Source organism: Netta rufina, assembly GCF_964035555.1.
Source record: "Netta rufina genome assembly, chromosome: Z".
NCBI classification, from domain to species: domain Eukaryota; kingdom Metazoa; phylum Chordata; class Aves; order Anseriformes; family Anatidae; genus Netta; species Netta rufina.
The window spans coordinates 43,504,575-43,630,881 of NC_140126.1; the positions used below are offsets into that span (position 1 = coordinate 43,504,575).

Below are 126,307 nucleotides of genomic sequence, written 5' to 3' on the forward strand. Positions count from 1 at the left end.
CCAGGTTAAAAAGTTACTTTCTCTCCTTCTCCCTCATTCACTGTTCATTCTCCAGAGACTACACCTTCCATAGATAACAGTAGGTGCAGCTGCTTCCCCAACAAGTTTTGAATAATGATCTTTGTTAAGGTCTAATAGCAAGAGAAAGGTTACAGGGTGACTGAGGATGACAGCCTTTTAATGCTGCTCAGTCAAAATCATGAAAATATTTAATTCACCATAACCAAGTGCACATTTATAGACTGAGCATGGAGGAAATGGGACTGAGCAAAACCATGGAAAGTATGCTGGAGTCCTTCTTACAGCAGTGCACACTCTTCACTTGCATACTGCCAAGAGCTTCCTCCTGATGCCCAGGAAACTGTCTTCAGATGCAGGGAATTTTTGATTGAACAATGGTGTTCCAGAGATGGCTGTTGTGGCCTTCTCTCAGAGACAGTGCCCAACGCAGCTGGCCCAATGAGTGACAGTGTGCTTCTCTGGATATTTTCTGTTTGGATGTAGGTTGTACTTCTGACTGTTCACAATCACACCATCTTCCATTCAGTAATGAACATTTAATTCCTCCATACTCCTAACCATTTCAGGTCCTGGGCAGCAATGGACTAGCTCCCCAAACTCTTTCCAGCTTCAGGAGATACTGAGATACATTGAGATACATACTCCACAATTAAGAGTAACAAGATGTAGTATTGCTTTTAATTGCTTTTCCAGAAATGCTCCCCTGTTCTCCTTGTGAAAGTTTCTGGACTGGTGACTCAAAAGAGCAGTCCTCCCTTGATTCTCAGAGATCTCACTGGAGAATTCACTTGCCTCACGATGAGTATAAGCTTAAGTGATTTGGTGGCTTAAAGCCAGTTTGCTCAGCAGCTTCACTGTCAAATATGGAGCCCTCAAAGTAGACTGAAAAGGTAGATGAAAAATCCATCAATCCTACATAGCACATTTCACCTACCCCGGATCCTGCTCAGAAGCATTAAGATATTCTAATTTCTCAGATGCAAAGTCATTCTGCTTTTAGCCACTTCAAAATCACAAAGTACTGTATGCTTTCAGGGAAACTCTTAGGGAGTATAAGATGCTATCAGTGCACGTAAAGGTATACAATCAGGCAGAGTTATGGAAATATTGAACACATTGGGCTTGAGTCAGAATTCACAGAGGGTTTCATAGAGGCAAAAAGCTTCAGTCCTGACTCACACAAATGAATGCCAGATGAGATCTTCGATGTTTGTATTAAGAATACAAACACTTCCCTAAAGTGGCAGCTAATGCAGTCATGACAACAACAACAACAACAAAAAAAAAAAAAGAAAGAAAGAAAGAAAGAAAGAAAGAAAGAAAGAAAGAAAGAAAGAAAGAAAGAAAGAAAGAAAGAAAGAAAGAAAGAAAGAAAACAGTAGCAGCACTTTGTACTAAGATGCACTCCTACTCATAACTAAAGCCCTGTGTTAAACTTTGCATTTGCTTTCCTTTGACTTGACCTTAGATTTTTAACCACTTTCCTGTGGCCCTTCTCAGATGTCTTGTCTAATGTTACATTCACATACACTTTTTCTGCAAAGCAAAACTCATCAGAATCTTCACAGCAATTCTGTAAAACTGGAACAAGCAGATGTCTTTTAAAAATCATTCCATCAGAGTTCTGTTTCCACAGTTTCGCTCTTATTTCTTTTGCCCTAAACAGTCATTTGAGTAACTTATTAAAATGTTAGAATTTCAAAATATAATGCTTCTCCAGCCCTTTTCATCTCATTGGAGATATTTCACAAATGTGCATGAAATAAGATTAATGCAAGTTAAAATTAGATAAATATTACTGCAATGCTTTTGCAACTGGAGAAATGGAAAGAGAAAAGTGTACTGCAACATAGAAACAGAACAATATTTGGAGTAAAGTTAATAATGCACTGATATTGCACAAAGGTGAATTTCTTTCACTACAAGCACAACTAAACTGAAAACATGAGAAATTTCAGCCATTTATTTCCACACTAAATAATACTCTCCACTCCATTTTTGATTAAGGTAATTTTATTTAAGCTAGAGAAGACTTGCACAGGAGGTGAAAGAGAGTCTTCAAAACAAGACTTTAGACAGGGGAGTGTCCTGGTTTCAGTTAGGACAGAGTTAATTTTCCTCCTGGTAGCTGGTAGGGTGCTATGTTTTGGGTTAGGATGAGAAGAGTGCTGATAACAGGCTGATGTTTTAATTGTTGCAGAGCAGTGCTTACACCAAGCCAAGTACTTTTTAATTTAATCCCTGAAAATTTGTCAGACTAAAGGCACAGACCTGAAAAGGTATCAGCAGACATTTAAAACCTAGAAAACAACAGTTAGCATCGTTGTCCAAATACATCTTGAATGCTGTCAGGGATGGGGCATCGACCACCTCCCTCGGAAGCCTGTTCCAGTGTTTGACCACCCTTATGGTATAGAATTTCTTCCTAATGTCCACTCTGAACCTTCCTTGGTGCAGCTTTGTGTCAATCTGTGTGTCCTGCCATGGATTCCCAGGGATAGGAGGCCAATACCTCCTTCTACCCTTTCCCTCCTCAAGAAGTTGCAGAGAGCCACGAGGTTACCTCTTGGCCTCCTCTTCTCCAGACTGGACAAATCTAGTGTCCTTAACTTATCCTCACAGGGCATGCCTTCCAGCCCTTTTACCAGCTTTGTTGCCATTCTCCGGATGAATTCAAGTATTTTAATATCCTTTTCATAATGTGGAGTCCAGAACTGCACACAATAATCAAGGTGTAGCCTCACCAATGCTAAATACAACAGGACACTCACTCTTTTGGATGGCTGATTATGCTGTATTTAATGCACCCCAAAATGTGGTTTGCCCACTTGGCTGGCAGGGCAAACTGCTGGCTCATGCTAAGCCTGCAGTTTGCCAGCACCCCCAGATCCCTTCCTGCTGAGCTGCTGCAGCCACTCACATCCCAGTCTGTGCCTGTGTCTGGCATCACTCCATCCCAGATGCAGCATTGTTCAATGTTTTGATCTATCTAGACCCATTTGCAAAACCTCTCATTCCTCCAGGGAGTCAACAGCCCTTCCCAGTTTAGTGTCACTGGCAAACTTGCTGAGGATATATTCCAATCCTACATTCAGATCATTGATAACAATGTTGAATAGAACTGAACCTAATACTGAGTCCTGATGGACTCATTCTTAGAGCACCACTAGTAAAAACTGAGGCAAAAAAGACATTAAACACCTCTGTCTTTTCTTCATCCCTACTTGATAGCTGACCATCTTCATCGACTATCAGTCCAATGTTTTCCTTAGACCTTCTCTTGCTGATGACATACTTAAAAAGATTTTTTATTGATCAATAAATGAGATAAAATGGAAGAGATATATAAATAATCAAGATGCACTATTCCCTACAAACATAACAGAGAAACCTGAGAAAAAGGATGAATGGGAGGTAAAGTAACTTCACAAGTTATATGGATAAGTTTACTGTTAATTTTTCAAGGCTAAAGTTGTGATGTTCCCTGCTCAATACAGATTTTGTTGCTGTTCATTCCTAACCAATAGGTCTAGCAGCATTAATACTCTGATGAAACTTTAAGTGTAAGAGTGCACAGCAATCACGGTGTATTATTCCTCACCCACCTTCCTGGTTCTTACATAACATCTGGAGCTGAAGAAAGTGCCAGTAATAATAAGTGACAGAGAAAGCAAAAAGTATGGAAAGATATAGGCCTGATGGAAGGTCTATAATTTGGAGAGATGGAGAGGTAGAAATGTTTAGGCTCTTCTTTTTCATCATGGAGATATTAAACTTGTAGGCATTTTCTTTTCATTTATAAATGAAGTATTAAAACTTCAATCCATGCACACTGGGTCTCAGACTTTCCCAGCATCTGTGCAAAACAAGCCAAATCACAAAGAAGAAGGCATAAGATGGGGACTGTATAGCTGTAAGAGTTTACATCTGCCTTAGACTCAGTGCTCATTCTGATGTCAGTTATGCACTGGATTTTCTTCTTGCTATCTGAATAGTAGCATCTAGATAATTCCTAGAAATCTTTTCTGATTTTTTTTAGGAATGCCAGATATGATATGCCAAAATTGTGAACTAGCATAAAACAAAAAATCTTCAGCTAGCCCTTACCCATGTGTATGTTTTTCTACCAGGCATATCAAATTTGAAGGAAAAGATGGGCTTGGGATAAATGTGTGCATAGAGAGGTTTGCCCTAGCTTTCCAAGGAAAAACTATTAAAACTCATCTTCCTTATTGCTTCTGAAGAAATACAAGTAGTAATGGGGACTGGTATAACTCAAAGATCATCGTTCACTACATGCAAATTTTACAGTCCCCTAAGTAGGGCCTTATTAAGAAATTAATGCATCTATACAACTCTTCTTCCTTTTCTGCCTTCCAGCAACAACATGATGCAAATGGAAAACAAATTCAGAGAGCCTACAAGCAACAATGTGTCTGCATGCTGAAATGTTAACTTTCATAGGCTGTAAAAACAATCACTGTTCTTTTATGGAATTATAGGATTTGGGACCCTCTCAGTCTGAGAAAGATTAGCCTCATAAAGCTAAATAATCAAAATAGCTCAGAAAAAGAATAAGTCTTCTCATGATGGTCAGAGAAGTTTTATAAGGTGTAGAAAGCCAAAAGTCCTGGCAACAGCAGCCACCACCAATCCCAACTAGGTAATCCACTGAGGATGGGATGACATTGGCCAGGTAACGCACACAGTGGGCAGGGGATACCCCTTACCTGTTTCCAGCGGTACCTGCATCCGATGGGCTACAAGCCTCAGCCCCATCATTAGCATTTAGAAAGCGGAGAGCCACAAAGGAGTACTTTAGCAACCACTTATTTTACATCCCATGAAAGTTTTAAAGTACTTGCAGGTCTAGTATGTAGTATGGGACAGAAAATAGAGATGCTGTTAATGCTGGGATGTGGACTGAAATGTGCCAGGACGTTTCAGAAGGTGTTGTGAGAGTTATCATCATTCATTATCCTCAAAGAGAGCTAGAAATACTAAACTGCACATTTTACATATCTCAGAATAATGTTCCCACTCCATGTTTTCCAGCCTGTGGATGTTTGCAGGTCAATTATTTGACAAAATACTGAAGAACACCTTTCCGCTTTTTAATCTTTTTGGGTTTGTCCAGTTTTACCACTTGACCAATTCATTTTGCACAGAATTTATTTATGCATTTTATATAAAATTTCCAAGGAGTTGAGGAAAATTAAAATTGAAGTCACATTTTAGATTAAACACTTCTCGATGGTGTTTGATTCTTTAAATGGGAAATAGAAGATTGATCATAGCAAGCTAATTATAATTTCCTTCTTAAATGTTTGATATTAAAAAAAAAAAAAAACTTCTTTTTTTTTTTTTTTATCTAAACATTTGAGCCTATTTAAAAATGACTTGTCCATTTTTTTATTGTAAGTTCACTTAATATAGCCTTGTCAGTGCTAAAAATGTTGGCTTTTGTCATGCTTAAATTAATAAATATAAGTCAAAGTACAGCATCTCAATTGAACACCTTTTCTGGTTCAGATCCTTGTGTATAAGAAATGAAGGAAAAGGATGAAGCTCAGAGAACCTCCTTGAGAAGACAGTTTCTGCCTCTTTTCCTGAAGAAAGATGTTTATTTATTCTTCAGGAGATTTCACAATCTGGGGATACTTTTGGATACAAAAATGCTCTTAGATATTCATGTAGCAGCAAAGATCAGGATAAGTGTTTTTTAATCTGTATCAGGCTGGGATACTGTGACCATTTCACATGACCCATGTCTCAGTTTGAGACTGGATTGTCCCTCTGCACTCTGGATTAACCTTACTATTAAATCAGCTAGGAAACTGTAGTTTGTATATGATGGAAAGCCTCATTTTTGTCATGTAATGAACGCATTGATCTGTTCTGGGTTGGCTATTTGTGCTCTTTCACCCTGTAAGAGCAACAAAACACTTACAGATTTGGGTTGTTGTTCATCTGAAGAGCAGCTAATCCATTATAGACACTTTGTGTATCCCTGAATGTGTGTCACAGTTTGGATCTGAATTTTGCTGTGCATTCAATGTGGTGGAGGCCTGTTAACTGTGATGTTAAAACACTGATTTACAGACTACAGTTGCTTCAGAAACCATATTCCCCAGGGCTGCTTGAAGTGGCTGACCAAACCATTAGCAATAAACAAGATCTTTATTATATGGAACAGTCTCACACAGTTTTCTCATTTTCCTGTACCTCCATCTGCCTTTAAAATGTGGGCTTGTGTTTAGTGCAACTTCTCTCTGTCTTTTCCACCAAGCAACCTGTCTGCAGGATGAAGCTACCTGCAAGGAGCCCATTCTCTCAGCTACTCTCAGTCCTTGGTTCTCAGAAAAATCTTGTTCCAAAGTCCTGGAAAAATTTCTTGGGCCACTGGCAGTTTGTCAGAGATAACGTATAGCTAGCTGTAGTTTTTGCTGAAAATCCCACCTCCTCATTAAAGAGCTGCGAAGAGGCAGAAACAAAGAAAGACAAAACTTGCAATGTGTCAGTTACTGCTCCTAGTCCTGGAGTGCATCCAAAGTATTAACCTGAGTAATTCTGGGACAGCTACACTGTTCTGTTTTTCACATAAGATTCATTAACAAAGCTTGAAAGAGGGGGAGAGAGAGAAAAAAAAAATTCTGTAATCTAGTGGCTAGTATATTTTCACTGCAAAACATGGTCCTGCCTGTTTTGTGAATGAGGACTATTGAAAAAAAAGAGTTGGATTTTAAACATACACTGCTCTTCTGCCTCTAAGGAACAACAGAAATGTTACATCCTAGGGCCAACAACATTCAGGTGTAAGGGATTTCTCAGAAACACAGGCTCCTGGCTTATCCTTTGCTGCATGACAGGGAGGACAACACAGAGAGAGGTGTTAGTGTCAGGGAGAAACAACCCCTTCCACCCAGACATGCAGCTGTAGGTCACACAGCTGACAGGCTGTGTAACTAAGATTGCTTTAATCTTGCAACTGCGTGGTATAGTTGGCAGCAGCGCTATTACAAGTAGATCTGTTAAGGGTATGTGAGGCATCAACAGCAATGCCTGTGGGGGTGTGTAGACATGCACAGATGTTTTAAAGCAAACTGAGAAAAAGAAGTTTCCTTCTTACATTCTTGCTCTCTCTTTGTGTGAACGGTAGACAACAGAATTTTCCACAGCTGAGTGGTGGCCTTCCACTCAGCCACACACAGGGCTGCTCTCAGGTAGCAGGGAAGCTGAGGAGCCAGGACTACAGCAGAAGCCAGGACTACAGCCCTAAAATTGCATTGCTTCTGACATGCAGCCCATTCCCATCTGGTACAAAGTGGGATGTAACTGGTTGAGGCACAGCTAGCATCCACCTTTTGTCACAATAGCACTCCAACTCCAAGACCTATGAAGGCAGGTGATGAATTTATTTTTGTTATTTATTTATATTTTATTAATATTGGCACATCACTTTCATTTGACACTCTGGCTTCTGAGCAGGAGAATGAGCCCCTCAAAAGCAATAAAACAGAATATTAGAGCAGAACAAGCACACAAAACATGGGCATTCAAGGCACAGCTCTATTTTATGGAGTATCAAAGTTGAAGTAAAACTCTTTGATCCCTCTCTTCTACAGCACGTGAGCTAGCATGGACTCAGCAGACAGCAGATGCACTTACTAATTACTGCTAATTGCTGCTGTCTAGACTCCATGTGAAGACGAAACTACCGGCCTTGTTTACAAACCAGCAAATACCTACATACTCTTCTGGTATTATTCTGGATCACTGCTTGCTCAGTCACCAGTTCTGAGTTTGGGTATTGTAATGTTAGTGAGAATAACAATTTGTATAATTTGAGCAGTAATCTAGAAAACTGCATAAGGTAGTGAATTGGAGAGTCAAGCCCTGTTTAACTAACAACATTAATTATCCTTCATCAAATCCTCACTGTACTTTTATTGATGTGTACCACTGGAGCAGGTAGTTTTCAGCATTAAACTCCCAAACGTCTACAAATGAGAAATGCTCATAAAGAAGGTTCCTAGCAAGTGAAAACCCCAGAAAGATTTTCTGGCAACAAATATTCTGTTTAACATTTTTGATGAATAGTTCATTTATTTTTGTTTGGTTTATTTTAAACTGATATCTGCTTTAGCAGAAAATATCACACTAATATAAAAAGTCATGCCTTTCAGGAAGAAAAAATTATGAGATGGACTCTCACAAAGTTGAAAGTTTTTCCCATACCTTTCTGGAAATAATTATGTTTTGAAATCACAAGATTTTAAGACATCCTGACTCTGCCAATCTTTCCTATAGATTATAAGAATGCAGCAACATCAAACAGTTTGGACATGACATGCATATAGTATCTACTATCTTACCTCCACTGTGAGTTATCTTTTAAGTTTATCTTTTTTTTTTTTTTTTTTTTTTTTTTCTGCCTTTGTTATTTTCTCCCTTTTCAGCTGTCATAAAAACTAGGTGCAATAATTCAGGTATCAGATGTACCAGGTTTAAAAATGGCACAGAAAAAAACCTACACAGAAATTTCCTACCTGTGTCACACTGTTCTTATACAAGAATAAATTCCAGGATATATTACAGAGAAAGTTTAAACAGAGTAATGGAAGCAGTAAATTAAAACAGAATAATGTGAAGAAATTAAATAATTAGGAAAGAGATTTTGGAACAGCAAATAGTTTATCAGAAGGGTCCAATTAATGTACTGTTCTTTAATAGTAGAGATTTTGACATAATTTTTCTTCCCTAAATTTGAGAAAAACTATCTTCAAAAACACTACCAGAATCCAAGTGAACCTGAAGTTAAATTGCAATTACCAGAACCAAAGTCTTTAGTAAAGTGTTGGAGTTTAAGAAGTGTTTGGACTGTGCATTTAGCCATATGATCTGAATTTTTGGGTTAGACCTGTGTTGAGCCAGGAGTTGGACTTGATGATCACAGTATCACAGTATCACAGAATCACAGAATCACAGAATCACAGAATTGTCTAGGTTGGAAGAGACCTCAAGATCATTGAGTCCAACCTCTGACCTAACACTAACAAGTCCTCCACTAAACCATATCATTGAGTTCAACATCTAAACGTCTTTTAAAGACCTCCAGGGATGGTGACTCAACCACTTCCCTGGGCAGCCCATTCCAATGCCTCACAACCCTCTCAGTAAAGATGTTCTTCCTAATATCCAACCTAAAACACCCCTGATGCAACTTTAGCCCATTCTCTCTCATCCTATCACCAGGCACATGGGAGAATAGACCAACCCCCACCTTGCTACAGCCTCCTTTAATGTACTTATAGAGAACAATAAGGTTGCCCCTTAGCCTCCTTTTCTCCAGGCTGAACAAACACTGTTCTCTCAGTGGATCATCCTTGTGGGTCCCTTCCAACTCAGGATTTTCTGTGATACTGTGATACTCTGTCAGACTGTTGATGTTTCTATTTTTGTAGACAGTGCTCCTGCCTGAGATAAGGGCATACTAAAAGGAGATACAGTACCTAATTTTACAGTTTGAAGACAGCTGTGAATTGAATTAGCTGATCCAAAGCTGAAAAAATTTGAGTCAACGTAGATTAAAGCTAACCTGCAACCAGCCAGGCAAACAATAAACGTTGCTTAGAATACAGTGCAAGCTGAACTGTGAAGCTTCAGGCATCATCTTTTCAAATTGCACAGGAGAATCAGAAGAAGTAGCAAACTGGTACCCTTAGCCAAAATATTCCTGTTGTATGGCATGTCTATATGAGTTAGTCTTGCCTTGCCACAGTTTAGGGATCCCTGGGCTTGAGCTGGGGCTGGCACACTGCACCTGCATGGGTATGTGAACAGGGCAGAGAGAGCAAAAAAAGGTGTACAAGACATCATATCCCTACATGTGTTCCTTCTCTACCTTCATATACATTTAATGCTCTTTATCCTCCCTACATAGCTGTAGTACAATTACTGTGAAACATTAACATTACTTCTTTTGACTTTCCAGGCTAGCTGAGTGTTTCAGGGTTTGAAACTTATTTGGGTTAGAAAGAAAACCTGGTGAAAGGGCATGGGATTTTTGACAGACAGACAGACAGACACACACACACACACACACACACACACACACACAAACCCTTCATTTACAAGAAGAAAAAAAAATAAAAATCATGCTTTGCAAGTCTCACAGTAGACCCAACATCCAGCAACAGCTTTTCAGTTGATGGCTTCCTGCCTCCACAAGAGAAACCTGAGTCAAATGTCCTCCGTCAAGTCTTTGTTTAGGGTCAAACTGGTGCTTTTCCAGAAGTCCTGAAAAGTTTTTCTCAGTCGTTGAAACTCTGTGCCTTTCTCAGTTCTATCATTTTAATTTCTTCAAAATGTCTAGTCAAATCTCTTCTTCCCAGACCACCTGAATTTGTAAGCAACCTTCTCGTCACCTTATTTTCATTTGGTGTTATGTATTTTTTCTCTCTTATAGCTCCTTGAAATGCAGTATTTAAAATGAAACATAGCACTTCTAAATAAATCCTACCTGTTCTGTCTTTCCTGAGACCCTTTCACTTCAGACCAAAGTGCATTTTCTTTTGTATTTCCAAACTTTTGGACACATTCTCTTAAAAACAAAAACAACAAAAAAGAGTATGGTTTGACGTTCAAGTTCGCACAGTCCCTCTGTCCACAGCTGGACACTTTCCATCTCTGACAAGTCTCAAGACACATCTTACTTTCTCTTGTTCTTAATATTTCTACTAATGCCAGGTGGCTGTTCTATCCTCCTATGTGCCTCCTTGGGAGAACTGAGCTTTCCAGTACACAGTTATGTCCCTCTGAAGCAAAAGCATTCCTCTGAGGGACTCATAGGGAACAATAAATCAGGAAATGAGCAGATAACAAGTTGTACTCGGAGGGAGGAGAATAACCCTTTATAAAAGACAGAAAAATGGCATTGGACCAACGGTGTTTGGTCATACTCTTATGAATAAAGATTTTCTTGTGTTTCAGTAAAAGTCAGTATTTTGTAATGTACTTAAAATTAAAGGCCATGAATTGCTCTATAAATCTTGAGGTATCTCAATAGTCCTGGAAGCTGAAGAACCCATGAGTATTTGGTAACATAAACACAGGGGCAGATGAGGTTACGGGGTATGTGAGAGCACAAAATTTTACTTATTGGAAGACGGTGCAGGAACTTCCTAAAGTACACAAGGCTATTGGACCAAAAGTTACGTGGGTTTTCTGCCTCCGTGTCAGTACTAAGGAAAAGCATCCCTTGACTTCAGGTATTGTCCCTTATTTGCTGTATAAGGGAAGGTGTATCAAGCTAGCAGAAAGGCTTTATAAGGGAAAATTAATAACAAAATTAACTTTGCAGAAGACAGCACAAACGGAAAATTTGAAAACAGCTGATAGGAAATCATAAAGACTGGCTACTGAGCACCTTTTCTGAACTCTGAGTCATCCATGAGAAGATTTGCTGAAGCTGAATTTCCAGCCAAACTTAAAGAGATGCTTTCTTGAGACCTTCTTGGCTGAATCCATTCATGGTCACAACTTTGTGCTGTAGGATCCACAAACCTGAGGTTGCAGTAACCACCATCACCCAAGGCTGCCACCAGCAGAGGTCAGAGGGTGTCTGTGGGACACCCCACTGTGCAAACACCAGCCCAATGCCCAAACCACAGCCATAACTCACAGGGATATTAGTCTGCACTTCAAGCAGCACTGGCAGCAACATTGAAGATAGTCAGCTCAGCTCAGCTCAGATTCTTTCACTGAGAAATTACCCTACATCATTTCTCAAATCCCACTGAAGTAGATTCATTGCAAGGTTCATTGCACCAGCCCTTTGGTTTCCAGTTTTCTGCAGAAGAGAATGCCAATACTCTTGCAGGAGACAAGTAAAATGTACCTTGTTAGTGGCCATGTTGTACTGACTCAGCTAGTAGTCTGCTCAAAGTAGAAAATACCTGTTGCTGAAGAAGTTGGGGCTCTGCCATAGCCAGGGCCTTCTGCAGGGGGATCCAGAGGACCCACTTTCTACTTACATAAGTAGGTAGGGGACATCACCTTTTCATATCTCTTGTTGGTATAAACAGGCAGTAGAGGTCTGCAGATGTCTGCGTCTCTCTCCACCACCTACCTTATGAAATTGCACATTTACTTTAGGAATTGTCATCACCCTTCATATTTACAGCATAGAACTGTCTGTTATGGCATTTGACCCACATGCATTGGGTCCCCATCACTGAACAGTATTCTTGGTCTAAACAAATAAGGGAGAGCTGAACTGAGTCTTCTGAGAATTATTGACACACCTACATGTATAACTTGGTCCCTATTGGCAAAATACATTTCACAGTCCCGTGCTATTTTCTTCCACAGTCCTGAAAACCAATGGACATTTTGCCATGCTGCAGCTTCTAAAAGTGAGTCTGGTATCACCCATAAGGCCAGCCACATGCCATGCTTCTTGAACCAATGTGTAGCCCCAGCACTGACACAGGCCATGCCTGCAGAGCGCACTCACAGCCAGGGCAGGCAGCAGCAAAGCTGCATGAAGCACAGGACTCCGTAGCAGCTTTATTTTCAGCTCACTTCATCTTGGGCAGCCAAACCCCAGGCATTTCAGTACAAGACCCCCCAGGCCTTAACGCAGTGGATGCAGTGCATCATGCTCCTTGCACCAGGGCACTGTGGGACGCTCGTCCCTCTCCTCTGGGGACCGCAGGCAGTGTTTGCTGCAAGGAAGGACCTGGCTCTTGGGACCAGCAGATGTTACTATTTATGAAGGAATTTTTTTTTTTGGCAGAAACAGCTTCCAAGGGACAGTAGCTAATGTTTAAGCAGTGACTTTTTACCCAGGGAAAACAGACGTGCTTTACTGCTTAGAGCGGGAAGGGAGCAGGCTAGTGCCACAGGGATGCGTAGGCAGGGCACAATGGGTGCATGACTTCTGTGCCCAGCCACCCTCCTGGTGCAGATTTCGTGAGAGGAAGACCTGCATCCTGACAGAGACACTAGAGACACCCCAGATGTGGGCCAAGCCAAGCTGGGCACAAGAGCCAGTGTGGAGGGAAGGGGGGAGCCACCAAACAGAAGAGCACAGCTCTTGCCCCTTGGAAGCTGCTGACCCAGCTGGCCCTTCCCAGGCAGAAATGCTCTCAGGCAAAGTAAGGAGGCTGCCCCTGCTGCCACGGAGGTTTTGAGAAAGTGGCTTCTGAGTTGCACACATACATCCGAGGGTACACTTTATCCAGATGCTCACTCCAAGAGGATAAGTAAAATTGAAGATTGCCCTCCCTCTTATTTTTATTCCATGCCCCATGAAAAATGCATCAGCAGAGCCTCTCTAGTCCAGGGAGCACAGTGAGGATCACAACACATGCCAGCAGAATGGTACAGTTGTGTGTGCACTACCCCCACCATGATGTTAGCCAGCTGGTCTGGATGTAGTCTAGTGCCGATACACAGATTCAGAGAAAGCAGTAAATCAACTTGTGTTAGAGCCAACCCCTGACACACAGAAATAATGAGGCATGCCCATAATAAACCAGGGATTAGCCTTAAAGTTCTTTTTTGTTGTTGTTGTTGTTGTTGTTTTGTTGTTGTTGTTTTGTTGTTGTTTTTTTTAAAAGCATAATAAATGTTGTGCTGCTTTTATTTTTCTGCCATTTTTGAATAGTCCATGTACACTTTGCTTAGATACAAAGTAGCCTTATGGGTTAAAACTGTGATTGTTCTTAAAATCCAGATCTATAAAGACCCTAAAATAACCTGACTGACAGCACTGAGACTCTGCAAATGTTCTGAAATGCCCACTGCTAGTGATCTTTTGTTTTGTTTGTTTTGTTTTGTAAAAGTCTCAGCGCTGTCAGGTTGGTATAGTTAAATTGCCCCCCAGCTTATGCTTAATGGAGGCTATGACAGGAATGGACTGCCTTATGGTGTCAGGGTAAATATACGTAGAGAAGTCACTGCACTGCAGTTATCTCTGTGCAGCACAGCAACTTCTAATACGTCAACAACTTGAAAGGAACCTCTCTTCTCTAGACAGCCTTTACCCCTTTATCTTAAAATAGGGTTGGGTGTTCCTGTGTTCCTGGCTTTTTAGGAAACTTCAGCCTGGACTTTTTAACCTTCCTGTCCCTAGTCTCCCGATAATTGAACTGACATAAATAAACCACATGCTTTTAACTGATGGCTCCAACTGCTTGTTTTTTGCCAGTGCTATAGCTAAGCCATGGCTGAGAAAGCCAAGACTTAAATAAATATCCATATATTTACTATGCTGCTGCTCCACTGACTACAAGGAAAACTCAGACAACCTTTGAACTATTGTGGCACCACTACAGTGAAGAGAGATACAGCATCTGATGTGCCTGGGGCTGCCATAAAATAACTGGCATCCCAGTCATTTGTGGTTCAGCGTAATGGGGTTTTGGGTTTAGCCACTCCAGCCAAACCAGACCCTTTCTAAATTTCCCATGTTTTTATATTTAAACAAAGTCCAACTCTCCCAGGCTCTGTGAGGAGCAGCAAACCTGGTGGTCCCCATTTTCTGTTTTCTTTTAAAAGCTGGAACATACTGCTGAATTTCCCCCAAACACCACCTATGCTTTCCCTATACTTCACAGTCCCGGCAACCTCAGCTGCTGATCCCACAGAAACTTCCTCTGTTAATACTCCAAGGAATAGAAGCCATTTGTAGCCAAGCTGGTAGTAATATTGTGGTTGCATGCATGTTTGTAAAGTTTGTTTTGTGTAGATTTAATCTGAGGCGAAATGACTGGATGGAATTTTGTGCTACTTCAGGCCATGCACAGATGTTTTGTCTGAGCTCTCCTTATCTCCTCTTGTGAATCTCAGATCACATGACTTTCTGCTCTGAACCACAATAATATTCACAAGCAAATGGGATGCTTTCAGAAGAAATGTTTAATTATTTGTGAGAAAAAAAAAATAATAAAAAATCTCTGCAGACTCTGTAAAACCTCAGCAAAAAATGTCTGCATGGAGCTCACAGAGAAAAGAGCACCTTCCCTTCCTTCTTCCCTTCCCCACCAGCTTGCCCTGCTGGAAAGAGGACTTCTCCATCAACATCTGGCAGACAGTGAGATGACTGGAAGGAGCCAGTGGCCAGGCCCCAAGCTTGCTTACTTTACCAAAGCTAATGCATGGGGCCGGGAGGCACGTCTAGTGAAGAAAAAAACAAGGAAGCACATCTTGAAGTGGAAGGAAGAATAAATGCAGCCGTGGTTGGAAAGCTGGGCCACCACGTGCACAGGTATGCCTGATGGAAGCTGTTCCCTTTCCTGAGGAAAAGCCCCTTGCTTTGACCCTTCAGACTAAAATCTGAAATAAATTAAAAAACAAACAAACAAACAAACAAACAAACAACAACAACAAAAAAAACTCATGACTCAGTACCATGGGGAGTTTTGCTGAAGAGCAGAGGTAGTTAGACAAAGACCCTGCTAAAGGAACTGAGCTGGGCAGCTCAGGTGGCTGGAGGAAGAGACTGGTGGCATGTGGGGTAGCTTGTGAGGCAGCTGGATTTGCAGGTCCTTGTGCTCTGGCAAGCAGCACCAAGGAGGGTTGCTTCAGTGTGCACAGAGAGCAGAGCAGGACCAGGTATGGCTACAGCGGTACCACAGGAGAGGAATAATTAAGTGTTATTGTATTCACTTCATTTTTCCACTGCCTTGGCCTCATAATTGTTAGTAAAATACTCGTTGGCAGGGCAATTCATTCTTCTTTGTAAATAAGCAAAATTAATTACCTAGGCAGCAAGTAGTTTAGTTCAACTTTCCCAAGCGTCTGGGTGAGAGGTTGAGCTAGTCTTTTAATAGTGATCCCTCAGATTTGATCCTCGCTTTTCACAGAATCACAGGATCATTCAGGTTGGAAAAGACCTCTAAGATCATATAGTCCAACCTTTAATGTAGCATTGCCCATTCCACCATTAAACCATGCCACTAAGCACTACTTCCACAGCTTTTTTGACAACCTCCAGGGATGGTGCCTCAAACACTTCCCTGGGCAGCCTGTTTCAATACTTCACAACCCCTTCAGTGAAGAAATTTTTCCAAATGTCCAATCTAAACCTGTCCTGGTGCAACATAAGACCATTTTCTCTTGTCTTATCACTTGGTACTTTGGAGAAGAAACTGACCATCTCCTCGCTGTAGCCTCCTTTAAGGTAATTGTAGAGCACAATAAGGTCTCCCCTGAGTCTCCTTTTCTTCAAGCTAATCAACCTGGCTGTCTAAATGGGATACAGGTTTATGATATCTGTGAAGATACAGCTAGTGTTTCTGAGCTGTGTGTAAACAGTTTCCAGCTGAGCACTGCTTGGTGAGCATATTATTCTCCATTTCTGTACTTTTTGATACATTCTGATCCAGCACTCCAGTACTTTGTTCCTTTGCTGATTTAAGTAAAGTTTCCGGTTCCGTAAGTCTTCCACTGACAGCCTATAATCACTATTTAAGGGAGTTCAGTTGTTCTCTGATGTCTTCTAAGCAAAAGGAAGCTAGCAACTTCTTGTTTTAGTCAGGGTCTGCACAGAGAGCAATTTCCTCTCATATTTACTTTGATGCATTTCAATGGTGCTCTCCATTGCTGCAGTTGTGAGGACATTTTAATCCTTTACACAGTAGCACCATTTTTGTGCATGGGTCCACCCACATGTTCCCCTGAGAAGTGAGACAATTCAGATGGCACAGCAAGCCACACATTAAAAGACAGCAAGGCCATGATAAATTTCAGATGCACAACCTTTCTAATATTATTCCTCTTTCGTATAGAACCATAGAATCATCTAGGTTGGAACAGACCTTCAGGATCACCAAGTCCAACCATCAACTTGACCTACTGAGTCCCATCACTAAATCTTATTTCTTAGTGCAATGTCAACAGGTCTCCTAAATACCTCCAGGGATGGGGACTCCACCCCTTCCCTGGGCAGCCTGTTCCAATGCTTGACCACCCTCTCCATGAGTAAATTCTTCCTAATATCCAATCTAAACCTCCCTTGCACAACTTGTATGTAGCACTGATCTATATTTCCAAGAATTTCTCCTCTGGTATAGGAACCACACACTGCACCAGTGTAATTTCTGTGACCTCTGCCTAACTGCAAAATGGAGTCCAATATAGTGTGGCAGAGTTTCCACTGACCAAGGAAAATAAATAGATTAATAAGTCAGTATCATGCATTTAAATACATCTGTCAGCTTATTTCACCTCCTAGGTAAATGCTCATTTTATAGTCATTATAATATCTGGGCATTTGATTAGCTGCAGGTCTATAGGAAATTATATTTCTCCATGTATTTTTGGTCTTTCTGGACTGCCCTACAGCTGAGGGGCAACGCATAAGGGAGGTCATTGTAACTTGCAAGCCTTTGCCTATGAGTTCTCCTGACTGTCTGCATTTATCAGTAACACTGAAGCTGAGGTCAAAAAGACCTATTTTACCATAAGAAGAAAAAGAGCAAATAAAAACTGGTTCATCAGCTGTTCAGGCCAAGGGCTGCCCCCCTTTTTTTTTTCCTAGCACAGTAGCATCCTTGGTTTGTTTGGAGGCTTTGGGCATTGCTGCAACATAAACATTAAGAAATGATAAGAATACAACAGGAGAATGAAAACCAACCACATATAATGAGTCCTTCCCCTCACAACAAGGGCAGTTAATAGTCTTAAAACACTGTGAGAAAGACATTTTCCCACTGAAAGATTCCACAGGAAATAAGAAAAGTCAGCAACATTTTGACATGACTTTCTGATTGCACTGTTACTCTTTGTATGGGAAATTAATAAGTATTAAAAGCATCTCAGTTTGTTAGTGTGCAATAGAAGAAACCCGACCTTGGTGACCATCCCCCAAAGCAAATATTTGTAAATGTTAAGATAGCAAATGAGGTGTTATTTAAATGAAGGCTCTTTAAAGTTTTCTTAAACCACTCAACTTTCCCAACCCATTGAATGTAGACTTATTTGAATTAATTAAAAAATTCTTCATATTGCTTTTCTTTCTTGTGATGGATTTCTGGCTCACAGATTAAGGCGGTTCACATCCATTCCCACAAACTCAGGCACAATAGTGAACATTTACTCTCAGTCCATGAGACCAGATGTAGGGTCTTATTTGAACCTAGGGAGCCATGAGAGCCCTTGGGTTTGGCCACCCTTCCCAGTGTCCTGTTCTGGGAAGCACCCTGTCAGGGTGTTCCTGCCTCACACTAGTCACCCAAAGATAGCTGTAGCACACAGGTCTCTGCATTGTCAGCTCCCATGCAGGTCCGTGGAGTAATGCTGCATTTCATTTTATGTTTAAAAATCATAGCACTGGGTAGCAGTCAAGTAGCCCAGGGGTCCAGTTTTAAAAAATGAGGATGGTATTTGTTAAAATAATATTTTATATTTTTTTATATTTTATATTTAATAGAATAATGTTAAAATAATGGTATTTATCCCTTGGAAAACAGCATTAACATAAACCCAGGATGCAGTGAAAAATAAGTGTACTTTCATAATCCAAATGCAGAAAACATTTACAAGAGCTTTAAATGCCAGTGAAAAGAAACAAAAACTTAGTTATTTCTGTCTACACTTAGATTAGCTCCAAGAGACTTCTTTATGTCATATTTCAGCCCTTTTTCTTTCAAGGCATTTCATGCTCTTATAATGCACACTCTCATTGTCCTTTCCTTTAAAGAGATGAATTAGAGACAAGGAACATTTGACTGTTATACAAATATACCTGACATTGTGTTCCTCATTAAGTCTGTCCTTCCTATCACTGATCAATCCCTACGAACACAACTCAGTCAAGGTATTAATTTTAACCGTTTTATTCTAGATAATATTCTGTGACCTTCCTATTCATGGGTAAACTGATCCAAAACAAAATTCACTTCTCAGGCCACAGTTCAGGAAACTGATTGCATTCCAATTATTTATTTTTTTGCTTTTTTTTAATTCAAAAAAAAAATTTTTTTTTTGGCCACATTTTTACCTAAACGATTCCACAATAGGGCTAACTCCCAAGACAGTCAAACGTACACTGCCACGACTGTTAGACTACCATGGAGGGAGGAAGGGAGCAGCTTAGACCCACGAAGGAGAAGGAAGCAACTGGGATCTGCTCAAGCCAGCCCCACAACCTGGAGAAAAGTCCATGGACACCTGGCCTTTGGCTGCAAATGCAGGAAATATAGTTATTCCCACTGGCCTCCATATGCCCCCTGAGCAGAGGAAAAGGATTGACATTTACAAAATCTCTGTTAGCTCTTGACTGAGAGCTCAGAGCAATGCTCTGACTGTCAGAGCTGGTTTCTGCAGGATCCCTTCCCAGGGCTAAGGGGGCACTGGAACTTTGTGCTTTTCCGCGGTGGAGACCCCAGTGCTAAATGGATGCTGTGCACAAAGCTCCATCTTTCAATGCAACGTGTGTGGCCTCTCCAAGAACATAATATGATATCCTTGCATTGACTCACTAGAAATTAACACTCAAGGCAAGACATTGCTGGAAATAATGTTGGTTAAAGGTAGGGGCTATCTTTAGTCAAGTAATTTATCTGTTTGCAATCCTAGTTTTTCTGCAAAAGTTTTCATTAAAAGAACAAACCTGCAGCCACTACTGAAGATAAAATACAGCTTGAATCTAAGCACCAAAGCCAAAAAAATGCCAACAGTGACATAGTTATAAGTTTCTTTGTGTGTGTGTAACACATACCGATGGCTATCATCAAAATACAGAGGAATATATAGCAGAAAAAATGAAAATCAAAGCAAAGAGACGGATGGACAGATGGAAAGATGGATGCAAGCCTGGATCTAGAAAAGTTAGGTGGGCTTTACTCTGACACTTCCCATGTAGCAGGGTACTCAGAGTTAACACAAAAATGTTGTGGGAATTATTGCCTTGGTTTGGATACACATACATTTTCATGGCTGACTTACTTCACTGTCACCCAGTTACAATTTCAATAAAGCAAAGCAGCCAAGGAGCTGCATTTTGAGAATAAGCATAAGCAGTGTCGCAAACAAAAACCTCAGAAAACATATCCAGAAAGGATGTGGTAAACAACTGTCAGTCTGCATCCTTTTAAAAATACCCAGGGGAAGTACACTTCATTACTGACTATGCATATTTACCACAGACTTAACCTTTTCATTGAATAATTGAGTATCCTTCATATTCTGAACCCGATGAATGGTTTGGGAGAGTTGTTAAGGGGATTAGACTGCTTGTAAATAATCCTGGCATCCATCCATTTTCTTTTCCTCTCTAGAAAAAAAAAAAAAAAAAAAGTCCATCAATGAAGGGAGATCACTCCAGAGGGACCAGTTTCAGAGCCGTGATTTACACAGCTACAGTTGTTCGGGAGACGTTCAAAAAAATAGTTGCTAGTGACTGAGAGAGATCTTCTTTATTTATTTCAGAAGATCTTGGAGCAACCTAGCAGTCTTTTCTGGGTTCCAATGTGACTCACAACACATGTGAAGAAATGGAAAAGCCATTAAAAACAGTAATTAAACATTATTTTTTGCATGAGCACTATAAAACATACCTACCCCAAAGGATTAAGGTTGTTTGGATTTCTATTAAACTTGATATTAGTTAAAACTTCCTGTCTCTACAAAGACATTGTTTGACAACTAGAACACTCCCATAATCCACTTTAGTAACACACTAAATAACGTGTGTATGTACTCTCTAGATTGACATAATTTAAACATGATTTGTTTTTGAAAACTGAATGAGGACGTATTGCAAGGGGACAGAGATATAGACCGCTGGATATTTGTAAATCCCAGGATAGCAGCTATGTCTCTACCCCATTTGGTCAGCAACCACACTTTTTTTTTTTTTTTTTTTTTCAATTTTCTGCTCTGCTTCCAGGTGAAGTAGTCATTAGTGGGGACTGGAGAGGATGTTATTGTCTAGCACCTAATTTACACTCTGTGTTTTGTACTGGTTGGGGTTTTCAATACTTTTGAGGTGAAAAACATCTTGGTTTTAATAGGCCAAGTGAAAAAAAAAAAAAAAAGTCACAATAAGACAGTTAATTTTTGGACCGCTAACAGAGGTACCTAACACAGATGCATCACCTCCTCAGACTGTCCCACAATGGTCAGCAGAGAAAGAAGCACCTCCTACACGAAGACTGCCTGAACATCTTTTTAGAGTATTGATGTACACGCAGGCATGCGTGTGTGTATCTGTGTCCCTCCCTGTCCATGCTAACTGGCTACCTTCTCAAACCAACCACCCCACCAAGTGTCTGCAGTAATGGAAGACAAATTTGGCAGTGAGATATCAGCACCCTTCCTGCCACAAATAGGGCTAAAAAAACACAAGTAGAGAAATATTGGCTTTATATTTACATGTATAAACTCTGTAACTGCTAAGAATATGCAGAAGAAGGCAAATATGATTTACAGCTTTATTTTTTTCTGCAAGGCTAAAAAAAATACGGCTTCTCATAGCAAATGAAGCTTCACAGCACTGATATATCAGTTTGCAAACCACAAAACACTAGTGAGACTTCAGAAGAGAATTTTCCCAGATGAATGCTGGTGTTCTGTAAGTAATCAAAGCCCATACTTTAGTATTGCTCTTAACAGTCTGCAGCATGATGAAAGATGAGTCTTGTTCCTCCAGAGAAGTATCCTAGCCCAACTTGTTGGGCATTTCTGTGTAATCATGGCCAAGAATACACGATTTGATTCTTTCCAATATCAACAATCAAAATCTGATCATTAGGATGTCTGTCTCTCGTATCCCCCAGAAGCATGTAAAGAAACTAATATAACATGCTAAATGAGAACTCAAAGTGGTTGCTTGTTGTGCCCAATCAATTAGACAAAATACTGCCCATGGAAGCATGAGCTAAACTGGATATGGTAGAAAGTTTCTAAAACTTTGCATTTGTGAAATACTCCAAGCATGGAACTGGATAACTATGCTCCGTCAAAGGATGCATTAATTCTGTGTCAAGTGATAATGGAGAGTTACTATGCAAAAATACAACTTTTTATTATCTATCCTTTACAGTTTCATAGAATACATCCCTTGTGTACTTTTTATAAAGTGGGAGGATAATAGATATCCCATGCTACTCACTTTTTCTTTTGTGTTTTTCTTTTTCCTAAGAACAATGTCTTAAACCCTTTAAAACCTCAATAAAAGAATCAGCACGTAGGAACTCATGTTCTATTTATATCGCATGATAGAAACACTGAAGCTTAGAAGGATATGAAACTGGAAGCAATGTAACCACATCAGCGTTGCTCAACAAAAGTGATTAGCTTAGCAAAAGAGAAGCAGTATTTTGGAACAAGACAATATCTATCCAGTATGGATGTTTCAGCTTGGAATGGTGTTAGAGCCAGTACTTGCATCTTTCTCTTGTACATAAGTATGCCCAGATTTATCCCACCTAACTTAAGGCACCTAAAAGACACATTTGTTAGGAGCATATTTGCCCTTGTGTCACTGTACGTTATAAATGAATTATAAGTTATGTATACTTAATGAAGAGAAATAGACATTTTACCTCTCATGTCTTCGGTGTATTTTAACATAAGGCACTGTTTTATTTAATTTCTTTGAAAGTAATATCTGTCCTTTCTTTCCAAAAAAAAAAAAAAAAAAAAATGCAGAAAAGCTCCCTACGGGTCCTGCTGTGTAGGGCTGGCTGCACAGGCTCAGGACCACACTACCAGATTTGTATGGCCTTTGACTGGTGCAGCAGGAATAAGTGACACAGGCAGCCTGACAAGATGAATTAGATGAGATGTGAATGATCTGTGAACCACACAGCCCAGCACAGTTGCAAACATGTCTGAAAGCTAGCAGCACCCAGTCATAAGCGGTGAGGATCCTGCTTCCCCACGGCATTTCCAGGGCAGGAAGGCAGCAGCCATGTGAGTAGCTGCTTTAGATCAAAGTAATTGTAAATTTTCCCACTGGAATTCCCAAATGAAAAGAAAAGAAGCCTCCTGGGGGCTTCGTTGATGTGTGAGCCAGGTCAGCTTACAAAAATAGGAAAGGAAATTCTTCTTGCCAAGACCCCATGAAGGAGCTGTTAGGACTTCCTGTTAAATATTTTCTTGCTAACAGTGGAGCACACTCTAGCCAGTATTTATGCTATGTCAGAAATTTGTACTCTTTTTCATTATTCATTCCACAATCCTCTGATATTTGAAGCCATTTGGAGCTTTATTCCAACCTGCTTCTGTCCAGAGCTGGCCCAAAGGGTAAGTCTGTAACATCTGTGGTTCATTCCAGAATCAAATTCTTTAAATATTTATTTCAAGCGCATTCCCAGGAAGCATGAGGCTCAGCTGCAATTATGTTCTGCTTGAAATTAATTACCACTTGGCACCTCATGTAGCCTTTGCAATGACTGAGTCCAGAGCTTATTGAGGAAGATGCGGCCTTTCACATTGTACCCCAAGCAGTCACTGCAAGAGCAAAATTTATTAATAAAAACAAAGACATTTCACAGCACCAAGACCTATGTGTGTGAGAGAAACTGTAGGAAATCTGTTGTACCTGCCCCTGGAAGGCCAGTGGCTGCTGAGAGTTCCTTCTCTCTGCACTTTGAGCTGTACAAAGATGACGGTCACACAATGCCTACTTTTTATTTTATTTTATTTTATTTTATTTTATTTTATTTTATTTTATTTTATTTTATTTTATTTTATTTTATTTTATTTTATTTTATTATTTTTATTTTATTTTATTTTATTTTATTATTTTTATTTTATTTTATTTTATTTTATTTTATTTTATTTTATTTTATTTTATTTTATTTTATTTTATTTTTAATTTTTTTTGGCCAGATGAGGCTGCTTCCTGTGTCCAGATTGCCACAATGAGCAAAGTGGTGTGGTGGAGTGCCCCTGCAGGCCTCAGCTCTGCCTTCACACGCTGCCTGTACACAGGATTAGAGAGCCACTAGCACAAAGGAGTGACTTTGAACGCAAACCATAGCACAGATTTGTTTGGTTGGTCGAGTTTTAGTTATCACACCCTTTACGTAAGGTTGTCCTGTCAGATTTGATGCCATTGGAGGCTGTCTGAAGGTGCCACAGGCTCTCAGGAGGGCCAGCCTGGTCACGCTCGGAGCTGCTAGCATAGCTGAGAGCCTGCTCCAGGGTGAACAGGGAGGGTGCCCCGAACTGCGGCTGCTGCCTCACCTAGCCCCATATACCCGGGGGCTTAAAGTTACCTCTGAGCTATCCTTACGGGTCCCCTCTGCAGTCCTGGTGGGATGCAGTGGGTCCAAGGAGTAAAAATCCTCTGGCTCAGTGTGCAGCTCTGCCTGTGTGGCACAGTGCGGTGCCCAGCCAGCTCAGGTTCCGCACCTCTTGCTGGCTATTTTTGCAGTACTTCTTGCAATCATGAAAGAGTTTTCAGATGTTTACTCCTGGCTGTACCAGCTTGATATTGTTTGTTCAAATGCTGTGCAACTAAAGCTAAAGTAAAGCAATTTATTTTGTCCTGTTGTAATGATAACTTCTGTCATACAACCACATTGCATACAAATACATTGGTGATTTCTTTTAAATAAAAGTAAAAAGGCTCAGTGGACCTGTCATTGCTTTTATTTTAGATACAATAGGGATCTAGCAGTTGTGTAGGAAACCACAGAAAGAAAATAATATATTCCACAAATAGAAACACCTCAGAACCTTTCAAACAATTCAACACAATTTACAAATTCAACACAATTTACAAAATACTTTTGTAAGAGTGAATAAAATATCAGTCTGTAAAATATCCTCAGCTAATTTTGCCTTCAGATTAACAAATAAACAGGAAACACCTCTGACTCATTGTAATCATACAATTATTTAAACAAACTTTAGAGTTAGGGCTTATTTACTACTCTTTGTTACCTGGTCAGTCTGAGGTGTTTTGCAGAAAGATGTACTGATACACAACTTTTTTTTTACTCCAATCCAGATGGTGTTTTAATGTATGCTCTCCAACCTTTTCAGAATTGGATTTATGCAGAGGTATGTGGTAAAACCATGTAGATGTCTGCCACGGTGATATTCGCTTCATCCTTCTCGGGTCTTGCTGGTTGATCCCACCTGCTTTCCTCCCGCCACCCCTCTCAGCTTCCTCTCCAGTCACCTGCTGGCCAAGACCCTTGCACTCCAAAAGGGCGTTGGGTTTGGGTGCACATGCCTTTCACTGTGGTCTGCTCACATGGGACTGTGCCATGCAGTCATACCACAGCAGATGCTCCACTTTAGCCACGCTTTGCTTTCCCAAGCCAGGCACGCAGCTCTGGCACAGGCAGGGCACCACCCTGCAAGTCTGTCACGTTGACTCACCTTCTCTTTTTCACGTTACCTCCCTCACTCCTTGAAATGGCAGTGTTGTCAGGAATTGTATGAAGTTGGTCTCTTCACTTCCAGATATACCCAATTGTAAGCAACAGTGAAGGTTGCTACCATGCCCATCTCACCTCTCTGATTAACCTGCCTGGTTTTTTAAAAACAATAGCAAACAGCACTCATAGAAGGCAATATTTCTCAACAGGACAGAACCCCAGTACCAATATCTGTTCATCTTCTGAAAGTATATTTCCTTCTGCAGTTACTAAGAAGGGCAATACCAGTGTCTTTCTCCCACCCAAGTAACCAGCAAAGAGACTCATAAGCTGCAGAAATAAAATATAAGTCTGCCAGCTGAGAATTAATGGAAAAATCTCAATGTCATAGGTGATTCTGAGCCCAAATCTTCCTCTTGTGACCACAAAAAGCAAATCAGATGTTTTAAAGTTCATGGTATCATAGACCTTTTAGGATGCTGTACATAACCATTAAGACATCTTCCACAGTAATCAAACAGAATTTAAAACTGGGAGGGGAAATAAACTTCCCTGTACATAAACAGAGGATTCTCAGCAATTAATTCTTAACTCAGTAATTCCCTCAAAAACCTTAAGACTCTCTGGTGAAAGGCTAGACCTGTTATACAGGAAAACAACGTTGCATACATCTAGCTCCACAACCCCACTGTATTGACTACTCACACCAAATCAGTTAATGACTAATTAATTATAACAACAGAGACTTAATTTCCAGATACTGATGACTGCACTTTCATTCACATCAAAAAGGGCTCCTATGAAGCAGAACAGCTCTGCATGCGACTAATAAAGTGGCCTTTGGCATTCAGCAATCAGTCCATTCCTGCTCACTGTGTCAGGTCTATGGCTTCATCCTGCCACAGATGCCATTTATTTTCAGCCAAGAACAGATACATTTCTTCAGAAAGTTCAACCACTCCAGGAATGACCTGGGAGAATGACCTGGCTTTTGACACCATTTCCCACAGCATTCTCCTCAAGAAACTGGCTGCTCTTGGCTTGGACTGGCATACACTTTGTTGGGTTAGAAACTGGCTGGGTAGCCAGGCCCAGAGAGTCTTGGTGAATGGAGCCAAATCCAGCTGGAGGCCGGTCACTAGTGGAGTCCCTCAAGGCTCAGTACTAGGGCCAGTTCTCTCTAATATCTTTACTGATGATCTGGATGAGGGGATCAAGTGCACCCTCAGTAAGTTTGCAGATGACACCAAGTTAGGCGTGTGTGTCGATCTGCTCGAGGGTAGGAAGGCTCTGCAGGAGGATCTGGATAGGCTGCACCGATGGGCTGAGGCCAACTGTATGAAGTTCAACAAGGCCAAGTGCCGGGTCCTGCACCTGGGGCGCAATAACCCCAAGTAGAGCTACAGGCTGGGAGATGTGTGGTTAGAAAGCTGCCTAGCAGAGAAAGACCTGGGAGTATTGTTTGATAGTCAGCTGCATATGAGCCAGCAGTGTGCTCAGGTGGCCAAGAAGGCCAAAAGCACAGCCTGGCTTATATCAGAAACAGTGTGGCCAGGAGGAGTAGGGAAGTCATTGTCCCCCTGTACTCAGCTCTGGTGAGGCCGCACCTCAAGTGCTGTGTTCAGTTTTGGGCCCCTCACTACAAGAAGGGCATGGAGGTGCTTGAGAGAAGGGCAACGAATCTGGTGAGGATTCTGGAGAACAAGTCTTATGAAGAGCAGCTGAGGGAGCTGGTGTTGCTCATCCTGGAAAAGAGGAGGCTCAGGGGCGACGTTATCACACTATACAGGTACCTTAAAGGAGGCTGTAGTGAGGTGGTGATTGGTCTATTCTCCCACATGCCTGGTGAGAGGACAAGGGGGAATGGGCTAAAGTTGCACCAGAGGAAGTTTACGTTGGATGTTAGGAAGAACTTCTTTACTGAAAGGGTTGTTAGGCACTGGAATGGGCTGCCCAGGGAAGTGGTTGAGTCACCATCCCTGGAGGTCTTTAAAAGACATACATGTATGTAGACGTAGAGCTTAGTGATATGGTTTAGTGGAGGACTTCTTAGTGTTAGGTCAGAAGTTGGACTCGGTGATCTTTGAGGTCTCTTCTAACCTAGATAATTCTGTGATTCTGTGAAATTTCCCTTTGCTTTCCAGCTCCTCTTCCATGTCACTCATAGCACACTGGTCCTGATGGCTCCTGAAGGCAAAACTTTGTTTTGCTTTCTTAAGGATGGATTCATGAATGGCTATTATGAAGATACTCCATAGACAGTGGAAAAGATGAGCAATGTAGTTTTTGTACAACTCAAGGAAGAGCAGAACACAAGAGTGTATCCTATAGAAAAGTGGGGGAAAAAACAAACCGAATCGAACCAAACCGAACCAATCCAAACCAAACCAGACCAAACCAGACCAAGCAAAATTAAACAGACACAAACAATACAATACAATATAATACAATACAATACAATACAATAAACTTTAAAAGAACTTTCCTTCCAATAAATCCTTCTGCCTTTGTCTTTAAGAGGCAGTATGCTCATGGATACTCCTGTTGCTTTGCCATGCATGCACTCACAAATATGACTCCCTCCTGCAATTGTACCACTGTTCATCCATCAAAACGGCCACTTTTACCAAAGCCATACACACCCTGTATGTGTATAGTACTTCTGTTATTATTTCACTCTTCTGTTAGCTATCTGTCAAGATATGCTTCACTTTGCATCCTGTGATTATTCATGAGAGATCTATAAATACACAGGTGAGTGGGCCAGCACAAGTCTCCTTCTCTGAAATAGATCTCATATGCACAGATACTCTGGTCCCCATTTTCTGAATGGGAACCTCTTCAATGCTACAAGAAGACACTTTGGAGATTATATTATCTGATGAAATTAAATTAGTGAGGTGCATTTCTCTAGCTCATGAGAAACAGGGAGAGAAGGAACAGATACTTATATGAGAACTAGAGTAAGATGTTTTATCCTTTGCAGCCTCACATGACCCATATCACTGCATCCATTGGGGAAAGTTTCTTATCTCTGTTATCTCTAACTAGCAGCCACACGGATATGCCTGGAACCATGCCATATTCAACAACAGCTTTTAAGACACTATGTCATTTCTTCTTCTTCTGTGTTATGGAGTAATGACTGATTTTCCACTCTTGTAACAGGTAGAATTCATATCAAACAAACTATTTTAAGCCACACTATTTTAAGCTGGTCGTATATTAGAGAACCTTAACTGATAGAACAAGAACTGAGGTTCAGCTTACAAAACAAGCATGTAAAAAATGTCAACATGACTAAGTGTTTGTACATGACAACAAATGTGGATCACAGAAATCCCCCCAAAATCTGTTCCAGCTGTTCATAGCTGGTGGTGGTAGGTAGCTGTCTCACCTCATATGGGTCTATTATCTATTTTTATGGTCCACTTTATTCTCACATGCACACCTCTTGAGGATTACAGGAATTTGCTGAACCTCTTTTGAGAGCAAGAAGTACAAGGTCCAACAGACTGAACTCCAAAACAAGTGGTATACTTTTCCCTTTCTTCTGATTAAATGCCTGGAAAGAATCATGTAAAAACTTCCAAGTCAGCAAATTTATGAATATATTCAACTGAAATGTTGAATATCTGTCTAGAACATTAAAATAAAATAAAATAAAATAAAATAAAATAAAATAAAATAAAATAAAATAAAATAAAATAAAATAAAATAAAATAAAATAAAATAAAATAAAATAAAATAAAATAAAATATATTCACATGAAAAGCTTCTGCTTATGGAGATCTTAAGAAACTGCTCTTAAATGACACACAAACTACATTTTAGTGATAAGAGGCTTGGTGCTCTTGGACTCTTCTGAATGCAACCTGTTGACTAACCACAGGAAATAGAAGCTAAGAGAAGAATGCAGAAAGGATAAGATACAGAGAGAAATTCAACAGTGCGGGTATTTTCACTGAGATTACAAAATCAACACCTGTAAAATATGGCTGCAAAGCACGTTTTGAAATCACCAAACAGTAGTTGAAATTACATAGATTTTATTTCTAAAACTCAAATCTGAACTGTTGCATGCATACATTTCAGTGGAATTTTGGTGTTTTGTTTTGTTGTTGTTGTTGTTTGTTTATTTGTTTGTTTGTTTTTGATGAAATACTCTTTTAATTGTATCTATTCTTGCCCAGAGTCCTTGGAAATTTTCTATTATGTTGAAGGAAGATGTCTCAAAGAGCATCAGACCTTTGTTTCAGTCTTTCCTACATCTTTTCCTGCCCTTAACAATATTGAAGAGTTTCACAGGATATACAGGGTGAGGACTCACTGACTTCATTTTTATATGCATAAGTAGACTTAAAAAATTAGGTATTGAAGCCAGGGATTGTGGACCCCAGCGGACAGGAAAATGTCTCTCAGTTTGACACACCCTGGGTGAAGTTCTGACCAGTTGTCAATCACTTCACAGAAGGAATGCAAGACCTATCATTTCTGGACTGTAATCAAATTAATGTTAGAGAAGAGCACTTCACTTTTTGTTTCTAGAAAGTGAATGAGGAAATTAAGTGAAAACTTAGATTTAAATGTGTAAAACTGAAAGAACTCATTTCTTAACCAAATTTCCAAAGTCTACTAATAAAAAGAACTATTGTAAAAAGGGTTTCCTACCACAGTCATTACCATGTGCTATTTCTTTGTCTTCCAGGGCAAGGAAAACTGTGTCTGGAAGCAGAACAAGGCAATAACCTATTAGAAGAGGAATGGCTATAAACCATCTTTTACTGAGAAAGAGCTACTGGTATAAACATACCAGTATCTGAAAGCAAGAATTAGCCACATAGCCACTGTCCACTGCATCCAGTGTTAGAGCATATGTGCACATACACTTTCCATCAGTATTGATAGTGGAGAGGTGCTTTACCAGAGAATGGAATATAGTGTAAAGTACTTTACCAATATTATTGCTTTTTCTCTTTATATCTTATACAGGTAGTCTGTTCCTTTGCAGCCTAAAAGAGTACGTTGCTGTTGGACAAAATATCATGACTTATACCTTCTGATATGCTATTAACAGTACAACATTTTGGATACTTGGTGCACTTTGGATACTTTGGATACTTGTACTTGGTGCAGTACAACCTCAACGCCATCTTCATGTAGCATTGTACACACATACACACACTGGTCTTTGACCACTACCTTGCACTGGTCCAGGTCCCACTGCTTTTGAACTCCATATTTTTGATAATGGCATCTTATTCATTAGCCATTAGTCAATGAAAAAGACTGCTAAAATATGAAGATACATAGATAACTGATATACTAGTAAAAAATTAATTAGTGATATGATAGAAAAGAAAAAAAAAAAAAGGGAGTTTTCTCAATGACATAGAACAATGACAGATGTTTGTAGAAATACATCTGGACTTCTCAAAAAGTAAATACTGCAGGTATCAAACAGCACTCAGAATGAGTTGTAAACAGCTTGTTACATCTTTCTCACCTCAAGTAAAATGATCTCCCATATATAACTTAAGACATTTTCTTTAGAATACTTCAGAGGAAACACCAGCACCAGCAAGGTTCACAAGCCTTTATAAAACTCCAGGGAAAATTTAATCTAATAAAATGTAGAGAAATTTGATAGATTTAAAACTGAATTTTATGCTTAGCTATTGATTCTGCTTTATGAGTTTCCCTGACAGAAAACCCAGAATCTTGAGGCTTCCTGCTGTTTGAGCCTCAATGTGTGAGAGATTGAGCGTCAATGTGAGAGACTCCCACTGAAATGGGTCCTCTGCCTTGGAGTTAATCCTCTTTCCTGTGCCAACAGCTTGGGTGAAGGGAGTATCTAAACTCAGTGGAGATCTGAGCTTGTGTGGAGCAGGTATTTGTGGACTCTGAGACATATACTTGTGTTTTTTACACTAACGTATTATCGCAACATACACTGTAACAGCAGTGATGTTCCTGATGACAGTGAGCTTATTTACCTTCCTTTTTCACAGCTCTCCCCAGTGCATGCACTGTTACATAGTAAAGACAGGAAGGATGTCACTTGTAAGGATTCTGTGTCCACGTACTATGCATGGCCATTGGCAAAGATGCAAATGAAGGATTTGCTGTTCCAGAACCACAGAGCTCTGTATTTAAGTTAAATAAGGCCTTGATTATGCCTTTTATTCCCAGGCTCACCAACGGGTGGGGCATAAATAACATTATTCCAAAAGTATCCCAGAAAATAACGTGCTTTGGAGACATACATTCCTACTTTCCTCTGGAGGTGGGGGAAATTATTATGAGTAATAATTCTCCTCAGACAATATACATACCCTGCTTCACGCATCAGGTGATCCAAGAGCTACACCTAGTTCTGCATTCACTTACTTCAGTGGTGCCAGAGACCCAGGAGATAAGCCATGAGAGTTACTACCAGGCTTAACCAATTTGTTCCCACTTCAGCAGACATCTGGGAACTTGTAAGCTGTGGTAGTAAAACTGACAAGATGTTAACTTGTCAAGATGTTTGGTGACACTAATGCATTAAATATTGCTGTCCCGGTGATACTTAAAAGACTTTTAGTATAGAACTGAACAACTAAGAGAAATGAAAGGAGTAGGCAGAAGGTGAATCCATGGAAATTATGAATATCAACAAAGGAATAAGAGAGTGTAAGAGAGTTCACGCATAAAAGAAGAAAGTAGAGTTATAGGAATATATAGGAAAATAGGAATAGTTAATACAAGAAATTTAATAGAAAAATAAATAAACTAACTAACTAAAAACACAGTTGCTTGAGAATTTGAGCTTCAGAGAAACATAAAGGAATATGGAAATCTAAAGAGTAAGTGAAGAGCAAGGGAAAGCTGTAGAGGAAAAGAAGCCATAGAAAATAGGAGTCAAAAAAGGACCAGTAATATCAATGAGGATCTTTCTGTTGACTTTGAAAAAAGCCCGATATTTCTCCCTGTTTGCATTAAGCGGTAAGTGATATAAGGGGAAAAAAAAAAAAAAAAAAAGTTCTCTGTTAACAGAGACTAGCCAACAAATTTCTTGGCAAAAAAGAAGTGGAAACTTTTATGTCATGTAGTGATTGCTATTGTAGGTTAACTGATGATGCTGGACTCAAATGCATACCAAGTTTGCAAATGATACTAAATTAGAAGGAGATAGTGATTCCCTCAAGGATGGAGAAGCCTTGCAGATAGATTTTGACAAATTAGAGAGCTGGGCAATCACCAGCTGCATAAAGTTTAACAGGGGCACATACTGGATTCTGCACCTGGAATAGGGTATATAAAAACTGTGGTTCAAGGGGCTCAAGGGGTTCAAGGAATCTGGGAATTTTGATGAACAACAAGTTGAGTATGAGTCAATAGTGTGCTACGGCAGCTAAAATGGCCAACCGTATCCTGGGGTGCATCAAGCATGGCATTGCTAGCTGCTCATGTGAAAGGATTGTCCCACTCTGCTCTGCTTTGGTGAGGCCTCACCTCAAGTACCATGTGCAGCTTTGGGTACCACAATATAAGAAGGACATAAAACTATTAGAGAGTGCCTGAAGGAGGGCTATAAAGATGGTGTGTAGTCTAGAGGGCAAGACATATGAGGAGTGGCTGAGGTCCCTTGGTTTGCTGAGCCCCGAGCAGAGCCTGCTGAGGGGAGGCCGCATGGCGGCCTGCAGCTCCCTCACAAGGGGAGCGGAGGAGCAGGCACTGAGCTCTGCTCTCTGGGGACAGCGACAGAACCCAAGGGAATGGCATGGAGCTGGGACAGGGGAGGGTCAGGCTGGGGGATAGGGAAAGGTTCTGCACCCAGAAGGTGGTCAGGCACTGGGACAGGATCCCCAGGGCAGTCGTCATGGCACTGAGCCTGCTGGAGTTCAAAAAAAATTTGGACAGTGCTCTCAGGCATCAGGATTGATTTTTGGGTGGTCTTCTGTGGACAGATGAGTTGAACTCAGTGATCTTCATGGTTCCCCTCCAACTCAGGATATTCTATGATTTTAAGAATCTATGATATAGAAACCCCAGAAAAAAAAAATGGCTTAATGTAAAAACAAAAAACAAAAGCACATCAGTACATAGAATGCAGTTTACTACCCCTAGAAATGTGCCAGACAGGACAGAAGAGGTGGCAGGGTGTCCCTAACAATATGCATTTTTAGCAGAACTTGTGACCTAGGAGTGCCCTATGCCAGAGCAACAGAGATGGTTCTGGTAACTGTCTGAGCTGTATTGTGGGTGCTACCACACATCACAGCCTTATGCCACATAGACAGACCCAAGAGGAACACCAATGACCATGTTCGAATTTTTAAAGCAGTTTCACTACTTTATATACAGACATGGCATCATTTAGATATAGGGAAATATGTTGGACAACCTCAGTCACCTAAAGGGCTTCTTCCACTGGCAGTCCCACTGCATCCTGTGACATCATAGGACCACTAAAAGTGATCGTCAGTTTGGCCTGCAGGCTGTGCTGTAGTGTATGCTGGGCATTATTTACAAGGACCCTTACTGGGACATTTCAACCTTCTTGTTTCATAAAACATCAGAAAATACACCATTAGCTCCTAAGAGGCTCTCAAGTCTGATTCACAGAAATGGCACATATTGCTTCTGGGGAACTTCTTGTTTCAGAGAGTAATAACAGTTCTTAGGAATGCTATGTGGTTGGAATGGGAGGAATTTTTCTCCTGCATAAAGGGAAACAGATGTCAAAGGGAGCAGGTCATGAGATCATTAAGGGGTTGCTGTGAGAGGTCAAGAGTTCTTTTCTGAACAGTGCTTGTTTTATACGTTTCTTAATCATAATGTTGAGTCATTACTATAAAGTCAATACAGATGTCTGATTTTTAACATTTCTGAGCACTCTCAACCTCTATTAGCCTTGGTGAGAATCAGAATTTCTCAATGGTTTTGAAAACCAGGTCCATTATCTTTTAAAAAATGTAATTTCTTCTCCTCCCCTCTTCCACTACTCTTTCACTTCATTATACTCATTCATGGCATACAAATCACTCATGAAACAGACAGCTAGTGTTTCAGTGCCTCAACTGACCTCATACGCTGCTTGCTTAGATGCAAGCCTAGGTGCAGATTTTAGCTGAATATTAGCATGGCATACTAGTAACATAAATAATGGCCTCTGTATGAAGTGGTCTCCCACCTATAGCCACCTCATGTGGCCACTGTGGAACAGCAAGTTGTTTGATGAAGGTTCCTACTCTTCCCAAGCAGATATTAGGGGGTTTACAGGTAGCCTTAATCCAGGATGCCCATTCTTGCAGGTATTCTTCAATACCCTGCAGACACTGTGAAACTTAACTGCTTTTTTATTTCTGACCTATGTTGCCTGGATTGTTTAGGGCTAGCCAGTGTATTTAACTTTTTGCAACGTTAAGAGAAGAGGTGCCAGGTTTTCAGAACTGAGTCCCACATGTCCTGCTACAATTTTTTTTTTAGCTCCTGACATTCCCCATCAGCAGGGACTTTGCCCCAGCTGGTGCAGGCTGGGACATAACCAGTTGTACAGTCCTTGCACACTGAATGAGCCAGTGCTTGTGAGCCTCAACATGCAGCTTGAATTGTGCTTTCCAGAAAAAGCTTCTAGAGAATTTGTAGGTGATCTGAGGGAATTGTATTGGCAGGATGGTCATTTGTTAGCCGAATAAACTTGACATAGGATACAACCACACTGTTTTTAAGCATGGAGTATCACAGAACTCCCTTCACGGTCCCTCACAGGCTCAGCAGGGGCAGACTCAATGTCAAGGCTCTGTGGGGGGCTGGGGACAAGGTGCATCATCCTAATAGCTCAACCAGGCACAGCTGGGAAGCTGTGACCCTTGTCACAACTCCTGCCTGAGCCAGGGGGCCACATTTCAGCTTAAGCTGTGCACCCCATCCTGGCTCAGCCAAGCTGCTGGGACCCATCTCCAGCCCCATCTCCTGTTTCCTGTCTGTGCCCAGGGTGGCTATGGCCCCATGTTGGCTGTGGCCCGGTGACCAGCTCTGTTCAAACCCATAGGTGAGAGCATGGCTGCATGTGATAACCCTTGGTGGGGCAGCCCCTTTCCAGGCACCCAGACATTAGAGGTGTGATGGTAACAGCAACCTGCTTAAACAGCCCTTGCAACCCCTTACATTGGGGATATATTAGCAGTATAATTGCAGATTAAGCAATAACTGGCATTACAGAAGAGGTAAGCACTTCTAGGACAACGGTAGAAAGGAAAACTGTGGCCAGGAATACCCTCAGCTTAATTCATCAGGGCTGGAAAGTCTGTGACCCCGGTATCATGACATTTAGATACTGCACAGTAAGCATCACTGTGACACAAAGCCCATTCTTTCAGCATTGCAAGAAAATAAGATTATTCATCCAATTCATTCATACTAACTCAGGGGATAACTTCAGATTCTTGTTTGTGCTTCATTGCTGTCCCAAAAGAGGACCGTTTCCAGCAAGGTGTCCCAAGAACACAGCTGTTGTCATATTCATTATCTTCCATATTTTTTTGCTTGCCCCAGGCCTTCAATACACTTCATCTAAACAGCTGCATCCTTAGCATCCCTGATGCAGAGCAGTGATGCTTCAGTGAATGAAGCCCGCCACAATACATGATGGCAACTAGCTCTGTTTTGCTTCAGTGGAAGGAAACTTTCTTGAACTGTGCTTCAAATGCATCAAATCATGGGGTAATCTGATTTTCTCTGAAATTAAAACTGCCCTATTTATTCTGAAGGTTTTTAACCCCCGGTAGCAGGATCTTAGGAGACACTTTCTTCACATTACTAGAAGATTTGAATCCAAAATCCAGAGATTCAAGTTTGCTGCTTTGGATCAGTTCTTAAAAGAACTTATTTTCCACTGGCTAATATTCTTACAAAAATAGTAAGCAAAAAACATTTCCTGCTGGTTCAGAATGGCACTTTGCTACTCTAATGTTCTGAGGAGTTATTTAAAAAAAAAAAAAAAGTGAAGATGTTAATTCTGTATTCTGTGGATGTGCTGTTTCCCTTTACAAATGTGACAGCCACTTGTACAAAGACTCTTGCTTGACAAAGAAACTGTCTGTCTATGTATTTCCATCCTAATTGGATAACATCTGCTCAGCCTCTGCTTGCTTACATTTCCTCCTAATTAAAATGTTGGTTCTTTACTGTACAATCCATTAAAAGAAATCAAAAATATTTTAAGTTTTAATCATTTAATTGTCCTTGGCTAGTTTGAAAGGAATTCAATCAGATCACTTACAGTTTTAGTCATTTTCTCTTCAAACAACATAATCTCTACATATTGCTGCTTTTGCTGAGAGCTGAGTTTTTCTGTTCTTCCAGCCACCTCTAATTGTTTCCACAGGAGAAAGTACATCCCTCTGTAACTACACACACATACCAAAAACAACAGCCAAAATGGGGCACTGTGTTCAAAAGGGCATGTTTGCATTCCCAACATGCAACACAGTGTTAGGGAGGCATAGCACTCCTCCAGGGATGACAGTACATGGTGCTACAGCTGTGGATTTGGCAGCAGGCACCATGCCTCAGGCATTTTGTGCCCACCCCTTTGGGGGGTCAGCAGTGTCCATGGGCAGGCAGGGTGGGCCACAGAGGCAGGCTGGTGACAAGGAGCTCTGTCGGAGCTGCAGGTGATGCTGCAGCGGTGGCATTCACACAGGCTGCCCAGGTCACCCCGGGGCTCTCTCCATGGTGCCCCAAGGCTGAGTGCATTGGGAGTGCATTTCCAGCTAATGGGAAAAGGTATGCACAACATGCAGAATAGCAAGGAGAAATGGCCCTCCAGAAAGAGAAGTATGTGCACTGTCTTCGTGTCTACAGCACTAAGCCACAGGACGCAGATAGGGAAACCCAAGTATCTGTCTGGTGTTTCTCTGAACTCATTTCCTCTTCTCCTTTCTTGGCACTTCACTATATACATCATGTCTGGCTGGATGTGCTGTGATTACAACTATTTTAACAAGTGCAAACTGTACAGTGCTTTATGCTGAGCTGAGTCTGTCTTAATGTAACATTAACAATAAATATCTGGCCACGCTCTAAGCATCTGTCCCATTATCTCTACAGAAAGGTGTCATTGCAGAAGCAGCCAGAGTTCAGCTTTGTTACGCACATAACCCCAGCAGTTTACACCATACAGCTAGAATGTGCCCTATGTGCATATATTGCATATATACATGATACATGCAAGACTGTACCCCTCAGAAATTACATTACATTTATACAAAAGAAGGTGAATTAAAAAGGGCTTTTTAAGTTGCAACCTTCATATGAATTTGCATTCAGCTTGCAAAAAGTCAATTATTTTTTTTCCATTTTCATCATCCCAAATAATGATGCAAGGGAGCAGAAAGCAGATGTAAACGCAAGAAGTGTATGCACTTTGTTACCATGGTTATTGACCATTTCTAAAACAAACTCCAAAATGGCATCTTAAAGCAATGCTAATTTTTTCAGGTGCTCTGTCTCAGAATATGATCTTCCAAATATCCCCAATTCAAATATATGAATTTAAAACACATTACAAAATACTGTGATTCAAACAATGCTGATAAAAGTGGGTTAGAAATGTTGAATTAACAGGATTTGCAAGACCTTGGCCTCAGTCATTCCTATGTTGGATTTATAGGGTAGATGTGTCTGCAGCAAAAGAAAGGAGAGAATATATTTTTAAAAGAAACAGAGAAAATCAAAACGGTTCAGCAAATACATAGCTATGACATACAATGACATAAGAACGTGAAGTCATAATTATGGAAGTATCCAGAATCTTCTCTTCCTATACTTAACTGTGATTGGTAGATATTTTCTTTCATGTAATAACTAAATATATATTGGTCACTGCAGATTATGGTTCAACAACAATCCAAATAGATGTTCTCTTTTTCTTTAATATTTATATTAATTTAAAAAATAACTAAACATTTATTTTTTCTCTTTATCACTTCTAGATTAAACAATATTATATTTAATCTGTCAAATTAGATAAGAAATAAGATAAATATCCTACTATTTTGAATTGTAATTTTAAGATTGCCCTTCTGATGTTTTGTTTACATACCAAACCAGTCAAATAAAAAGTAAATGATGGAGTTCCAAATGATGGACCATTTCTTCAGGAACACCAGGGAATTAAATCAATGACAGGTGTATAAAGCATTAAACAAATGTCAGTATGAGGAAATTATAACTAAGACTTTAACAAGACATTGTATGGATGAGTTTTTAATTTTGATGAACAGAAATTACCCAAATTTTAACAGGCCCTAACTGGTTAACATAAAAAAATATAAAATAATAATTAAAAAAAGACTTCGTTCAAGGACTTAATCGTAACTATTACAAGAGAAAGATGATATTACTGATGTCACATGGTCTATTTTGTCTGTACAGAAACCACAGTATCTGTCATCTGAGGGTAGCTTAAGCTTCTCTAGCATTTATCACATATTTATATATTTGAAGGTACTTGTAAATAGAAATCATTTAACCACTCCTTTAACTTTAAAGACTGTGCTGAAAACCCATCCTTATTAATAGTACATCCTCTTTTCACTGAATTCACAGAACCAAAAATTACATCTGGAAGACAAAAAACTTTTTAATCTCATATTCTCCATTTAACACACATAACAGAAAAACAAAGTCGTCAGCTGTTGCCATGTGCTGTAAGACTCAAGACTGCTCAAACAACTTGACTAGGTCATTTGCCAAGCCCATTGCTTTGGCTGAGCCACACCAAGGAAACAAACAAAAAATCTCCTTTTTTTCCATACCTGCAGAAGCAGGCAATATTCATGCTGTTACTTGCACCACAGCTTGTCCTCTTAGCCAAGACCATGACTTCTTACAAAAAAAAAAAAAAAAAGACAGGATTTGTCTTATGCCAGCTTCAAGCATGCAGCTCCTACACCTATTGCTCCTGCTTGCGCCTGACAGCCTTTGCACCATACCATACCATACCATACCATACCATACCATACCATACCATACCATACCATACCATACCATACCATACCATACCATACCACACCACACCATACCATACCACACCATACCACACCACACCATACCATACCTATCCATATTTAAGTCATTTATTTACTCCATGAACCTTTACTCTTTAAGCTAATTTAAACACTTCTTACCTTTCTCACATACAGAAATGTGTTCCACAATTCAACATTATATCTTCCAGAAATTTGTTTCCTTTTGTTTTAAACTGTTTTTTTTTTTTCTTTTCTCAGACCAGTATGACCCAGTCAACTTGTATTTTCCCTACACAGAAAACTTTTATAACCATTCTGTTGTTTTTGTTATTATTATTATTATTATTAGTGATTTATTACACTTATGAATGAAGCAAATGAAGCAGCCAGAGGTACCTGTGACAGTTCGTAGAGCTCACAGAAGCATATATCCATTTTCTGGTTTGATCTTCATTTCTTTCTTAATCTTTCCTAACATTTAGTCTCCCACTGACAGTTAACGAATGCATGATGTTTTCAAATAACTATCCACAATCACTTCTCTTCTGTGTGATAACACTTCAGGCAAATTTGTGCATGTACAAGTAGAATTGTTTTTTCCTATATTTCATTTAACAGCCTGGAAATTAACACACTATTTTATCATCAGGTCACTCTGGACCTTCAGGTCCTGGCAACTTCTTGTCAACAGTTTTAGTTTTGCTGTTGAGTGCCCCCAGTAACATCAGCAAATGTTGCTCTCCCATTATTCATCCTGTTTGCCCAGTTACTCATGAATTTCCAGGTCAGAACAGACTCCTCATCATTGGGCAACTCAGCTGCTAACCTCCTGTTGCTATGAAAATTGATCATTGTTCCTTGTCATTGCTTTCTATTCCTTACCTGATTACTAATAATTTTACCCCACAAAAATGCCATTTCTTTTAAGAGTGCTTCAACACGGTTGAGAGCTTCTTGGAAAACTGAGCACAGTATGCATGTCCTTTGGGCTGCCGCAGGATGTTCGGAAGTTAACCAGGGAGTTGTGCTGAGCTACCTCAGGGTTCTTGTTGGGCTGCTTTGGCCTGAGGTACCATCCCAGGAAAGTCCCCACCAGCCTCTGCGCAGGGACTTTCTACAAGACATTGTTCCTGGGTGGCTTCTCTATCTTGCTCTGCACTGCCCTGTGCCTGCCTTCCCAGTGGTACCATCAGCTTCTGCAGCAGCCACAGGGGCTGAGAGGCGGCTGCAAGAAACCACTGCTTGCTGGGCACATGAACACTGTTCCAGCACAGGAAGGAGAGGGGAGCTGGGGTGTCAGATCCTCCTGCTCACTGTTGTGACCACATTGCTCGAGGTGTTTTGTGGCAGAAGAAGGGCCTTGGGTGCCAAACATGACCTTAAGAGTTCTCAGAGATAATGTCTGGTCTGCACTATCACTACACCACTTCCCATGCACACACACTCTGCTGCAGCAAAGAGCAATTTCCTTGTACTGTGGTGGGGCCCTGCATCTCACCACTCTTACCAGCTTGTGGCATGCCCAGCGGGGAAGCTAAATGAAAATCCACCGCAGGCAGCAGGGCACAGTTTGGCACCTCCTGACACCACTGCCCACAATATCTTTTTGGTGGTGGATTCTTGAGACCTTACCTACTCAGATCAACAAGGCTTTTTCCTCTGACTCCACTCTCAAAGTAGCAAAAAGGCACTGATGGAGAAACAACAAAACAAGGAAATGGAGGAGGAATAACCATAGACCACAGAGTGAGGTTAGGGGCTGCTTACTGAAACGTCTGTGCTGCAAGAAGTGGGCCTTGGGAGCATTGTGGCAAGTGGCCGCCATGAGGACTACAGAGCTTCCTAGGGTGGTCTGTGGGGAAACAGTTGGACAACGCTTTTCTGTGGAATCAGGAGAGCCCTGATTCACAGGCCTTGAGCCCCCTTTGCTGTAAAAAATAAGTTTGCACTTTTACACAATGAAGAAGTTGTCCACTGTTCTTCCACAGCACAGAGCTGCCGTCACACAGCACACATGATGGGGAGACCAGGAGATTAGGGCAGTGCCACCCTGCATTGTCACATAGCTAAGTGGGGCCATATATACCTGGCCAGCAGCTTCAGAGCAATTTTATCAGTCTTGTGCTCTCTGTAGCCCTTATTTCCTATCAAGGTCCTAAACCAGAAGTGTTTTTTTAGTTATCTTCAGTCCGATAAAAAGAGATGACAGAAAACCACCTCGTGTTCTGTTACATCAGCTTTGTTTAAACTTCTGGCTTTTAAAATCCTAGTTCTGCTTTTTTTTTTTTTTGCTTTTTTTTTTCTTTTCTTTCTTTTTTTTTTTTTTTTTTTTTTTTTTTCCCTAGGTCTTTTATTCCCTATGGAGTAGCAGCGCAGGAGACCTGACAGCCGAGCCCGTGGCATGAGTCCCAGCATGACGATGCTGAGCTCCAGACAGGAGGCTCCCAAGAAAAACACTGCAGCGAGACAAGGCAACCCTACACGCCTGCCCGCACTTAGCAGCACTGCCGTGGCACTGCTGCTTGCCAGCTCACTCTATCTGCTTCTGACAGAAAGTTTTCATTCTCCGACAGAAGGTTTTGCTGTACCCACGGGCAACTCGCAAGTTTGTCTGAGTTAGAAGGCTCTGGGATCCCGAATTCAACTTCTCTGGAGAAGCGTGGATCCTGCTCCCGAAGCAGTCTGCGTGCCTATCGCTACCCTCGAGAGACTCGGTGACTGCCAAGACGTACCTCGCTGAGGACCTCCTGTAAGTGGCAGATCAGGGCAGACCACCACTATTTTCGCCTGGAATTCCCGAACACTTCACTCACCCGGTGTCACCCCTCTCCGGCTGAGGACCGCACAGACTACTAGGCACAATGAGACTCAAGGGCAGAGGCAGGAAAGGTAAACCTCGCGCTCATTAGCACGCTAATAGCTCGAACTGGGTAAGGACTACCCAGAATTTCCTCCCCCTCTCTCCCCACCGGCATTTATACGGCCCTAACAAGCGCTCCCCGCGGGCTCCGCCGCCTCGCCCTTTACCCCGGGCTGCTCGCAGCGCCGGCCGCGTCCCGGCCGGACGTGCCCTCGGCTGGCCCGGCACGGCCCGGCACGGCCCGACACGGGGTAAGAGGGCCGAAGGAGGCGACGGCGAGCCGGGAGCATCGAGCCGGGGCCCAGGGCCGGCGGCACGGAGGTGAGAGGGGGCGGAGAGAGCTCGGAGGTGAGGAGGGGGCAGGACGGACGGGGGGTGCTTCGGTGGGGCAGGGCCGGCTCCGGGAGCGACTCCGGGACCACCCCGTCCCGTCCCATCCCACCCAGCCCCGCCCGGGCCGGCCCAGCCCCGGCGCCGTGCAGCCGGCGAGGTCGGGGTCCGCGGAGCGCCGGAGGAGGAAGCGGGGCCGGGGCAGGTACCCGGCTGCCCCCCACCCCAGCAGGTCGCCCCTGTCGCCCTGTCGCGATGGCGGCGCCTTCCTGCGCGGCCACCTGGCGTCGCGGCGCTGCCCCGGGCTCGCCGGGGGCCGGGAAAAGTTTGGGAGGCGGCGGCGGAGAGCGCAGGAGGCGGTGCGGGGCCGCGGGGCTGAGCTGCGGCTCGGACGGAGCTGGTGAGTTGCAGGAGGTCCCCCCGACAGGGGTGCGCGGTCGGGGGCGCCGGGTTTGGGGCGGGGGGCGAGGGAAGCCTGCCTTCATCCCACGCGCGGCCGTGCGGGAACGGGACGGGTGGGTGGATGGGTGCACGCGTGCTGCCAGGGAATGCGAGGCGCAAACCGGTGCCTGAAACACGGACGCCAAAAAAAATAACCGCTCATTAAAGGCTTTTCCGAGGCCGAAAGCTGCCAGCATGTATACTTCAAAAAAAAAAAATTTTTTTTTTTTGAAAGTTTATTTGAGTTGTCGAGGACATTGTTCTGCAGCAGATGTTTGTTGTCTAAACTCCGTTTACATCCAGCACGGCATAATTCCGTGGTGGAAATGTGTATTGTAATGTGCTGTGGTTCTCAAAAGCCTTTTCTCTTCTAAAATTTAACACTGCCAGGGTGTGCCAGACAAATTGCATGTCTTCACTTTTGCACGTATTTTTTTGGGAAAAGCTTTAAAAATAAAATATACAGAAGTTTGGCAGTGGGTAAGCATTCTTGTCTTTCCCTTTGCCTTTCTTTAAATTGTCATTTGTGGCCAAAGCATATGGCTGTGTGTGAAAGAGAAGGGAGAACAGGAATGTGTGTGCTGGTGTTGGTAGTGGGGGGTGGTCCAGCCCCTTTGGCCAAGGCTTTTTGTTGTTTGTCTGGAAGGTAGGAAAATATGGACTCCAGCTGAGCTGCAGTGGGTGTACTGAACATATTGCTTTGTATGTTCTTGCAAAGGCAAATGTAGGAAGCCGTGAATTAAATCTTGCTCTCACTTCCGTTGACTTTGGGCTATCGTGAAAATTAAGAGCAGTTTGGCACACTGTTTTGAAGACACAAGTTTATTATTTTTCCTGCTCTAAAGTACCCAGTGACTCCTGAGATGGTAACAGCCCTCAGTCCCCCATTGGATTCTTGCTGGAGAGCGGGCTGTGAGCTGAGGGCAGAAATGCTGAGGGAATAGCTGCTGACGGGCTTGGCACCCACATTACCACCAGCTTCCCATTGCCTCCTGGCACCTGTGGGGAGCTGGGGAGAGGTATGGCACTGCCTGTGCTGCTGTGTGCTGGGGCTGAGGAGGGTGGTGGAGGTGCTCCTTGCCATAGGGCAGGGTGAGGCATCCACGCAGCACTGCCCTTCCTGTGGCGCATTCGGCACAGGAATTTTAAGTACCATGTCGGACCCCAGGGATATGATCCATGGTGGTGAGACCCAGCTCCAACCTGGAAGGGTGCTTGACCTTGTTAGGACCCTGGAGCTCTGCAGGAGACCACACAAACAGCTGTGGAAACCACAAAGCATAGCAGTGGGCAGGGAGATTTCCCAGGATGGACAATGGGCTCACCCGGCTTCTCCCTCCGTCCACAGAGCAAGGAGGACAAAGGTCAGCTAAGCAGCTGAGGAAGGCAACTGAGTTGTCCTCCACAAGACTGTGGCTCTCAGTATCATAACACTTCCTTTATTTGAGCTGTTTGGTGAACATTGATTTGGCCATCACATCTGCACAAAAACATAGCCGGGCTGCCCCTGCCCTGCCAATAGGTTTGCATTTCTAGTGGTACCTGGTGGTGCAGCAATAGGGACCCTCTGTTTGCTTTAGAGTGAATAAAATGAATTTCTGGCAGTATTGAGAGCTCCGGATATCGAGATACGTATTCAGGGGAATGCCCAATATGGGCATTCATGAATGTTCTTCAGGTCCTCTTTTTAGTATTTCAAGCTAAGGATCATGCTTTGCAACTAGTAACCAGTCATCTGTATGTATGACTGAGACAATGACTTTTTGAGGAATAATTTGTAGAGCTGTCATGAAGCAGTGGTTCAGATATCCTGGATCTGGCTGCTGCTATCTTGTTACTATAATATACAACCAGCTGTATTCTTGCTAACTGTTTGAAAATTAACGTTTTTTTTGAGTTACTGGCTACAAAGGAGGAGAAAAAAATGAAAGCATTTTTTTTAAAAGTAGCATGGCTGAAAGATATTACCTTGAAATGATGCTGCCAGAAGGAAATAATTTACTACATTATTATTTATATTAACTTTCAAGTGGCTGGTGAATGAGACTATTTCTCCAAGAGTCCTGGCAAATACTGTTACAGCCTCCATTGTCTTGCCGCTGGGCTGTCAGAAGCAGATTTACTTTTGTGATACTAAATTTGCTGTAATAATTTTAAGGGAAGAAGTAATTATGAACAATGGAAGAGACCTAGTGTGATATCAGCTGGTTGAGTCCATGCCTTCAGCCAGGGAACTGGTTTAGTGCCATAGCCTTTAGTAGAGTCATGACAGTTTACATCCACAGAGATATGGCTGATATAGTCCCATGTCTTGCCTATCATTTTCTTCACAGAAAGAACGTATTTTTGCTTTGGTAGAGAAGTATGATAACCCTACTTGGAAGAGGCTTACAGAAACATGTGTTTTGTTGCGTGTGGTGCTGCAATGATACTGAATACGATGCTCTCAGGCAGTCTGATGAGTATTGCTAGTTAAGCTATTGTTAACAAATGCTTTTCTAATAAAATATAGTTGTTTATTGTATAGTGGAAAGCACTTGCAATTCATAAGAACACAGTGGCATCTTGTTATAATCCAATACAATGAAAGACTGTGATAATTTCTGTGACAGCAGTGTGTAGATTTTAACTGAATTACAATTAGATTGAACCTTAGCTGAGGTGAAGTTCTTCTGTTGAAGAGGTTCACTGTTACTGTCCTTCAGAAAAAGAGTCAACAACCTGAGGGCCAATTTCTGCTCCTGGGAAGTGAATGAGGGGGTTGCCATCATCTTCAGAGAGTAGAAGACCTATGACACTAAGTGACAACTGTGTTTCTTGGATGATGTGTCTCTGCCTCCCTGTGTGTCTCATCACCAAAGTAGTTTGCACCTAAAAAATAGAATGGGCAAATAATAGCAGTAAATTACTCTCTCAGAAATCATTTTAAAGCATCCTGAATGTATTAAAGAATTCAAGTCATCTCACTATAGGGTTTTTTTTTTTTTTCAGATAAATTCTCTTCTGACTGAGAGAATCCAGGAAAAGGAAGGGTGGGAAAAAATGGTGTGGGTCATCCTTTAAATTCCTTTACATGCATCTGGGACCTGGTTTGCTCCTCCCCTCTTTCACAAGGCACTTGAAAAGGTATCTCCAATTCTTTAAGTGCCTGGGCCAGAGTGCTGGAATAGCAGCAGCTCATGTGATTTTGTGATTTTCAGAAACCTGCGTGTTTTCCAATAGAAGTCCAAACACTTCTGTGTTAAACCTAAGCCTGCTGAGAGTGTGCTTGCTCTGTTACACAGAATAGTGAATACCTGATTCCTTGGGATGCACAGGCCACAGGTTGAAAACTGTTGTGCTGGTGGAGGCTGAAATCTCACTTTCTTCTCTTGATATCCTTCTTTTGAAAGCTTCTTTCACATGTTTAGGAAGTGCTTGTGACCTTTGTGTACATAAAGAGTCAGGAGCTCTCTTACCTAAACTAAGCTACTTCATTTGGGGGCAAAAGAAAGTGACCAGCATCCTGTACATCCAGCACAACCTTTTGTTTTTTTTTTAGATTTTACCAGAAAACAAACAAACAAACAAACAAAAACTTTACAAATTTGGTTCCAGTTCTCTTCTCATTCCTATCCTGGCTGGGTTACCAAGCTGAAAAATTGGCTCTCCGTTCAACCTCACTACATACATTTGAGGCAAAAGCACTGTTTCTCATTGGAGTATGCAACCCCTAAGCTCTAATGTTTCTGGTAGAGTAGTAAGTGCTTTTGGCATCTCCTGATATTTTTACAAAGCTGTGCAGATTTCTTCCAATATTTATGCATAGCAATGGGGGGAAAAAAAAAAAAAAAAAAAAAGCTAGGGGAATCAATCTGCAGTTAAAAAGCAGCATAGCAAAGTCCATGGAAAAACGTTGCAGTTAATCTAAGTCATGATTTAAAGAAAAACAGAAGTAAATTGAAAAGGATGATCACTCATTGTATAATACTTAAAAAAAAAAAAAAAAAAAAAAAAGTTAAATGGATGTCTTTTATACATATTTAAAATAGAAGAAAAGTGAACCAGGATGAAACGTGATATTTAGAAAGAAACATGGTTGTGTGTGTGTGTGTGTGGTGTTTTGTTTTGTGTTTTTTTTTTTTTTTCAAGTGGTAGTAAAAAGCCAACTAATTTGAATTGGAAATAGGATTGTTTTTGTGATGGCTGGCTTTCAGAGCACCTCCTTAATTGTTAATAGAACAATTTTGTATCATTAAGGGGGGCATTGGCAGTATGCACATTTGTGTCAATGATGACTTTCTCAGGCTCTTTAATACTGAAGATTTGCTTGGGGAAGAGGATCAAGCTCAGAAAGCAGTGACTTTGCTGTGCTGCTGCTCAGGCAGTAAAAGTTGGTTGGTGTTTTGGTAGTGCCACATACACTTAGGTCTTTTTAAGACGGAGTGAGCCGATCGCTGTGAATATGTGCTTGCTGGGAGCTTTTGATATTATTTTTTTTTTGACGCTACTACATATTTTTCATATGGAAATTTTGTAAGAGGAAATACTTATGAGCAATTCTCCACATTGGCATCATACTTCCACAGCAAGAGCTACAGCTTACCCACCACCACTTTGGTAAATGCACAGCAATGCCAGACCTTGGCACCTCATCATGGTCAACATCCCTCTTGGCTCCAGGGTTCATGTTACAGGTTCAGCATCCACACAGGCTGTGAGTGACATACAATGACAGTGAAACTTATGTTGCATTTGTTGTTTTTATTTTCAGGGACTGGTTTCTGAGCCATTCTCCCAAATTAACATGCGAGACTCGCTGGAGCTGGGGATACCCACTGCCTGCCCAGAGGAGTACTTGGAGGAACGTGGCTTGATCTCCCTCTTGTGGAAAATTATTGGAACTAAATTCTTGTGATACTGAAGAAGAAACATCCCACATCAGCTCATAAAAGATGTCAGCAGTTACTATGCCCCCTGCTGATGTTGTTGGCCCTCAATCAAGTGAAGGGATGGACTCTCTGATTGTACTGCATTATAATTACACAGGAAAGCTCATTCTAAGGGAAAAGGCAACTGATAAAATAGACCTAACCACTATTGCATTTCTGATCCTATGTAGTTTCATAGTCCTGGAAAACTTGATGGTATTGATTGCCATATGGAAAAACAATAAGTTTCACAACCGCATGTACTTTTTCATTGGCAATCTAGCTCTCTGTGATCTTTTAGCTGGGATTGTTTACAAAGTAAACATTCTTATGTCTGGGAAGAAAACTCTGAGCTTGTCCTCAACAATCTGGTTCATTAGGGAAGGCAGTATGTTTGTTGCACTGGGAGCCTCCACCTTCAGCTTACTAGCAATAGCTATTGAGCGGCATTTGACTATGATTAAGATGAGACCTTATGATGCAAATAAGAAATATAGAGTGTTCCTTCTCATTGGAACATGCTGGCTTATTTCAATTTCCTTGGGTGCCTTACCCATCCTCGGCTGGAACTGTAAAAACAACTTGCCAGATTGTTCAACCATTTTGCCTCTTTATTCCAAGAAGTATGTTGTATTCTGCATTAGTATCTTCATAGCCATTCTTGTGGCCATTGTTATCCTTTATGCACGCATCTACATCCTGGTAAAATCCAGCAGCCGAAATGTCACTAACCACAATAACTCGGAGCGGTCCATGGCACTCCTTAGGACTGTTGTGATCGTTGTTAGTGTCTTCATTGCCTGCTGGTCTCCGTTGTTCATTTTGTTCCTCATTGATGTAGCCTGCAGAGTCAAGGAGTGCTCTGTCTTGTACAAAGCGAACTGGTTTATTGCTCTGGCAGTCATCAATTCTGCAATGAACCCCATCATCTATACTTTGGCCAGTAAGGAAATGCGTCGGGCTTTCTTTCGCCTTGTTTGTGGTTGCCTGGTGAAATCCAGGGTAGCCAGATCTTTGCCTATTCAGCCCACGCCAGATCACAGTCGAAGTAAATCCAGCAGCAGCAATACCCAGAAGCCAAAGGAAGATTTCCCTCAGATGAGCATTCCCTCGTGTGTCATCGAGAAGCGTGAATCTTCATTTCACAATGGAAACTTCTGTAAGTAAGGGACTTTTCAAGTCAAGGACCTTTCTGTGGCTTAGAATTAAACTACAAGTGTAGTTTAAGTATTCATGCACTTAAATCATAGGGGAAAACACTAACCACTTATTTAACTTTGAGGACTTAATTATCAACAATCATTTGCTTTGTGTGTTCTTCCAGTAACACACCTGATTCAGAGAAGCTTTCCATGCTACCCAACAGCCAGTACAGAGTCCATGTACATCTATTGACATTGTGCACCATTGCATGATGAGGTTGCATTTGGCACCACCTGATCCTGCAAGACATCAAGAAAACCTGTTAATATTCACTAAATATTCATCTAATAGACATAACTTCAGCACTCACTAAACACTGCTGATAATCAGAAAATGAGCCTGATTATTGCCGACTGGGAGAAAAGCTCATTACATCTATTGGGGATTATAGTTCTGTATATGTATCTTGCTGTTATGTTAATGGCCTTACTTGTATGTGGTATAAATAGCTGTATATTTGTACAATTCCATATTAAAAAAGTCAATGTTTGGTTAGAGTTTACAATATTTTAAACATTGTATTGTAGTATAGAGTGTAAGGTGACAAATTATTCAAAAATATAGGTGTGTTTTGAAGGGGATTTTTAAAATACATGAAGTAGTAGCTTTAAACTGACAGGAACTTTAACATGCCATATCAATGCAGTACATTTGTTTTTTCCACTGTTAGTCAAACTTTTAACGTTTAGTGAAAGACAAAATGATAGTTGTCACTGTGACATTTCAAAACTTTAAAAAAAAAAACAGTAGTAAATAGCCATTAAATGAGGTTATAGGTGTTTTCTATTTAAAGTAGGTAAAATGTGACCCATCAATAAATATATCAAGGGTATGTACTATTTCAATGCATGTATTTTTACTTACTGTTTTCAATGTATTTAAAAATGTATGTCAAACCTATGTAAACCTGTGTACATTGTGAATGCACTACCTAAGCTGAGATTCTTCAGTTCTGAAGCAGAGACGTATCATTTCAGAAAGCAATGAACCACAACCTGGTCTTTGTGGAGTTCCTCGTTTTCCCTCCAGGCACTACCACAGCATGGGATTGTGTTATAGCTTCTCCCTGGGAAGAAGCCCAGCCAGTAGGACAAAATCCTTTTTTTCTGGCAATGGGACCTTACGCTTTTACCGTCTCTGAGCACTTTTGCAGATACAAGAGGAAAGATGCGGTACAGCAGGGTCATGCTGAAGGGTGTATCTCCATTTATACCTGACCCTGCCTTGGATATGGAATGATCTATTCAGTTTGGATGATCTTTCAACTTTTCTGGAGCCCCAAAATCATTCTTCTGGGGGGCTGTTCCACAGAAACCTGTACGAAAAAAGGTTTATGGTTTACCAGCCTCAGTACAGGATGCTGTTCAGCTTCAGGGGGGTTCCCTAAGACCTAGAGTAATTAAGACTTCATAAACATCTGAGTGTAAGTCTCCATGGAAGTGGCCCATGGTACTTCCATCAGTACTAGTATTTTACAGCTGGAGTCTTCAGTGTAGGTTTTCCCTTCACTGGAAGGGAAATTCTCAGATTAGTTCTCAATGTAAACATCTAACTTTCTTGGGCTCCTTTGAAGATTTCTGCTTAATGCCTCAAACCACACTTTGCCTTAAGCATAATCAGAAGAAGTTGAGGCTTTTTAATTAACAACTTGTAGGAGCTCATCCTTGGCTTTACTCCTGTCTTAATCATTTAAACAGCAGCATTAAGACTCTTTCAAAGTACGTACAGTGTGTAAGTGGTGTAATGTGTGTAGCAAAAGCCTTTAAAATGTAGACGTTTGCATTGTGATTATCTTCTTACAAGCTAGCAGTCTACTTGTAAATGTTATATGCTGTTAGAAAACAGCAAGAACAAAGAAGAATATGAAATGAATTTGAATGAAATAACTGTGAAAGAGAGTAGAAAATGAATAACTTCTACCAAAAATGTTGAAAAGAAGTGCATATAGAGAAAGAACAAACTAAACTAAGCTAAGCATGAACAGGAGCATGAACTGCAGATACAGGCTAGGTCAGCAGCTCTGTAGCTTTGTTAGAAATAGAACTGACAACATTGCATTGTTGTGGCTTAGGTTTTTAGATGTTACAGTGCTATTCATCTGTATTTTCAATCTTGAAGGTCTGCCTTGAAGTTGTGTCTTTGAAAACTGCCTGCTAAAATGTTTGTGTGCTTCTAAACGTTATCTCATGAGGTGATGGCACTTGGCAGCATTCCTTGCTATTTCTAGAGGAGATAGGCCTAGGCAGGACAACTGTTTGAGAAAACACTGTGGCTGAATCCACACCAACCCTCACATTGTGTTGTGATGTTACATGATTCTCCGTATTTAGGTGAAAAGTAAAAAATGAGTATTTGTAGTGGCCAAAGTCTAGGAACATGCCTGTAAAAGTGAATTTTAACATCTGGATGCTAGCCTTAGCTATTTGTTAGAGTTAATACAAGGTACAAGCAATGCAAACAACTGATTGAGGCCATGTGATTGAGTGTCAATAAAAAAAAAAATATAAAAAAAAAAATCACTCTACTTTGATATGTCTCTTATTTTTTGCTCTAGATGTTGTTTCTGTTGTTTTATTCTTATTTTGTTTTATTGTTGTTTGTTTGTTTGTTTTTGTTTGCTAGTTCACTACCCTGCCATACTTTAAGCAGATTCCTAATACTCATGGGTTCATGTTAAATACTGATAATATATCTAAAGAGTTTTTTTTCCAGTGGGTACATCCCACTTGGATGTATTAGGTAAAACACAGGTTTGGGAAGGTTTCAGAGAAAAATTTTAGAGTAGGCGTCAAATTTTGAGGGCGTCATAGTTCTGGATCATAACCAACCAGGAAGATTCCTTATCCTTGAAAATGTAAAAAGATAGAGGATAAGCTTCTTTTCCCCTAAAAATTTCAGAAAATTCCTTAAAATGCTGCCCAGAATCCAAGCTTTTTATTATCTAGGCTGATTTAAGCATGCTAGAAATCTGAATCAGATCTCCTGTTCATAATGGATTCTACATGGAGCAAAAACCATAAAGCAGAGTCACATTCCATTCATATTATTTCACGAATTAGAATATTTATTTTGGTTCTGTATTACAAAAGAAATGCAAATGCAACCACCTAAGGAGAATAAAAGTTTTCACGAGGAGCTTTCACCAGAGTCTTTTATTGCTGACAGTCTTACAGAGCATTTTCAACTCATTAGGTACCCTAAACTTTTAGAAAACATATATTTAAATCTCAGACCTTTGAACTGAAGTTGTCATGTAGCAGTCATCTTTTAAAGGAGCATAAAAAGGGGTTGGCCTTCCATAGAAAATATAGATTTAAATTCTAGGTGCTGTGCCTGAAAGCACTATCCATGAGAACAGTGTTGGCTGTGGCTCTGCAGCCCCTGGAGATAGAGGAAGGTTCTGCCTCTTCTTCTGGGAGCAGACTCGGACCCTGGGCTTGCCCACTCAAAGCGCTCACTGTGCTGGCCACAGCACACAGTGGTTCCATAGAAAAGGCACATTTTACAATAAGTGACTGTAAGCAGGGATTGCTTTAAGCATTTGTTATTTCCAACTGCTTTAGTGAAGAACACCTGGGTGTAACGTGCCAGGTGCCAAAAAGCTAGGAGCCTGAGGGCAGCCGATCTGCCCCTGCCCAGCTCTGCTTTGCTGGCATCAACCTGGCTTCATGCCATTTAACCCAGCATTTCCAACAATATATTTAGATAGATTGGCCCCTTAACCATGCTGGGAGCTGTGGACACAGTGACCACTTTGGGCCTGAAGGCCATCCCTTCTCATAACAAAACTCACGGGACAAGCACAACAGCAGTGATGGGGGGTTCTGCTTGGCTACTACTGATGCATGAGGCTATCTGCAGCCCTGCGTGGGCTGCAGGCACCATGAAGAGGCTTGATGGCACCCCTGCAGCCTTCAGAGCTACATTTCTTCTCTCCAAGAGTGATGTAACCTCCTGGGGCATCCCCAGGCTCAGCTTTTCTCCAAATGAGTAAGAGGGAAGGACTTTTACATGTATAAAGTGCCACTTTGGCATTGCAGGAAGGGGATTTGAGTACTGTCAACCCAGCTAAGCTTTCTTCAGAGCAAAAGGCTTTCTCTGCTCCACAGCACACTAAATAGCTGCTCTTGAATGGGCCTTGTCCCTGCTGTCACTCTCCATGGAAAGACCATGGAACTGGCCACCATCACCTGCTCAGTGTGCCAAGCAGGAAAGCTACCTTTTCAAGTGAGCACATCATCTGCCCCAAATGTGTGGGCCTGTATGATTAATTATGTGTATCTTGAAAATGTTATTTGGCAAAATGGAAAAATGGAAGTCAAAGGTGCCTCTATCAAAGTAAATAAAGCTGCTCTACTATACAGTTAGTGTAACCGAGGTCAACCCTCTCACGTGTTACCTCATCCTCTGACATTTTTGGTCTGTTTCTACTGAGGGGAGTAGTTCATTGGCTTAATAATATTCAATATCCAAGTAAATCCTGGAGATTTTATTTTTTTCTGCTACAAAACAGGTGTATCTTCAGTTAAAAACAGTAAACAAACAAACAAGCAAATAGGGAACCTGGGCATAGGAGAACAGACTCAGTCCCACTTTAGATACATTTAGAGTTGATAGCAGTGCTCATTATTTTATTACTTTGGTTAATCACATACAAACTGAATAATCAGAAAACAGCTGCATGACACATATTCCAAATTCTGTTGCTCAAAGACTTTCTCAGAGACAAAATTTGCCTCTATAACCAGAATATCACAATCAGCAGACAAGCAAAAACTTGAGATTCACAAAAGTTTGGGGGAATATAAATGATCACAATATTTCCACAAACATTATTTTTCCTGCAATTCTCAATTAAAAATATTTCTAAAAGTAATAAATATTAATAAATATCAAATGTACAGTCAGACTCCCTTTTACAGTAAAATAGCCACTTTTTTGTTGTTGTTGCTGTCCACACGATGCGAAGAAAAACATTTAACTCAAAAGAAGAAACCTGGCTTCCTTTGAGATTTAACTCTGCAGGACTTTACTTAGAAGCAGTTATCACACCAGTCCAGCCACAAAGGACACAAATATATATCTTCTACCAATTATAATCTTTACATCCTTCACTTACGAAAAATTTCACCTTTTCTGAATGAACATTTGCCTGGGTGGTTTTGGTAGTTTTGCCTCACTGAAGGAAAAGGAGGCCTGCTGGAGAAAGCTGTCTTTATCCTTTATGTTATTTGACCTTCACGATAACTACATGAACTGTAATTGCACATCTTAATCTCAAAATTTGAGGCTACCTTCATTAGCTGAGTCATCCTTCCTGGCTCCCTCAAAGTGGGGTAGCAGAATGAGTCACCTAGCTTTTATTTCCTTATTCTTTTGGTTTTCACAGCTTGTTCTGGTGTCAAACAAGGTTTAAACACCCTTTACTTAGCTTTTCCTTTATACAATGCTTTTGCTAAAAATATGTAGCTCTGTAGCTCTATCTCCCTTACTGAGATTAAAATAATAATAATAAAATAATGCTGCCTGTTCTCAGTGGAAGCCATACATGATGCTCATGTTGGAGGATGCAGATGAACAAGAGACGAATCTTAGGCATTGTACAAGTATTTTGCAATTCTCTTCCTCAAGGTTCTGCTTAACCCTGTCAGACAATTAGCATGTTTTTAATTTGGCGGCAGCTTTCTTTTCTCATTAGTGGCTCATATGCCTATTAGCTCATGTTTCCAGACCTCACACTTCTTAACCCTGGGGTTTTCTCTCCCAAGGCAGCTTTTCACCTTTTGGCTTTTCCAAGTCTCTTTAACTGCAGAGAAGTTTTATGTGTTACTTCTCCACAGGCCTGCACATGTTCTAGCTGCACCCAATGCTGATGAGAGCAAGGTGAGACACTGAGTAAGGGGGTAGAATAAGTGACTGAGCACAGAGCATTGACTAAGATTTTTTCCATATCTTGACGGCTTTGAGCCAGTATAGGTTTGTGGAGAGTGTAATCATAGTTTTGCTGAAAAAGGGCGGTGCAGATCAACATATTTTTGACAGTAACTACAATAAAACAATTTAGATTTTATACAGACATACTTTGAAAATGTCTGGAAGACAAAAAGAGAAGTGTATGTATTACATCAGCTCAGACTTAATGCAAATATGGTTTACAATAAAAATTCTTGGATCTACCATTTCATGTAGTTTTCAAATGCAGCATTTACTACTTACAAATTTCTAAATATGCATAAGTTATATTATGAATACTGTATCTGGAACTTGATATGTCAGCAACAATTGCACTGTGGTATAAATTTTATAAATTCTCCTCCTCTTACTGCACAATGTGATACTTGGGAACAAAGATAGTAACAGTTTATTATGTGAAGGAGAAGAAGGATGCCAGGATATCAAAAAGGTGACATTTACCAGGCCATTAATAAACTTTTTCTTTACATGACAACGCACATTTTGCAACCAAATTCCAGTCCTAGGCCTATGTCCTTTGTCCTCTGCTTTTTGTTGAACAAATACAGTACAACAGAGAGGTATCTGATATAACTAGCATCAGCTCCCATTGGGAATCCTGTAGGATTTGAAGTGAAGGGAAGCTTCAGTTTAACATTTTACCTTCACCTCATGTGCAAAGCCCTGGGCAGAGAGGCCATGGAGATTGCATCTCCTCCTGCACCTAGGCATAGCCAACTTGAACATCCTTCTCTTTTGTTCAGGAAGGGAGCCTGGAAGTCTTCACAGTGTGCAAATGCCCATTGAAACCAGAAGGTAATTCTGTTTTCAACTCGCAATTTCTACCTTTGGCATTTCATTGCTTGTGAAGCATCTGAAACAACTAAAACTTTGGGAACATGACTATACCTCAGCTCTCAAATCTATCACTTTCAGATTCAGCATTATGAAATTGTTACTATCCTAACAATTAATATAGAACTTTAATAAAATCAATCAGAAGCATTTGTTTTACTTCTAACAGTCTTGTTTAAAGGAATCTAATGAATTTTCATTAGCCATAGTTCATATAGTTGCAATACAACTGGAATCAAAACTGATAATCAGATTTACTGATAATAGTTTCAATTCTGACTTCTCAGCTATTCCCTGGGAAAATATAAAAGGATAACTGAATATTGTATGATCTCAGTGATTTCTAGTGAGTGTAGTAAATTTGTTCTTTCAGTTAAATCCCGGCTCTTTGAGTCATCATACTGAATGATCACCAGATTTTTAAAACTAGTAAGTGTATAGCCCTTGAGACAGCATAAAAGAGAAGAAAACCAAAAGGAAAGGAGACTCAAAGCCAAAGGAAAATATTAAAAAACTCAAATTATTATGCAGTCAACTGTACAGTTTTCAGCTAATCACACAACATTGGTCCCATAGCTTTATGTCTCTTAAATTGCTAGCAGTGTTGGCTCCTCACAGAAATGAGGAGAAATGACTTTCTAAGAGGTTCAGTTCTCTCTTGCTGAGCTCAATGTAAAATGTCTCTTTCACTCTAATGACAACAGTAGTGGACTTGCTGACGAAATGGCTATACAGTTTTTATACCATTCTCATATGGTGGAAAGCCAAATCTATGACAATTACAAAAAGTAGGATCTGCCAAAGAAGCATTAATTTGCCCATATGCTTGCTCTTCCTTGTTGGTTGGTTCAAGATCATTTGGTTTCAGTGACTTAGAAAAGGCTCTGGACCTTCATATGTGGCCAGACAGGATCTCCCAGGCCATTATGACAGTGGAGTATTGTTGCAGCCCAAATGCTGAAGCCCAAACCACCACCAAAGACCAAAGTACATATGATCTAGCTACTTGTAACCTTTGCATCATCAGTGGATAAGCTCGGCAACGGGATGTGCTGGAAGAGAAGCTTAAAACAGACACATTTTCTTGAAGGCAGAGTTTGTGAAATGTAGTTTGGGGAACAACTACTGATGTTTCTGGCAAGCTTTTTCAAGTCTCCTTACCATCAGCTTTAATTTCCAAATTATGCAGCTATTTGGCTGCTAAACTATTAAAGCTACGGCTGGGGTAATGGTTAAAAAAGAAAAAAAAAAAAAGGAAAAAAAAAAAAAGGAAAAAAAAGTTATCTGCTTATTTCAGTGGATGTTTTGTGCCTTCATTCATACATCTGTATCTTGCCATATTTTTCCCAGCATGCACTGGCAGGATACTTAAGAATCCAAGACAGAGATAGGCAGCAGGTGGGATTTTTGAAGGCAGCTGAAGAAGTTAGGCACCTGACTATTGCGGAAGTGATACACAATCATATTTGAAGTACAAAAGAGATCTTTTGTTACAGTTATTGATATCATACTAAAAACATTCCAGGACATGTCTGTAGGAAAGTGGGAGACCGGAATGACAAGTGTTACATACGATGAAAAAGGAGACAACAAAGATACTTCAATGGGCAATATGGTAAGAACAGATACTCTTAAAAAAAATCAGTCTGATTGATACTGCTTTGGCTATAAGATCTTTTCACTTTCCTTGCAAATTCCAACTTGATAAAAGGAAAACACAGATTTTAAGAATTAAATATTTGAAGACTTTAAGTGTCATGGTAATTTGCAAAGCAGTATTTACTTTCTTTCCTTTCCTTTCAGCTCACATCCAGACCTAGAAACATCAGATAATAACTATCTGAAATAAAATGAATCAGAAGCATTTGGTTCACTAAATGTCTTCATTTGGTTTCAGAATGTTTTGATTACATAATCAAATGTATTTTTATTTCATGGGTCACATGATAGTCTTAGGTACCTTAATAATTTTAATTCTTGAGGACAACCAAAATAAAAGTCTTTCAAAGTTGCAACTTGACCATATTTCAAAGCATGAGGTACAAGAAATAGGTACAAGACTCTTTTTTTCCTTTTTTTCTTTTTTTTTCTCCCTTACGTAGTGATTCTATCTGAATGAATTCTAAGTGAATCCTTCAAGCAGTTTGGTCTTAATTAAAAAAATTCTTAAACTTAAAAAAAAATTTTAAAACAAATCTAATTGACTACTTGAGGACAGGCAGGTGTTTAACCTAGACTTAGCCTGCTAACTTTTGGCCACTGTAAATCAAGTCTGATGATTTGATTTGAGATGCTTCTGCTAGAGAAGACCTTTGAATGCTGACGGCTAAATCATAGCTCTGTCCCAAACTTTGCCATTACAGGAACAGTGTCTATTGAATTTGTCTTGATAATTTTACATAAATAAGAACTAAGGCTCATAAAACATGAAAACAAATTAATATAGTGCTTGCGTTTCAACAGTACAGACCTTCACTAAAAAAATTCCCAATACCAAAAGACAAGGAAACATCTGTCAGAAACTTTAGTGTATATTTCTAACTTCATATTTAGAGAAAAGCTGTATATTTGCAATACCTATCTCTTGCTGAAGGTCAAAATCAAGTTATACTTTGGGAAGAGGCACCTAATAACTAGATAAATGCAAATGACACCATTTGCAAAACTGATCACTGAGTCATAATAGTTTTCACTATCCATAAGACTAAAAGATTTTTCAGATATGTCTTTAACCAGCCACAGAAGTCTTGCATTAAATCTACTAATTACAAGTTATTGAAACTGCCTAATCAGTATATAACATCTCACTGGAAACTGATAGTCAAGGACACCTAGATCTTCACCATAACCAGAGAACTATTTATAAATAATCTTACCATTCAAATTAACAAATTGAAGTTGCAGAATATTGTTGTATTATCATTAGAAAAATCAAATGCATACACTTTTTACACAGAGAGATCACACCAAATCATTGTTAAAGCAAGATACAAATGCTTTGAGTAATATCATATAGGAATTCAGACTTGACATCAGAAAGAAAATGCTTTTGATATCTATGACACTGAATAACACTTTAAAAAAATCCTTTTATGCTAAATTTCTGAGTTGGAATCCATGTTGCTGAATTCAGTCTCTTTCCAAGGTACTTAACCAACATGTTCCAACTGTAATCCCCATTATTGTGCTTCTTACATAAAATCATAAATAAGATGCCCAATATTTGTTTTCTCAAAAATTGAGACTGCTGTATTCTATTTTTATCTGAACAATCACTATTGGCATTTTTCTTCTGTTAAAAACACATGGCACAGAAGATTAGTTCTATACCATCAACAGACTGACTTGAAAAATATAAATATATACTGTATTTATATATTATGTGTGTGTATATATACACTACCAATATTCACAATTGAGGATCAGAACAATTTTATTGAAATTAATTTTTAAGAAAACCTTCTGTTGTGACTTCAAGTCCACATAAAGCATTGAGAATTTTCAAGTAAACTGTCTGAAATAGAACTTCTTAAACCTAAAGAAAATATACTGGTGAAACATATGGGAATATGGTGTGTGTGTGTTTTTGTTGTTGTTGTTTGTTTTGTGTGTGTTCTTTTTTTCTTTTCTTTCCTTTTTTTTTTTTTTTTTTTTTTTTTTTTTACATACATGTTTTCAGATCTGCACTTTCCACAAGTTATAACTTGCAAGTTACAAAAACTAAGAGTTATCTGGAGTCAGTGTTTCCTCTCAGCAGGCTGCTGCAAGCAGAGTTCACTCCCAGAAGAAACTATTGGCAAATTATTCTCAAGGTGATGATTGATGAGATGACTTATGCTGTCAAAGACACGGTCTTTTGTACGAACCTTCAAAAAAAGGATGCAAGAAAACAAGTTAAGGAGCAAAATATTTTTTCTCATAACTTTGCATCAAAATTCTCTAAAAATAAAAATGTACCATTAATTACGTATTTGAGACAGATCACTCTCTCATCAAAAGCAGTGGAAATCTGGCTGTTTAGTCTCTGTGTGTTTGTCTCTGACTCTCCTTAGTCTCTCCAAACAGATACTCAGCAAAATATCTATGAGCTAGTCTGCTTTCCATACAACATTTTGTTTCACTGTAAGTTCAATTTTTAGACCAACTTTTCTTTTTCAAGAAATTACAGGTTCATTTTAACTTCTTTCACCTTTTTATTAAAAAGGGATATCCATCCAGGGATGCCAGAACATCTCTGTGCATTTCAGCATCTTTGTGTTTTCCGCAGCAAAGCCTTTCTTCTTGAGATGCCAAAAAAAAACAAACAAACAAAACAAAAAAAAAAAACACCTCTGGCGTACACTGGGAAATTCCCTTCCTCTGAAAGTGAACCACCCACCACTTGTGTTTGGCTTGAGTTTGCACAGTGCTGCATGGTACATGCTTGGGCCTTTGAAAGTGAACCACTTTAGGGTAGGGAATGTCATTTTTTTCTCGTCCATTTACCAGTACTCTGCACTGGAATCCTGCTAAGTGAATTATTACAGCTGCAATAAGAGAAAACTGATATTACAAGGTAAAACAGTCAAAAGTTAGGGTAGGCCAAGACCTAATTAATATTAAAAAACATCTTTAATTAACTTAATTTAATCTTTATTATCTTTAATTACATAATCTCATCTTCCCAGAACATTTCCTTCTTATGTTTAAAATAACTTACGGCATACAGCTTCCACATGCAGAGCAAAGTTGTGATAATGCTTTTGTGTTGGGATAGTTCTACAATGTCTCAAGCAAAATGGTATGAACACTGCTCTAAAATGGCATCTATTCTCCTTGAATGTTTCTAAAAAATCATAGAATAGAAAATAGATAATGAAATTTGTTAAAACTTTCAAAAAACAATTTATGCTGCAGTGGGCACCCCGCTTGAAATATTTCAATCTTCACAATAAAGTTCTGGCAAAATTACGAGAACTTGGGACACAACGTCACAGGAAAAGAAAGTAGCAAACAACACCAACGGCAAGTTATACTATCTACTGAGTCTGCATTTAGCAGCGTTGCTGAAGAAAACCAGCTGGCTCTCATACTTTCTCAAACATACTACTTTTAAACATTACTTTCTATAATTATTCAAAGCTATATTTTTCAAAACTAAGATATCTTTAAAACATCAAGAACTTTCATTACCTATATTCAAACTAACACATCTTCAGCCCATTCAACTCAAGTGAGAGCTTTCTCACCCTCAGTAGTATGCACCATCATCACCACGGCTCAAGCTTCAATCCTAAACCCAGTAGAAAACCTGCAGTACTCACCTTTACGCATCCCTTATCTAAACTAGAGATCTTTTGTGAGCTGGATTAAAGCAGAAGTGGCAGCACAGTTAACTGCCCTGGAAACACACCTTGAGGAGTTGTAACATGCCACTTGATAATTTGTGTGTGAATTGACTTTCAAGCACTCTTTATGAACCAGTTTTTACAAATAATCACAGAGGCCAGGCAGGAAAAGCACATGCCACTGGAGCACTGCTGAGGCTTGCCTCACGCCAGTGTTTTATGAACGACTCTTCTCTCTGACAAGTCACAAACAAGGCTGCTGAGGAGCTGTGGCAGGACCCCACAAATCACACAGACAGCTCAGCTAACCTAAATACAGATATGAAAACACTGTCGTCACTTTTGCCTTCCAAGCCAGCTGAAGCTGCTGCAGAGCAGCAGAAACACCCAGTGAGCCCTGCTGAGATGGAGAACAGGAACTGTCCCAGGCCTGGGTAAAACCCTGCCAGCGAGAGGAACAGCAGATATCACATCTACTTTTTGGCTTCCAGAGCTCCTGGTGGGACATGTCCGCACCTTGTAGCAGCTATTTCTGCATTTATTTTGAAGGGGGAATTATGAGACCTGCAGGGTCACAAAGCAGCTGTCAACATTTTAGAGAAGGAGGCTGCTCCCAGAGATGCATAGGGTCTGGCTTCCTGGCCAAGCCCGGGACCTGGCTGATGGCGCAGAAAAAGTGTTAAAAACATTCTTTGACTGTCCTCGTGTGGCGAAGGTAAGTAAGTAGACTGGCAAGTACTGTGGCCATTGCAGTGTGGTAGTATGCAGGACCAGCATAATTCTGCTGCTGGTCTTCCTTCTGCAGGCTTCTCAGATGAAATAGATGCTAAACAGCCACCTCCTTCCCAGGAGTTTACTTTCCAGCTTTTAAAGCTGTCCTTTAGAGAGGAAGAGGGGTTACTATCTGTCAGCTACCACGGGACAAGAATAAAATGTGTGGCAATGCTCTTTCTGGTGAGGATCATCTCCCCCAGAAGCACGACAGATGGATGTAAAAACAGGAGTTTCTTTGCATTTGCTGTTCTGTGGCTGGGAGGCTTCATCAGCTAAAGGAGTGCCTGTGCAGCAAACAGATGTAGCAATTTTACCCCAGTGTGGCACAGTTTTACTCCAGTCGTCTCATGGCCTTAAGAGTGGGAAAATATAATGGCTTTGGGGGGCCTGATCTGTGTCCTCACTGACAGAGATAATGTGGAAATTCCCAGCACAAATGCTGGTTGAACTTGCACAGTTGCCAGCAACTTCTCAGCTAGAAGACCAAAAAGGGGCTTAGCTACACTTTTGACTAAGTTAATAATGCAGTGGCCAAAGTTTGACATTGATAGGGAACCAGGTCCCTGAGACCTCCTGCAGATGTTATGCGGGAGGTCTTCTGCTATCCCTGAAATGTGCATGTATGCATGCACTATGTCTTCTACTAGATATCAGGAGAGTATTGGATGTGATGACACCTTACATTAAGCTGTCATTCTGGTCAGTTGTGCCTAAGCTGTAAACAAGTTTAAACATATTCAGAAAAAATACAGAAGTCAGAAAGTGCCTGTATTACTCCGTAATCAGCACTTACGGTTCCTTCTGGATCCACCAAAAGAAGATGCTTGGCTTGTCCATTTTGCATGCCTGTCAGCACATAGGAACCTGGATTTGTGGTACTTTTTCTCACAAGGAAATCTCCACATTTCTTTAACAGCTGTTCTGCGTCTTTCCTGCTCATCTCTCCTTGATACCATGGCTCTGTACTTAGCTCTTCCATTGTAGTCCAGTCAGCAGCTCTGGATAAAAGAGGACTAGTACATTCAACGGAAGTGGATTTATTCAACACAGGCTCAGGTGTTTGGTTCTTAAGGGCATCTTCAAATGGTTCTGGTTATAGAAAGAGAAACAAGTGCAAGATAATTAAGAGTTAAATCATGTTGGAAAAAAAAAAAATATATATATATTCTAGACATTTTTAACTGGATTTATTCTGTGTTATAGTCACTTTCCTTTAAGAAATTAAAAAAAAAAAAAAAAAAACATACTACAAAGCTACAAAGCTTACTGATCTGTCATGTAGTAAAACGTATTAAGAGTGTAATATGTTAAAAACGTGTGTTATGCACACAAAGACAGTGATAAAAATTAAGAGCGAATATAGGCAGAAACTTTTGAAAGGTACTGATTTTATTTCAGTAATGGCCATTGTCAACATCTGTATTTATGTGCTCTGGTACAGTGCAAAGCTCTCTTTTTGCCTTACAGGTTACGTCAGACAGTTTCATTTAAAATAAATTGCATAATATGGGTACCCAAAGTCATTATAGTCATATCTGGTCTCTCTTCAAGGAACATATTCATTTACCCATTATCCATTATTATATATTATCCATTATTATATATTATCCATTATTATATATTATCCATTATTATATATTCATTATCCATTACTGAGTCTCCAGCCCATGGGTAGGTCTGGAAAGGATCAGTCGCTGTTATTACTCAGCTTACTCCTAACCTCAGCCTAGGAAGAGGACATTGGGACACAGAGACAGGTTAACACCTTTATTGTGATTTACCTAATTGAAATTAACCCTTGGGAAGTAATCTTTTAAACTTCAGCTGAATCCTGAACTCAGTGTTACTTTCCCTAGAGTGGAATGGAAAGAGGTGTCATTGCATATCTCAACAGTCTTACAGAAATAGTAAATAGGTCAGTGTATGTTTCATTATAGGCTCTACTGACCTACCACATGCTATTTGCACTTTTAGATTTTCAATTGCCCATCTAGCACATATTAAAAAGACACATTGTTCTGAGTCCACTAGACTTACTGAAGAACATCTGGAGAGCAGTACTGTGAAGCAACACACATGCTATAAGTAGACTGCTCAGAGGCTAGCAGTACATAGCCATGCTTTTGTGGGGCCACTGAGAAGTTAATTTAGTTCAGAGAGATAGGATAAATAGTATGCCGTCACAGATTTAAGCATTATCTAAACTAAATTGTATGTTTCTTAAATCTGACTTGTATGTATGTCTTCACTACATTACAGCCTGCACTACTCCACATGTTTAGCTTGACAAGCCACTGACTTTGGACTAGTTGACATACTTTCTGATAATGCTTTTCCCTTTGATCCAATGGTCAATAAAGCCTAATGCAGGCTGCAAGATGAGAAATCAGTTTGTCTTATTTTTAGGAAAAGAATGTGTATAGAGGTAAGCTTGTCCATGTTTTAAGGGCATGGTTATTAGAAATTAAGGTTAACATCCATCATTTCAGTCAGCAGACTTTTCTCATTGTAGAACTATATTGATAGATAGGTGCACTCTTTAACTTTCTCACCTCCCCCTTTCTTTCAGTTCAAAATCTTTGCTGTAGAAACAGAGACACATTTCAGCAAAAACATGCCAGGAAGACAGTTTCATGTAGACTGAAATTACAGAAATGTAGATATGTTATTTTACAGATAACATGTAGGCATCAACTGCTTTGTCTCACTGCCTTTTAATAATATGAACTAAATTGAATAAATCATGTGTCAGCAACTGAAAGGAAGTAAGATGAACAGAACAAGGAAGGTTTTCTATACATCAAATTGCTTTCCCCATACTTTTTGTTAAGTATCTGCTCATGACTGAAAACCTTGTATATGGGTAGCATCAGCATCAAAATTATGACTGATGCTTAAAACTTTATTTGAAGACTATAGCTGTGACACTGAGTCCGGAAAAGTTGACTTCAAAGGTAAAATAAATGGCTAGGTAGGTCTGTAGACCTACCTGGAAGAAGAGAGAATTTACTTTTACCTCTCAATTTTCTTGTTGCACAAAGTCAAATGCAGTATGCATTGACTTCCTAGAAACAAGTTCACAGGACAGGCAAGGAGCTAGTTCTCCAGTCAATCACTCCTTCATTTTCATGCATGACAGGGCTCCCAATTTATTTTCCTTCTGGCACAGTTACGCATGATGCTATGGATAACATAGACTGCAGCTTAACACAGATCTAATACAAATTAGCTTCAGATCTCTGGCTACCCTTATTTTTATCTCAGTCAGATATGAAACCACCATGAATTCTAAGGCTCACTGTGACTTCACTAGGGATACTAAAATTTCATCTGGAGAATTTTAGGATTATTTTTATACAGAATTAATACATAAAGTCTCTTGCTAGAAAGGGAGTGAAAAGGAAGGAAACTCACTCATGTCAAATAGATCCTTTCCTGGGCTACTCTCTTTGGTATTATTTGCGTTTCCACTGAAGGTACTTTCAGCATCTGCCTGAAGTGCCAACAGAGCTTCCATATTTATATGCTGAGTGTTCACATAAGTTGGCATCTCTGCTGTTGGAGTTACTTGTGATCTCCCTTCCGGCACACTATAAATATCCAGAGATCCTGGAAAATTCAAGAGATGGTGGTTTATTTTTTTAATTTATTTTTTATTTTTTATCTTTTACATAATTATGTTGTTAGAATGAACAGATGATAATATCAAAACCCATCACCACAGGTTTAAAATTCCCTGGAATGGAAGATAGAAAGACAGTAACTGCTGAAGCTAATAGAAAAAATATGCCATTGAAAACAGTCATAACAGTGTTTCAGTGAATTTTATTTTTAATTATTCTGGAGAAAAGGTGTTTTTTGTAAATCAAGACTGTGAGTTTCAAATTAGCTGCGGACTCATTGGGGATGAAATGAAACAAAGTTCCCAAATCAGTGTACATTAACAACAGACAACGTATTCTGGCATTTGAAAAGAAATGGTCCACCAAGACACCTCAAAGCTGTCACATAAAGGTGGAAGGGGTCAAATTTGACACAGATGTTTTGAAGTGGTTTGCTTATAACTCATAAACTGCAATATTAAAATCATGCAGTGTTTGTTATGTGTAGAGGCCAAATTATATGCAGACATGTGCATTGTTCTACATTCCTAAAAAGATTCTGACTTTGTACCCTACCTTTGGAAAATCCACTGTGCGTATCCTAGTGGGTCGGATTTTATGAAAAGACCAAAAGTTTGTCTTTAAATACCATGAACTTTTCAGACAAGCTAGATAGTTGAATGTTTGGGGCAAATCTGTACAGGAAGTGTTCTGAAAAATATAAGTTTTTGTGAAGGTGTGCATTTAATAATTCATCCAGGAATACTTACCAAACACTTTTCACTGATGTCAACACCAAAATTCATGACAAAGGGGACCAACAAAGTGCAGCTCATTGACTTAAGTCTTCAAGGCATCAGACATTTGTGTGCTTTGCCCACCCAAGACATCCTGCTACATTACAACCCAAACTGGTAAGACTCACCTTGCTTAACAGGTTCATGATGCCAGTCTTCATTGAATTTGTCTCCTAAGTGACGACTCTGGTAATAGATCCGCTCTCTTCCCACTCCTGCTGCAGACTAGAATGGACACATGTACAAAGAAAATTGCAATTACCATTAAAACACTGATATATTATGAGTGGCTTGGACAATTTCCTTGACTGTATTCTGTGTACTCCCACTCTTTATTTCCGATTCATTATTGTGTCAGAATATAGATCTCAGAAAAACATTTGTGTAGGAGTAAGACATTACTGGTGACCTTCATGAAAACTTCCCTCCTTCCTGCTTTTATCAACCCCTGCAATCCCAAATAATACATCATTGCCTTCAATATGTTTGTCTCCACACAGGCAGCCCTGACAAACTGTGGCTGGGAAAACCATTTCTTAGAAACCACACAAGGGATCAGTAGACACCCTAAACACCCTCAAAAACATGAGCTGAAAGATTCACATTGGTACCAGGGAACTCACTTAGATATTGACAGGAGTATGTTTTCTTCAGTCAAGGTCCCTCTAGATTTAAACAGAGTTGGACTGGATCTCAAAACTCCTCTTAAGTGGTTGTATGGATAAGAGTCAAACCTCTGACAGCAATGCTGGTAGAAATATCCAAGCTGGCTTCAGTTCAGTGTGAAATGAAAGACCTAACTAGGAACCTGGCTAAATATCAGTTGCTGCTGAGTTATCAACATAATGAAATGTTAGCAATGACTGTATTAGATTGTATGAAAGCTTCTGTATCAAATAGTTTCTAGTTTGTTTGCACTCTTAATTCATACTCTCTGAGACAGATATGTTTCTTAAAACTGTAGTAACCCCCAGGTTCTACTCTGAACTTTTTTTTTCTTTTTTTTAACACCATGAAGAATTCAACTCCCTTTGCTCAAATGCTTAATTTGTTGTCTCCTAGATCAATGTCCATTAAATATGAAACTAATCACACATTTATGTTCCAAATAAATCCATCTTAAATATATATATATTTAAATTATATATATGTGTGTAATATAATATATATAACATATATAATATATAACATATATATTACATATAGCACATATTTAATATATTATATATAACATATATATGATATGTATACATATATCATATGCATATAATATATATTATATATTATATATTTTTATATATGCATATATATTATATTTATATATATATATATTATTTTTATATATATATATAGTATATTTTACATATATATATATGTATGTATGTATGTATGTATGCATGTAAATTTTGGATCCATCAGCAAGAGGGCAGAGATGCACCGACCTGAGCTGTGTCTGCAGCAGTGGGAATCCTTGCTTTGAGTCTGGCATCAATGAAGCCACCAGGAGGGGGCATTTTATTTGGGATGTTGTTGTAATAGGGATGTTCTGCTGCCTCACTCTCTTCCTCCATCCATGACTCATCAAAACTCTGCACCCTGTAAGAAAGTGAGTGCTTGATTTTGTGTGTCACTTGCAAAGCACTTACAAATACTTTCAGCATGTTAAGACTGGCTGTGAGAGGATCACTATTGCATATTATTTTGAAAATTCAGCTACCATCATTGGCCAGGATCATGCAGCAGATACCCTGATTAGATAAATTTTATCTATATCTCCCTTTGCAAAGGATGAAATTCTTTAGCCTGAAAAATGATATATTTTTTTTTAAAACTTAGCTTTAAAGACCATTAAATAATCCACAAACAAACTCACAGTAGCATTCATAATATTATTACTTGATTGACTGACTAAGCCCTAAAACATTGTCTTTAATTATGTCTGTTCTATCACCACTGTAAATCTTGAGGAACTTCATGAAGTCATGAGATAGGATCTGTGCTTTCAGTCTACATTTAACAGTCATTTATTCCATTCCAAAGTGAGTACAGAATGCTCCCAGATAGAAATAATAGCATTTAATATTCACCATGTGCTCATTTTACCCTTATGTAAGAAACAAGATTTATTCTAATGTTAGTGAGCATATACTGATCCATGATAAAAATAGAGATCACTAAAGGAAACAGAAGGCTATACCACAGCATTTTAAACATATGAAAGCCAACAAATCTGACATTATTGCTCTAGAGAACAATGCAGTCAAAGCCTGTCTATGAGACATTACATTCCTAAAACCTTTACTTCAGCTAATACTAGAAATAGTGAAACATCACTGATCATTTGGGAAGCCCAGCAACTCTAGCTCACTTCATCCAAATTGACGGAGCTGCTATCACAGTAACAAGAATGATAAAATGTGACAAATAATATTCATTCTTGGCCATACAACACTGCATATTAACCACAATAGAAAACACGTGATCCTTTGAGTAATTTCACTGTGAAATCCATATTTAGTCCATTCTTTTAAAATGACTCTGCTCCTCTCAGATTCATTAAGCAAGCCCTCCTTTGCTAATTCAGCAGAAATCTCTTTTTGAAGCATTTAAATCCTGTTCATCTCCAGCAAATTTGTCCATAGCATATTTTATAAAGTAAAAATAAAGAAGGTTCTTTATCAGTCTTCTGTGACCGTACTCACCTATCGTGCAAAGTAGGTATCTTGGAGGGGCACCTTAAGTATTGCTTAAATCGAAGCTCAAATGCCTGCCCTATGGTGCTGATGACATCCTGGGCAAGGCCATCACAGCATTCCAGTATATGACAAGCTACATGAAAAAGATTGACACATTCAAATCAATCTTTATATTAGAGCGGGATGCACTGACCTATGACAAAACACCTACATGTCAGGCATAATTGGCCTATTTGTGGTATGTGCATTTCAGTAAAATCTGAAGCAGGCATGATGAATTTCAGACAATGGACTGTAAAGGTTAAATAAAATAGATATAGTGTGTAACTGCAACAGGCAAGAGCTCAAATCAGTTCCACAACTTTAATAAGTCCAGAAAGATAGGAAACTCCATAAAATTCACACTTGTTATTAATTGAATGCAATAGGCTATGTGAAAACTTTGAGCTCTAAATTGAGCTTACAAATATAAGATTACAAATATAAGTAGATAGCAAAAGCAACAGCAACCTTAACTACTCCATGCTTTCTTTGCTTTCATTAATTTTATACCCACTTTAATTTTATTTTAGCTGTGGTGGGATGGCTCCCATGACTGGAGTGTTGGAATGGAAGGATATGGGCTCTTTAGGAAGGACAGGGAGGGAAGATGAGGAAGGGGCGTTACCCTCTATGTCAATAAGCAGCTGGAACACATGGAGCTCTACCTGGGGATGGGTGAGGAGCTTATGGGTCAGGATTAAAAAGAAGACAGGGCTAGGTGACATTCTACTAAGAGTCCATTACAGGCCACTTGCCCAGGAAGATTGATTAAATAAGGCTTTCTACAAACAAATAGAAACAGTCTCACTTTCACAAGCTGTGGACCTCATGGGGGACTTCAACCACCCTGATATGTGTTGGAGGGACAGAACAGTGGGGCATAGGCAATCCAGGAGGTTCCTGGGCTGTGTTGACGACAACTTCCTTCTTCAAATGATAGAGGTGCCGACAAGGAGAGGTGTTATGCTGGACCTAATTCTCACCAACAAGGAGGGGCTGGAAGACAATGTGAAGCTCAAAGGAAGCCTTAGGTGCAGTAACCATGAAATAGTGCAATTCAGGATTCTTAGAGGAGTGAGGAAGGTACAATTCAAGCTCACAGCTCTGGAATTTGGGAGAGCAGACTTTGGCCTCTTCAGGGATGTTGGTAGGGATCTGATGAATCTCTTCTTGGTAGAGTTCTCTGTGATAAAGCCCTGGAGAGAAAAGGCCCAGTGAAGCTGGACAAAGGATCACCTCCTCCAAGCTCAAGAATGATTCATCCCAACAAAGAGAAAATCAGGCAAAAATGCCAAGGTTACATGAATGAACGAGGACCTCCTGAACAAATTCAAAAACAAAAAGGAATATTACAAAGGGTGGAAGCAAAGACAGGTAACCTAGAAGAGTACAGGAAAATTGTCTGAGCAGCCAGGGATCAGGTTCTGAAAAGCTAAAGCCCTGTTAGAATTAAATTTGTCCAGGGACATCAAGGGCAAAAAGAAGTGATTGTGAGGTCACCTCATAGTCCTTGTTCAACTGTGGCAACTGGGAGGAGTGCCTCAAGACTGCAGGAAAGCAAATGTCACTCCTATCTTAAACAAAAGAAAGGAGAACAATCCAAGGAACTATAGTCCAGTCAGCCTCACCTCAATCCTTGGGAAAGTGATGGAACAGTTAAACCTGAAAACCATTTCAAGGCACCTGAAGGACAAGAGAAACAACAGGAGTATTCATCATGGATTCACCAAAGGGAAATGATGCCTGATCAACCTGATAACCTTCTATAATGAAATCATCAGCCTCACGGTTGTGTGGGGGGATCAGTCTTTCTGGACTGCTGTAAGGCTTTCAACACTGTTTCTTATAAGATTCTCATAGAGAAGCAGTTGAACTATGGACTGGATAAGCAGTGAGGTGGATCAAAAACTGACTGAACAGTCTGGCCCAGAGGGTAGTGATCAGTCATGCAAAGTCTAGTTGAAGAACAATAATGAGCGAAGTACTCCAGGGGTCAAAACTTGGTCCTGTCTTGCTTGACATCTTCATTGTCAACTTGGATGATGGGATAGAGTGCACCCTCACTAAACTGATGGATGACATGAAACCGGGGTAAGTGGTTGACTCATGCATACAGGCTGGGGGACAAGAAGATGGAGAGCATCCCCGCAGAGAGGGACCTAGGGGTTGTGGTTAACCACAAGCTGAATATGAGCCAGCAGTGTGCCCTGGCAGACAGGAGAGCCAACTGTACTCTGGGGTGCATCAAGCACGACATTGCCAGTTGGTTGAGGGACGTGATTGTCCCACTCTACTCTGTGCTGGTACCTCAAGTACTGTGTGCAGTTCTGGGCACCACAGTACAAAAAGGACATTAAACTCTTGGAGAGTGTCCAGAGGGGGGTGATGAAGATGGTGAAGGGCCTAGAGGGTAAGATGTATGAGGAGCAGCTGAGGTCACTAGGCCCATTCAGCCTAGAAAAGAGGAGGCTGAGGGGAGACCTCATCATGGTTTGCAGCTTCCTTATGAGGGAGAGTAGAGGGGCAGGAGTTGATCTATTCTCTCTGGTGACCAGTCATAGGACCCAAGGGAAAGGAGTCAAGCTGCAACAGGGGAGGATCAGGCTGGATATCAGGAAAAGGTTCTTCACCAAGAGGGCAGTAGTGCATCTGAAAAGTCTCCCCAGGGACCCAGTTGTAGCAAAATCCAGTCAGAGTTTAAAAACCATTTGGACTATCCTCTTGGTCATATGGTCTGAGTTTTTGGGTAGACCCATGTGGAGCCAGGAGCTGGACTCGATGATCCTTGTGGGTCCCTTCCAACTGAGGATATTCTATGATTCTATGATTCTGTGAATCTCATAAAGTCCAGCAAGAAGTACAGAGTCCTGCACCTGGGGAGGAACAAGCCCAGGCACCAGGACGTGGCGGGGGTCACCCAGCTGGAAAGCTGCTCTGCAGGAAATGGTCTGAGGTTGCTGGTGGACACTGACTTGAACATAAGTCAGCCTTGTGCCCTTGCTGGTAAGGCTGATGGTATTTTTGGCTGCATTAGGCAAAGTATGGCCATCAGGTCAAGAGAGGTGATCTTTCCCCTCTACTCAGCTGCACCTGGAGTGAGGCTATACCTGAGTGCTGACCAGTTCTAGGCTCCTCAGTACAAAGGATATCCAGATGTACTGGAAAGAGTCCAATGTTGGGCTTCCAAGATGATGACAGGACTAGGATACCTTTCCTATCAGGAGAGACAGAGAAAGCTGGGACTGTTCTGCCTAGAGAAGGGGAGGCATAGGGGAGATTGTATCAATGCCTATAAACACCTGAGTGGCAAGTGCAAAGAGGATGGAGCCAGGCTCTTTTCTCTGGCACCCGGTGCCAGAACAAAAGGCAATGGAAACAAATTAGCACACAAGAGTTTCTGTCTGAATTTCAGACAGTTCAAACACTTGTCAAAACTTCTTTACTGTGTGGGTGGTGGAGCACTGACACAGGTTGCTCAGAGAGGTTCTGGAGCCTCCTTCCTTAGAGGTCTTCACAAACCCTCTGGACATGGTCCTGGACAACTTGCTCTAGGTGTCCCTACTTGTCCTTGCTTGGACCAAATGACCTCCAGAGGTGCCTTCTAACCTTAACCATTCTGTCATGTTCTGGTTATCACCCCAAGTTTCCAAGTTGTTCTCTTCAAGTTCCTAATTTTTTTCAAAATTTCAAGCTGAAGGAAGAGCAATAATAACAATACTTCCTACATTGCGGACCCTGTTACGGTTGTAGTAATAAAAAGGATGCATGTTGAAAGTAGACTTGACAGCCAAAACCAGGACCCTCCACATATTCAGAGGCAGAGGCTGACATCCCTGGCTAGCAGCAGAATATTTGCTGTTTACACTCTCTGCACCAATGTTGTTGGTGGTGAACAATCAGTCCCAGATAAGGTACAAGCATATCTCTGGGAAAGTGGACCCACAGTAGTTAGGTTAAAGAAAGCTATAATTTTTGCACTCTGTAACTAGAGAGGGCATATAAAGAGGCGACATTGCTTACTGCTAAACCTGTCTGGAGCTGAAATGAAGCATGAGTCATTAAGTAGTTTCAGTAGGTGACATAATGAATAACCTGTTTCCTTGGATACGTGAATGGACTTTCAGTAGGTAGGAGATGTGCTTCTTGTAAAAGGTTGAGAAGGTTTGGCTCACACAGAGATGATTTCTTGTGTAGGTTACAGTGGAAGACAGACAGTCTACAGCTATCTAGATCTAGAATACAAAGCATGAAGAGAGCTGTTCCAGCCTTGGGAGTAAATGAGTCTAATATGAATGTGCAAACTGTAGTACAACATTGGTCCTAGTGTCAAGAAGAGCAGCAGTAACACTTTTTGTGAGATACAGAAGTAAAATCAAACTCACTTCTGAAGTGATTTATAGATAACATGAAGGTTGATGGAATGGCCAGTGAGGGTAAAACACAGCAATTTACCCTTGGTAACTTAGACCTTTTGAAAAATGAGTTTTAATACTAGGCACATGCAAAGTCACTGATCTGCCACCTCTGAGGTATACATGCAATTGGGAAAACCTCTTATGGAAAGCTCTGGCTCAGGAGGGTGAAAGATTACAGCATTAAAGAATTTCACCTGAGATAACATCGCTACACAGCAGCAAAAATGGCTAATGAGAAAACCAGCTAATGATTAAGCCAGAAGCAAATAAGAATAGGAAAGTGCAACCTCTATTATAGATTGCTGAGATTAATATTAGATTACTTCAAAAAATAACAGTCATTATCTACATTTTTAAAACAATGTAGAAAAGTTAAAGGAGAAACAAATGATACGAAGGATGAAGGACATGAACTGCAGCTGGAGACCTACAGACTTCAATCTGTCAAATCTTTCTTAAAAAATGAGAAATAGCTTGATATAAATGCTTCACAAGAAAACAATATCAGGCACTTAGATGACTCCTCATTCCAGGATAGACAAGCATAACAAGAAACTGTCAGGCTACAATGCCAGTCCACTACACTGCCACCAAGATCTTTCTTTCCAACTCAGAAGATCAGTGCTGTAAAACAAGAGCAGCTGGAGTGCTGCTCCACACTGTATTGCCTCCAGCTTCATGCATGAGCCTTTCAAGAGGAAGGCACATGATGTTGAAACATAAGAAGCACCATGAAGAGCTGAACTGTCTCCCTTCCTCCCACTCCACATACATTTCTAGATGTTTCACTAATATTCAAGTACTACTTCTGAGTTAACATTGGCAAGTCTGGACATTCCTGCACATGATCACAACAGATCATTGAGGTACTTAAGATAACTAAAGGACACAAGCTACCAAAACTGTTGAACTAGTCATGCTCATGGCTCAGTGGCAGCTTGGAGTTTGCAGGTTTGAAGCTAAAGTGTCTAAATTCTGCAAAAATCCTGTTGGAAGTGCTTCAGTGTTTTGTTTTGTTTTGTTTTTGTGTTTTTTTTTGTTTGTTTGTTTGGTTTTTTGGAGTAGTCTTTTCTTCTCTATGAATCTGAATAATAAATAGATTCTCAGGTACATTATACAATATTCTGCGTCTAGTATTAAGACCCAGTAATGCTTTCGGCTTTACAAACAGAAATGAGTTCTTTATCTATTATTCCACACTGTAATTTACACTCTTATAATGTACTATTATTTTTGAAACTCTGCACTGGATCTCAGTCTTTGAAGACAATCAACAAGAGGTTCCCAATACCTGACTGATTGCTGAGAAAGCAATAGAACCAGGCATCTCCATGAATAAAACTTCAACAAACAATATTTTATGAGGAAGAATTTGGCATGTACTTAGACATAACAGATTCAGACTCTTAATCAGAGGAGTTAATCAGAGGGCTGCTTAGTTCTTGCATCTTGATTGAGTGTAGGTATGAGTTAGCTGTTGCCTAGAAGCTTGCAGCCAAGACAGGCAAGCTTTTGATTTAAGAGATGAAGAGAATCCAAGTGATATTTGAAGATGAGTTACAGAAAAGACCTGTTCCAAATTTCAGAACTAACTTGCGTATGGCAGCTTCTTATTGCTACACAGTCATTCCATGACTCTGTCAAAGACAACTTTTTATTGGGCTGCATTTATGTTTTCTTGGGGAAAAAAAAAAGAAAGACTAAATTATACCATGAATAATTCATGTTTCTCAAAGGAAAGTAAATGCCAGATAGGTATTTCTAACTTACCTCTCCGATTAACAGGATCCTTAGCTACATATGCAACATAGTCAGTTGTATCCTATTAAAAATTAAAAAAAAAAAAAAAAAAAAAAAAAAAAAAAAAAGAGAGACATATTTTAAATGTAAAAAATTCTTGCACAGATTATATTGAATTATCACAGTTGAGAGTTTATGTACTCCTGGGGGCATAGTCCCAATGTGACATGTTTTACTTTACAGATGTACACTACTTAAAACCTATAAAAACATTTATGGGTTTTAATACTGATCCTATCACTTTGCTTTCTTCAGACCAAAGCCATTTAAAATCAGTTAAACAAATCTAGTAGGATATGGGTCAGGATTAATTTAGAAGGGATTAAAAATTTCAAGTCCTCATCTTTCAAGTACTCAAAGATTTTGGTTCAGAATACAAATTATCAGCAGGTTCTGCAGCAGAAAGAGTAGCACTGACATCCCCGTTCCTCAGAAATATTGAGCAATGAGGTTTATTCATGGGTGACAAGCAGGTGTGTTTACATTACTGACTACAACTATGTATGGAACAGAGGTGCTCAAGTACTGTTTGGCTGTTGCAAGCAGTCTCCCAGGATGATCTCCCTCAGCCCATGGGCATCACTCATCCATCTCCTCTCCCACATACCGGGTAGATTTTCTGACAAGAGCAGGCTCAAATCTTTGGGGATATTTTTTTGCTTACTCTCCTACAACACTCACATGATGCACAAGTGGTGCAAACTTTTATCACCATGGAGATGAAACAGAAAGGCCAGTTCACCCAGATACCATGAGGCCTACTAGCATATCTGGAAAATGTTGGTGTTCTTTGATGCAGTCAGGAAGCTTTGGTTAGATCTGGTATATCTTGACATGCCTGGATATTCATGTATATCTAAAGTTAATTGAGGTAGAGATCGGATACTAATTGAAGACCATTGACTGTTATGTCAAGATCTAATGTCATAACAAACACCAGTCTTCAACAAAATGATAGACTTTTTTTTAACTTAGCTCTCTGTAGCACAAGCACACACACACCCCTACCAAAACAAATCACTGTGCTGCATGTATACGTAATTTCCTTCCTAAGTGGATGATAAGGGAAATGATAAAGCACACTCATGGTTCTGGTGACAGGTGGGTAGCCATGTCACATAATGCACTATTGGAAGGCACTCAGACACAGCTGTAACGAGGTTGCTCTGGACGAAAAAAAAAATAAAAATACAGCAGAGAGGACTACCTTTAGCACTTTGCCTATTAATTTCTTAAGAACCCAGTGACACAGTGTCTGGGCTATGATTTGAGTGGAAGTAATGACGCAAATCAACAGCTAATGTGAAAAGAAAACTAGCTATGTCTATAATGGTAAATAAAACAGGACCAAAATAGAAGCCTGAAAGCTGTCCCACAGTTGTTCATGATGCTTAAATGTTGCTACTCTCCCTTGCTTGCCTGTGCTGTTTTCCTATGCAATGCCCTGAAACTGTCCAAGGGAACAACACATACTGGGCACTGATCCCACGAGACCACTGGGAGGAAAGAGAGTGGATGCACAGAAGCAAATTTCTGATTGGTTTCATGGCCTTAAAGCAAGCCATGGGTTATTTTATTCACTAGTACAGACGTAACTAATGGATATATTTATGCCTAAGTAAATAAGAGATTTATCTCATAGCTCTTCTAGATGTGGGTGCAAGAGACTGAAACCATATATTTCATTTCATTTACAGTTTTTTTCAGACTTGAGCTATGATGAACCACTAAGCACAAGAGGTAAGCGCATTTCACAGTGGATAAATTAAAAGACTCCCATCAAAAGTGTATGCTTTTGGAGGCATCATCTGGACAAAAACTGAAAAGCTACTGTTCTAAGGGACCTTTCAGAGATCTGTCTCATGAAAACGTAAGAGATCTCCCTCTATCTTAACAGGCATCTCCAAAACCAGATGTCTTGTCTAGCAGCCTGGAAACAGCCACCTGAAATGACCATGGAGTAAAAATGAGGGTGGATCATAAGGAGGGGCTAAAGATTGCTAAAGCAGAACCAGAACACAGTCTTAGAAATAAACTAAAAATGATCCTGAAATGGTGTGTAAAAGGATTTGGTAGAGAGATTTTAAGCTCCCATGCACAAATAAAGCCAGAAACTGACTCATTGCAAAGGGGAATATTACAAATATATATATGGTACTCAAGCTGTTCTCCAAGACTGTGGAACACTTTTCCAGTGGATATATTTTGAGTGATAAAGGCAATTAACGCTTAGGGAGTGGGAGGAAAGTTGCAAAGTTAATTGCTGGCACAAATGTGTGGCAGAAATCCAGAGCAGAAAACTGGATGGGTTGAGAAGTGGGGACAGTCTTGCTTCTAAATAAACCAAACTTCAAAATTCAGTATGAGGGAGGCATTCCCTTAAGCAGTCTGGGCACAGATCTGTGCTCCTCATGTTTAGCACAGTATGGCCTTTCTCCCTAGAAGCAGATGAGCTTATGGGCTGGGACCCAACTGTGTTTACAGGAGAAGGTGTGGTGATGACAGTCCTCCACTAAATGGAAATCATTGAGGCCCGATTAAAGTTATGTTCTGATAATCTACAGATGGGTTAATAAAGCAGTGACTTAAGTCACATCCCTAGCGTTTGTCCTCTTTCCTGTGCTCTCAGAACAAAGGAACCACCTGCTTCATGAACAAGTTTACCATATACTAGCCTGCTGAGATGAGCCTGCACAGTGTCATTAGATCCTTACACCTACCCTCTCCACCCTCAGAATGAAGTCACCATGCTGTGGTCTTACTGGGAATACAACTTTGAAATTTCACTGTCTCTTACAGGCTCCCTTATACGATGCAATTTGATATCTCTGGTAGCTTGCTGACTCAGTAACGTGATTTTCTCTAAAACATTTGGAAGAGCTTGTTTACTCCAAATCCAATCTCTACTGCTGCTCCTCTCTTCTTCTCTGGTAAATCACTCGATCAGTGGGCAGTGTGCAATGGTGTTTCCAGGACTTAGCATTTGGGATGGCAGATGGGGAGCGAAGAATCTTCTTACGGAGGCAGGGAACTGTGCTAATCACTCCTCTGCCCACTTCAGGAATTGTTCATTTACAGCATCCATTGCAATCTGTTGTATTTCAAAGCTGCTGTTGATCCATTTTTATTTTTTTCCCCCCAGATTGTTGTGATATGGCCTCCTTTTCCCTTCTGGAACTTAATGGAGTTCAGCAGAGCTATTCTGAGACTGAAGTTTGCCCTTATGTTTACCAAGGATAGTGAAATGAACAGAGGAAGTTCTGCCTGTTTTCAACTTAATGGAGTTGAACTGAGAGAAATAACTCACAAAGCAGGCTATAAATCACCTTGCTTTACTGTATGACTGATAAATGACATATAATCACATGATGAAGGAAAAGGCATACATACAATTAATCTAGGTTTAAAAGCTTTCAATCCTCTAAGGTTATGAGGTAAGCTTTGTCCGTGTTTTATAATTCTCCCACTTCTTCCTAGGTGAGAAATACTTTTTGAGCACATTTAATATGCCTTCAGATGGACTACTCATAAAAACAGGGAAATGCATAACAAGCCAGAGTCTGCCCTTTGATCTAAATGAATCAAATGCGTAGGTGTCTCTGAAAGCTTTGCAAAATTGCAAAGAAAGATCCAGACTCTTCTTGAAAGCCTGTCTTCAAACTGCATGTGTGTAATTAATGTACCTGAAGGCAGTATTTAGCACACTCCTTTCAATGTACACTTCAAAACAAGTAGAAAAAATAAAAAGTACATACATTTCTATAAATATAAATGCAACATAGTTGTCTATTACTGCAAAGAAGACTAAATAAAAAACAGTCAGGATGAAAATTCACACAATACCCATAAGACTATGCTACATTACTTTGAAAAGCAGAGCTCTACTTATCAATTATTATATGAATGCTCACAGCCCTTTGATACTTTTCATTTCAGTCATTCAAAAAGCAGGATTCATGACTGCTTGTCAGTAGTTTCCCTCAAAAAGAGTTTGATGGCAACAATCAAGAATTTATGAAACAAGAAACAGGAGCTATTGTAGTTATATTTTTCTTTCAGTAGGCTATGCAATAAATTTTGTCACACAGTCCTCAAAGCAATATCTATGCGAGGGAAAGCTTTAGTTTAGATAAATACTTACAGGATCACCTCCGGATGCGAAGGAGATAGATTGCATATGGTGATTTGCTATGATCTGTATGGATCAGAAGAAATAAGTGCAAGTCAGTAGGTTTTTCTTACACAGTTTAACCTTTGATTTCTTTTTTTGGTTCATGCAGGGGTGAAAATCCAAAAACAATATCAAAATATACTGTTTCACTCACAAGGAATCCAAAGAGTAACATGAGAATATATTAAAAGAAACAAAACAAAACAAAACAAAACAAAAATAGTATATCCATTCCAATGTTCTTTGAAACCTAGCAGGACACAGCAAAATTGTTAAGTGTGCTTAGAACGTCATTAAATCATATAGATTTGTCATACAGTATAAGAAATTTTAATCTGCTAAAGTTCACTTGCTTTATCACAGTTAGTGATGAATGGAGCAAAGGATGCTATTAATCAAAATACTTTTCTGCCTATTCCACTCTGGTGAAATCAATGAAATCATGCCTAACTGCACAGGAGCTGAGGTTCCTAACATTGCTTCCAGTAGCAACCATGTCATTTTTAAAGGTTGGACTAGATGATCTTAGAGATCTTCTCCAACCTAAATGATTTTAGGATTCTATTTTATGTTTCAAACATAAACATAATTGCAATATGCAAACAGAATTTTCAATCTAGCTGCAATCTAGCATTATGGCCAAAATCTCAGCCATATTCCAGGGCTTTGAAATTACTAAATTCAATTTGCTTATGTACAATTTGAACTAATAAGATGTTTCTCTGGGAACAGATGAATTGTCATGAACCTCTAATACAGGGATAACTGCTCTGCTGCATTGCTATTCTGATATTTAACTTATGAAATCTTTTAATAATGAAATCATGTAACAACGAGGAAAGAAAAGGTCATTTGAAAGAAAATTTCACTTGTTCATTTGACTCATAAAAACGATACCAAATAATTCATCTGGTTTAGGACAGGCCCCTAATTCAGTGTCTCAGAGCATATGACAGTAGTCATTTGGATCTTAGTTGCTCACTTTAGAGAGGGAGCCATACACTTAAGAAAACTGTTCTAGAAAACAAAACAAAAACAATTTTTTTAAAAAAAAAAAAAGTTATAAAAATATTCTGTGAGTTCTTCTCTTATCCTGAATCCTAAAGACCTAAACCATCCTTCCTGAAAAAGAAAGCCACCTGACATGTTTCTCTGAATCACACTGCTTCACCAAGTCAGACAGAACTGACAGAGTGAGCAACCTGAAGTGCTTGTTTCACGTAAAGAGTGCTTCTATTTTAATACTCCTGCTTGTCCACAGAGGTCTCAGAAGATATGGTTAATTTTAAAGTGTTCACTGGAGAACCATCATTCCCTACTCATCAGTGAGGATTTCCTTCTCTTTTTTCCCATATAGGGGAGGTGAACTTAACAATAAAAATGAACTACTGAAGATTTTCTGCACAATTGATATTACAAATAATTACAAATATTCTGCACAATTAATAAGTACAAATATCATGTTCATCATCATAATAAATAAAAGAGCAGATTCCTCAAAGGTTTGTTTTTTTTTTCAAATTTTAAGGAAATATAAAAGTTTCAAAACTATTAGTTCAAGCCAGAATTTTCTTCCTATTCCACAGGTAAATATTTTAGGTTCTTTGGTATTTTTCCCTAATACTGAAATACTGAAACAAAACATATCAATGTATCAATGTGTCACTACTTTATGTGAAACAATTCACTAATGTTGGCATATAGTTTTGAAATATCTCACTCTACCCAAGTACTGTATCCAAACAAACAAAAGCAAAATAAAATGTCAGCTTCCACTCAGCATGCTCACAAAGTTTTTGTACAGGACACAGTCCATTGCTTGCCTGCTAGCCACAGGCAAAAAACAGTCTTTTTTTTCCTTCCAGCTCCTCTGGGAAAAGAAGGCTGTTACAGACATCCAAAACTGCCTTCCTGGGTGAGGCTTCAAAGAGCACAGCTTCTGGGCTGCGCTTATTTTCAAATCAAATGCTTGGCACAAACAAGAAACTAGAGAGGCCACAGCCAGACTGGGGATCTCTGAGAAACCAGATGTTTCACAGGCCTGCAGCATCCAGAGCAAGTCCATCTCAAAAAGAATGATGTGTGAGAAAGATAAACAGTTTTGTCAACCCTTTTTTAGTTTTGCTTTTGTTTGTTTTTTTTTTTTAGCTCACTGAAAATTATTTCATCACTCACAGGAGAAAAAAAAAAAAAAAAAAAAAAAAAAAGGCAACAAAGCATCTTCCCTGGGATCCTTCCCTGGGATAATTCAGTTTAACTTAATTTCTACCCTGATGTCAGCTGAAAACAAGGCCACTTCCAGGCTTGCTACTCTTTTGATAGATCTAATAAACATCAAGTTCATATGCTTCTGACTGGGGGCAGCCATCCTTATGAAAAACACTGCTGTGTCTATTCCATAATAAGGCTCCAAAATACTGCAAGCAGCCATAATGTTGCTCTCACAGTCTCAGTGCTCACTGTAGATGATTGAGATGCTTTCTAAATGAGGATAAGAATGAAGACAAATCAATGAAAACATAATAATAAACAGCAAGCCTTTTAACACAGTGTTTTTTCTTCTTTAATGTTGAGGCTCCTAACGACAGCAATTTTTTTTTTATTTTATTTTTTTCTCTCTCTAGCTGTATCTGGGCAGAAAGTTGTACGCAGTATGTGGCTCACAGCAAATAGCACAGCAGTGACTACGCAAGTCCGTCTGCTTTCTCTTTATATATACCCTGAGCAAGGATTTTTCTCATCTCATACATCATTTACAATCCACTGCAGTGATTCCCCAAAGCCTGTATGTACCTTCAGCATAAAGAAGAAACAAGCTGCCTGAAAAAGACTGACTTGTCTTTCAAGAAGACTGGCATTTCACTGCACTGCAAAATCCTTGTGGCTGTATTTTTAGCAGTGTCTTAGGAACAGATTGTCCTTTAGGGCTCTAAATGGGAAGGATGAAAATAAAATTGGAGATGTGCATTCAGTCCTTTGGTCACCTACTCCAAACGCATCCCTCTGAACTCTCTGAAAGTTTGTAACTGTATGAAAAAAGAACTCCCAGGACTAGAAAATGCTTTTTCATGTTATAGGTCTCTTAAGAACAAAACCTAAACATGGCAAGAAGAAAATAATTCATCAAAACTTATGAATACTAGAGCAAACTACGACTCCTAATATGATTTATATTTTTTCACTCATTTTATAAACATTATTGAGGAACAGTACCTTTGGGCAGACAGCAAATACCTGTGCAGTAGGCTGTTCTTCCAAAGTCTCACAAATTAACATGGCACTTGCACTCACCTGCTTCGTATCAGGAGTCATTAGGTTTAAGCTGGTGGTGGAGATATTCAGCATTATGCTCATTCCTGCAAACTGAAGATTGCTTTTTCCCAAGATGCTAGAAAGAACTTTGCTTGGTGGCTGTGAGGGAGAAAAAAAAAAAAAAAAAAAAAAAAAAAGAAAAAAAGAAAGTTTGTGTTCTGTTTACTTGGGACAACCTACCTTGCAGGTAGGATTAGCTCAAATCTTAAAGGTTCCTAAAAAGTTGCTGACTTTTCAAAGATCACTTCATTGGAATAGCTGTTTTCCTCTGGAAAAACTACTAATACTGCTAATGATATCTGGGCAGGTATACACAATACTTGACCTAACAAATTAAGACCTACTAAGACCTATCTTTTTTTGTGAGATATCAATCCTATCTTCATCAAGGGACTATGCGACCAGACCAAGATGAACACCATAAATCATTATCTTAAAATGACATGCAAAAACAACTCAAAATCCTTTCAGGATCTGTTGCTTGCTCTGCATTGATTGCCTGCTCTTCTCCCTTTCTGAATGGGAAGTGGGATTCCTGTGACAGTGGTGGGATACTCACAAAAAATAGAGTGATGTTATACTCATAGACTTCTCAACAGTAGGTAAAAGCCCAGCAGGGTCTAAAACCTCTGTATGTGGGGATACAATGTACAGTTGAAGATTACTCCTAACTCATAAAATCAGTACAAATGGTGTGAAAACGGAGGAGATGTAAAAATATTCATTTCTGTAGGTAAGCGTCCCATAAGATCCTAAGATGTTGTGTAGCAACATGAGTTTCGCTGCATATCTTCTATGCTGCAAGCTGGATGAGAACGAAAGTAAGGGGTTACCTACGAGTGACCACAGAGCTTACAAACTTCACACCTCTGGCAGCCAGGAGAAATCTCACAACCACAAGAGAACAGATAAACACAGCCCTAACAATAGATTGCCAGAAATAACAGACCAAGTCCAGTCACCTGCTGTAGATGTACAGGTGAATACTGACGTTGGTAATTAGGGTATAAAAGCAGAGTTGTGAGTAGAGGCAGCATCCTCTGCCACTGTATTTATGTTATGGTCTGCAAGTCTGGTAAGTTTCTAGCAGACTGGCCACTTTTCTGATCCTCTTTAAAGCTTAATTCAGTTTTGTTGTGTTTTTGTTTGTTTGTTTGTTTGTTTGTTTTACCTCTTTCATTTATTAAAAACATACTGTTTATATATTATTTGTATGCAACGGTTGTGCTGCACTCTTTTTACTTCACCATGCTACAGAGCTAGTATTTTCCCTAGCACCTCTTTACAACAAGCTCATTGAATGTTCTTGTTTCTCTTCTTTCCTTAAACCCTTGTGCTTCCGAGATGATACCTGAGGATCCCCTCTCCGAGAGGGTAAGTGTGAAAAATTGACCTCAAGAACCAAACTTGTAAACCAGCAGTGGCAAAACCATGAAAGTACACAGTTAAAAAAAGATAATTGCCTTCAACATTTAGCTGAAGTTCTGTTGCTGGGCAAACTTTCTTCTCAGCCAGCAGGCTTACTTTATAAATAGTATATCTCTTCAGTAACTGTTAAGCACTACTGTTACTTAAAAGAGTAATACGATAAGGTGTTTTACTAGGCACTTAGGGCTCTATTTAAACTACTTTTTGAATTACATTTTGCATCACTGAGCATTTCTAATAAAGGTATTTTCCTCTTTCAGGTTTAAAAAACAAAGGTCAGAGCATCTAAAAATGACAGCGAGATAAGTTTGTTGAGAAAGAGAAGAAAACCTCAACTTAATTTCTGAAACAGTTTCCAATTAGGCTGTCATATATGTGGTTGCCTTTCACCTGGGGAAGATTTCCCACTGCATAAGTGGTGTATCAGACTCCCCCTTCTGCATGGACTCTGCCCAGATGGCCAGGTGGGAGATAAGCAGGTAGACCTTGTCCTTCTCCTTCTGCTCCCAACAACATGCACAAGGGCTAGAATTAATTGCATTCTGTGCTCTTTCCCTTAGACTTTGTATTAAATTCCAGTTTTGCTAATGGGCATGTGGAAAAGCAGAAGGTACAGGGGCTGAGCTGAGGTTTCCTCCACTTCCTGCCTTCAGACCCTAATTCCTACTACACAAATAAGAATGAATGCCTGAAAAGAATTGTGTCAAGCCAATAACACTTGGACCTGCCTTCAGGCCACAGAGCATCTGGCTACAAGCATTTATGGAAAGAGTATGTGAAATGGGGAATCATCAAGTACATTCTTTCTCTTTCCAGAAACCAGCAATTTCCAAACTCTTAATTGTCACCAGTAAAGCTATGCTCCATCAAAAGATCTAATCAGTTTCAAAACAATGTATATTTTTGGCCCCCAAAATAAACGATTTTCACAACTTACTCATACACTTTATGAAAAGGCATTCCCTTTTGTTTGCTTTTTAGCCTTTCACCTGCAAATTTACCAAAAACAAACAAACTAAACAACCTCACACACACATGCAAAAACAGAGTTTCTACAGTATGAACATAAAGGCAAGCCACAATGTATTTCCTACATGTCCTCATACTTCAAGATGTCTATAAAAGATGATTCTAACCAAAAGGGAGAGAGGCAAATTAATAGGTGAAAAGAGCCAATACTTGAAATGATTAATGATCTGCAATTCTCAAAGCTGCTTTAAACCACCTGCTTGCTGTGCCTGGTCTCCTTGGTGTTGAACTAAGAAAATAAAGTCAACTTCACTACAAGAAAAGAAAAATACCTTTCGTTTCTTGAAGGCTCCTTTGGCACCAGGCACAGCTTCACAAACACGACTGATTGCTTCCCTGAAGAGACAGAAAAAAAGGTTTATGGCAAGTGAAATCATGAGTTTCTTCATCATACTTCTGAGATGCACTGGAAGAGAACAGCTCCAGATGGCATTTCTGCTCACAGGTGAAGATACTTAGTAGGTCAGTTAGCTTTCTTCTCACTACTAGAAGAGGTGCCATTCAGATTTAGGCTACCTTAGCATAAAGCAGAAGGCAGCAAACAGTCAACATTAGTGAAAGGAAGAGTATCCTGAGAGCTACAAATTATAAAAATGATTTTTCTCACTATTTAAAAGAACTTTCCTCATTGTAAATTAGAAAACTTACTTTGACACCTTCTTCCAGTTCTCTTTTTTGTACCTTATTAAGCCATGAGGAATCTGATCATAAGAAATGTCTTTAACTAACATTTCTTTACTGCTTTTTTTTTTTTTAAAAAACAAACAAACAAACAAACAAAAAAAAACTTTCCTATAAAGTAAAGGTTAGTTATTACCATTTTTCTCATTCATGTATTATACACATTTTCAGTCCCACCTTTTTGGCTTTAGAAAATTTATTCTAAGAAGTACAAAATATTCATGATAATACATTGTATAGAAGACATGAGAAGTATATTTTGATACAAAATTTTAATTGATAAATTGTTCAGTATGACCTGAATAATTTAATTGTGCCCCTATTTTTATACTGTAAACAAATGAATGCCTTGAGCATTTTTCTTCAGTTTTCTAATATTGCTTCATTTTTCCCACTGTATCCACGTTGAATGAAAGAAAAGCATGTTGAAAATGAATATGAATTAGGACAGTAATTATATGTTAGATTATTTTTTTTTTTTTCAAATCATACAGCTACAACAAATATTTTAGATTCTTTCAGTATTGAAAAACTAATTATCAGAACAATCAAGCTGGTCAGTATTTAATATGTGCTACTGTGCACACCCAGATATTCCTGTGGCAATTAACTACTATGCTGTAATAGACCTGTCAAATTGACACTGCACAAAACAGTTGCCCAGAGATCTGTAGAGTTGGCTGTAAACCTCATTTGTTTTAAATATCAATCGGGATTAACAGCGCATTATTCTTAGACCTAGAACCACATGAATAAATATAGAATGGAAAACAATAAACTACGAGCTAAAGAACAGCCAAAATACTCAACACCTCAATACAACCTTGATAAAAATACCTATTATTTTAATTGTGTGTCATATGCAGGATGGTATTTCAACTATTCATTAGGTCAATGCACAGGATCAACAAGTGAGCCAGGAAAGAAATGTCATATATGTTTCAACATTCAATATATAATGGCTCTGCAAATGTCACAGATTTATCCAGGCGCAATCAGTAATTACTATATATTTATGCCTGGGGTACTGTTACCTAGGTTAGATACAAAGTTCAAATCACCTGTTCGCATGGTTTTTTTTGGGCAGAGAGAGGGGGAGGAACAGGCTTTGCAGCAGGTTTAAAATCCTGTCATTCTGAAGAAGAGCAAGATTTATAGAAACAGATAATCAAAAAGCTTTCAGGCACACAATCCTTTCTTCAGGTCTGGAAGAGAGCTTGTTTGTTCCAAAGCTTGTCTTTTCTTTTTTATCTCTCAGCTACATCTGCTCCCCTAATAAGATTGTCTCTCACTACAAACCCTGCCTTGCATATATCCTCAGACCATTATAGATATAACAGCAATCCATTTCACAGTTCAGTGCTTGTATTTAGTTCCCACATTCACCACTATGCTTCTTTGATCCAAACAAGTCTTTTAGTAAAAGTAGTTACTAACTTTTCTTACATACCAGGTAAAAATTGTTTTATTTTAAGAGCAGTTCTCATGTCTTAGAAATACAACACAGCAATATTCAGACATAGGTTACTTGTGAAAACATTAATTATGAAAAATAAATATCCTTCTTCTCCACCAGTTAAAATATTTTCTTAGAATTAGGCAGGAGCGACAGCCATTATTTTTACAGACGTAGCCTGTCAAACTTTGCACCAAAATAAAACTTGAGGTTTCCCATCTCTATCCTGCAACCGAACTGAATCCTTCAAAGGCAATGAGGTGAGAAGTCCATGCCTCCCAGCTCACTGATGTCCCTCGGACCCATGCCTCGTGCTTCCCCAGGTGAGTCTGAGCTTCGCTGACTCAAAATCACTGATATGGAGGCACCACCTTCATCTTCTTTGTCTCTCCCTCCCACGAGCTCTGTTTTCATCAGTGGTCTGACTAGTGTATTAAGATCCCTCATAGGTTTTGCCTCTCACAAAAAGGATTTACATTTCAGAGACAAAAGCTGTGCTTGATGAATACATTTGCCCATAATTTCCTTTCTCTTCCTATTTACCTATACCGTATTCTATCTCTTGCAGCAACATGGAGTGTGCAGGAGAAAAAGGGAATTTTCTGGTCAGTACACTTGACAGCAACTGTTCAAAAGCATGTTATTTTTCTAGTGCAGGACTGGGGTTTAAAAGCTTGTAACTGAATAGACCTACCTGACTCAAGGACCCTGTTAATCAAAACCATCTCTTGAGTACAGGAAACTAAATGAACCTGCTCAAGAGGCTGAAGCCCCAGGCTGGGGGCTGGCAAAGCAGTCTCAATTTCTGTGGTATAAGTAGGAAAGCACAGAGCAGCTGAAAAGATGGGGTACACATCCTCCCACTCAATAACAAAGCACTATAGGTTTTCCAGTTACAGGCCTTCCTTTCAGTAAAATACTTTAGTTTTACTGAATTCAGTGTTCCCAAAGTCTGCATGAACACCAGTAGTGGAGGGAAGACCTGGGAAAAGTGAGAGCTCATTGAGATAGATGTCAGGCATGTCATCTGAACTTAAATTTGAAAATTTGTTTTAAAATTCATTTTTTAGAAACTCTGTGAATATTAAATACATTCAAACAATGGCAGATTTTGTGTTAACAATGTTTTTAATGAAAATTCTGGGAACTTCAGAAAAAGATATTAAAGCAATTCTGTCTAAGCAAGATCTAAGCTGCAGTACTTTTCTGCCTGTGATTTAAGGAGTCTTAAAGAAGTATATGATGAAAACAGAAAGAAAAAGGGCAGGTGAGTATCTGCCACTACACAGACATACACTCTTCCTGGGGAAGGTTCCTGGACCTCTCTGTTTATAATCTCAATTATCTTTTGGGGATCTTAACACAGGCAGAATGAAGATGTGGAAGACCTCCTAAAGGCTTCACTCTACCTTGCATTGCCAGGCAGTACAGAGGAGACATCTTTTTTCAGCCGATCAGATTTGCAAATGCCTATGCAGCATAAGTACCTGAGCCACAAACCTTACCCAGAAATAGAAACAGCTGCTAGGTTAAGAGTGCAATTATCTGACTTGTGCATACAAATGTTTGCCTAAAGAATGTAAAAACAAAAGTTCTGGATATATTTGCACAATTGAACAGTTTCATGGACTTCAGAAAATTAGGGTATGACTAGACTAACTTTCTGGTAAGAGAATTATTTTACACAGGCAGACATTATACCTTTCTATGCCATGTGCCGTTTCATTAGCTGGGCAGAGATTGATATCAGTGTAAAGTTATCCTGATCTCTTGTAAAATTAGCTACTGTGCTGTCTTCATGAGGGACCACATACTGAGTTCCAAATCTGTCCAAGAGTATTTTCTGCTTTGCAGATGGTCATACTGTGGAGTCATTTTCTTGGCACAAAATATGTTGTGTGTTTTGAAATATAAATTCAGCATGCAAATATATTGAGAGAAAAATTACCAATATGCATTTTCTCAGCCTGACCTATTCTACCTGAAATTGATTTGACATCTCTCTGAGAAAGAAAAAAAAGACATTTTGCATTTATATTTTTTTCCATTAAAAGGCTAATGCCATGATATTTTTCATAGTTTTAGTCATGTTTTACTCTGGTAGTTATGTAAAGTAGCCCACTCAGGAAGCTCAAATCTGTTCTATGAAACACTGTCACATGAAAATACCCTCTCTTCCTGTGGTTTCAATGATTTATTTTATTTTATGGCTGGGATGCTGGGCTTTATTGTTGCTGTTTTTAATTAATATGATTTAATTGGTTAAAAAAATACAGAACTCTAAAAGTCATATTTCAGGGAAATGACAGCACATGAAAATTGTGTGGATTTTTTTCAACATATTTGGAAAAAGAATAGCAATCTCAAGTATTTAGACTAGGTACTCGGACTAATTTTGTTAGTCTGAAATACATTGTATGGCTAGACTAAAAAACTACTAATATTCTTTCATTAATATCCGTTAGCATCTGATAGTTCCCAAGTTTTTCTTTGCCACCTCCAAAGGTTAGGACTTCAGAAATTTAAAAATAGACATCAAAAGATGGACTTTTTTAATGTAAGCATGACACATCTTAGAGAGCTATAAATAAGGCTCCTAGTTATTTCTTAACAGTTTTATATTCCTGCCTTTTTTTTTTTTTTTTAATAATTTATAAATCATTACCAACTGATGTACCAGAATCTGATGAGGAGATACAATGTCCACGCTAAATATAAAAATAAGTTGCTGCTGGAAAACAAAACAAAACCAAACCAAAAAACCAAAACCAACACCACACAAAAACAGACAAAAAAATATATAATTATTTTAAAATCTGTTTAATGATTGAAATATTACTTGTTTGTATGTGAAACAGGCAAAACAAGTGAATGCTACCTGAACTAGCACAGGGGACATGCACAGGCTCTGGAGACTAAACCAATACATTGCTGCTTACAGAACCTCAAATGCCCACAGGCAAAGAGACAATTGGTGTAAGGCTGAAAGAGCATCTAAGGAGGCAGAGCAGAGAGTGCCAGCAGGAAGGGCAGGGTAAGAACAAAGGGCAGATACACCTCCCCTCCAGGGACCCCCAGATTGTGGGGCCAGGCCTGGTGCCACCGCCCTGACACGTTGCCTGTCCTGAGTGTGCTGGTGACGGGAAGCCTGGCTGATGAAGAAGGCTGCACTGGCAAGCAGGTTGTGGTCAACTGGTGAAGCAAAGAAGTTATGGTTCCACTTTATCTTCCTCTCATATCCTTGGTTTGTTTCTTGAAATGGAGTCTTCTGACATGGAGAAAATCTACAAGCAGAAAATGAAAGGAAGCTGGCCAAATTCGGTTTTGGTGTATTGAATAAACTTTGCAAGGTAGCAAGGCTGTCTTTGGCAACTGTTTTGGCAAAGGATTAAGGACACCACTAGGTACATAGTATGCAATGTGTCCATTGGTAATTCAGGCAAGGCAAAGTAGTTGTTATTTTTATTCTCCTACATCTTCAGTGTGAGACTAACATTAATTTTCTAATAGAGGTGGCTTTGTTTTTTACCTGCAAAAATATATTTTTTATCCATTTGTATGCTGTTTAACAACATAGGTAACCTAACTTGAAGGGATATTTGAGGCAATTTCAATGCAATCTGTACCTTCTTTTGTAACGTGCAAGTTTCACAAACTCACTCTGTTTCGTTTAGCACTAACAGGGAAGTCCATCTGTTTTGGTGGCTTCTCCTGATACAGTAGTTCTGAACAGTGGTTTGGTTTTAGGAATTTACAGTGAAAGTGTTTATCCAATAGCACACGTTATCTCTTCACTCTGCATGCACAAACAGTGAGTTTGGCACTTAGTAAAACTGGAACAAACAGCATTTTTTTCCTTATACTTAAGCCAAACGTATGCTACACACAGGTGACAGCAAAGAGGCTGCTGGGAACACAGTCATATATATGCAACTAACCATTATGTAGATTCTGATAATCTTCTAAAAATCAACATTTGCGGAAAATTTAAGAAAAAGTCTTGAAATAATTTACAGCTTTTGTGAACATCATGTAGATATATACAAAGCCTTGATGCATGCTTACAAAAACCTTCCTTCTGCACAACCTTACATACATCAAGAGTAAAGTCAATGATGACCAAAAAAAAAAAAAAAAAGAAAACTAACAGTAATAAATAAAAATGTACTTGGAGTTCTAGATTGTTAGGTAGCTCTAATTCTTTAGCTTCTTTTGTGATGTTCAGGCTTTATTCCATTCATCCTGGTCTCTGGCTGTTTATTCTGGTTGTTGTCAGGGAGATGGACAGGATCTGAACCAGGATCACAGTAACCTCCAAACTGTGTCCTACTTCAGATCATTTAGTACAGTATCCTCTCTCAAAGAGTCGCCAATAGCAAGCATTTCAAAGAAAGGCATAGGAAACCTTACAAAAGTAAGATGGAAAAAAAAAAAGCCTAAAAAAAACTGCCTTCGCCCTTGCACTTTCCCCTAACCATGGCCCCATGCACAGAGCCTACACAGCAGAAAACAGGGATGGACTATATGCACCTTCTAGGCTGTAGGGTATGATACAGAGAAAGCTGAGCACAAAATTCAACATGGTACCTATATGTTCTCAGAAATGACAGCAGAAGCATTCTTGCTTTTCAGTGTCGTCTTCTGTCCTTTTCGCTGTGAATTTCTGCAAAGAATACAGGTATGTTTGAGGCACGCACTGTATTATCTAAATGTCATTTACATGATTTAGTACTGGACTTGAACCCCGATCTAAAATCTGGATTTGCATTATCTCCCCTCCTGAGGGTTGGGATATTGGCATCAGTGGGTTTGATTTCCGCTCTTAGAAAACATGGGCCCAGGTCCCAGATTTGGAGAGGAATCTCTTTCAAATAGTTCAGCCCAGCAGTGACTGAGGAGAGGAGTAGGACCAGAGTTTGGATTTGAGTTCAATGCTCCTAAGAAGTATCTCACTCCTGACTTACTTGTCATTATCACAGCATGCAATATAACCTTTTTATTCAAGCAAAGGGAGGTGTGATTTTCTGAAGCTGCATGCAGTAAACTGATTGCTTTTAATTAGATGCCAGTGAACATGCAGCCCTGTAGTCCAGATAATACTGTACGACAAACAGTGCATGCAACATTATTCTAATTCAATCCAGTGCATAACTAGACACATGCATTCAAGTAGTGAAGACTCAATACACTATAACAGATTAAACAATAAGCAAAAAAAACATATTAGAGGAATTGCAAATATTACATGTGTTGCAAAAGTATTTTACCTTTTTCTCTTTAGTATATAAAAAGATTGTGAGCAATAAAGGCATGGCCACAAAAGTTCAGGGGCCAAACAGCACCTTTCCGTGATGATGAGAGTAGATTTCAGATGAACTTAGGACCACTTGCCACCTGCAGTTAGCTGAGCAGTCTTGCTTGCTAGTCCTTCTTTTCCTCCTCTGTTTTGAAAATTAAACGCTTCTGTTCATCTTGCTGTTCAAGAATGTCATCTTGACCTCACATGTGTTACAAGAATTGTCACCACATAATTAATGATGCACCATGTGGATTTGGCTGGCTTTTATTTATCTTTATGCATAGCTGCTGACCCTTGGCTTGGACCCCATCCATTTATTTGCTCAGAAATTCACATGATGTTATATTCATTATACAAAAGAAAAAATGCAATAAACTGGTTAATACTACTCCAGTTGTCCTGTAGTGAAATAATCTTGAAACTTCAAATGTGAAATAATAAAAGGAAAATTCTCTTATAAATTGTACATAGCTGTTCATTTTTCCCCAGATCATAACCAAAATTAGGATAACAATACCTTTTGTCAGGCACCACCAAAGTTGTTAAATCTTATGAAGAGTATGACAAGTGAAAGTATTTGTTCTCTGCTTTCACACAAAGATAAATGTATTGCTACAAGTTTAACATTTCAATTTACAAAAAAATGTAAAAGAGAAACAAAGCCAAATCATAGGTCAAGTGCAACGGTCTTAGATGGCACAGGTTGGTAATTGATGTGATTATCCTCATGACGAGAAAGGAAAGACCCCTGGCCTGATTGTTGACACATCAGCTTTGATCCAGTTCCTGGAGTTGAAATCTGTTTTTCATTTGTCAGAATGGTCCATGCATGCACGCTGACATATATGCTTTCCTAGTGTGTTAGTCATAAGGGTTGGAATTTTCAAAGCAATACAAAATATCTGGACCACCTTTTCCTATTAGCTTCCCATGTAATATGGGTATCTAATTCACTAGATAACTGGAAATAGTAAACCAAATTTATAAGTAATTTCATGTTCATCAATGGCACAGATGCTCTTTACAAAGCACTAATTCACTTAATTGCACAGTTGTTTGGGACTGGGATGAGAATTTACAAAATAATGTCTAAAGTTTGCAGCAGTGTCTGAGACTACAAAATTTATCCACCCCATGACTGAGCCACAGATTTTTTTCTTCTATGAGACGGTGATGTTCCTCTTCCCTTGGGGATTTGGTCCTGCTCAGGGCCAGCAGAAAGATAAACTGACCATAACCAGAAGGCAGGAGAAAAAAAAAAAAAGAAAAACAACAACAACAACAACAAAAGACAAGAAAACAAACAAATAAATAACAACAACAACAACAAAGTAGGAGCTTTGCAATGTGGAAGAAAAGCAAAGGCAAGAAAGCAAGTAGGTGCAGGAATGTGATGCTCTGCTAGAAATAGAGTGACTGTTTTGTATGTGTCAAGTGCAACACATGTCTATTAGTATATATCCAGACCTTCACACTGATCAGATACCTTGGTTCATTTTTTCTAAATGGCTTTTATGCTATTTAGTAAATACCACATGATAACAGAAGTAATACTGGCCCTACATAGATCAGTTTCTTCTATGACTGGTTTTACAAAGTCTTGGAAAAAGACTGTATTATAATAAACAGTTGTGATACAGGCTTGTATCCACATGGGAACTTGTGCCTGTAATATCAGAACATCAGTACTAATTCAGTAGATACCTTAAGGCCTATATTATGCTTCTTATTGCACATGAGCAATTTCACATCAGCAAATGTGAGTTTTAATCATTCCTTAATAAAAAATAGGCTTACATGTGAAATGTTAATTGATGAAGTATAGCACAGACTGCTTTCTGTGTGTACTTAAGACATGGAATGAAGATTTTTGGATGAATTTATGAAATGCAGATTAAGTTGCTAGATCCTGATTCCAATTCCAACTCCTACTTTAAAATAAGTTTTAGATCAGGAACTACGTGATCAGAATAATGAGTTAATAAGCCCTCATTATTTTATGATAAATGGAAAACCGAAAATGCAAAATAACAAACAAAACAGGAAAATATATCTTCCTGCTTGAAAAAAATATCCTGTGTTCTAGATGTCATCAGGGAAGATGAGCCAAGAAAATGTCCAGCATGTAGACAAATATGCTGTAACATAACAGAAAAAATGTGATTCCAAGTCTGTTTCACAGTAAAAGCCAAAAAACATTTTGTATTGAGAGAACTGTAAGACAAAGATACTTTGTTTGTGCAGATCATACTGCTTTAGATCACCAAATATGTTCACATATTAAAGGTAGAGTTGTGCTTCTAAGTTAGATAATAAGAAAGATACATTGCTATTCCAATGAAAACATAAAGTATGAGAGATTGTGCAGGAAAAAATAAAATAAAATCCTGAATTCAGTCCACCTTGAGATAAAAACTACAAAACCAAAAGGTATAACAATTGTTTCATAAGCCAGTATCATTCAGCTTCCAGTTGGTAATAACAGATCTGCCATCTGCATTGGAACTACAAGACTGCCTGGACATGAAAGCATTTTTAAAAGTTACTGTTGTGAATACTATAGAAATGTATGCTAGGGGTTTAAAACAACAGAATAGGAAAATGCTCAGATACCTCCACATACTAGGTTGTCTGAAATACAGAATTCTATCATTTACCAGTCCATGTACTTTTATGTCCCTCATCAAAACTACATCTTGACAAATAAATGATTAACATTTTCAGAGGACCCACAGGGGCCCCTTCAAAGCTAGTGTAACTCAAAGTCAATGCATGTAGTTCATGAGAATTGCATCCAAGCCTAAAAACAAGTATTTTTTTTTTCACATTTAATAAAGGAAATATTTAGCTGTCTACAGTACAAAAATGATTTATGATTAGTGACAGTAAGACATCTTAAAGAGCTGAAATTCAACTGTTGTTTCAATTCATATCATTTTATGTGCATTTCTTTGAAAGGGACTGCTTCATTACTTTGATGCCAGAATGTGTCTATGGCCATTTGAAACTGTGGTCTCCATTCACTAGAAGACATCAACACCATATGGTGTTGTTGGGGGGGGACGGGGAGAGGAGGATTTTATGGGGGAGGGAGGATCCTTAAGCTTCACGGGAGCTGTACTGGTATTGGGTGAGATATTTCCTGTAAAAGCATAATAAAAAGCAGACTAGGTATCCAAATATATTTAGTATGTGTTTTGCTATTTTTCTGACCTTTCCTCTTTGGGGACACAATTCAGAAGTGACTAAAAATATGCTTGTACAAAGTCTTACCTTGTAATCTGTGTTCTTGTATTGAAGTCAAGAGATCTCATTGAACGTAAGACTTCTATGCACCCCAAGTACTGTAAGGAAAAAAAAAATGTTGAAAAACATATTATAATTATTGAGTTTTCGGAGAAAATGTTCATTGAAAGACATTGTACATTTTTTTATTTTTACATTTGTTTTATCCTAACTGCCAGGTAGGTTTTTATCATTATGTACTTCTACATCACAGATTTCTTCCATAAACATTTTATTTCATTTAAATATGAAGTTTGGTTCAACTTTTCTTTTTATGTTTAATCTAATCTGTGTAACACCTTGATCATGATGTGTTGATGGGATTTTTAGTTTTCCCCTATCTTAACTGCTCAATTTTACATATAAAGTTAGTCAAACTAAAAATAATATTAATGAAAAAGGAAGTGTGTTGAAGCAAATTCATCTAGCATCGATTAGTAGAAAAATCCAGGGACAGGCAGGATTTAAGATTTTCATTAATGACACTGATAGGAAAATCCTAAGGAAATACATTAATAACAAATGCTGGAAAATGTCTTCAACAGAAGCCTCTCTTCAAGAGAGGATAGACATGAGGGTTGGCTATTGTTTAGGAAAAGGCCAGACAGATTGTCCCAGATATCTGCCCTGCATCTCTATGAAAAAGAGGAAGTAGGGTTAGAAACTATGTTAAAATGTAATGTGAATCTTCTGGACATGCTTCCAAAAGCAGGCATAATTTGCATCTGCTAAAACTTACTTGCAGCTGCAGCTCTCATCAGGTATCTGTATGGTGTGGCTTAGCACAAACTAGCTCATGATGGGCATATCCGACAGCAGTATCTTAGTATGAATGCTAAGCACTCAGCCACTCACCTGCCTTTCGAAAATTAGGGGAAACTAGGATGACTCTTCAGACAATGAGCCTTATAACGTTATTTTAGCACTGTGTTTTTATCAGTAAAGTATTTATTTGCAGTGTAATGAAATCTAAAACTAGTGCAAAAAATCAAGAAGACCAGCATTCTATGTCTGTTTTTTCACTGAAAAAAATTGATCTGATGATTATCAGGATCTTTAACAGTGTTTCTTTCTATAGAAAAATACATATCACAAAGTGTTTACAAATGAAGTAAATTGCTTGGTTTCAGATGTACATTATTATTTAACTAATTGCTATCAAATGTTATTGTCTTTACAACAGTGAATAATATAAACTAAAATATAAAGTTACTCTTATTCATTAAAATGCCTCAAATCTGGATTATAGTAGCCCATAGTTCTTGGGAAGGTGTTTTTCAAGATCAATTAGACCAATTTCCTGGAGGGTTGTTTTTTGTTTTGTTTTGTTTTAGAATCCTCCTGCAATTTTATCTTAGATTTTTTAATAGTTTGTAAAATCATCAGAGATAATATGTTATTGATAGAGGTCCTGGCACACTGAGCTTTCAAAATAAAGGTCATACTCTCAAAATTTTTAGATTATCAACACTCCTTTATCACTGCAAGATTAGGTAACCCTGTGTATCTTATTACAAGCAGATTCCTTTTTAAATACACTTCTACCTGAGTACTAAAAGCATCCAGAACAACATTTTCATTCTCTGATGCAAGAATTTAAACCATTAACTCATTTTTTAAGTATCTCAGAAGGTGATTAGATTTTCCTGGAGATGAATTAAGCATCAATTGAGATTATCAGATGAACTCAGTTAAATTATGCCAATATACAGCAATGGAGGATGTTTTCCTATACTCTGCATCATTTTGTTTTAGCGTTACGACGCTTTTACAGATAAATTTTCCCAAATATCTATGTCATATAATATATTTTTACTATGAAATATACAGTAAAGTGGTATAAATATTCAAAGGTATCCCAATGATGTTTCAGTTTGTTACTGAAATACTTGGTTTCCATTATCCCTTCAACACATTCATTTAGACTGCTCAGTACTAAAAGACTTTTGGATTGCAGTTGTTCCTTCACTGGTCTATATTTGACACAGGTTTCTTAAAGGTAAATAATTGTGCAATTTTGAGATCCAGGCTAACATTTTAAAAGCAAACTCTGAAAGGTAGTTTGACAAGTACATGCAGGCGTGCAAATAAATACACAAACACATGTGCATACACATATTGAAGTAAACACACAAGTAATTAGACAAATACCCATAAACATACTTAGAAGGCGTGCATTTAGACTTCTTTGAGTCATACTACCTGATCTGCATTAACAAAAGTAGAGACAAAACCAGACTGAAGGAAAGTCAGATGGAAAAATTATCCTCTATTTATTTTATGTGTAGCATGAAGACAGCTGAACACAACATAGTAAGGCTTGCAATATTCCTGACTGATAAGGCAAAGATGGCAATTGATTTTCTGGGATAAAAGATGTGAACACTTAATCACCACGGCATGTTTTCAAGTAATGAAATTACTATAAATACTGACATTCAAAAGGTCCAAAGGCCAACTACAGGGACATATAACTCACCTACTGCTATGCTTCAATTATTCCCCAAGACCAACATTGCTCTCTAAAAATATCCATTTGAAGTACATCCTGACAAGGATCCACAGAAAGAAGACATACAACCAAGATAGCAAGTAAATAAATTATTCATTTATTTCAACAAATATATATCCTGATTAAAAAGAAATGCTATCTTTTGCTTTAGGCATTCCATGAAACATTTAAAATATCATTATAAAACAGTCTACTTCTAAAAACACTTCTCTTCACCCAATAATTAATATATATTCTAATCAGTCAGCTACTGTGCACCATGATATTTATGAACTCCCATTAGCATCCTCCCTCTCATTGCTCAGGAAACAAGCACACCAAGATGCAGCCCACCTTGAAGTAGGAAAATTTGGGACTACCAGTTCCAAGCTCTCTCAAATAATGTTCTGCCTTCTGTCTACTTTTTCATATTTGAATGAGGTTCAAGGTTGTCTACCTTCACTGGATGGTACTGTGCCCTGTGGACACATCTTTCAGATGAAAGAATGCCTTCCCACTCAGAGGTTTTAGACTCATAGCCAACACCTTGTGTTCTAATTGGCACTTTGCAGGAGACCGATGTGAATCTGAAAGAACAGTGTCACATACTCTTGGGATCATGTGTCTTATGCATGAGGTTCCGAAATCTTGAATAGTCATCTTTTTTTTTCTTTTTTTCCAGATAAGTATCATACTTCCCAGGTTTCTAGTTCATCACATAGATGAAGATTTCTTCCATATTCCCTAAAGTATCTCTGTCTTCTCTATGACTCAGTCAGAAAATTCTTGTTTAACAACCAAAAATTTTTATGGTATCCAGTGTTAGATAGGATATCAAGTTCTCTCACCATGTGTCAGAAACAGACAGTTCAACAAATTAGGGTTGAATGCATTCATGTGTGTGAAGCAAAGAGGAAAGGTAAGTGTGGGTAGTCACCATCACAATTGCCTTTTTCTCCTCAAACACAAAAACCTTGCTCAGTGTTCTGTAACACCATTCAAAACACCAAGTTACTGGAAGAAATCTTCCACTCTGAGTCAGAAGCTAGTAGCAGCAACAGCAGCAAACATTTTTATAAAAATGTGACAAGATGTAGCCACCTACAGCACTGCAGTAGTCCAGCCTGGGAGGAATGAATGCTCGAATGTCAGGTGCGCAGGCAGTACCTACTAGCAAACAAATTTCTGCCCAAAACATGGGTAGCAGGAAGATACACCCATCAACCACTCTCAGACAAAGGAAGGTGTCTAAACTAATGGAGTACCGTTAGCTCACCAAAACAGCATGGTTATTCACAATAAATTAAGACAGACAGGTTTTAATCTGTGTGGCTCACAGCACTGCAGATTGCACCTGCAATACACAGAGCATCATGCAAGTTATATAAGAGATAACATGGTTACATCAGCAAACAGACATGCAGTTGGTGTAGTTTGCCATAAATTAGCCAGTGCTTTCAAATACTGATGTATGCAAAATCTTCTCTAGCATTGTGTAAGTGTTTATAACAGCCTGGGTGCTCAAAGAAAAATGGAAGTAGCATCCTGTGATTCTGAGTGGTGTATATGGATCTAATTTTTGAAAACAGAAAGCCCTGAACTGTATTGTAAGGTACACTGTAATAAGTCAGACAGTTCAGTTCAAGTTTTTCACCCACAGGCTTAGCCTTTGCTTTTACTTATGAAGTATGCAAAAGTGAGCATCTTTTTACTTGCCACGTCTGTTCCTCATGTGTATTTAGAGTCATACCCCTACACTTTCATTGTCTTTCCTCCCTCCCTCCCTCCCTTCCTTCCCTCCTCCCTCCCTCCCTTCCTTCCCTCCTCCCTCCCTCCCTTTCTTCCCTTCTCCCTCCCTCCCTCCCTTCCTTCCTTCCTTCCTTCCTTCCTTCCTTCCTTCCTTCCTTCCTTCCTTCCTTCCTTCCTTCCTTCCTTCCTTCCTTCCTTCCTTCCTTCCTTCCTTCCTTCCTTCCTTCCTTCCTTCCTCCCTCCCTCCCTCCCTCCCTCCCTCCCTTCCTTCCTTCCTTCCTTCCTTCCTTCCTTCCTTCCTTCCTTCCTTCCTTCCTTCCTTCCTTCCTTCCTTCCTTCCTTCCTTCCTTCCTTTTCATTCTTGTTAGACAAAGAGCTAGCCCAGAATTATAAGATGTCAAAAAAAATAAATTGCCAGTTAATATGAATCGACTATTGTTAGTTAAGTCCACTCAAGGACTCCCTTATTTCAAAACAAGAGCTTTTATTTCAAGTTCAAATTATTTTTTCTATCACAACAAGCATATATTTCTGCATTGAAATGGCAGTTCATCCTAATTTCAGGTGTTGTCATTAACAGCCCAATGGGTTGTGTAACTTGCTGTCTACCCTAAACACCAAATTCTTCATGTCTAGATACACCCTAACAAGCAGGGTATCATACAAAAATTGTAACAGGCCAACACTTGTTTTCAATATAATAAACTTGTCTACATGTAACTTAGAACCCAACCAGATATCCATACAGTTAATACCTATATTGATGAATGAAAAAGAGAAAACCAAACCGAACAAAAAGCAGCCCAAATCGAAGCTATAGAGTGCAGGTTTAACTACAAGTATCTTACAATGAGTTTCTCTCTCTGGCAAATGAACAAGGAAGAATTAACCAGAACCCTTGTAATATCACATTATACCATTTTCCAAGCTTAACTGAATTTGCAGTGCCCACTTACTAAACCACTTAAGTGAAGAAAAAAAAAAAAGAGAAAGAGAAAGAGAAAGAGAAAGAGAAAGAGAAAGAGAAAGAGAAAGAGAAAGAGAAAGAGAAAGAGAAAAAGAATTCCAATCAGGTGTTCCCATTAATAAAATAAACTAAGTAAAAGAAAACTAATAAAAAGTGCCAAAATACTTTATAATCTTTTAAAAGTTAGCTTTAACTTAACATTTATTGTCTTGAATATCTTAATGGTTTGAGTGAGACATCCACCACAAATTACTTACTCAGTTAATCACCACAAAAAGAAAAGATAGCTTATCATAAAAAATATATTTGTTCTTCCATTTCATAAGGAGATTGTACCTTAGTTTTATGTACATTGATAAGCTACATAATGCATATGTACAAAATACTGCTACATAATAGCAGTAAATCTATTAATTTTGTGAAGACAGTGGAATCTTAGAAGCATAGAAGCATTGTGACTTCATTAAAACACTGAGCTTTTATTTAAAAAAAAAAAAAAAAAAAAAGAAAAAAAAGTGAGAAAACAATAGTTTTCTGAAATACTTCAGGGACATCTGGCAATAAAATCCTTGGTAAAATCTCTAAAATAGCCCCCTGATTGTCCTGTCTTCTGAGTACTACATATTACCCTTCCACTACCAAAGGCAGTAAGAAGTCATTGCCTGAAGTCACCTGGGTCTACTAATATTGTAGCAATAGAGTCCTTGCTATTTTTTAATGCAAATTGGATACAGAGTTCTACCTGGAATTTGAAATATCTAATTACCCGTTCAGTTACCCATAGCAAAATGGCACGCAGCAGGAGGACATTTCCTTCCACATCTGCAGGAGGAAAGTTAACAAACTGCTTAACATTCTTGCAGACAAATCTAATCTTAGCCTGTCTGTATAAGGAGGACATAAAGCATTCAATGCCAATAGTTGGGCACATTTTGTGTATGTGACGTGGTGTTCACACCCCTGCATGAGGCTAGTGCATTGGATTTCTGTGGGAGGCACTGCTCTGCATCCAAATAGCTGTGGGTGTCCTCTTTTTAATATGAAACACTAGTTCTTCATCCTGATCATAAAAAATGGCTCATGCATAGAAAACTGGTCTCCCTCCCTTCTTCACTTACCGTATTTGTGAATTCAAACCACCTGGTCTCTTATTAGGAACACAAAATTTGAAGAAGGAATGATGGAGAGTGTGCTATTAACAGTGAAGATGCATTGCAAGTCCACAAAACCAACAAAGTTCTTCAGAAGCTTCCTCATGAGAACAGTTACTTTTAACTGCAGTTTTTCTATATGCTTAGTCTGTAACCATAGCTAATGCTGACAGGTATTTGCAGTTCTTACGTATGTTTGGATAAAATATTTTTTCTCTTATATAATGATATAAAATATGATGTGCTTACACAGCAGCTTAAAAAGACTAAATCTTCTTGCCAGTTAGCAGCAAGACTTTCAGTGGTTCATTTAGTGAGGTTAAGTAGGTCTTGAATTCACATCAAATAAAAGGACCACTTTAGAAGTATGGGTATTGGGAAGATATCTCTACACAGCACAGGCTGAAGCTGTGCCATACGTGCTCCATCAGTACAGTTGACAAGAGTTAGAATATGAGCTGATATCATGATCAGTTATGAGTACTGAACACTGTGGGAAGCTCCCAAGGCTGAATTTACACTTGAAAATTTAAAATATAAAGTTAGTGCATTTATGCTGAAAAGGAGTATATATAAAGGCATTTCATACACACGATGCTAGAGGTTCAGATACTGATCTGGAACCTAGATCACTGTGGGAGCTCATTAAATCTTGCTGGACTCAAGGGTCAGCTATTGCACTGGAGCTTTGGACGTGCCCTGAAACCAAACCAGAGCAAAACACACACAGAAGTTTAGGGAGGTTTTTCCCCATATCACCAAAAAAAAGTTAGCATTTTCTAAAGACCTGCACTCTAAATATGCAAATTTTTGCAATTTTTTTATTCTTTTCTTTTATTCATTTGTTTATTTATTTTTAACCTTTGCACATTTTAAGATAGTGTTTGCCGAACCGCAGGTAAACCTTCTCCTTCTTGTAAGCAAAGAATGAGTGTTTGCTGTCCTGCCACCACTGTACCCCAGTTCTGGCACCATGAACATCTGCAGGACACCCCTTTTTTGCAGGTCCTGCTGGTTAGGTAAAGTGCTAACTGTGGAAAAGGGGCTGCCTTTGGCAAACATGGGCTACCATCTCCTGAGCAGATAGCAGCACAGTGAGAATAAGGGCTCAGCATACACACAGCCATTCGGAGTTATGTCAGAGTACCTAGATATTTTAAGCAGAAGGATGGAATAGAAGATTAGCTCTGTGACATTTCTAATGTAGGGTGAGTTACAATATTAGAAAAAGCTGTGGGCAGAAGGAAGACTGGATATTTAGAGAGAAATACATTTATATGAGCAGCAGTCAGAGAGCTTCAAGTCAGCTGTTAGAGATTTCAGTTTCTCTGGTAGTTTAGGATAAAAATATTTGCCTTTAAATGTTCTACTTAGCTATCAAGTAAAATGATATCAAAATCTTACCTAACATGAGTGTTATCCTGCACATGCATGTTATGAAGTAACATAAAATATTTTTACAGTCCATTCTTTGAAATTTCATCAATCTTCTGTGTAAAAAAATTGTACTCTTGGCTATATAAAGAAGTATGCACATTTTTCAGAGATTTCTCCCCCACACACACTTTCTGAATACCCAAACTAATCCTCTCCAGCAATTATCTCCTGCAGTGCAAGGACTGCACCACACCAGAGGAACCCCACAGTGTTGTATTGAGACACATCTGGAGCTAGAGAGGGCTGAGAGTGTCCCTGTCCACATGTCCCTTAGGAGAGAGCAGTACATCCTTCCAGCCCCAACACAGCCTCGTGTTCTTCCTTTCACCCAGAACAAGGCACATCTTCAGGACTGCCTCTGAGGGTGCCTGGTGCCTCTGCTCCATCAGCATGTGCCAAAGGGAAATGCTTTGCTTCACTGCCCTGTGCTTCCCCAGTATCTGCATAATGGAGCACCTGCTCCAGGGCTCAGCAATGCTGTAGGAAAGAAACATTGGCAGCCTTATTCTGAATGAGGAAAAGGCCCTATATTTAGACATTGTCAGAATCTAACACTAAAAATATGTCATAAACATATGCTACTCTGAGAAACAGAGAAGCACTCTTCTGTGCTTTCATACTTTTGCAGTTGGTAATTTTTATACCAGTAAGTAATCATATATAGAGCTTTACAGTGAACCAATATGTCTCCCAAAGGGTTTTTTCTCATTAAAGAATGTGTGTTCTAATCCAGACAGAAAACTCTACGTAAGAATTGATTGGATGGAAATGGAACGGAAAATCTAAAAACACATCTTCTTCAGGGTTCAACTACAAATAAGCCTTGACTCTTCAGCTGTAAATTTATCATCACGAATTGCTCCATGAGACAAGTAAACCAACCAGGCTTCTGAACTAGTACAAACAATGATGGATATGGCTGTCAATAGGTTTGCATTTCTCCCCAAAATGGGTAGTTCCCTGCTTCAACAAAGAGCAAGAGGAAAACAAAGCGTTCCCACTAATATCTCTAATTTTGACCAACACCTACTTCTTTCCTATTTTGTCCTGTAAAATAACTGGCTTCAGTAGTGTTAAAATACTAAAAATATCCCTTTATATGCAGACTTTTTAACAGTTCTTGACTGGTGAAGGTTAGCCTATTCTTTCAACAAACCATCTTATCCTATCAAGGCTCTTAGCTCCAGTTCAGGCATGTTCTGCAATGGAGCAGGGGATTGTAGTGCACAGGGTTGTTTCCTGCACACTGGCAAAACACCACAGGAGTGCAGAGACCTGCCAGGAACCAACATCTCCCATAAGAGTAGCTGATGAGGCTTGGGTCAGGCCAGGAGTAGCCCCCAGATGTACAAAAGGCAGCCTTAGGAGCATGTCAACCGGGTTCTGAGTGGCAGATTGTGTGGGAAGGAACAAGGGCAGGTCCCCTATTCTTGAAGGCCAAGTGGGAGACTCCATGTACCCAACAACTGGGCACCATTCTGTGATCATATCTATCTGTCAAGGGCACTCATCCTACCTGACACTCAAGGCAGAATGGTGGGCACTTGTCTGAGAGGAAAGGCTGCAGCTTCCTCTGGGGGCCTTACACCAACAGTGGCCAATGCCTCCACCCAATTGGAGGTGCTGAATGGAGGGGCTGCAGTGCAGAAATGTGACTGATGGAAGTGCCTAGACCTTTCTCCTGTGGCAGGGACTGGTGGCAGACCATCCTGCAAAAGGTGTGCCCAGGTGGAGGACTTCCTGCACCTGAGGCTGAGCTACAGAAAGCAGTGAGAAGGCTGTGTGGTATCAGGGAGGCTGAGGAGGAGTTAGATAGCTGGTTACAGATTCAGTCTTCAGTGGGCCCACAACCCACAGCCAAAAACTCCACCAACACACACAGAAGGGAGAGATGCCAGTATTGCAAAAGAATGGAAGCTTGCAATGGCAAAGAGCACCAAGAGGAACAGTCTTTCCCCAAAGTCTGAGGTAACATTGCAGAACCACTTCAACCCTCTGCAGGCTGAAGAGGAGACACCCATAACATCAGAAGAGATGCTGGATCTGACTAAGCCAGCACAATATGCACAACCAAGAAAAGGCAATGGGTAGTAGTAGTAGGCAACTCTTTTCTGAGGGGTACAGAGGCACCCATCTGCTGACCTGACACATGATCCAGAGAGGCATGTTGCTTACCAATGGCTTGTATAAGGAATATCACCAAGAGACTACCAAGCCCCTCACATAGACTATTAACTCTTATCCACTGCAGTTGTTGCACGTGGGCACCAGTGATGCAGCCAGGAGCAGTCGGAGAAGTACCAGGAAGGACTGCAGCACTCTGGGAATGGTGGCTAAGAGTCTCTGGAGTGCAGGTAGTATTTTCATCAGTCCTCCCAGTCAAAGGGAATGAATTTGAAAGGGCCAGTTGAATCTGGAAAATCATCAGATTGTTACAGGAGTCATTCCACAGCCAGGTTCCTGGAATACATTGATAACTTCCTTCTCCAAGTGGTAGAGGAGCCAATAAAGAGAGGTACTATTCTGGACCTCATTCTCACCAACAAGAAGGGGCTAGTGGGGAATGTGAAGCTCAAGGGCAGCCTTAGCTGCAGTGACCATGAAATGGTGCAGTTTAGGATCCTGAGGGCAGTAAACCCTCTCCCTTGCACTTTGGGAGAGCAGAATTTGGTTACTTCAGGGATCTGCTTGGTAGAGTACCGTGGGACAAAGCTCTGAAGGGAAGAGGGGCCAAACAAAACTTGTTAATATTCAAAGTTTACATTCCCAAGCTCAAAAACAGTGCATCCCAACAAAAAAGAAGTTGGGCATAATGCCAGGAGGCTTGCATTGGCAAACAAGGAGCTCCTGGACAAAGCCAAACACAAAAAGGAATATCATAGATGGTGGAAACAAGGACAGGTAACCTGGAAGAAATACAGAAAAATTGTCCAAGCAGACAGGGATCAGTCACGAAAGCTAAAGCCCTATTAGAATTAATTTTGTCCAGGTACATCCAGGGCTAAAAGAAATATTTCTACAAGTACATCACTGATAAAAAGAAGCCTAGGGAAACTGTGGGACATGGGAGACCATTTTACCTGGGATACAGAGAATGTTGAAGTACTCAGTGACTTTTTTGCCTCAGTCTTCACTGGCAAGTAGTCAAGACACTTAGCCAAAGTCACAGAAGACAAAGGCAGGGAGTGGCAGAAAGAATAACCACACACTATAAGAGAAGAGCTGGTGCACAAGTCCCTGGGACCTGATGAAACGCATGTATGGGTCCAGAAGCAACTGGCAGATGTAATCATCTTTCCATCATATGTGAGTTATTGGAATCCTGTGAAGTTACCAGAGACTGAAAGGAGGGAAACATAACCCCTTTTCCCAAAAAGGCAAAATAGGGAGACCCAGGGAACTACAGGCCAGTCAGTCTTGCCTCTGTGCCCAGCAACATAATGGAGCAGATCCTCCTGGAAATTACATTAATGCACATGGAAAATAAGTAGGTGACTGGGGGTGGCCAACATGGCTTCACTACAGGCAGATCATGCCTAACAAATCTGGTGGCCTTGTACAACAGGGCTACAGCATTGTTGGATAAGGGAAGAGAAACTGATGTCATCTACCTGGACTTGTGCAAACCATTTGACACTGTCCTATGTGACATCTGTATCTCTAAATTGAAAAGACTTGGTTTTGATGGATGGACCACACAGTGAGTAAGGAATTGGCTGGGTGGTCATACTTGAAAAGTTGCAGTCCATGCCTTGATGACCAAGTGGAGACCAGTGACTAGTGGTGTTCCTCAGGGGCTGGTACTGGGATGAGAACTGTTTAACACCACTGTCAGTGACATGGACAGTGGGATCAAGTGCACCCTCAGCAAGTTTTCAGATGACACCAAGCTGAGTGGTGCAGTTGACACACTGGAGAGAAGGGGCACATTCAGAGGGACCTTGACAGGATCAAGAGGTAGTCCCATGAGAATACCCTGTAGTTCAACAAGGACAAGTGCAAGGTGCTGAACCTGTATTGAGGCAATCTCAAACACAAACATAGGTTGGGTAGAAAATGGATTGAGAGCTGAGGAGATTGGACTGGTGCTGAGAAGAAGGACCTGGGGGTGTTGGTGGATGAGAAGCCAAACATGAGCCAGCAATGTGCACTTGCAGGCTGGAAAGCCAACCATATCCTGGGCTGCATCAAAAGCTGCATGGCCAGAAGGGTGAGGAATGTGGTTCCCCCCCTGCTCTGCTTTTGTGAGACCCCACCTGGAGTGCTGTGTTCAGCTCTGGAGCCCCCCTACTGCTTTAAACTAAAAGATGTTAGGTTTAGATTAGACATTAGGAAGAAATTCTTCACTCAGAGCGTGGTGAGGCACTGGAGCAGGTTGCCCGGAGAAACTGTGGATGTGGATACCTGGAGGTGTTGAAAGCTTGAGCAACCTGGTTTAGCGGAAATGCCCCCCATGTCAGGGGGGTTGGAACTAGATGGTCCTTAAGGTCCCTTCCAACCCCTACCATTCTATGATTCTATGACTTGAACATAAGATTTTTTTGCACAACTGCAATAAAAGGATGTAGGAGACAAACACATGTATTTTGTGTGAGATCTATGCCTCCTGTATGACTTACGCATTTTATTTTTTTAATTAAAATATTATTTTTAGTATAAATCAATGATATTTTTGATATTTTGGCAATTTGTGAGATTTACAATGTATTGTAAATACAGTGTAAATACAGAAAAGTCTCTGTTTTGTTCTTTGAACTGAAAGCTTGGATTTTCAATATCAGTAATGCTGCTAAAATTATACTACTAAACTCTTTTGGAGGAAAAAAAAAAAAAAAAAAGGTAATCTTCATAAGCTCTTGATTTCATTATCATAGTAGAGTTATAAAGCACTTTCCTAAGAGACTGCAGGGAAATTAGGCTTTCTTTGTATATCTGTGTCTTGATATATTTTGATTCACTGCACCAAACAGTAACAGTGTTTGTTTATCATGCAAAGTGCAAAATAATAAAAAGAAAGGTCACGTTTTAAAATTTTCACTGCATGACTGTGAGTCACTGCATATTTGCTAGATGCCTAGCTTTAATCATATAAATCCTCTTACAGAGAATTTCCTGAAGATTTTCATGAAGGATTTCAATCACATAAGTAAAGGGACACTGACTTCCAGAGGGATCCTAAGATCAATGATAGAACAAAGTGTCTTACATTGACTAATTAATAGAGAAAAACTGTGAAACTTTTTCATCTAGATTCTTCTTAAGTCTGACACCTTGCTAGTAGAAATATCAGCTTCTAAACAAAGGAAGGCAACTATTTTTATCTATGTTTCATGTGATTTTGCTCAACTGTTTAAAGAATGTTTATATAAAGAATTTTTATAAATGTTTCATGTGATTTTGTTCAAATTATAAAGAATCAATCCACCATAACAAGTCAAACAATCATTTTTATTTTACATTGTACATATACAAAATAAACACATGGATGTTTTTAATTATATTTATACAGACACCATTATATTTACTACAAGTATGCCAAAATATGCAGTGCCAAAAAAAAAAAAAAAAGGAGCACACAAATAAATGTAAGTATAATAATATTTTGTGGACAGTTGTAAATTAAAAATATGAGCTCTATATATCTAGTAACGAAAGGACTTATATATTTTTATATAAGAAGATACCCGGATTTGCCAACACTGAAAAAGATGGAAATATGTTCTCCTTTCTTTTCCCCACAGAGATCAGAAAATCTTTAAAGTCCTTCTTTAGTAGCTAGGGATTCTTATAAACAGAGTCCTTAAAGAAAATATGAACATGTTTTCAATGCCTCCAAATATTTTTGAGAATGATGCCCAGAAAGAGAGTGCAGCATTTGCCAAAGAAAATGTGCCACCAATATGAGGACAGAAGGATAGAAGGTAGAACAATATCAAGCAATAGTTTCTACATCTGTTAATGTAATTCTGAAGTATTATTAAGATTTTACATAATTAAATATTAACAGTTGCTAGGAAAAGGGGAAATCTGAAGAAAAGCTGTGCAACATTGTACAATATTTTCTCCAGACTTCTAAGTATAGTTTCATTCTGTTGCTAAAATGTATTTTCACTTGGTTTTACTAGAATAAATAGGAATTTTTCTACTTTTTTGTATCAGAGTTGTAGACTCAAGTAGTTGTAGAGAGCTTCACAAAACATGAGAATGCAGGGCATTTTACCATGAAGGAAAAACAAAATAAAACCAACAAAGAAACAAAAATGTATCAAAAGAAATATCCATTCCAATTGGGATACTATAATTTTCACAATACATTAACATTGGTTTTACATTTTCCCCCCATGAAAGCTTTCTGGCAGCATCTCAAAATCAAATCATAGGATAATGATTCAGAACTTCTTTAAAAAAAAAAAAAAGTGTGGGGGGGACACCAAGTATTCAGCTAGGGGAAGAAGAATATATTTTATCTTATCTTGAAAAGCAATTTCTTAAGTCAACTCTAAGATCTCATTTCTTGCTAGTAAGGGGAAAGATACTGCTGGGAAGCAAATTTTGCTTCTGACAATTTTCTAATCTCCATCTCAAATGGGGTTGAAAACAACACATCTTCAAATAAAAGACCTTTTTCTTACTTCTTATTGGTGTGAGGATGAAAGAAGATTGCCAACACCTAGCTGAAAAATATTCATACACTGCAGATGCCAAATGGATTGGGCTTTCACAAGATTACACACACATACACACACACACAAAAGTATCAGTAGTTTTGCATGTGCAATATTTCTTTTGTTATTACCTTATAGATGCATATTTTTGCATAAAAAAAAAATAATCAGAAATGCTAGAATCAGTAGTACACACATTGGACAACCACTGATACTATCATTTCATATACAAGCATGTTCTGCATTATGCCTCTATTTTTTGGATGTGCCAAAAGTTTTAGTGAAAAGCAGGCTGCATGTGGAAAAACTTTAATTCTATACTTTCAGGTTAAATTTTTAAGGAATATTAAGCAAGGTGAATGCAATTACTGCAATGTGATACTAATCAATGTGAACACTTACAATATGCAGTACAATATCACAAATTAAATGTCTCATTTGCACAGATGCATACTTTAATTGAGTGAACATTTTCCAGACTGTTTTGCTTGCTACCTTGAATAACCACTAAGATATACTTCCTTTTAAAGAACCATGAAGATTAGCTGTAGCAGCTTATGTTCTGCATCAGATTTCCTCTAACACAAACATGCAAAAGCTTCTGCAGCCAAAACATTATGCTTCAATAGCTGAACATCTTAATTAGATATTCAAAACCATATAGAGCCTGTAGATATATCCCTTTAATAAAGAACTTACATTACCTTAGAAATTAAGTAGAACTGCTTGATGAGGAGTATTATTAAAGCACAGAGACAGAATGTGGAAGATGTAACAGGTGCTTTTCCACTAAGCTGAGTCTAAACCTGAGCTAAGTTTTTGAAAAGCTATACTGATGTTTTCAAAACTGTACGTTTGAAGGTGTGGTTTTGGAAGGACAGGGTCAGTGTTAAAACAGACAATCCAAAATACACAGGGAGGGAGAGAGAGTGCTTTCATATATCAATGGTACAGGTACCCCTGTTTTTTGTCACAGGATTCTAGCAATTAAAATACATTTTTATACCTGAATCTTTACCAATCTTCAACTTTCTTGAATTTAACAAAATGTACTCGACAGTTGTGTTTGCAATAAGAGCACCCCATGTATAACTTCCAATATGCAGAACAGAGGAGGTAAGGTGAGAGGCATCATGGACCAGCACAACAAATCTCTACAGCCTCTTCATGCAGCAGAGAAGCCCTGAAGAACCCTGGAAGGCTAGGGGTCCACAAGGACTCCCATAAGGGACCACCAGCCTTACCAGGATCCCTCCCCACAACCCTTGTCAGGGGCCCTGAGGACGAAGCCAGCTCAGACAGGGCACACCAGCACCCAGCTCTTTCCCCACAGACCAGCTCCATTTCCAGCTCTTTGACAGAACTGCACATCCTTCTAGAGAGGTAATGGTTCTATTTACTTAGTGGTCTCTGCTTATTTTTTGACTATAAAATTTGTTTACAGAAGGTCCAAAATGACAGAAAGATAAATCTTCAACAAGGGTTGAGTTCTAGTTCTGCAGACATCTATCACATAGCAAACTCTGCCTACCACTGAACAACCTGCATTGAATTTAAGAACTCTGAACCAAAAAATAAAAAATAAAAATAATTTTAAAAAATCATAAATATTGCTAATATCAAGCCAACAAAATATACCAGACAAAGTCTCTAACATGAGCAAAACTTACTGCTGTGTTGCCAGCAGAGCAGCAAGGTTTCCTACATAGCCCTTGTCAAGCTCATTAATCCTGACGGGTTTTGTCCTGCCCCAACACAGTTAGGGTAAGAGGAGCAGGAGTAGGAGCAGGCTGGGCTTCTGTTGCTTCCTAGCTGCTGCCTCTAGCCCACTTTGGGGTAGGTTCACCACACCTGGACAGTACTTTTTTCACCATGTTTGTAGGGCAGCCTCAAACTGGGACTCCCCACAACTTGCCCACCTGGCCTCCTGCTCACACTTCAGCAGGAAAGCAGGCCAAAATGAGTGAAATTGCAGCACCAGTGCTCAACACCTGGAAATAAAGTCTGGCCCGTGCATTGGGTGGAGACAGTGTCATTTTGGAAATACTTAATTTCTAGGGGAGTTAAGGGTACTTTTAAAACACCTTGTGGCTAACTGAAGAAGCTTGTCTATAAGCAAAGAGACAGCTCTGTTTTCGACAATTGCTTCATCAGAGTCATACAATGTCAAATACCACTCATGATGCTGGTTTCCGGTGAGACATGCCCTCCTTTGTATCATTTCTGTGCTAAGAAGAGCAAAACATGGGAATAAAGATTTATTAGTACAACAGCAAATCCAGGGAACAAATGGTGCCAAGCAGTCCCCAAGATACTGTATCTCCATTTCAGTCTTTTCCTTGTTATTTCTGGTATCTGGTCAATTATCATATCAGATTTCAGGATTTGGTCTGAGATTAAAAAAAAAAAAAAAAAAGAGAGAGAGAGAGAGAAAGAGACAAAAAAAACCACTAACAGTAAATATCATGTGGTGGTGCCTTGGGGAGGAAGAAAAAAAAAAAAAAAAAGAAAGCCTAAGCAGATTTTTCTGTTTACCTCACACTATTTTCTTTGTGTCTCTCTGCACCTCGTTTATTTTCACTTGTTTTGTATTCTTACTTGACACTTTTGTCTACTTTGAAAGAGTTTTTTCAACCTGTTTTTCATAACTTTTAGCCCTGACTTGGCTTGTCAGAGTCAACTTTTTGAGATGGAAATCTCTTCTGGCCCTATGAAAAACTTGTTTGAAAAAAAATCTATGGGAATAACTCTGACTTATTATACAAACATGCTAGATTACCCTAATGAAATTGCCCCCATCCCTCTCTAAAATGTACGGTGACTGGCACTTGGCTGCACTGGGCCCCATCCTTGTTCCCACTGCAATCCAGAAGGAAGGGGCTCTGCCCCAGTCCAGCCTGGCTCAGCCAGAAGTGAAGCTGTGTTGAAGGCTGTTGTCAGTGTGCAGAATTGCATAAGATATGAATACTGAAAGACTGTCCAGAAATGCACGGAAGCAGTATTGAACCACTTGTTTCACTGTAACTATGGAATTTGTTTCATTGCTCTTCCACGGCATTCTTCACCCTGACCAAGAGTTAGCAGCCAGGAAGGACTGCTGTCTCTGGCACTGTCCCAGGCCTGATCTGCATTTTTCCCATAGCAAACACCCAGAAAATTTAATACTGATGCTTTGTGCATGCACTCCAACTTCCTACAACAAAACAAAGCCAGTCTAGTGCAAAAGAACAGCTAGTGTGCTAATGGAAACATTTCTCAATTGGTTGTGTGGCTGGGTTAAGTGCCCTGTAGCCAAGACAAAAGCCTGTCTTGCCACTAGCAGCAAAGGCATTAGCAGCAAAGGCATTAGCAGCAAAGAAAGCCATGGGTTTTGTCTGAAGGTTTTGTTTTATCCCCATGTTTTCTTTGTATTTGTGGATGATATTTATGGTGGACACATGATATTCTTACTATAACCATTATTTGAGAACAAGTAAAGAACACAACAGCGCAATTTCTAAGAGAAAAACAGAGAAAGAATTCTGGCTGATTGCAGTTTTGCCTCCTAAATCAATTTGCAAAATTTATCTGTGGATTTTAAAACTGTATCATTTTTGCTTTAAAAAAAAAAATGTAGTTCTGAATTCAACTATTCAAATCAACATTAACAGTGCCCCAATTGTGTCACTTACAAAATAACCCTAGGTGCAGAAATTATGTCAAAGCTTCCATGGCATTTTGGAAACACCCTAGCTGTACTGCCAACCAGACATTGATATTGAGCATTGGATCCTTCAGCACTGAAATCATTAGGTGCTGTTCTTTCACTGAAAGGTGTGCAAATGTACAGTAATAATACTTGATTCCTGTAATTAGAATAATATTATAATTAAAGACTCTACTGTATGATTTCTGCTCATAGGATCTGATTTAATTTCTGTGAGAAACTCTCTTTTCATATCAGTGCACTGTACAACAGACCCACAGTATCTCAGATGCAGGAAGCTCAAAAAAGTCATTTTGGACAGAGTAACAAGCATTAATATTCTTATTTTACAGCCCAAAAAACTGCAAAGTAAATGTGAAGGAATATTACTGCGAAGTAATATAGTATATTGTCAGGAATTAAGTGCAAAAACCAATGCTGCCTTTATCACCTATTTCTTTTCTGTCCCGTAACGAAATGCATGCATGCGTCTTTAAAATCCAAAATGATGACCCAACCTCATTAGTCTTTGAACTCTGGCTAAAACTGTTTGGGTACCTGGGATAGCACAATCTGAATTAAAGGCTCATTGTTCAGTGCTACTACCACCATTTGGATGAAACACAGAACCCACTTCTTTAATACATAAACTCATTACAAAGAGGATGTTTGGGGAATGTTTTCCTTATTCACGGAACCATGTATACAAAATCCTACTTACTAGGTTTTTGCTCAGGTCATATCAAACTGTCATTAATAAACCATTAACATCACTGTGACTTGAGCGATAGAAGCAGAATTCAAAAATTAAAAAATGAAACAAAACAAATGCTAATTTTTCTACAAAGAAAGATGATAAATAGAGCATCAATCAAAAAGGAAACTAATGTCCTGCTGTAATGTTACTGTTTTTGAAAAATAAATAAAAAGACAAAAAGTAGGTACTAAGTTTGACTTTATGTCTATTTAAAGGAGTATGAAGGAAGCAAAGAACCCTCTTCTCTTTTTCTTACAGGTACACTGGGTACTTTTCAAACAGCTAGACAGAGTACCACCACAAAGACATAAAGCATTTGTATTTTGCTCCTACTTTAAATGAGCAGCAAACCGATTCTTGTTCAAACAGATGGAAAAATAAATATATAAATAAATAAAAGAAAGAATAAATTTTAAAAAAATAAAAGTGAAATGTTCTTCCTGAGGTCTTCTGCAGGAAGGCCACATATGTTGCAGTTTCCACCATGTTAGCTCCATTTAAGGTTGTGCTTTGCAGTCTGCGTTAGCCACTAAAAAGGAAAGTGATTTTGTTAACTCGGTGTCTACTTGCAGAGATCTGCTAAAATCATAGCTGCCCTGCATGTATGGTGAAGGCAACACTACAGTGTAACATAAAGGGATGCAATAAGAGCAAGTAACTCAGTAATACAGTTCATACTTAAGCAAATACTTAACTTTCCACATATACTAGTATTCTCAATTATTTCAATCAGAATATTCCTGTAAGTTCATGCAGAAATGTTTACAGAACGGAAGCCTTCACTTGGTGACGTGTTTGAATGGCTTCACAAAAGATATCCATTTTTCTCATTAGATATAAGTCAGTGTTATCTCCTCCCAAGATATGAATGCGTTAAAATGTTACAGAAATTACACTTTCTATATACTTTGCTATAATCTTAATAACCTAATTCGCTTTTCACTTTGATATTTGCAAGGATTGCCGTGCTTCTTCAGGATTAAGTCCTGTTTCCTTCTTCTCCCATATATTATCTTTGTATCTGTACATAATATGAGATTTACCTGAGTCTTTTCTACACCTCTGTCTTCTTTTTAAGGCTCTTTTGGGTATTCTGCATACATGATTTTAAAATTATATTATACATTACTTATACTATGTACAGTATATTTAAAATATAGAGTGCTCTGGCTTTCTTTAGTTTTGAACTGCTGAAAAATAGTGTTTTAAACTCATAAGCACTTGCTGCAAAACCCAACTGTCAGTTACCTAAAGGCAGATGTACGTTTGTCTCTTACCATGATTGTCAATTGTGCTCTTAATTAAATGCACCAAAACTCAAAACATCTATGCCATTACCCAATTGAACTCATCAGTAGGCATTTATCATTGGAAACAAATAGATTCCACTGAAACATTCAACTGCTGTTACGTTACTAAGTCTGAACTTTTTTTATTATATGTATTTGATTTTTGACAACATGAACATTTAAAATCACTCTGTAGCAATCAGTCCCTTTGTGGAGAAACATTAAGCTGTTCAATGGCTTCCATCACTGTAAATCATTTCATTTTTTTCATTATTCTGTAATTTGTTAAACTGTTCAACAGTACTGTTAAGTAAAATATCTGTACCTCATCACTTTAAGTCCCAGGTAACGGCTACAGCCAAAGTCTAATTTGCTACACAACTTATTTATTTATTTGTGAAGAAATTTTCCCATTAAAATAATGTATAAAAATTGAACATAAAATCCACAGGGAGAAAAAGAAAATATAGAAAGTGCCCATAGTTTTATTGCTGAAAATAATTCTACCTCAGGAGACCACAGAGATCAGAACACAGCTCCTATTTATCATAACCCTACACTCACTTTTAAGAGCTACAGTTACACTGCCCATTTAAAAAATGGCCAGACAAACAAACAAACAAAACCTGATTAGCATTGCCAAAAAAAACAGTTAGCAAAATTACACTTTTGCAGGTTTAATTCTGCTGACCACTGTAGGCTTAGAAAACAGAAATTAATGGAAAGAGTGTCATAAAAAAATGTCATAGATTTGTCATACACTGCATGTAGGAACTTTGTTTCTCTTAGTTCAAGAGATTCCAATAGGAGTTATCAATCTGCCCAGTAGTGACAATTTACCCTGATAATGTTCAAGGTTTGAACGTGGTTTAATGAGAAAATATAGTCCGGTGCACATTTGCACACAAAATGATAAAAGCTTTGCTGGTTAACAACAAATCCAATTTTTGTCTCATTTAACTAATGGCATATGGAATGTTCTGCAAGGCATATGGTACTAATTAAACATGGTATGAGTCCCCCAGATAGTCAATATAGTCATGAGGTATCCAAAGAATGTTTCCCTTCAGTGTGTGTTATCTATGTATTGATTTGATGGTCTGAACGCATAAAAGCCCTGGGAACTAACAGTGTTTAATGATGTGGTAACTTCACTTCTATTCTTATCTATATGAATGCTGCAGTTGCAGAGGAAAATTCTGAGATACTTTAATGAACAGGCAAACTATGGCCCAACCAGGGCTGGTTTATTTTCATTCATTCATTAACCAGTGATTTTGATATTTCTTTTTAACCTTTAGTAAAATCTTTGTGACATCATATGCTAGAGAACACAAAGTTAAAAATATCACCTGTTTCAATAGAAACAATATTCCATTAAAAAAAAAAAAAAATCAAATCCATAAATTCTAACAATAGGAAAAGCACCAAATACAGGAGTCGGATAGTGTTAATGATTTGTTTTGAAAATTCTAATACATGTGATATGTATAAATACACTTTCATATATTTGAAACCAGCTAATTAAAATACCTATTCTACTATCAGTATCTAGTATGAGTATTAGATATGGGTTCATGTATAATTTTAAATGTAAGTCAACTTGTACATAATTTTAATTTTCTTTTCAAGTCAAGGATTTTAGTTTCCTTTGGCATACATAAAGTCAACCACTGAAAAATTTAGAAAATGAATATTATATTTGTTTTCAGGTAAAACAAACAGCAGCAGTGAATTCTCACAGTGAATGTCTGTCTACTTAGCAAAATAACAAATAAAACAGCTGAATTTCCTGAGATAATGGGAGAATATGTAATGATCTTTAGTCAACTAAAATATTTCAGTGCAAAAGAAGGACAGGGTCTCCACACGACTACATCTAGCATCAGTGGGACATTTTTATCTAGACACTTCTCGAACAGTAACAGCAGCAGTTAGTATTCGGAAAGGTAGCACTGACATTCCTTTTCTTTACTAGTCCCAGTAAAATTCAAAACAGTCACAAAGTGCTATTTCAGAGTACTGGTGCTCTGAATTGGCCAACTGACTCAGTCTATCATCACTAACAAAATATACTACTAACAGAAAGAAATGAAAACTGCTTCCTAGAGTTTAACTGTTAAATAGGCACTATGCTATGGATAATGAGACCTGAGAAAAACTGTTAAGAGTTAAGCAACAAGGCTGTCATTCAGTTTTAAAGCATCCTGATACAAAGTCATGCTGTGACTTTTACACCCAAAACAAGATTAAAATAGACTTGTAATCTTATTAATAGCCTGCTACTAAACAGTTTAACACTTAATATGCAAAAGCCACTTCGCAAATACAGCATGGTGACTGAAGAATGAATTCTGGACAATAACATTATTTTTACACTTAGTTCACAGTGTGCTGGCAGGTGTAACTAGTATCTTACCTGACTACAAAAAACACTGCATATACCTTATTCTTAAAGGCTCTAATGTAATAGGTCATTTCAAAATGCTTTCAACACATACAAAAACATTACCTTAGGAACTTATGATTTGCTGCACTTGACATCAATGAACTGAAAAGAGCAATAACATTTAAGGTGGCTGAATTCTCATTATGTAAAAAAAAAAGCTGCATTTTCCTGCTCTACCCACAACAGTATTTCTATTTGTGGAACATGATAAGAATTACACTCTATGCCTTAGTGTTACAAGATTTCAAATATAATTTTAGTCTAAAAACATATCCTATGCCCCTAAAGGTATTTTGAAACTGAAATATCATGCAAGATAAACAGTTCTTCATACATCAAGGTATCTTTCTTTCCTACTGTAGATTGCACCAGACATATTGGAAGCCTATGTATCCAAGATATATACAGTATGCTAGATAACACTGAAAAACTAAATTTGGAATGGGGAGGAGAGGGGGAGAACAACCAGAAAAGTAAGAAAAACAGCTTTTAGCTTAAAAACAGTATTTTTACACAGCTGTAGAATATTATCTGACAAAAAGCCTATTTGCAGGTTTGCTCTAATATAAGAAATTAGCACTGCTTTCCAACCCTGCCTTCCTGCATTTACATACCATGCATTATGCACAGGAAAAAAAAAAAACGGAGCATACAAATAGAGATCCTTTCAGCCTGTCTAGCCTGTCATCAAAACCAGCAGAGAATTTTTCATTGATAAAAACAGAGAATGGAAGAAATCCGACCAACCTTCACAATGTACGTCACACCAGGTCCCAGGATCTTCTCACTCGAGTGCAGCCATCCTCGAGAGGGTTTATTGACAAAGCTGCTACTTTGATTCCAGTCTTCACCTCCCGGGTGCATTTCCTCTGACGGTGTTTTTTTCCCCATACTCATCTTGCTCATGTCCTGCTGAGAACACGAAGTAGCAGAGACAAGGTTACATGTGTTGTCTGAAGCTCCTGCTGCTGAGCTAGAAGCACTCGAGTTTCCCTGCAACTTGGAGACAGCAAGCTCCCTTACTGCAGAGGACAGGTTTTTGATACCCAAAAGGCTGCCTGTATGAGAGAGTTTCAAGTGGGACACTTTATGGATGAGGGTACACAGGGTGGTGGGTCCATCTTCTTGGTCCTTGCGAAGAACCTCTGGCGAGACCAGGTAGGAAGGTGCTGTTGAAGTCGTAGCAACTGCTGAGACCTTGCTGTTCATGGACAAATTGTGAATAAGATCATCAACTGATGTCACCGAATCATTCCTGAAGCGGTTGTACTTGGTACGTTGAAGCATGCCCTTCTATCTAGTTTCCTGCATATGTTCTGGCAAATCTGATGCCAACGCAGGAGATGCCTGTGCTAACATAGCAGGCGATTCATAGCAACACGGACAGATAACAAGATTTGGGGGTAAAAAAGCAAGGAGTATAAGGAAGAACAAAAAAAAAAAAAAATAGATATATTTAAGAAATTTCTTATGGTTCCACGTTAAGGTTGGGTGAAGTAACAGTTTTCTATGACAGAGATCCCAGTCCTGCTTAGAGCTGCCAACTCGCTCACAGCAAAAGCATGACTCACACAAATGAGAAGGACCCTTTTCAACAAAAGGCTCAGTGAACACTGCAAATCACTTCCTGTAGCAAAAAAAAAAAAAAAAAAAAAAAAAGCCATCCACCCACTTACAGCACACCAGCACCAATCAATTCTCAAATTTCCTTTTCCTATCTCCTCAAACAGATATTTCCTTCCAACATTTAATTCCTCCCCCCTACCATCCCTCTTGATACCAAAGGCAATTACCTTTAAAAAGGAATTAACAGCCTTTGTAAAACACCACACTTTATTCTTCTGCTTAAATATTCTTCCACCTCACATACTTGTGAATCTAAAAGAAGACACAATTAGATAACAAATATCTGGTTAATACACACACATACACATTCCCCTTCCTCCCCCCAGCAAAACACAGATACCCTGGTTTTCAGAATACCTTTAAGAACACAAGTATTTTAAAAGCAGATGACAGAACTAAAGAAAATACACATTTTCTTTCACAAAAGCAGCATAACAGATTTTACAAATGCATTTGTGTCAATGCTGTTTCTCATGGAAATTGTCACATCCAATTTTTTATAGAGAAAGCAATACTTCTCTGTTACTCCACAGCCACCTTCTATTTTAATGCAGGATTACATAAAGTACCTATGTGTGAAGAAAAGCATTTTTCTGATGTCCAACAACAAGCGTCAGAGATGTTTTTCTTTCACCACTGATATTCACTGTGAAGAAAAATGTGTAAGAGATCTTCAATTCACTGGAATATTTCTTATAATTCTGAAAAACTGGAAAGTACTAAGAGAATATTCAAAAGTCCATTTACCAGCAAGCAGATGTCCTGCAGTAAAGAATAAAAAAACACACCAGCTCTTATTAAACATCAGGTCAGTCACAAACAGTTAATATGAGGAGTAGAAAAAAAAAAATGAAGAAAGCAAATATTTCGTTTCTCTCTTTTTGTTTTTTCTCTCTCTCTCTCTCTCTTTTTTTTTCTTTTTAATGCAAAATTTATATAGCATTGTGAAACACAGTGCCCATTACAAACCATAGGCTCTTTTCTATAAATTGATCTTCTTTGCAAAATATCTTTTAGATGTAGGACAATACACACTGCATTAAAATCAAATTCAGACCAGAGAAGTTTCACTGTGCAAAGTTGTTTTTTAAACAAATGACTAACTGCAGCACATTTTAAACGAAAAATCCTCTGGTATTCTTTCCTTCTTCCATAACTAGAGGCTGCAGTATACAAAGTGCAAATATGCCAAAACAGCTTAAATACAGGTATTTAATTAGTATATTTTATGACAGTAAATTAAGTCAGCACCTCTTGTCCCCGCAGTGATGAATAATGGCAATGTCCTAGTCAGTGTGAGAGCAGGTTTCTAGTGATCTGCGGAATAGCCTCTCATCACCACACTGCAAACCTGCCACAGCATCCACACAGCATTCATTCCTCTCTTCATCCTCCTAGCATAGCAACAGCAAATATACACACCATGGCTTATTTCTACTTGTCTCTACTGCCCAGAAAACCCTATCGCTCCCAAATGGCTCTCTTCGTTAGAAGCGGCTAGCAAAACTGCAAAATGTGAATGAGACGCTGTGTGTGTGAATGGAAGGGCTGGCTAGCATCCCCACATTTCTGTGAATGAAGCGAGGCCTCGCAGCCTCTGCCAGGCAATCCCTTGGGTGCTCACCAGCCCAGCCAATACCAGCCGGCTCTGATGACTCATTCAGCAAAGGCTTGCTGAATAGTGGAAGATCCCATTCCCAGCACAGGCGGTATCTCTTTTTTTGCAGCAACACCAGAAAGTGAAGCCAGAATCAGAGCAGGCGAAAGAGGATTGCAAAGCCCCTGCAGGAGAAAGGGTGTCGCCAGAGAAAGGCACCGGATGTCTAGAGGGGTGGCAGGTGAGGAAAATGGCAGAGTCGGACCTGGGTTTCTCCCCGACATATCCATTCAGCTGGTTCATTTACATCCAGGGTGGGAACATGAATGTGCACATTTTGTTTGATATTCAGTTGCTGTCTGTGCACCAGCAGATTCACAGATTTCACAGGTCCGCATTCAGAAAATTCTGATGAAGAAAAAAAAAAAAAAAAAAAAGCAGATTCTTATTTACCCTATTAGCACAGTGGATATTTGGATATTTAAAATATTTAAAAGAAGTTTGATCATCAGGCCAGTGAAAGAGAGGTGAAGGGAAATCTAGAGGATAAATGTTTCCCAGACCATCAGCAGCAGGACTAATTTCTGTCACTGCCTCAGTGGACACAGAAAAGCTACCAAGACATCTGATGGATGTTGAGCTCTCCTGGAAATCTGACATTTAATGCTATAGAAGAACAGAGGAACAGTAGACATCAAATTCCTAATGGCTTGAAATCTGGTCCTCATTTCAGTGTCTGATTGGCAACTGGTCTCCTTTGAAAATCTGTCCCTGAAGTGGGAGAAGTGAACATTTGGAAATTTGGCCTATTGTAATTCTAGGGACCAGAAAAGGTAGAAAATTTTGCCTTGCAGGCAGCAGGTTCAAATCCAAATCCAGGAAATAATGAAATTAGGAAAACTTTTTAACTCTTTTAAGTTGCAATTAAAATTGTCTTTTGTCTGCAATTTTAATTGTACTTTGTACAAATTGTACAAATAAAATTGTACTTTGTCTGTACTGCCAGAACATCGTAAGGCATCTTTGAACATTTCTGTCAACATTTCTGTAGTTTGCACGCATACAGTAGCACACTAGCCTAAACCCACTGAGCTTGTTACTACTGTTATCAGTGCACCATTGACAGTAAGACATTCAATGCACCCTTTCCCTCTAATCTCTCTGCAACCACGCTAGGCCAGCTAGTAAAGTGAATCCAAGTTAAAAATGAGGCTTTTTGTTCTTTTTTTTCTTTTTTTTTTTTTTTTTCAGGGATGTGAGCCAGACGCTACCGCCATAAGTAATAAATGGCCATAGAAAAATGAATCCATTGTTGACTCAGTAATAAAATGGCAGGTGGACACTCAGTGTTGATAAAAGCAAAATAATACATAAAGCTAGCAGTACATACATAGTGAGGGAGTGTTCGCTGTCTCTGATGAAGTACACTGTTTCTTAGGAACTATTGATAATTTTGGCATCTCTGGCTATTTCTTGTTTTGAACTTTTTGAACAATGCTGCTCCATGTCAACATTCCTCCTTTTTCCCGTTCTAGTGGCTCTTGAGGACTTTTTTCATTCTGTATCTTAACTAAAGAAAGGAAGTTTTATTACCCAGAAAGGGAAGATTAAAAAAAAAAAAAAAAAAATACCAGAGGGTAAGATCAGAGAAAGGAAAGAGGAGAAACTTAATTTTGGTTTCCTTTGTTAGGATGAGGTTTAAAGGGATTAAACTGCTACAAATGCAAAGGTAGGAGGCACCGATGATACAGATTTTTTTATCATCATACATAGGGAACACGCTGGCAACACAACCAGAGTGTTACACCATCTTTGGTAAGTTGCTCTCCTGAATGCAAAACAGGTGATTTTCAGTGGCACATATAGAAAGAAATATTAATTTTATTATCAGAATCAGCAAACAGACCTCGTTCTAGTACAGCATTAGGGTAAATATATACTGTAAGCAGTATATATTTATACTACACAATGTTAAAACTGTGCTAGAAGTCCATTTCCATTCCTGCCCAGTGCTGGAAAAATTGCTTTTGGATTCAAATGGATTTTCAAAAGATAAGCATTAGAAATAAAATGATTTTGGAAAGAAAGTATTCTAAACTGATTTAGGATTAGCTAAATTATAAGAAACAGTGAAAGTGTCAGATAACCTTAAATATAGATGTTGCCATGAATTTTGACTGCAACTCACACAAAGTAGTAATGGGACTACTTATGATGCTCTCTTTACAAAAAGTTCTAAACAATTAATACAACAGCATTAAATCATTGGTATATGAGATGCTATTCCTCTCATTTTAATCTGACAGACATAAGAGTTAATGTTCTGTTTTAGTAAATCATCTTGCAGAATATTTAATGTCACAACTGGTCGATTGCTCACATAAAAAGATAGCATTTCAATAATACAAAGGTTTCTAATATCCTGTGGGAATATTTCTTCTCTATATTTGTTAATTGAGAAGGGAAAATACCTGCTTTCCTTGAATAAGAAAGATATTTACAGGAAATCTCTTACTGATGTATTCCTCAGGCCTAATGAGGCTTTCTATATGTAAGACAACCTCAGATAACAGAGTTACAGACAAACAAAATAATGTTATGACAAGCTAAAAACCGTTATGATTTAAACTTCTTAACAAGGCGCACAACTATTTTAAATAAGCAAAAAAAAATCTACACGATTTTTGATATGTCTATTCTGTTTGTACATACATCAAGGTCTGTCTTCCTCCCTCTCTCTCTCTCTCTGATATACCCGCACACAGAGCTCAGTTATGTGCTTCTGTGATTTTAAGGGAGACTTGTCACATTGCTGACAGAAAAATCCAAAGGAACTGAAGTTTCCATCAATGTCATTAAAAAGATCCATGACTGTGTACCTCTATTTCAGAGCATTCTGTGTGTGGGAAAAACAAAAAAAAAAAAAAAAAAAAAAAAAAAAAAAAAAACAGACTGAACTCACATCACTTTGATTTTTTACTTACTGGGTGTTTGAGTCAGATCTCATCTTCTGTAAGACTAATGTGGCATTAGTGTTCTATCAATGAATAAATAAATGAAAATAAAAACAAAAGATAAACAAACTAAAACAACTAAAACACAACAAAAAGGCAGTTCTGCCCTATTGGAAAAAAAAAGAAAAAAAAAAAGAAAAAAAAAAGAAAAAAAAAGGAAAAAAAAAGGAAAAAAAAAAAGAAAAAAAAAAAGATATATATTTTACCCAATACTATTTGATTTATTTCAACAAAAACCTGCTGTAAATTGCCCCCATCTCCCTTTCATTCTCTCCTCTTCCCTCGCACGCAATCAGTTTTGCTGTTTCCGTGCAACCTTATTGCTAAGGGTGGGCTGTGTGAGTAAATGGGAGCATTATCTGCAGCTTTGCAAGTTATTTCTCCAGAAAACCATGTTGTTGGAAATATCACTGTTTAAAAACAGTGATTATTAAGTGTTAATTATCAAATTTTGACTTAATTTGCAGTAGTGTAATGTAATTTAAGTTCTGAAGTATGCCTGCAAATGTGTAGGTTTTATGCCAGGAGCTGACCCTAAACAAGGACATTTTCTGCTGAAAATACTGAAACAATTTTGCCTTAAGACACTTTCATTCTGTGAAATATGACATGAAATATATGGAAGAAAATGAAACTTGTAACTCCTCATGCTCCATCAGTGGTTCCTATGGGCCTATTGCTAAAAGTCAACATACTATAAAAGTTTGGAGCAAAGATGGATCTGAGATAATACCTGAATCCAAATACAACACCAAGATTTTGCAAGGCAGGAGCAGATAGGCAAGTCCATTAAAATCTCCAAACCAGCACTAAATCAACCTTGTAACATGGGACTTGCTCTTGTGAAAGCCCCACATTTTTATAGTAATTTCTTACTTTCTCTATGCTAACCCCTGAAGTGAGACAGAAGATCAGCAGTGGTAAAATAGGGCTGTAATTTCTAGTGTAACCTCAACGACAGCCATGTCTGCATGGGTTGCAGGCACCTGCCACAGTCCATTGCAAGCTTTTCCTCTGCCTCCCCATACATGCTCAGGGACATTCCCCCTGTCCTCAGCAACATCCTTAGGTCCCACATTGCTTCTATTACTGGGCAGAAAAAACACTGCTTTTCTTACTGCCACTTCCATTTATTTTCTTTCTCTTCCTTCTCTTCTCTTCCTTCCTTCCTTCCTTCCTTCCTTCCTTCCTCCTTCCTTCCTTCCTTCCTTCCTTCCTTCCTCTTCCTTCCTTCCTTCCTTCCTTCCTTCCTTCTTCCTTCCTTCCTTCCTTCCTTCCTCCTTCCTCCCTTCCTCCTTCCTCCCTTCCTCCCTTCCTCCTTCCTCCCTTCCTTCCCTCCCTCCCTTCCCCCCTCCCTTCTTTCTTTCTTTCTTT

At 39.2% G+C, this 126,307-nt stretch overlaps 2 protein-coding genes across 2 annotated transcripts; one reads left to right on the forward strand and one right to left on the reverse strand.

The window, feature by feature from the left end:
• Positions 1–47,956: 47,956 nt before the first annotated feature.
• S1PR3 (sphingosine-1-phosphate receptor 3) lies at positions 47,957–49,099 on the forward strand (the record flags this gene model as incomplete). The annotated part of the gene is made up of 1 exon (XM_084305084.1): positions 47,957–49,099. One exon carries the CDS (start codon positions 47,957–47,959, stop codon positions 49,097–49,099), a length of 1,143 nt encoding a protein of 380 aa, XP_084161210.1.
• A 10,580-nt stretch (positions 49,100–59,679) lies between these two features.
• SHC3 (SHC adaptor protein 3) lies at positions 59,680–119,983 on the reverse strand (the record flags this gene model as incomplete). Its single annotated transcript, XM_084305743.1, has 12 exons — positions 59,680–59,808; positions 62,837–63,132; positions 65,458–65,652; positions 66,571–66,667; positions 67,885–68,038; positions 69,145–69,271; positions 75,366–75,417; positions 79,537–79,590; positions 82,858–82,977; positions 85,608–85,671; positions 96,045–96,115; positions 119,444–119,983. The coding sequence occupies 12 exons, from the start codon at positions 119,981–119,983 to the stop codon at positions 59,680–59,682; spliced, it is 1,899 nt and encodes a 632-aa protein (XP_084161869.1).
• Between the last annotated feature and the right edge of the window lie 6,324 nt (positions 119,984–126,307).